The sequence below is a fragment of the Pongo pygmaeus genome, chromosome 3, assembly GCF_028885625.2.
Source record: "Pongo pygmaeus isolate AG05252 chromosome 3, NHGRI_mPonPyg2-v2.0_pri, whole genome shotgun sequence".
NCBI lineage: Eukaryota > Metazoa > Chordata > Mammalia > Primates > Hominidae > Pongo > Pongo pygmaeus.
Genome location: NC_072376.2, coordinates 168763646 through 168907824, shown reverse-complemented (window position 1 = coordinate 168907824; position 144179 = coordinate 168763646). Strand labels below are relative to the sequence as shown.

Sequence of the window (144179 nt, the reverse complement as noted above, 5' to 3'; positions counted from 1 at the left end):
TAGAAAAGGGAATTTGAGTTTATTGTGTGTGGTCTTCTTTGCCGCAACAAGTAAAAAGCCCAGCTTCATAAGATGCCTTCAGGTGGTACAAAATAATATGAATATCCTCCCTTGGATTTCCTTAAGTCTTCAAGATGTGGTTAAATTCCTTTCCTTCTCATGATATCTTCTCATAGCACCATCAGTGCACCGTGAAATCAAACTTCTATGATTTCAGAGAATTTATTAAACTATCTGACAAGTGTTTGCTTTGTCTCTGCATTTAGAGTGCATCTTTTGTATCTCCCAGAGAGCACAATAGCTTGTCTTGTCATGATAGTGTAAGCTGAAAAGTATCTGAGATAGGTCTCAATCAATGTAGAGGTGTATTTTCCCAATGTCGTCAACATGCCCAGGAAAAAGGAACACAAAACTACAGGACTATCTGTAAGCCATGCCTTTTCCTAAGAGGATTTTGAGGGCTTCAATGTTTAACAGGGAAAAGTGTTCAGGAGGGAAAGAGGGCATGTATAACATTACTGAATCCACGTCTGGCATGTGATAAGTAGAGGGTAGAGGGAAACAGTTAATTATGTATTCTCTTGTGTTCAGTAAAGCTGCACTTTACATAAAATAAAGTAAACATAGAGCAGTTACTCGTACAGACATCTGGCCTTCTATCTGTAGCTATCAGCTTAGAAACAAAAGGAAAGGCAATTTCTTGTATGACTCAATTTCCAAGCTTAACTTTTCCCTTTAGCCTAGTGAATTTGGGGTCCCAAGGATTTACTTTCTTTTCACAATAAACACTACAGTTTTGTGACTGACTGAATGAAACAACAAGATTGACTTGATTGTGTAAAAGGTTTTCTTAATAATTGTAAATGACAAATTAAAGACTGACTTGTCTAAAGACGAGACCTGACTTGAGTATTGAAATAATGTGACATCTTTATACCTAAAGTTTATAATTTATGTTTGTAATTATAATTAGCATTAAACTTTTAAAAGAAAAATATATGAGTTATTCCAGACAACACAGGCTAATCTAAAATAATAATTGCTAACATGTATCAAGCTTACATCTTATCTCACTTAATTCTTACAACAGCTTTATGAGACCCTATTGTCCTGATTATATAGAAGGAAAAACAGCATGTTGGAGGATTTGAGTGATTTCTCATGGTTACACAGGTATAACTGAAATACAGGTTAGGCACTTGCCACTTGTGGAGTCCCATTAACAAGACCGACTTCTGGTATAAAGAAAGTGATTTATTCCAATGTTAGTTTGGGCAAGAAAAACAAGCTTGCCACCTGAGGATACTATTTTGCTTTTGGAGCAGAAAGCAGACACTTTGAAAGGAAGAGGAGAAAGCGAGCAAGAGGGGGGTCCATGTGCTAGCTCCAGTGCCTTACCTACTGTGCAGTCGAGCTGGTGACTACTGGCACCTTCATGGGCTGGAATAGGCCAGAAACTCCCCAGCTAGGAGATAGCAGCAGGCATGCTTTTTGACTGTTACCTCTTGAGGCAATCTCCTAGTAGGTGAGAGTTCTGTGACAGTCATGCTTTTTTTTTTTTTTTTTTTTTTTTTTGAGATGGAGTCTCGCTCTGTCGCCCAGGCTGGAGTGTCATGGCTCGATCTTGGCTCACTGCAAGCTCTGCCTCCTGGGTTCAAGTGAATCCCCTGCCTCAGGCTCCTGAGTAACTGGGATTATAGGCTTGCATCACCACCCCCGGCTAATTTTTGTATTTTTAGTAGAGATGGGGTTTCACCATGTTGGTCAGCCTGGTCTCGAACTCCTGACCTCATGATCCGCCTGCCTCCACCTCCCAAAGTGCTGGGATTACAGGCGTGAGCCACCGTGCCTGGCCACAGTCATGCTTTCATTTGTAAATCAACTGTTAACTCTAGAGGAGAGCTCTCTCTTGGAGCACGTACTTATATGAACTTGCCCTGTAGAAAGTGTCTGGTGAATGGGGTAAAAGGCTATATTTGCATTTCTAAAGGGCTGAGTAGGAAATGGGAAACAAGAAAAGAAAATAAAGATAGAAAAAAAACGATTAAACTGTCTTTTAGAAAATACGCATACTTGGTTACACAGTCAGTAAGTGATAGAGCCAGAATTCAAATCTCATCTGATTTCAAACACTGTGCATTCTTTCTACGCTGTTATGCTGCTTGCCACTGGTGAAGTTGCTTTGTCTCCTAAAAGATTATATTATCTTAAAGTTAATTCAAACTACTTGACAAAATATTATCAACTTGATGAACTATAATAATGATAAGTAGGAGAACCACAAAATGTTCGAAGAAGAAAGTCCATAAAAATAAACTCGGCTGGGCGCGGTGGCTCACACCTGTAATCCAGCACTTTGGGAGGCCAAGGCGGGTGGATCACAAGGTCAGGAGTTCAAGACCAGCCTGGCCAAGATGGTGAAACCCCATCTCTACTAAAAATACAAAAAATTAGCCGGGTGCGGTGGCAGGCGCCTGTAGTCCCAGCTACTCAGGAGGCTGAGGAAGGAGAATCATTTGAACCCAGAGGGTGGCGGTTGCAGTGAGCCAAGATCCTGCCACTGCACTCCAGCCTGGGTGACAGAGTGAAACTCTGTCTCAAAAAAATAAAAAATAAAAAAATAAAAAATAAACTCAAAATTAATGGCAGCTTTTAACTTGTTTTTGTTTGTTTGTTTTTTAATTCAAATTATTGCTCTGACCTGGGGGCCTTGTAGCTTATTTTAAGCAAAAGCTTTTCCTTATGTTAGGCTAAAAAGGCTAGTGTAAAAGAACCACATGCCCTGCAAACCTTCAGCTGCTGCCACCAACCAGGGACAGATTTTATTTTATAGAAGGTAAAGACCCATTGTTCTCTTATTGATTGTTAAATCCATTTCATGCATCGATAATAATTTCTCAGCAACACTGCAATATGTGTATACCAATAGATTTCAGCTTTTTTTTAACCACCTGCCTTGGTGTCCTGCCTGAGAAACATGTTTATCCTGGTAAAGGTTGGTGTTTGCTTTGTGTATTGTAAACACCCAGAATTGTTATTAACTATTTGGTTACTTCAGTTGTCCTTTGCAATCGTTATCTGACTAGATATTTAAAAATGCACACAGAAAACAACCTCATTCACTTAGCAATTCTTTAAAGTACCTCATGCTTTCTTTAGGAGAGAGGTTATATCAAGTTAAAAGATCTCAAGGAAAGAACTGGTCTCAGAATTTTTGCCATAGCCACCAGCCACAGGTGGCTATTGAGCACATGAACTGTGGCAGGTTCAAATCGAGATGTGAGTGTAAAATATACACCAGATTTCAAACTGTAAGCACTAAAACAGATGGAAAATAGCTCCTGAACAATTCTTATGTTGATCGTTTGGTCAAATGAAATCTATTCTTAAAATTAAATTTTAAGGCCAGGCGTGGTGGCTCACACCTGTAATCCTAGCACTTTGGGAGGCAGAGGCAGGTGGATCACCTGACGTCAGGATTGTGAGATCAACCTGGCCAACATAGTGACACCCCAACTCAATTAAAAATACAAAAATTAGCCAGGCATGGTGGTGCACATCTGTAGTCCCAGCTACTTGGGAGGCTGAGGCAAGAGAAACGCTTGAACAAGGGAGGTGGAGGTTGCAGTGAGCTGAGATTTTATCACTGCACCCCAGCCTGGGCAGTGAGCTGAGATTGCACCACTGTACCTCAGCCTGGCTACAGAGTAAGACTCTGTCTCAAAAAAAAAAAATTAAATTTTGCTTATTTCTTTCTACATTTTTACAGGAAAATCCAAAATTATATATGTGCCTCGAACTATATTTCTATTGGATGGCTCCAGCCTGGACTTTTCTACAACAAATAACTGTCACTCTTCATAATTTTAACTTCCTGCATACCATTTTCTGCCCACCACCTTTCTGTTTACAGCTTGTTTGTTTTACCAGCCTGACCTCAGCAATCTTTCTGGGATCTCTGATGCACTGAACTAACTAACGTTTCTCTGTCCTTCACCCCTTGAGTGTGCTTGCCCCACTCTCACCTTGTTGCACGTGGCGATTAATGATTAGTGATTTCAGTCACTCCTCGCAATTTACTCTCAGTTCCCTTGTTCTCTCTCACTTGGTCACCCTTCTAGAGCCAAAATTCTATCCTGGATAAATTGCACTCTCCAGTGACTTGGTGCCTGCTCTCTGGCAACTGAATGTGGCTGGAGGAAAAAAAAATAAACAAAAACTGAAAACCAAATTTACTAGATTCAGTTTAAAATCATAACCATGAATGTCAAGTGGACTCTCCACATTGCTAGGACATCACGTGATACATTTTGAGATCATTCTTTTGTTTTCGTTTTTTTTTTTTTTGAGACAGCATCACATCGGTCTCTATCACACAGTCTGGAGTACAGTGGCACAATCACGGGTCACTGCAATCTCTGCCTCCCAAGTTCAAGCGATTCTTGTGCCTCAACATCCTGAGTAGCTGCAACTACAGGTGCATGCCACCACATGTGGATAATTTTTGTATTTTTATTAGAGGTGGGGTTTTGCCATGTTGGCCAGGCTGATCTCAAACTCCTGGCCTCAAGTGACCCACCTGCCTTGGCCTCCCAAACTGTTGGGATTACAGGTGTGAGCCACTGCACCTGGCCTACTAGATCATTGATTTTATCAATTTTCACACCTTAGCCTCTCTCTCAAACCTCTATTTCTACTTTCAGTTGATTACTTTGATATCTTTTTCACTAAGAAATTTCAAATAATCAGAGGAATATTACCATTTTGATATCTATAGCCTCCTAGTATGTATTCTCATATAATCTGAATTCCTATGTTCATATCACAAATGAACTATCTATTGCAAACTCTCTATTTGGGCATTAAATCATGATTCATCGAACTCCTCAAGAATTGTGCTCTGACAAATAGGCCCTCTTCCTCCCACATATTTACTTTTTAGGGCATTTATACTTATGAATTTATAAATTTATAAATATGGTATTATGTCTCTAATTTATGAAAAAACATTTATTGGTTACATTTTCCGTGTCAGCACCGTTTTACTGTTTTGCTTAGTAGTAAAACTCCTCAAGACAGTGGTCTGTTATTTGCTTCTACCACTTTTCTAACACTGCCACATTGCTGAAATCAATGGTCAATATTCAGGCCTCATTGTGCTTGACCCATCAGCAACATTTGACACAGCTGATCACTATGTTCATTGTCCTTTCCAGCTTCTGGTAGCTTTTAGCATTCCTGAGCATGCGGCAGCATTAACTTCACCTCTGCTTCACCTCCATCTTCACACAGCTTTCCTTTCTGCACTGTTCTGTGTCCATATCTTCTTCTCTTTTTTGGTCTCTTATGAAGACACCAGTTATTTGGATTTAAGAACCACCTTAAGTCCAGGGTCTTGAGATCCTTAAATAATTATATTTATAAAAATCTTGGCTGGGCACAGTGGCTCAGGCCTGAATCCCAGCACTTTGGGAGGTTGAGGCGGGCAGATCACGGGGTCAAGAGGTCAAGACCACCCTGGCCAACATGGTGAAACCCCATCTCTACTAAAAATACAAAAATTAACTGGGTGTGGTGGTGCGCAACCGTAGTCCCAGCTACTCAGGAGGCTGAGGCAGGAGGATTGCTTGAACCCGGGAGGTGGAGGTTGCAGTGAGCCGAGATCATGCCACTGCACTCCAGCCTGGCAATAGAGTGAGACTCTGTCTCAAAACAAAACAAAACAAACAAACAAAAAAAATTTCCAAATAAAGTCACATTCTGAGATTCTAGATGGACATGGATTTTGGGAAATACTATTTTACTCTTTGCAGGAACTTGGTATCCATAAATAACTATAACTATAAAGATCTTATTTCCAAACAAGGTCATAATTTAAAGTTCTGGATGGACATGAATTTTGGGAAATACTATTTTACTATAGTGTGTAAAATCTACATGAGAGAAAATTGTCAATCATTTATGTTATATTATCACCCAGGAATTGTGCCTTTTCAAAGTTCTATTGTTTATTTTGCTATCTTTGAGTTATTTTTGTTTTATTTTGCTCCCTTTTTTTAGAAAATGCATTTACCACACAACTAATAACCTTCTACTAGAATAGTGCCCAAAGTTATGGAAATGATGAGAAATCAATATTTTTGTTCTAAATAATTGATAGTCAGGTAAATGTCTCCCTGATGTTCTAGTACACAGAGATAAGAGATCAGAGTTGAGAAAACGAAATGTAAAACTGCAGGGAGAATATTTGAAGAAACCCTGTCCAAGTCACCTTGACCCATGAAATCATGTACTGTGTGGACACATAATTTGGCAAGCTAATGGGCCTACAAGTTAAGCATTAGTGGAGTCCTTCCCCATCTCTTGACCAATAATAGGAATACTTTCAATATTTATGGCAAACCATGGAGTTGTTTTAAACTGAAGCTGTCCCACTAATGGTGTGGCTGCAGCTGAGTGACAAACAGAAATCTCCCACAAACTGAACCAGTAACTGACCAAGAAACTGGAGAACTGAAATAAGAAACTCATCAACAGGTTCCCAAAAGCCTTTTGTTTTCAAAAAACTGAACATACCAGCTAGGTATGGGCTTTTTAAAAAGTACAAATGAGGCTGAGCATGGTGGCTCACGCCTGTAATCCTAGCACTTTGGGAGGCTGAGGCAGATGGATCATGAGGTCAGGAGTTCAAGACCAGCCTGACCAACATGGTGAAACCCCATCTCTACTAAAAATACAAAAATTAGCCCGGTGTGGTGGCACATGCCTATAATCCCAGCTACTCAGGAGGCTGAGGCAGGAGAATCACTTGAACCCGGGAGGCAGACGTTGCAGTGAGCAGAGATGGTGCCACTGCACTCCAGCCTGGGCAACAGAGTGAGACTCCATCTCAAAAAAAAAAAAAGTATAAATGATTAGGATATATCCATGGCACACACTTAATAAATGTTTGTTGATAATGATGTCACAGGCATGTAGTATTTTCTTATGTATATTACTCCTGTGCATATTATTTTTAAAAAGAGTTGCTTCCTATATTTAAAGATCTAAGGATGAACATTTCATGCAATCAGTACATGAAAGTAAAAATCAGAAGAATTGAACAAGTTCAACATCTTGCTAGCTACGGTCATGTACAAAAAATGGAATAAAGAAATAAGAAGTATGTGATTCACTTCTGTTTTGACCCAAGAAGTTTAGGATTTTGATTTGTAGTATATATGATAGAAAAGTATAAAATAAATATAACATAAGTAAATTCTTATTTAAAAAGAGCATCCAGAAGCTAGTATTTCTATATGTTGCCTTAAGTCTCTCTTCATAACCACTCAAATTATCGAGAGCGATAATGGTCAGGAACTCTATCTCCTTTTCTACAGCTAAATATGTTGGTGCTTTAAAATGGGAAACCCAATTCTAAAGCATTACAAGTTTGAATTATTAAATTAGCAATGTCTTTTTTCTTCCAAAATATATTTACATTACTTACTTTTAATAGATAATTGTGGAAAATGAGTGACATGGTTTTGCTTGGTCCCTACCCAAATCTCATCTTGAATTGTAGCTCCTGTGATTTCCACGTGTTGTGGGAGGGACCCAGTAGCAGGTAACTGAATCATGGGAGCGGGTCTTTCCCGTGCTGTTCTCATGATAGTGAATAAGTATCACGAGATCTGATGGTTTTATAAAGGGGAGTTCCCTTGCACATGTCCTCTTGCCTGCTGCCATGTAAGATGGGACTTTGTTCGTCATTCGCCTCCTGCCATGATTGTAAGACATCCCCAGCCATGTGGAACGGAGTCCATTAAACCTCTTTCCTTTATAAATTACCTTGTCTCAGGTATGTCATTATTAGCAGTGTGAGAACAGACTAATACAGTAAATTGGTACCGGTAGAGTGGGGTGCTGCGGTAAAGATACCCAAAAATGTGGAAGTGACTTTGGAACTGGGTAACAGGCAGAGCTTGGAACAGTTTGGAAGGCTCAGAAGAAGACAGGGAGATGTGGGAAAGTTTGGAACATTCTAGAGAATTGTTGAATAAAATGCTGATAGTGACATGAACAATAAAGTCCAAGCTGAGGTAGTCTCAGATGGGCATGAGAAACTTGTTGGAAACTAGAGCAAAGGTGACTCTTGCTATGTTTTAGCAGAGACTGGTGGCATTTTGCCCCTGCCCTAGAGATCTGTGGAACTTTGAACCTGAGAGAGATGAATTAGGACATCTGGTGCAAGAAATATTTCTGAGGAGAAAAGTGTTCAAGAGGTGACTTGGGTACTGTTAAAAGTATTGAGTTTTATGTATTCACAACAATATGGTTTGGAATTGGAACTTATGTTTAAAAGGGAAGCAGAGCATAAAAGTTCAGAAAATTTGCAGGCTGACTATGCCATAGAAAAGAAAAACTCATTTTCTGAGGAGACATTCAAGTGGGCTGTAGAAATTTGCATAAGTAATGAGGAGTCAAATGTTAATTGCCAAGACAATGGGAAAAATGTCTCCATGGCATGTCAGAGATCTTCATGGCAGCCCCTCTCATCACAAGCAGGGAGGCCTAGGAGGAATAAATGGTTTTATGGGCCAGGCCCAGGGCCTTGCTGCTTTGTGCGGTCTCGGGACTTGGTGCCCTGCATCCCAGCTGTGGCTAAAAGGGGATAACTTGGAGCTCAGGCTGTTGCTTCTCAGGGTGCAATTCCCAAGACTTGGCAGCTTACATGTGGTGTCGAGCCAGTGGGTACACAGAAATCAAGAATTGAGTTTTGGGAATTTCCGCCTAGATTTCAGAGGATGTATGGAAATGCCTGAATATCCAGGCAGAGGTGTGCTGCAGGGGCAGAGCCCTCATGGAGGACCTCTGCTAGGGCAGTGCAGAAGGAAAATGAGGGGTTCCAGCTCCCACAGAGTCCCCACTGGAGCATTGCCTAGTGGAGTTGTGAGAAGAGGGCCAACATTCTCCAGACCCCTGAATGGTAGATCCACTGACAGCTTGCACTGTGTACCTGAAAAAGCTGCAGACACTCAATGCCAGCCAGTAAAAGCAGCCAGCAAGGGGACAGCCCCTGCAAAGCCACAGGGGCAGAGGTGCCCCAAGACCATGGGAACTGGCTTCTTGCATCAGTACAACGTGACTGTGAGACATGAGTCAAAGGAGATCATTTTGGAGCTTTACAATTTGACTGCCTTGCTGGATTTTGGACTTGCATGGGGCCTGTAGCCCCTTCATTTTGACCAATTTCTCCCATGGAATAGTTGTATTAACTGAAGGCCTGTACCCCTATTGTATCTAGGAAGTAACTAGTTTGTTTTTGATCTTACAGGCTCATAGGTGAAAGGAACTTGCCTTGTCTCAGACTGAGACTTTGGACTGTGGACTTTTGAGTCAATCTTGAAATGAGTTAAGACTTTGGGGGACTGTTGGGAAGGTGTGATTGATTTTGAAATGTGAGGACATGAGATTTAGGAGGGTAGAGGGGCAGAATAATATGATTTGGCTGTGTCCCCACCCAAATCTCATCATGAATTGTAGCTCCCAAATGTCGTGGTGATAGAGACAGGAGGCAGCCAAGGGTCCCACTACCCTTCACAACCCACCTACCCCAGCCCCCTCCACCCCTGTGAAACCCCACCTTCAAGTCTAAAACAGCCTGAAGGCTGAAAAACCAGACTGCCAATCTGGATGAAGCCTGCCCTTTCCTGATTGACTTTGAATAATGCCCAGCTGTGCACTGGGAGAATGGGGTGTAGCCTCAGCCAATGCATGTTATTTGTGGGGGGTGGAGCCTGGCTTCTCCCGTTCCTGGGTGGGGACCTGGGATTCAATTTGTGAGGTGGGAAACATGCTCACAGGACTCTTTCCTGCTTTGCTGAGAGTTAGTTTTCCTTTTTGCCTAATAAAATAAATTTTGTTCCCCTTCACCCTTTAAAGTGTCTGTGTGCCTAACTTTTCCTGGTTGTGTGACAAGAACCCAGTTTTTTCTACAACATTTTTGGTGGCCAACATTCGGCTTGAGGAAGGGTGAGTACCATGCAAACCAACAAATCTTTTTTCCTTTTGCTTCTAAGCCTTTTTCTCCTCAGACCTCTTCTGAGGGGAGAGGAAATTGTGCACCACCCCACCCTGATGGCTGCAGGCATGCATGGGTTGGGCAAATAAATGGTGGGTTCCCCACTCCCCTCCCTGCCAGGGCTGGGCTGCATGGCCCAAGGTTGCCCAACAACAGGCTGGTCAGTGCTCCCTGCCATGCAACCATGGAGCCTTCCCCTCCCCTGGCCAAGGAATTGTACTCTGATTGACTGCAATTAAGTTTATCTCCCTTGTGGAGGAAACTATTTGCGTAAGAATAAGAGGTTCTTCCACAGGCATCTTTTCTTTTCTCTACCCTGTCAGCAGTTAACACAGCCCTGCATTTAAACATCTTTTCCTTTTCTCCATTGGGTCAGCAGTTGACTTAAGCAAGGGTTTTTTGTTTTTTTTTTTTCCTTTTGGAAGATGTTTTGCTAGCTCAGGAGTTATGGGGATCATTGTTTATATTTTCTGTAGAGTTTTAATTGTGACAAATTCTTTACGAGGTTGGTTTTAAGCTGTAGCCAATCTGGTATGCTTTGCATGATTTTCTTCTTTTTTTTTTTTAAAGATGGAGTCTCACTCTGTCACCCAGGCTGGAGTGCAATGGCAACATCTCGGCTCCCTGCAACTTCCTCTTCTCTGTCTCAGGTGATCATCCTGCCTTACCCTCTCAAATAGCTGTGATTACAGGCATGCACGCACCACCACACCCAGCTAATTTTTGTATTTTTAGTAGAGACAGGATTTCACCATGTTGGCCAGGCTGGTCACAAACTCCTGACCTCAGGTGGTCCACCTGCCTTGGCCTCCCAAAATGCTGGGTCTATAGGTATGAGCCACAACTCCAGGCCTTTGCATGACTTTCTGTATAGTCAGCAGTGAACTTTGCTGCAGGCCTCCATCTTGGCTTGTGGACTTGGGGGCATGACGTGTAACCCGATGGCAATGCTTTGCTTAGCCTCTGCACAACCCAGGTTCAATCATGGCTTAGCAACTGAGTCCTTTCAGGTTTGATATCTGTGTAACTTTGCTATTTGTCAATTCCCTTCTCCATGAGCCATCTCGGATTTTCCTTTCTCTGAGGGTTTAGTAAAGTTTGAAAGGCTGAAATATTGGCTTCTTGGTATGGCTAAAGTCGGGTAATAGGAGATTTAAAAGGATTTTCTTAAGGAGTTCTCAGCTTAATTAAAGATGAATATCTAAGTTACAGGTATATTTAAAAGGCCTTTTTATTTTATTTTATTTTTTTCTCTGCTGGGATCTTGCTTTGCTGGAAAATGGCTTTTTCTCAGTTAGCAGTATTATTTTTCTCCATTTTGCTTTGCCAATTTTAACGCACGCAAGAGAGGGGAGAGACCTCTGTCTTCCTCATTGAACCCCAGGAATTAAAAGTGGATAGATCCCTCTCAAAATCTCTTTTTGTCTCCCAGTAATGCCTGCCTAGTAGGCTCTAAAAGCTGCTTGTTTTCCCAGCCCTGCCTCTTAAAGGGACAAATAATCCAAATAGGAGGTCAGGAAATGAAAAATCGTATGGCTACTGGATTTTCTTCTTCCTGTCTGTGTAGTTATATATGTGTTGGGTGTGTAATGTCTATTTTAAAAAAGGTCTAATTAATTGGCCTAAAAGAAGATAAGTGCTTGGATCAAATATTTTTTAAAAGGGAAAATAAAAGTTGTGGTACCTTTCAGTTCATGTGACTTTAATCTTCAAAAAATTTAAACAGCCAAAAAGATTATTGGTAAAGTGCAGATGTCATCAAAATATAAATAGGTGGACTAAATTATGCAGGTCAAGTGCTAGGTTTGCTAAATGTTTTAAGGTCATAAACTGCTTTTTGGGTTTTGAGAACTATTTGTCTTGCCTGCTCCACAATTGGTAAGGCCTGGGGACATATAGAAATAACCACGCCCTTAATTATGCTGGAATTAGTCAAACCTTGGATGCACCTAGCACATAATCAAAAAAACTTACCAAGTTTTACATTAAAGTTAAAAATTGCTAGGAGTAACCATTATAACATGTAATTGAAACTACTGGAAATAGATTTACACGCAAGCTGTATAAGAACAGTAGGATGTGTTTTTAGTAAAAGATTATAAGAAGGTGTGGAAATGTAAGTTCTTGCTTAGGTTTAAAAGATTGTTTTGAATTTGATAAGATAAAGCTAAAAGTCCAAACAAGTTGTAAAGGGATTGTACAAATTAATCTTGTAAAAATTCAATATGTGAACATATTGACTAAATTCAAAAGGATATTATATGGTTGTCTTGTAAATTGAGCATTAAAATAAAAGCAAAACAAGGTTCTCTTAAGGCGCTAATCTGCTCTTTAGCAAAATTTGTAAGGGGTTATAAAAGGCTTTTTGTTTTTTAAATTTCTGATTCATCATTTTGGCAAAATAAATAACAAGGTAATCTGGAGTTCTATTTCATAATATCAAGTGTTTTAAACCTCTAACACATTTAATAGGCTTCTGAAAATCAAATTCAGTTTCAAAATTGTCCTTCCTGACTTCTGGCTTTTTGATGCTTCAGAGAGCCCCTGGAGTATCCAAAAGAGAGGAAAACAGAATTATTTGACATATTTAGGTATATGAGATTGCCAAAATGGTGTTCAATATTCTTTAGGTTATATTTTGGTAAATAATACTAATATGTGTTTCAAATTTGTATGGGATTTTAAAAATTCTAATGTCTGAGTATATGCTATCATAATTATGGTTTTTAAGTTAAATAATTGTAAATGACAGAGATAACCAAGCTTCTTTGTCAATTGTGTTTCTAACTGTAACTAACCTGGACATTTTGTTATTCACAGACAATATTCTTGTTTTAATCCTTTTCAAAAGATGGCTTATAACAAGCTGTAGAACTCTGACAGGTGCTCTCAAATACAGGTTTCTGATAACTTTGGAATAAAGGGAAAACACACAGAACTCATGAAGAGCTAAAATATTCACAAACCCATAAAAAAACTGAGGCAATCTTTTTGACCTTTGCTTGGAATATTGCTGATCGATATTTTTTCAGAGTCAAAGAAACTTATTTTGAACTATTTATGACTTTTAATAATTGAATAAAGTATACTCCTGTGAACAAAATACAGAGCATGTTTGTCTCTCTGCCTGGCTTCTCCAGAATTTGGAAACTAGTTGTGAATATTCTTAACTTATGGCAATATAAATGTTTGCATCAGTACAATAAGAATCCATTTTCTTTTGCAAGAGGGAGCAATTGATAAACTAGTTGTTTTACCACGGTGTTGACTGGAAGGGTATGCTTCCTTTGAAGGAGTCAAGCTCGACTTGCAGTGCTGATAAGAGTTTCTTGAGAAAACTGGCCTCATACCCTTGTCTACACAGTCCCTCTACAGGGTTTCTGACCTGTGGTTAATAAAGAATGTCACTTTCTTACAGGTTCAGGAGCTCCAAGTTTATCTTGGGACCTTAAGAGGAGAGGATTACCCAACTCACAGTATTTGAGCATACAAACTGATGGCTGGGCTTGGCTTTAAAAAGTCTTATCTGAGATTCTTTGTGGAACAGGTTTCCATCAAAGCCAATGTAAAAGGCCTATGTAGAAATAGTTATTCCTTCTGCACTTTATGCAAATAATCAGCCCAAGTTTAAGATTAAAGTCTATTTTACAAACAACTCAGTCTTATCATGATTTTTTTTAAACAAAATTGAGGATTGGAGAGAGAGAAATTATGTTTCAAAACTTATCATACATTTGTTATTAAATTCTAGACTCATCAGTTGTTTTTAAGTTTTTGCCTACATTTTAGAGTAACCCTGCTTCTTCCTGTGAACCAACCAGTAATCTCTGACTACAGCTCAGAAGGAATAAAAGGGATGGGTAATGTCAAAAATTTGGATCAACATTCTAGTTCTGAGCAATTAGCCTGCAAATCCTGCCAGATGATGGGAATAAATAGGATGCCCATCACCTGGAGGTTTCCTTTTTGGGAAAGTAAGACCAAGGGAGCTAACCAAAGCCAAGCCCCATGCACCCAAATCTTAGCAAGGATAACTATAGCCACCAGTTATCTGGCCATGTCACAAGATGCCCTTTTCCTTGTTGGAGGAGGACTCAATTCCACAGCCTCACCTAAGCATTTGGCTGATAATAAGAAATCCATGCTAGCTTCTGAGATACATTTTTGTCCCAAACTCAATTCTAAGCTTCAGATCAAAGCCCTGGGGTGGGGTGGAGGGGGGGAGGGGCGGAGAACTAGATCTGAAGGACCTAGATGCAGATGATAATGGAAGTTAAAAGGCACAATGCAGATGAGTGTGACCGATTCCTGCTGAATAAGCCAAGCTTCCCATTTCATGAATAAAGGTCACACTAGTATCCACGGCATAAATGAGGTCTGGAGAATCCAAAGGCTACTGACAGCAGGGGAGATAGGGTGTACAAGGGTGAAAATGAATACTCTCACCCCCAGTCCCCCTGTTAACACAAGTGAAGACTGCTTTGACACCAACCCTGTCACAGTCTCTGGGACTTGGGAATACAAGGAAGGAGGAATCTGCTCCCCTTTTTGTAGACGAGTAGCCATTCATCATCAGTCTGTACATCTTTCTTTTTTTTTTGAGACAGTTTCACTCTTGTTGCCCAGGCTAGAGTGCAGTGGCGTGATCTTGGCTCACTACAACCTCCACATCCTGGGTTCCAGCAATTCTCTTGCCTCAGCCTCTTGAGTAGTTGGGATTACAGGTGTGCACCACCATGCCCGGCTAATGTTTGTATTTTTAGTAGAGACGGGGTTTCTCCATGTTGGCCAGGCTGGTCTCGAACTCCTGACCTCAGCTGATCTGCTTGCCTCGACCTCTCAAAGCGCTGAGATTACAGGCATGAGCCACTGCACCCGGCCATCTGTATCCCTTTCAAATGCATCCTGAGTTTCTAGGACCCCTTTGAAAAAAAAGACCCTTCTTTTTTCGTGCTTCTCCTCTGTCCTCTCTTCACAGATAAGTAATTGTGTCTCCGTACTATGGGACACCTCACCCAGATGCATTCTCCAAACTGGGGAGAGTTAATTTCTCAAACTTTAACCTAGTTGGCTTAGGATTGGGCTCAGGGGAAGGGAACCCAGAAGCCTGACATGCTGGCTAAAGGGTAAAAGATTTTTTTTTTTACCAGTTAGGCTTTTGGCCTCCCTCTCCCTGTGCAAACTGGTAAAAGTCCTCAGAATTTTTTAGCTGTCCTCACCCCCACCCCCATTTTGTTTTGATACATGTTTTTTATAACCCGGTTTGTTTCTCACCTTCAGGCAATCAAACTCCAAACGTTTGTGCAACCAGAGACTTGGATGAGGGCCCCTTTTGCCAGGGACTCTTTGATAGGCTTTTGAGGGAGCTCTGACTGCCGTTTTCCCCAAACAGTGCCCCCTGTCAGCAGAAAGCAGTTAAGATGAGTCTTTGTCCTTATCCTTATTCCAACAGCAGTTAGGTATACTTCTTTAGAGTGGGAAATGATAGAGACAGGAGGCAGCCAAGGGTCCCCCAGTGAAACCCTGCCTTCAAGCCTAAGATAGCCTGAAGTCTGAAGAACCACACTGCTGGTCCCAGATGAAGCCTCCCCTTTCCTGACTGATTCTTTCTGAATAGTGCCCACCTGTGCACTGGGAGGATGGGGTGGAAACTTGGAAGTGCATGTTGTTTGCAGTGGGGAAGAGCCTGGCCTCTCCTGTTCCTGGGTGGGGACTTGGGATTCAATCTGTGAGATGGGAGACCTGCTAACAGGACTCTATCTTGGTGAGAGTTAGTTTTCCTTTTCATCCAATAAATTCCATTCCCCTTCACCCTTCAAAGTATCTGTGTGCTTAAAGTTTTCTGGTCCTGTGACAAGAACCCATTTTTTTTGTATTTTTTTCTAAAACAGTGGGTGGAACCTGATGGGAGGTAATTGAATCATGGGGGTGGGTCTTTTCCATGCTGTTCTCATGACAGTGAATAAGTCTCACAAGACCTGATGATTTTATAAAGAAGAGTTCCCCTGCACACCTCTTCTTGCCTGTTCTCATGTAAGATGGTACCTTGCTCCTCATTCACCTTCTGCCATGATTATGAGGCCTCCCCAGGCATGTGGAACTGTGCGTCAATTAAACCTCTTTCCTTTATAAATTACCTAGTGTCAGGTATGTCTTTATTAGCAGTGTGAGAACAGACTAATACGAGTAAACTTATTTTAATTAGTCCTTCTAAAAAAGGTGCCAATTTGAAGAATTTCTTAAATGAGTAACCACAGAATAGGTTATAATGCATAAAATATTGAAATAATCCATGAGTCCACAAATACATTTAAAAATGTTTAAAAATTAGAACATCAGAAGATGAAGTTCTTTTATAAAAATGAGTGCCAACAAATAAATATAGAAAGAATGCTAGAAACTGAAAAATCATCATTTTGAAACAACATAAAAGTAATTATTTCAGACAGGATTCATTGATTTATGCTAATAACATTGTGTGAAAGATTGGGAACAAAATCCTCTAACCTAAAATAATTGCCTCTACAGATTACTTGTTAGTTACAAAAAGAAAAAGGTACATTTACAAAGTAGAAATTTTGCAGACATCTCCTTAATCAAGAGATCAAAATTACTGTCACCAAATATAGGAGAACCTGAGATCACATGCTTCCTGATATGTATGCGCACTGTGAAGGATACAATATCACCTATGCGTTACTTCTATTGTAGGTATTTGACCTGAACTTAATCATGAAGAAGAAAACAACTCTTAACTGAGAGGCATTTTGCAAAGCCTCTGAGATGGATTCTTTGAAAATAGCAATGTAATGACAAGACAAAAAAATAAAAAAATTAATCAATGTCTAGGGAACTTTTCTGGAAGGAGACTAATAGACATGCAAACTAAATGTCAGCTGTGATTCTTGATTGGGTTCTGGATTAGGAAAATTAAACATCATAAATTTAATTTGAGGAATAATTTGGAAATATTGAATATGAATTGCATAATAAATAAAGTGCTGTATAAAAGTTAAATTTTCTAAATGAGATCACTGTATTGTATTTATGCAGGAGGATATCCTGCTTAAGAAATGGGAGGTTTATACATTTAATAATGAAGATACTGCAAATGTGGGAAAATGTTAAAAATCATTGAATTAAAGTATATGTGGGTATTTCTTGTACAATTATTGTAACTTTGCCATAAGTTTGCACTTTTTAAAATAAAATGTTTGAAAAATTACAATAATTTCCATCATAATATGCAATAAAAAGGACAAACTTCTTTTTTTGAAAATTTTTTTTTGAGGCAGAATCTTGCTCTGTCACCTAGGCTGGAGTGCAGTGGTCTGGTTCCAGCTCACTGTAACCTCTGCCTTCTGGGTTCAAGTGATTCTCGTGCCTCAGCCTCCCGAGTAGCTGGGATTACAGGTGTGCACCACAAGGCCCAGCTAATTTTTGTATTTTTAGTAGAGACAAGGTTTCCCCATGTTTTCCAGGCTGGTCTTGAACTCCTGACCTCACGTGATCTCTCCACTTTGGCCTCCCAAAGTGCTCAGATTACAGGTGTGAGCTACTACGCCCAACCCAGGGATGGACTTACTCGCTCATTGAGCATCATTTTTCTTTGCAGTTGGTTAGCTAAACAAACAAAACAGGCAAAAAGCCCTTCCTTTGTAGAACTTCCATTCTTTCTCCTTATTTCTGAGCTTCCATTGTTAAATGGATGAGGGTGGGGAATGATAATAAGTATTGGATTTGATATTTTGTAGTCTCTTTCCTCACTACATGGAATTATTTCAGATGCATGAATTTGTTTGCTTTGAATAGATACACTGTGGCTAATTTCTTCCACCTAGAGCTCTATAAAAATATTGTAATAAAAACAGTAACCAACAACACTTATGCACAGTCCTTAACAGAAAATGGCCCTATTAGCTCCGTCTTTTGTATTATTACAGACCCAAAGCAAGACACCACTGAACTATTTATTACTTTAAAAACATTCTAAGCTGTGAGGTTGCTTTGGTTTTTCCTTCTGAGATTAAGAATAAAATATCTATTTCAGATTTTTAAAAAAGCATTCCTTCAATTGTCTTTGTTTACAGGCCTTGTAGGCACTATCTTGTTTGTCTAAATCTAAAAAGATTAATTATATCATTATTAATGGTCATGTATCACCAACAGAAAATAAAATATAAAATTTTAATTTAAAGCTAAATTTAAAAATATTAGTCAAAGATTTTTATACCTTTAGATATATGCCAACTTAACAGAATCAAAATTTATATTAAAACACATAAGAATTTTTTAAAAATAGAATTAACAGGAAATATTTGACTAACACACATTTATGTGTCTATATAACTGGTAATGGGTCAGAAAGAATATACTTCTCTAGACACTGCATATTGTTTTTAATGTTGCTTAGGCTCTAACTTCAAATGCAGAGTCAGATAAAAGGTTGGTTGCATTGTTTTTCTATGTATGCTTTTTAATTTCATCCTTTGCATTTATTAACACTAATAGGTAGTTTCTTTTCTTGTTATTGTTGACGCTACCTGTTCAGAGGTATTGGATACTAATTATTCAGAAACCTAGATTTTCACTGGGTTTGTTTTGTCATGTAATTACCTATCTTATGTGTGTAGGTATTTGGGTGGTATGGGAGAGTGGAAGAAAATTTGAAATCTATCTTTTTAAATTTTTTTCTTATTTTTTTTTACAAGTCCCTCTCAATGAAAATCTACCTTTGTCAAACACATTTGCTATTCAAAACAACTTTAATGACCAGATGAAGTAGAAGGAAGGAAAGTGGGCACTTCCATATTTGTTTTTAATGAGATATCTTAGAAAGTTAAGGAACTTGAGGTCACAAAAGAGAAGCAAGGTATAACTGTGAAGAGGATACTGGCTTTGATTTCAATTAAGGGAGATGAGGCAAAATGGAAGGAGATTTCCTAACTCAACAGATAAGATGGAATTTAAATTTACCAAAATCAATAATAAGGTAGAAGTGAGAATGAAGTACTTTCAAAGCTAAAGACAGAAGGAGAAAAGTGTTTAAAAGCTAATTCTAAAGTAAAAGAGAGATGAGGAGTTACCAGATTTGTGTGAGAAAGAGCAAATACATTTATTGTTTTTAAATATCACAGAAGAGAGGAACAAATTTGAGCAAATAAGTTTAAGAAGAAGTTTGCTTTCCTTTTATTATTTGTTAATCACCAAGACAGTGGGGAAAATGTCTTCAGGACATGTCAGAGACCTTTATGGCAGCCCCTCCCATCACAGGCCCAGAGGCCTAGGAGAAAAAAATGGTTCTGTGGTCCAGGACCAGGGTCCCCCTGCTATGTGCAGCCTAGGATCTTGGTATCCTCTTTCCCAGCTGTTCCAGCCATGGCAAAAAGGGGCCAAGGTACAACTCAGGCCATGGCTTCAGAGGGTGCAAGCCCAAAGCCTTGGAAGCTTCCATGTGGTGTTGAGCCTGTAGGTGCACAGAAGTCAAGAATTTAGATTTGGGAACCTTCACCTAGATTTCAGATGATGTATGGAAACACCTGGATGTTCAGGCAGAAGAGTGCTACAGGGGCAGGTCCCTCATGGAGAACCTCTGCTAGGGCAGTGCAGGAGGGAAATGTAGGATTGGAGCCCCCACACAGAGTGAGAAGAGGGATGTGAGAAGAGGGCTGTGAGAAGAGGGCCACTGTTCTCCAGACCCCAGAATGTTAGCTCCATCAACAGCTTGCACCATGCACCTGGAAAAGCTCCAGACACTCAATGCCAGCCCATGAAAGCAGCCAGAAGGGGGGCTATACCCTGCAAAGCCACAGGGTTTGGAGCTGCCCAAGGCCGTGGGAGCCCACCTCTTGCATCAGCATGACCTGGATGTGAGACATGGAGTCAAAGGAGATCATTTTGGAACTTTAAGGTTTAATGACTGCCCTATTGGATTTTGGAATTGCATGGGCCCTGTAGCCCCTTTGTTTTTGCCAATTTCTCTCATTTGGAAATGAGTGTATTTACCTAATATCTGTACTCCCTTGTATCTAGGAAGTAACTAACTTGCTTTTGATTTACACACTCGTAGACAGAAGGGACTTGCCTTGTCTCAGGTAAGTCTTTGGACTGCAAAATTTTGAGTTAATGCTGAAATGGGTTAAGACTTGGGGCACTTTTGGGAAGGCATGATTTGTTTTGAACAATGTGAGGACATGAGATTTGGCAGGGGCTAGGGGCAGAATGAAGTGGTTTGGCTGTGTCCCCACCCAAATCTCATCTTTAATTATAGTTTCCATAATTCCCAGGTTCTGTGGGAGGGACCCTATGGAAGTTAATTGAATCATGGAGGCGGGTCTTTCCCATGCCATTCTCATGAGAGTGAAAAAGTCTCAAGCAATCTGATAGTTTTATGAAGGGAAGCTCCCCTACACAAGCTCTCTTGCCTGCCTCCATGTTAGAAGTAACTTTGCTCCTCTTTCACCTTCCACCATGATTGCATGGTCTTCCCAGCTATGTGAAACTGTGAGTCAATTAAACCTCTTTCTAAATTACCCAGTCTTGAATATGTCTTTATCAGCAGTGTGAGAACAGACTAATACATAATTTAACCCCAAAGAACAGCTCTTTAATGGAGAAATTCATATATCATGAAATTGATCCTATTCCTGAAATCTTTACTGTGATAACTGAGGACCTCTAGCCAGATTCCTTACTTACATCACTTGGAATTAGTTTGCCTCCATATAAGACTAGTTTGAACTTACAGTGCTGAGTTTACAAGTTTTCAAATATATGCAAAATATACATAATCAAACTGATGATTAATGGTGAGATGCTTATAAAATGGTGACTCTACCTCTGCCCGGCCGCCCCATCTGGGAGGTGAGGAGTGCCTCTGCCCGGCCGCCCCGTCTGGGAGGTGAGGAGCGCCTCTGCCCGGCCGCCCCGTCTGGGAAGTGAGGAGTGCCTCTGCCTGGCCACCCCGTCTGGGAGGTGAGGAGTGCCTCTGCCCGGCCGCCACCACGTCTGGGAGGAAGTGAGGAGCACCTCTGCCCAGCCACCCCATCTGGGAAGTGAGGAGTGCCTCTGCCCAGCCACCCCATCTGGGAAGTGAGGAGTGCCTCTGCCCGGCCGCCACTCCGTCTGGGAGGAAGTGAGGAGCGCCTCTGCCCAGCCGCCACCCCGTCTGGGAAGTGAGGAGCGCCTCTGCCTGGCCACCCCGTCTGGGAGGTGAGGAGCGCCTCTGCCTGGCTGCCACCCTGCCTGGGAGGGAGTGAGGAGCACCTCTGCCCGGCCGCCCCATCTGGGAAGTGAGGAGTGCCTCTGCCTGGCCGCCACTCCGTCTGGGAGGAAGTGAGGAGCGCCTCTGCCCAGGCGCCACCCGTATGGGAAGTGAGGAGCGCCTCTGCCTGGCCACCCCGTCTGGGAGGTGAGGAGAGCCTCTGCCCGGCCGCCCAGTCTGGGAAGTGAGGAGCGCCTCTGCCCGGCCGCCCTGTCTGGGAAGTGAGGAGTGCCTCTGCCTGGCTGCCACCCCGTCTGGGAGGAAGTGAGGAATGTCTCTGCCCGGCCGCCCTGTCTGGGAAGTGAGGAGCGCCTCTGCCCGGCCGCCCCATCTGAGAGGCGAGGAGCGCCTCTGCCCAGCCTCCCCATCTGGGAGGCGAGGAGCACCTCTGCCTGGCTGCCACCATGTCTGGGAGGAAGTGAGGAGCGCCTCTGCCCGGCCGGCCCATCTGGGAGGTGAGGAGCGTCTCTGCCCGGCCACCCCGTCTGGGAGGTGAGGAGCGTCTCTGCCCGGCCGCCCCGTCTGGGAGGTGAGGAGCGCCTCTGCCCGGCTGCCCTGTCTGGGAGGTGAGGAGCGCCTCTGCCCGGCCGCCCCGTCTGGGAGGTGTACCCAACAGCTCTGAAGAGACAGTGACCATCGGGAGCGGGCCATGAGGGTGATGGCGGTTTTGTTGAAAAGAAGGGGGGAAGTGTGGGGAAAGGAAGGAGAGATCAGAATGTTGCTGTGTCTGTGTAGAAAGAGGTGGGCATAGGAGACTCCATTTTGTTCTGACTAGGAGAAATTCTTCTGCCTTGGGATGCTGTTGATCTATGGCCTTTCCCCCAGCCCCGTGCTCTCTGAAACATGTGCTGTATCAACTCAGGGTTAAATGGATTAAGGGCAGTGCAAGATGTGCTTTGTTAAACAGATGCTTGAAGGCAGCATGCTCTTTAAGAGTAATCACCACTCCCTAATCTCAAGTACCCAGGGGCACAAACACTGCAGAAGGCCACAGGGACCTCTGCCTAGGAAAACCAGAGACCTTTGTTCATGTGTTTATCTCCTGACCTTCTCTCCACTATTATCCTATGACCCTGCCATATCCCCCTCTCCGAGAAACACCCAAGAATGATCAATAAATACTTCATAAATAAAAAAACAAAAAAAGAAGTCCGGAAATGACTACCCTTGGGGTGTGCGGGGCAGTGAGAGGGGCCTGGGGGGCTTCTGGGGACCGGCCAGGCTCTGCTGTGACCGGGGCTGCTCTGCCGGCACAGAGACGGACGTGCCCTCTTCCCTGGTATGTTAAGCATCAACAAGAAATTAAAAAAAAAAAAAAAATTGAAAAAAAAAAAAAAAGGTGACTCTAACAAGCTCTATTAGGTAGAGATACATGCAATCACTGAATTCTGTCAAGAGATGATGACATTTATGCACAATAATGCACATTCTTCCATTTATTATTCAATATAATAAATTCTAACAATTTTCCAAAAGTGTTCATATAAAAAATACTTAGACTTTATGTTTTAGTAAGTTGTTTGTTTTCAGTAATCATTTCTTCCTGAGCAGATATTTTTTAGTGTTTTATTTTGTCATATTTATTGGCTATTATTTCTGTTAGAAACAGCTTCTGTTACTAAGAAAGAAACATCAACAAGGGAAGACACCTTTCCCACAAAAAAATATTTATTCCAGCTGCATTTTGATTTGAAGTTGAATAAAGACAAAGGTAAAAAGAAAAGCTAAGAAGACATTCCCAGGTGAGTCACTGGAGTGTCAACTAGCCTGGTCAGGGGCTGCTGTTAAACTACAGATGATATTTGATAAGAAGTGTCCCTTTAACTGTGAGAAAATGGTTTCCTAACGATACTTTTTCTTTTCACTCATGAAATCACTCTGGGTTAGCTTCTCATCAGTCCATAAATGCCCATACCTGGTTCTGTCAACATTTTTGGTTTTCAGATTGTGTGCTTTATGAGGCAAAACATAGCAACACAAACATTTAAATTGCTTCCATGTTTTACAACCTCAACTGCTGTATTTTATATAAAGGCCACAAAATGAATACTGTTATTGATGAAAATTGGGTTACCCTGAGGACTCTTGCTTAACTGAAATCACAAATGGAGCAGACAGAAAAATCAAAAGTATATGCTGAGAATGGTGAGTAAAGAGTGAACTCCTCAGAGCAGTAATAATTTTCATTTCCAGAGGCCAGAAGTAAGAAAAGAGAGATTTTTTTTCTTCATTTGGAAAATGTGATTTCTAATGTTACCTGAACACAATACAAGTAATATAAGTTTTAAAAATGAATAGTTTTAGTTACTTAGAAAAAAAGTTGTTTGTATGAGGGACTCAAAAATAGTTTTAAAATATTACTATATGCTAGAATCTGATTTTGTTTCTTTGTTTTGTTCTGTTTCTTTTGGTTTCTATTTATCCTGGGCCTGCTCTTTTATTTTTAAAATGTAACAAAGCCGATTTGATGTTCCTCAAAATGCTTCTATGTTGATCAGCACTCAATGCGAGGTCTAGTTGTCATAATGACACTGTATATACTTCAGTCAGGAGAGTAAGAAGTTTCTGCTTTGCAAACTAGTGGACAATTTATTAAACCAATTTTAATCTTCCTGACAGTCATACATTTACCTAAAACAATAATAAAAAAAAACTCTATTAAAACACTAGAAAATAGCTGGCATTACTCCAGAAAAGCCAAACCAATTGTCAAGGATTAGATGTATATTAAATGGGCTGATTTTTGACAGGCAAACTTGAAAGTTAAATGTTTTCGGGTAATGCTTGCAACTAGCCATACTTTGCTTGTCAGTAACTAGTTACTACGTTAGTCTTCCCTTTCTAATAGTTTTGATCCCTATTGTAGGAAGAGTACAAGTTATCCAGAGACTGAGTTGTTCTTTTATCAGAGTAAATTCTTCACATATGTTTGCAAGTCATGACTAAAGAATACACAAAAGAGCATATTTAAATATATTTTGCTAATTAGTAACAATAACTTTTCTCTTGTTTCTGATTTTTCTCTGGGATTATGCCAGTTACTTGATACATGTTCATTAATTTTATACTAAAAACAACATTAATGAGGGTGTTATTCTAAGATTTTAGTCCAACATCAAGCTAATCATATTAATACAAGCTATCCTGCTTAGTGAATAATAATCATAATATAATTTGTAAAATAATCATAATATAATTTGTAAGTGAATGAAATGGACTCCCTTAGAAAATGTTAATAGACACCTTTTTATAGCATATGTCCTATAACTGAATAAAAAGCTTAGCTAATTGATTGGTTGTTTATGTTGTATTAAATAATGATTTAATAATAAATGAAGCTTGAAACTTCTTGTAAGTAAATTAATGCTGGATAGTTGAATACCTATATTCCAAAAGTATTATTTTTGGTAAAGGATATAAAAGTTAATTCACCTAATTATGAACATATATAAAGCCATTAAGAACTAATTTTTTAAGAACTTTTAACGTTTTTTAAAATTCCTGAATATTTTACTATTTACCACATCACCACTACATTAGCAGAATAATAAAAATAGCTAATACCCTTGAGTATTTATTATGATCTAGATAATGTGCTAAGCTCTCTCCAGGTATTATCATATTTAACACAACAAATTCATAAGGCAGATACCATTGCTGCCATTTGACAGAAAATGTATAAGACTAAGAAACTTGGCTAAAGTTGTGCAGGTTATAAGAGGCGAGGAATGGACCAGAAGCCTGATCGTCCATTGCGAAGCCCATCTCATGCTCTTAACTATATTGCACCTTTCCTTCAACAGAGGGATTCATTGCCTCTTCTCCTATGAACAAATGGAAAGAAATTTAACCAAAATAAAATTTTCAACATATTATATATTGCCCAAAAAATTTAGTGTTACCTTCCCTGGTTCTTACCAATGAATATCAATAAATATTATTGATTGATTCCTGATAGCCTTGAAATGATGAATTAATTCCCTGAAGAGGTAGAAAATAGATTACTTAACTAATACTACAAGTGAACACTGAACATTCTGACTAAACAACCAACAAAATATAAAATAGTTGTACATTAAAGAATACAAGAATGAAAGTTACATTTACCATAAATTATACCACCATAGGACAAACATTAGTTAAGAACAGATTACTTTTAGCCATACTTATGACTGTCAGAGGAATAAGCCTGATTTTGTTCATGACTTCTAAAGGACTTTCAGAGAGAAAGAGCATTTTAAAAATAAGAGCTCATATTTAAAGTTTATGAGTTGTTCTAACCAACTTGGTTTTAAAGCTGGAAGTCACCTATTAATACCATACCACTAATACATTTACATTAATAATAGCCATTCTATGAATAGCATTAGCATCTTCTCAATAAACCCATGTAGCCAACACTTATACTTCTTGATTCCTGAATAAATCATGCAACAAAAGATGAATTTTTAGTTTCTATGAATTACAAGTAAAAAGAGTCACCTCTTTAAATTATGTGAGTTGTGTTTTTTTACAGATAGCATTAAGGTTTCCTAATTACTTTTTTTTGTTTAATCATTTTATGGGAAAAACCTTAAGGACTCTTGGAAAAGATAAAGCTTTGCCTTTCAAAGAAACCACTGCCATCTCCCACTGACCGAAAGAAGTTTGACCATGACTTTGCCATCTCCACTTCCTTTCATGGGATACACAATATTGTTCAGAACCAGAGCAAAATTCGCACGGTGCTCTGGTTGGTGGTGGTTCTGGGCTCAGTCTCACTCGTGACATGGCAGATCTACAGTCGCTTGCTCAACTACTTCACATGGCCAACCACAACGTCCATTGAAGTTCAGTATGTGGAAAAGATGGAGTTCCCAGCTGTGACATTTTGTAATTTGAACAGGTAAAAATTACTCTTTTTAAAAAATAATTAGTTCCTATAAATTTGCTAGTATAATCTTTCTTGGATGACTGACAAACAGTTTTCTCATGTGGAAATTATCATATGTAAAACCACTGAAGTTCTTAAATTGCACTTAAAAGCACAAATTTAAGGAAGCAAAGAATTCATTAATTTCTTCTTTCACTCATTTTCCATCTTTTCTTCCTTCCTTCCACAATCATATTCTAGGTAACATCCCAAATCCTATCATTAAATAGATATAAAAGAGATGGGGGTTTCACTACGTTGCCCAGACTATTTTCAAACTCCTAGGCTGAAGTGATCCACCTGTCTCAGCCTCCCAAAGTGCTGAAATTATAGATGTGAGCCATTGCGTCCAGCCAGATGTAAAAGTCTTGATCCCTGCATGTTAGAAGTTCATTAGCAGTAAAGAGAAACATCAACAATCATAGTGCAATATGGTTATTGCACAACAAAATAAAACAATGTGCGAGGGCTCTGAAATCCCACAGAACAGATTAATAGTCTCCATCTTGGGTGTTATGGAAATCTGGGTATTAAAAGATGATTACAGCTTTCTAAGTGGAGATGAAGAACTGGAAGAGGGAACTACTTTGCAAACACATAACCATATAAAATGTTCTGGTGTACATATGATGAGCTATTTAATGTAGTAGAGGCAAGGCCAACTCCATGGGTCTGTGATCAGTGTGGCTGCAAAGAGCCCTGAGCTTAGAAGAGGGTTATACTTGATTCAATGCTCTATTGCCAGTGTCTTAAGTCCTTGACTGCAACTCATTCCAGAAAGCTGCAGTCCATTGACTGTACACCAAATCTGCTAAGAGGAGGACAACTTTCCACCACTAGACTTCCAGGCAATGCTTTGTAATTGCCTGTGGTGAAGCATGAAATATCATACGTAGGATTTTTGCCGGGGAAGGGAGGGCTTCTTAAGACTCACCACTTAGTTATTAGGGAAGTCACTCAGCCTTCTTAGTGTCAATTTTCATATTTATAAAATGAGATAATATCATCTACTTCACATATTTGTTGTTACATTAGATAAGGTAATAAGTACTCCATTGTGTTTCATTCCTGGGGGACTTTTAGAACAGGTGCTCAATATAAAATAGATGTTATAGCCCGTTTGTATGATTGTCAATATTTCAAGAACTCAAGGTATGTATCAAGGTCCTAACAAGTCAAAACAAATCAATCCTTTCCCCCCAAAAAATGATTTTCAATACTATTGCATCATACTATTTTAAGTAGCATGTGTTCTAACAAAAACAGAGATTGGTTGCAGTTATCCTTGATTGAAAGAAAATGTAGATATTACTTCCAGAATGGCAAAGTGAGGAAGTCCATAAACTCTATCCCCTACAAAACCAACCATAACTGGTGAAAAAATATTTATCTTAAAAGGCAAACTTTTCTTTTAAAAAAGAAACATTTAAATAGTATCTCCTCAAATTCAAGTCTACTGGAACCTCAGAATAATCATATTTAAAAATTGGGTCATTACAAATATAATTACATAAGTTGAGGTTATACTGCACTAGGATGAGCCCTAAATCCAATGACTGAAGGTCTTATAAGGAGAGGAGAGAATACACAGAGATACAGCAGGGAAAAGCCATGTGAAATAAAAGCAGAGATTGATACAGTTTTGCCACAAGCCAAGGTATACTTAGGACAAAAGGCATAAGACATAGAGAAAACAAAAAGTAAAATGGCAGATGCAAATCTAACTATATTACTAATGAAATTAAATCAGAATGGATTAGACAATCCAATTGAAAGGCAAAGGTTATCAGAATGGATTTTTTTAGAAAGATCCAGCTATATGCTGTGTGCAGGAGATGCAATTTAGATTTGAAGATGCAAATGGGTTAAAAGTAAAAGAATGGAAAAAGGTATGTCAACCTTCAGAAAGCTAGAGTAGATATCCTAATCTCAGACAACATAGACTTTAAAGTAATATATGTTACCTGACATAAAAAAATTGTCATTTTATGTTGAATAAATGATCAATCTATCAGGAGATATAAGTTAACCTATATAGTTAGATTTTTCAATACCCCACTTTTAGTAATAAACAGAACAACTTGACAGAGAATAAACAAAGAAATAGAAGACATAGAAGACTTAAACATCCTTATAAACCTACTAGACTTTGCAAACATCCTTAGAACACTCTACTCAACAGTAGCAAAATATGCATTCTTCTCATGTGCACATGGCACATTCTCTTAGAATGGACAATATACAAGGCCATATACAATGTAAAGTAGGTGGAAAATATTTTAAATTGTTCAAATATGTTTATCAATCACAATAGAATAAAATTAGAGGTCAATAATCAAAATTAATTTGGGATATTCACAAATATGTAAATATTAAGCAATGCACACCTAAATAACAAAGAAGTCAAAGAAGAAATCCCAAAGAAAATTAGAAAATACTTTGAGATGAATGAAAATGAAGACACAATATACCAAACTTATGGGATGCAGCTAAAACAGTGCTTATAGGGAAAGTTGTAACTGTAAACAGCTAAATTAAAAAGAAAAGAAGTCTAAAAATACTTAATAGCCTATTATCTAAGTACTTTTATCATTTTTGGTATGGAAACCTAATCCATTTTGCATAGCTCAAATCTCAAATCAATGATTACAGCTTTTGTGTTGGATGACATTGAAAAAAAAGATAATATATCCTAGCTCAGTTAGATATAAGTATCCAGACCAACAAAAGAAGATTTAATATTTTAGAGGCTATAATGATAGAACAGGAAAATTCTTAATTATAAGATAATTATTCTTCCTTAGGGAACAAAAAACTAAGACAATATAAGTTTACAGGCATTAAAGATATCTCCAACTCCCAAAGTATAATTTTACAGAAAGATAATTTGGATTCCCACTTTAAACATTATACTCAGCATTGCTCAGCAAACTAATGACAGATCAGGAAAAGTACTCAAGCTATTTTCTAGTTCTCAGAGCCAATGATCTTCAAATATTTTAGTTAATGTGCTATATAAAAAATTTGAAAAACTGTGTATTTAACTTGCATATGTCTACATTTTTAGCCATAACCCTAAGTATATTTATTTATTATTTTTAGGAGATGAAAAATATTGTATTTTATATCAATTATATTATCACAAACATAAGTATTATATATCATTATATTTATGAGTTAAATAGGATAAGGATTTACTGTAATAGGAATAAACATTTCATATATTTTCATAAAATTTTAACTGCTTTATTGACTAAAATACAGCAGTAGAAATCATTTAAATTTTTATCTGTGGATTATATTCAAATAACCCAAAATGTGGAAGCCTTAACAAATAGTCTAGTTACATTTAAAATAACAACTTTCATTATTCTACTTAAGACTTTGTCAATTCAGCCTTAAGCAAGGGCCAAATACCCTGTGTCTAACGCAGAGCTTCACCCTGGCTACAAATATATGTATGACAAGCCAAGACAAGATTTTAGGAGCTTTGATTAATTAAAGGAGTCTTCCCCTGAAGCAAAATACAATTTGTATGCCTATATTAGGAGCCCTGAGGTTGTTACAATACAGTATGCATTCTATGTTAAGATTTGTGATGGGTGACAGGTTAACACTTTTTTATATATGGGAGAAGAACCGTTGTAAAAAGAGGATGGGAACATTTATTTCCTTAAAATTCTCTGTGCAGGAGAACACTCAGACATATGCACATTCTAGTTTGAAGCCCATTGTTCTAAGTTGCATTTTCTCTAATTCTCTTGAAAAAAAAGTAAAGCTTAACATTGTAATTTAATTAGAGTTTACCAAGTTAGAAACTGGACAGGTCTGCTGATAGATCCCAATTTCTATACTTTTTTTGTTTAACCACCTTGTGAGTAGAAAATGGACACCTGAAATGAGGAAACTTTGCCAAGTGACTATGGATTATCAGAAAGGGTTTACTTTTCACAATCGGTACCAGGACCCCATACCAAGTGTATGTCAGAGATCCCTTTTTAATACTTCCCTCCTCTATATGACAAAAATTTTTTTGGTAATAGTCATGAAATCAAACAAATAATGAAAATGGCCTATATATATTCATGTCAATAAAAATGTTAAAAAATAAAATAAACAATACAAAAATAAGAAAAAGTAATGCATTAATACTTTTTGGACACTGACTTTTTTTTTTTTTTTTTTAAAGTTTTTAAAATCTGTTCCAGTTGTGAAAGTAAAATAAAATCTCAGGACCCCCAACTCACTATGCCGAAGGGAAAAGTTAAGCTTGGGAACTGCGTCACACACAACTGCTTCCCATTTTGTTCCTAAATAGATAACGGCAAAGAGAGAAGGCACATACCTTCTCAGGGGCCCTCTATAAAATTTTCTCACAAAAAATCTCCTGTGGGTCCCAAGATCCTTACTGTAAAATGAAGTTGTACTGAATTTCACCCTGAGAATATAAATCAACAGCTTATCTTCACAGGTACAGGACAAATATAGAACTAGAAGTCATCCCTCTACTCACCTGAGGCAAATACGTATTTGACTTCTTCCTCTACTCTATGTTTACTTTATCCTGTATAAAAATGAAGATTCACTGAGCACCAGACAAACACATAGTTGATTATTCTACTACCCACTCCTTTCACAGGTAAAATGTAAATTCAGTGAAATTGATCAAAGCTTCAAAAGAATGCAACTGCTTGCCTCTGTTATCTACCTTCCCCCTTTTGTTCTTTCCTTTTTCTCCTACTGCCCACTCTTTCCACTTTAAATATTGTGTCCCCAAACCCTCTTAGGAAAAAGCATGGATCACAGATATTTCTGTGATTTTGTTTCTTTTCCCCAGGTTCATCCTCAACCTTAGCAAAATAAACCTGTAAAATGATTGGGGCTCCCCTCAGACATTTTCTTTAGTTTTACACAGAAATGAATAATAGCATTGTATTTCCATTTTTTAGCCTTTCTTTATGAATATTTGTCAATGACTTCATCAAAATTAACTTTATCCATGTATTCATGTTCCATAGCACAGCCATATTAGTCTAGTTTTACTTGTAGTTGATTAAAGAATGCTTATTAATTTTAATTTTGAAAAATTTCTTTCACATGAAGCAATGGTTATACAAACGGAAAGACAAACTCCTAAGAATACAATTTGCAGAAATTCATAAAAAGTCACGTTTCACAAAAAATTCCAAAAATTGTAATAATGTTTGTGGCTTGGTTCTTTGGTATCAATTCTAGTGCTTTCCAAATGTCTTTGTGTCTAAAATTTTCACTAAAATATCTTTATAACAAAATTCATCAAAAATTTATATTCATTTGGTAAAAACTGCAGAATTTTATTTTTTTCCACTAAAATCAGAAATAGTAATTGGATGTAGTGACTACTGATGCTATTTGATCCATTGTTTGTGAGTAACTCATGTACTGGGTCTTCATGTTTATAATCACTGTGATTCTTTGTTTGTTTCAAATTTGTTTGATGCAAGAAAAAATTGCTCAAGCATTTTTAACCAAAGGTAAAATCATTGCTTCTCATACAAATATAAAGACATAACAAAGGTTTCATTAGTTAATTAGAGAATGGTAAGACATTAAAATTTGCTCAAAGAAGAATAAAAAAGGCAGACATTGTTCCTCATTTTCCTTCTCCACAAAATTATCTGTAAAACATACGAGAAATGGATCTGTTTTGGCAGGACTAAAATAAGGCCTGAGTCAGGCATCAACTTGGATTTTAGATGAAATTTACTCATTTGGGTCATGTAACTTGGAGAAGTACATTTAGAACCATTGATATACATAAGAAGGACATATTTAATAACTGGTTAGCTAGATGTTAAATTGTTTAAACAAATTAATATATTTTTAGTGTTATTTTCTTCTACTAGGCTCTTAACAATTGTGTTAAATTAGAGTAAGGCAAATTCTAGCTAAGCAAGGTTTTTGAAAGGAAAACTTAGAAGAGTTTTGAAGTTCAAATTAAAATTGAAAATAAGCCAGATGCAGTGGCTAGTGCCTATAGTCCCAGCACTTTGGGGGGTCAAGGTAGGCAGACTGCTTGAGCTCAAGAGTTTGAGAACAGGCCGGGCAACATGGTAAAACTCTGTCTCTACAAAAAATACAAAAATTATCTGGGCATGGTGGTGTACACCTGTAGTTCCAGCTATGTGGGGGGCTGAAGTGGGAGGATTGCTTGAGCCCAGAAGGTCAAGGCTGCAATGAACCATGTTTGTGCCTCTGCACTCCAGCCTGGGCAACAAATTGAGACTCTGTCTCAAAGAATAAAATAAAATTGAAAATAAACTCAGTGCAAAACACTTTTGTTTTATGCAAAACAATATTTCTCGCAAAAAATTTTCTTCCTTGGCTTAATATTGTTAGGTTTTATTTATTAAATTTAATTAATCTATATAAATTACTCTCATGGTCTCAAGTATAATAAAAAAAGCTTAAAAATATTTTAAGATGCCCTCCTATTTAACTTTTTTGTAGATTGTATTCATTGCTCCCATATGTATAGTAATACCTTTATTTCTCTGCATAATCATTTTGAATATAATCCAGTGAATATATGTCAGGGAATACTGGCTCTGACTGTGCAGGATTTCACAGTTGTAGGGTTTTGGAGCAGGTTGTTGGGAACCTGTCTGTCACTGGGAGTTGGAAACCTGAAGTAGCTTGGAGGTCCATCTCTCAATATAGGGTTTACACTGTACTTCTGCCAAAATCTGCTGCTGATGTAAACTCTTAATTCCTTAACGATCCAAGAAATACTTTTGACCAAGAAATGCAAGGTTATTAGATGTACTGTAGTTAGGCAGAATACCACCATGACAGACAACCAATAGTGCCTTGGAATCAGGAAGTCCAAGGAGGATATTTACAGAGTTTTAGGACCTGGGCTAGCTTTGCAAGGACCAGAGCCAGTTAAGTAAGCTACAATATTAGATATTGACTATGAAAACAGTTTTTCATCTCTTAAAGATTATGTAATGTTGGCTTGAGGTTGTTTCTCCATTTTTGTGTTTTGTGTATGCCCTACCTTGACTGAGAAGGGATTTAATATGGCTTGAATTTAAAAGAAAAATTATATGTATATATTGTGGGGGCCATGGGTGTTGGCCCCCTAAAGATAGGCTGAAAAATTAGTGACATGAGGCAGATTGATTAATAGAAGAAAAGGCTTACAATGATATTTAATGTGTATACACATGAGCCTTCAGAATAAAGCCCAACATCCCAACCGGATACAGAGGCTTATTTATCACCTTGAGATTATAGAAAGAATGTGGGCTCAGAATATTACTGAAAGCAGGTTTTAACACTCAGACAGGTTATACAGGTTATAGTAGGGAGAAAGGAAGAGGCTTGACAAGCAAAGGTGACCTTGTGATATAGATGAAGACTTCTTCAGAGAGACAAGATGGCAAATGTTTATTTTTAGACTTTTAAAGGTGTCAGAATCTCAATCTCTCCTATACTTAGCAAATGCCTAGCAAGAGGAGGCCCGGCTGCATTAATGGATGTTTTCTATAGATGCAAATTTTCCACATAAAAGACAGCTTTGTAAGGCCACTTCCGTTAGCTGACCCTGCAGCAGCCATTTCAAAATATGTCAAAAAATGTATTTTAGAGTAAATATGTTTATTTTCTTCTCTCTTTATATATATGTATATACACATATATAGATATATATTTATATATTAAATAAGATAATATAATATAAAGCAAAATAGAAATAAAATCTGGGACACAAAAGAGGTTCAGGTATGACATACAAACCACATACCCCATATACTTACCAAGAGTGGAATATGCATTCCGTTCTATGCTTTTAGCAGTCAATTTAAAGAGAGAACATTTGTTCAGTTTCAAAATTTATAACATCCAAAATATGAAGGTCCTCATCATGTTTGTAAAGGAATGGAAGGCATGCAAATAAAGAACCATATGGAATGCAAAACAAAATCGCCCCGCAAGATAAGAGAATTAGAAAGTGATATAGTCGTTAAGTTAAATAGATTACTTCTGCTTTGGTGGCCAGAATGAATAATTTATTTAATAAGTACTTACCTAACACTCACTATATTCCAGGAAGGTGTCTAAAAATTTTAAGAAAAACAATTAATGTAATCATTAAAAGAACACTTTGAGGTAGGTTATATTAATATATACAGATTTTACAAGAGAGGAAACTTAAGTCAGAGGGAAATGAAAAAAAATTTGCTAAGTCATACCATCAAGTGGCTGTAACAATTAGAACCTAACTGGAGAAACGGAATCACCATGAATGACAGAATAAAGGGCTTTTTTTCCTAGGGATTAAGCCCCACTTCCTTGCAGGAGCTGGTTAAGCAGTCTTTGTAAGTCTTTTTCACCTGTTCTTTGTGCTGGGGCTGAAGTAAGCAGGGCCAGCAGGAAGGGAAAATGGATATGAAGTCGGGGAAACAAATGAAGCTCAAAATGTAGGTCTCTTTTTCACTACCTCCAATCTTGATGGTGTGAATGGCCTGCAGGATAGCTGTCATCTTTACCAGGTTGCACCCTTACCTAACCCAGTATTTGAAGAAGCTGAAGGAAAAGGTGACAAAGGAGCTGGAGGAGCTGTGGTCCTGGCTGCTGCCCAATACCAGCAAGTTGGGTCAGCAGATGGATTGCAGTGTGGGTGAGCTACCACAGCTCCTGCACGACAGTGAAATTCACATATATACAAGGATGGGAATGCTGGGAAATGCAGTTCTAATTTAGCTAAGCTGACACAGGACAAGTCCACACACAGGAAATCTGGCTCCTAAATACATTTTTACCAACTATACATTCCCACCTCTTCCTTTAAATTGAATCTTGAAGATCCATTAGGTGTCATCCAGATCAAGGTCTGGGGAAGATTCTAGGTAAATGAAACTACATGTGCAAATACAAGATTAATTGCACAATGGGTCAAAGACTTCTTAGGCAACAAATTTTGCTTAAATGTCTTGCAAATAAGGGAGAGTGTGGGAGATAAGAAGAGGCTAATAGAATCTAGATGTTGGTATCTGTCTTCTAGATAATTATAAGTTTTCATTATTCTAACTAGTGCCTTCATACCTGCTAATAGGTTCCAAACAGATGCTGTAGCCAAATTTGGTGTTATTTTTTTCTTATGGCACATTGTATCCAAAGTCCTCCATCTTCGAGAAATTACTGCCAATTCCACTGGCTCTAGAGAGGCTACTGATTTTGCTGCAAGTCACCAAAACTTCAGCATTGCGGAATTTATCAGGAACAAAGGTTTTTATCTCAACAATAGCACTTTGTTGGACTGTGAGTTTTTTGGAAAGCCATGTAGCCCAAAGGTAACAATTTTATATTCTTCAAATATAATCAAAGTAATAAGTTCCTTTACTGCATATTTCACATTGAGCTCCCACGGTATTTACTCCCATGGTGAATCAATCCAAATTTGCTTACAGATTCTATTTCATTAGCTCAGCCTTATGATATCAGGGGTATGGAATACACATGAGACAAATTTCCTCTTTCAAGCAGTTAGATAAGGAAAGATAGAAAAGAGAAAACTTGATTGCCTTTCTTGTAGTATAGTCCTTCCAAAAGAAAAACAATTTAACACAAGAGGATATTTTAATTTTTTTCATTCATCAACAACCTATTCCAACATAGTATTTTTATAATCACCAAATATCCATCACTCTGCTTATATGCTTATGGTATTGCATTAGAGACTATAGAAAATAAGAGGATCCCAGCATTTAACTATGAAAAATTTATATGTTATTATTATATATTATATATTATATATATAATCAAAACTAGTATATATTATATATAATACACATTCACTCATAACAAATACAAAACAAATACATAACAAATACAAAATCCTGTTATTATTGTTTATAAAATTAATCTACATTTAAGATAAAGTACTAGATCTATCTGTAATCTATTAATAAACAACTATATAGGCAATTTGATGCCATATTTCCCGCATCAGCAATTCTGTAGCCTGTGTTGTTAGGGGAGCCTAAGTAAACACAAATTCTTGGTTCTTGAATACAGTTTCTTATGTTATTGGTAGGCCGCCTTAGCACACAGTAAGCAGAAAAAAATGCCTGAGAGACATTTCACAGAGGTGAGGTTCTGGCCTAAACTCTTAACTTGGAAAGTAAGCTTTCTTATGCTGTTTTTATTCACCAACATGTTTAACTTACCACCAAAAAATTTCGTGTTAGAGAAATTTTTCAGTTGCATATTACAGAAACCCATTTGTGTTCTAGTAAACTGAAGACTAAAAGTAATGAATTGGCTTAATTAAACGGGAACTCCAACAGTAGGCCTGGCTTCAAAAAATGCTGAACCAATGGACTCCAAGACTGTCTTTAAGATTCTGACTTTGTTTCCATCTCATAATTCTGGTTGGCTTCTTTCTGTATGAGTTATCCCCATACCTCACCAAAATGGCTGCTGACTCGCCCTAGACTTTCATTATCAGAGTTTAGCACTCCAGTATCCACCTAATAATCTCACCAAAGACTCTGATTAGCTCTGCTTGGGACACGTATCAATTCTTGAACCAACCACTGAGGCAAGAAGGTGAGGTTTAAGCTTGGCCCAGCTTGTGTCCCATGCACACCTCTGTAGTGGTTGGAAAAGGAGGGTAAAAGGAAGGTAAAAGGGTCATGTGATTGACTGCCACACTGTGACCATACAGGTTACATTAGGCATAGCTCCTCCAAGAAAGGATGCTGAAGTAGTGCTCCACAGATAAAAACATGTTTCCATACATCTTCAGGAAAACATAAAACAAGTAATTTTTAAAAATGTTTTAAATACATGCTTAATTTTATATGAAAATGTCTCCTTTAAATAATCACATGCAAATTGACAAATGCATATTACCAAAAAAAAAAACTATCATTGAATACACATATAAATCAGACTATTCTCTCTGATATTTCTGCAGTCTTGTTAGGTATTTGTGCTTTAAAAAAAAAGTTATAGCAAACTTGAGAAGTGACAAAAATATCAAATTGATGGGTTTTTTTTGGTTCATTTGCATATTGGAGGATTTTGCACATGTCTTCACTGAATATGGAAATTGTTTTACTTTTAATCATGGCGAAACTCTCCAAGCAAAGAGAAAAGTGAGTGTCTCTGGAAGAGGCTTGCGCTTGCTCTTCAATGTGAATCAGGTACTGAATTTTCTCCAGGTTCAAGACAAACGAGAATGGGTGGGGGTTTCCAAAACTTGATCAGACTATTGGGCCATATCAGATAGTTCCTACACATTGGATATTATTTCAGTTTTTGTTAATTTAGTCTAGACTCCTATGGATTTTATATAACTATTGGCTTAGAAATTAAACAGGCAAAATTTTGAGGCATAAACTGGAGATTTTTAGCTATCCTACTGACTTAAATTATTGACTCCAGGGAATGTTCATGCCACAAAATAAGAAAACCCAGAGATTCTAATTTGCAATGTATGTAGCTATTTTAAGAGAACTCTTTGCATTGAACAATAATTTTAGAAATACGTTTATGTAAATATGACATGTTTTAGAAAGAAACTCTACATACACATTTGACAAACTATAGAATGTATATCTGGAAAAGTGATGGAAAACATAATGGTTATATAAGGAATATTATATAAATAGATTTTGTCCAAGCCCAGCTTTTGGAAAGCTGAAATTTACCTAGTAAGTTCTAAGTGTTTAGTCCTGGGAGGCAGATGTTCAAACACCTAAGAAATGCAGTGGTGTTTTCTTCAAGGGTTCCTGGTATAGCTCCCACCCAAGATTAGTTAATTCTGACCTTTTGTTTAAATAACTACTTCTAGTGTTACACATTTAAAGGCATTCTACTTTATTATTACGGTTTTATAAAAGAGGATTCTAAAATGCTGATGGATTAAGTATCTAAAATCATACAATTAATGACAAAGATGAAAAATAAACTTGATGTTCCTGCATTCACCTCCCAATCCAAGTGAATCATGCCATTGGCTACTTTTAAAGAATTTCCAGTAATGTACTCTTCATAGCTTCCTTTTGTATCCCATTCAAGATATTTTTCTTATGTCCAAACATAACACTGCAAACTTTAATGCATGTACCTACCTATACTTGTAATGTATTTGATTAATACTTTCGGATCATTCAAATATTAGCCCTATGGTCAGTTCGAACATTATATTATCAATTTTTACAAACTAGAATTTTCCAAATATTTTTAGAATGCAATGAACATCTACAAATTCAATGCAATGTTCCATAAGTAAATAACATTGAGATATTTCTCCAGGCTAGACAGTTAAGTGTTTCTTAGAGGCTTACAAAAGGGCCAGGAGAAATAGAGTTTTGAATTACAAATAGAATATTTAGTATGTTTGTTAAATGTAATTACATAGGCAGTTGATCCATTCATAGACTATATTCTTTATATTTATATTCTTAAGCCTGTGCCTTCTTCTTATAGACTAAAATTACAACTAATGACAGTCACCAGAAGTTTAGTCTTAAATTTCTTCATCTGACAAAAGATTTATTAAAAAGAACATTTGTGTTAAAGAAATAGTGTAACTCTTCACTCTTATGGGAAAATGAATTTGAATTTTACATAAGGGCAGGGATTTTAATTGCAAAATGAAGAGGGCCAAATGATTTTCTAAGCAAATGAGTCAAAGAAAACAGCCAAGAAGGAAGCAACTAAAAGGCAACTAGGTGAAGAGAAGGCCAGAGAGAACAAGATCATTCACAGTAATTGTAAATACTTACCTGCACCTATCTAAGATGAAATGTGATCCATGGAAAACTATAGAGGTCTTGAGCAATGATTGTCAATTGAGAAAAATGATGAGACACATCTCAATCATTTTAGAAGGTTTATTTGCCAAAGTTAAGAACAGGCACCCATGACATAGCCTCAGGAAGTCCTGAGGTAGTCCAGGGTAGTCAGGGCACAGCTTGGTTTTACACATTTTAGGAAGACATGAGACATAAATTAATATATCTAAGACATACATTGGTTTTATCCAGAAAGGTGGGGACAACTTGAAGCAGGGAGGAGGCTTCAAGCTCATAGGTAGGTGAGAGACAAATGGTTGAATTTTTTTTAGTTTCTGATTGGGCTTTCCAAAGGCGGCAATCAGAATAAGCATTTATCTCAGTGAACAAAGGAATAACTTGAAATAGAATGGGAGGCAGCTCCCAGTTTGACAGGGCCCAAGATAATTTCCTTTCCCATTCCCCTGCTCCCTTTAAAAAAAAATCTTTAGGAGAAAGCATTTTAGGAGAACATGAGTCTCTGGTCTCAGTGTTCACCTGATTTCTCATGGTTAGGATGGTTTATTACTAGATGGGTAGGTCCGAAAAGCTTATTTTTAGCAGATTGCAAAGTCTCATGTTCTATGAAGAGAAAATAGGGGGAGGAAGGGAGAAAAACAACAGCAAACAAAAGAACAACCCTGGAAAAATTCATATAGGCCACATTACTTTGAAGTCCGTACATCAGTAGGCAGGTATGAAAAGTGGCTTATGTATGTAAATAGGTTGCAGTTACTTTCTTCTAAAGTTTAAGTTGACTGGCTTCAGTTTGCCAGACTTTAAGAAAGCCCAGCTTAGTTTTCAGTGATTCCAAATTAGGAAATATGGGGGAAAAAAAGAAAAAAATTGAAAACATTATTTTGAAGGCTTGTAGCCAAGAAAAATTAGAATTTGGTCCAAACTCTAGAAAATATTAAAAATTGAAAAACACTGGGCAAGACTAGAATCTAACAACAGGTGTACTCTAGTTTTGGAAACATAATTTTTCTCTCTTCTCTAATCCTAATTAAAGGATTAATTAGGACATAAAGTTTCCCATTTTTGCTAAAGACAAATCATGTTAAGGACTAGTTTGCTTTATTTTACTTTGCCAAATTATTTGTATACAGTGCAGCAAGAATAGTTTTTTTTTACATAGGCTTTTAAATTGCCTTTGGTGGAACTTTGTTCCATAGAAGGAATCTCAGATAAGACTTTTTAAAAGCCGAGCCCAGCCATAGATTTGTGCCATTAAGTACCTATGAGTTGGGTGAATCTCCTCTCCACTTGAGGTTCCAAGATAAACCTGGAGCTTCTGGGCCTGTCAGAAAGTGACATTCTCTACTTACCACAGGTCAGAAACCCTGTACAGGGACTCTGTACACAAAATACGAGGTCAGTTTTTCCAAGGACATTATTGGTTTCATAAGCCAAGTTTGATTCCTTAAAGGAAAGCACACCATTCCAGTAAAAGCCTTGGTAAAATAAGCAGTTTCTCCAATTGTGTCTTGTTACAAGTGAAAACAGATTCTTATTGCACTTATGCAAATAACTGTATTGCCACAAGTTAAGAATACTCACAAATAGTTTTCAAATTCTGGAGAAATCAGGCAGACAGAATAAAGTATGCTCCACATTTTGTTCATAGGAGTATTCTAAATTGTAGCTCAAAATAAAAGTTTTAAGACTCTGAAAAACAAAACAAAGGATCAGCAAACATTTTAAGTAAAAAGTCAAAAAGATTATTTGAGTCCATGCAGTTAATTCCTGTTCTACTTAATGCTCATGAACATTTTAGCTCTCCATGAGTCCTGAAAGTTTTTCCTGTTTTCTGATGTTACAATCTCCAAAGTTATCAGAAACCTGCATTTAAGGGCACCTGTTAGAGTTTTGTAGCTGATTATAAAAACACCTTCTAAAGAGGACCAAAACATGAGAACAATTGTCCTTGGATGAAAAAAGTTTTAGGGCAGACATAGTCAAAGACACAATTGACAAGGAAATTTGTTACCTCAGTGGTACACAATAATTTTAACATAACAATTATGATTATTATTGATAATGTACACTAAGTCATATCAGAATTACAGGCCTTTCCATTAATTCTGGAACACTTATCAATATCATTTATATAAATACAGCCCAAAGAAAACCAAACACCATTTCATATTTGACAATGCTTTCTGTATAATTTTTATACCAAGTAAGCCAAATTATGTCATTTTCGGACTTTAGGGAAACTAATATCTTAAAGGATTAATTAGGTCAGAAAAAGACATAATTTATAATTTGATTTTAGAAAGATCTTCAAATATCAAAGGTTTAAAATACTTGATATTATGAAATAGGATTACAGGTTATTGTAAAGTCATTCATTTAACCAAAGTGATAACTCAAGGATTTTTTTTAAAAAAGAAAAAAACTTCATTCTTTGAGAGAGGAGACTTAATTTTCCAAATAAGAATCCCTAATAAAATCAGCATGAAGTCAATTAAATTTGTTTTTCAAAATTTTGTAAACAATCTATAAAATTTAATCTTGACCATAAAATATAATTTCCATAAGTCTTTTATAACCTTTATGATCTTTGTTAAGGAGTTAGTTAATGCTTCAAGAAAACCTTGTTAATCTGACACAGGAGTCCATATGCTGGTCTTGCATCATTGTGCCTTTGACAGTCATGATTAATTTATAGAGAAACTGAACTTATTTTGTCTTTTAATATCACCCATTGCAATCTCACATGACCACTTATTCCTCAATAGTCCCTAGGCCTCGAGGAGTTGAATGGCTTTAATTTCTGGCCCTACATCTCAAAAATGCATTTTATTTATTTATTTATTTATTGAGACAGAGTCTCACTCTGTCACCCAAGCTGGAGTGCAGTGACATGATCTTGGCTCACTGCAACTTCCTCTGACTGGGTTCAAGTGATTCTCATGCCTCAGCCTCCCAAGTAGCTGGGACTACAGGCATGTGCCACCATGCCCAGCTGATTTTTTGTATTTTTAGTAGAGATAGGGTTTCACCATGTTGGCCAGGCTGGTCTGGAACTCCTGACCTCAGGTGATCCACCTGCTCAGCCTCCCAGAATGCTGGGATTACAGGTGTGAATTCCTGTGCCTGGCCAGGAATGCATTTTATTTTTATTGGAATCTGCTATGGGGCCTGAAGATGAGGCTTTAATTGCTGTTAGTGTTTAAGATTTAGTAGGACTTGGTGTCCTTTTTTAGACCCTGGAGTCAAAGAACTGTAACTTAATGTCACAAGGACTTTAAAAGCACATACAGGAAGATACATGGATGTAATAACCTTAATTTTAAAACAAAAATTTTTATCTCAGTTTTTCTCCTAAGCAAACCAATACTTAATAATAATGTGACAACTTGATCATATTAAAGTTTTTGGTTTTTTAAAAAATAAATCCTTATTTTGACTTACACTGACTATTAATGAATGCTTGGACTTTGTGGTTTGACCTGAACACTTCTTTCTTAAACAACCAGTCATTTTATTTTAGGACTAAATTTACCATATTATTTTTCTTTAAGCTGTCTTACCACAAAAAAAACTCTTTATTTTTATAACTTTCTTTACATCTCTTTTTGTTTCCTTGTTCTTCTTACCTTGTTTTATACATAACCTTTAGATAAGCTTTGAATTAGACAAAATTTGTTTATCTTTTTTTAAAAAGGACAAAAGGACACACTTTTTTTTAGCAAGAATGTTTTTCTATAATATATATTTATTGGAAAATACCCACATAATGAATTATCTATTATTTAACTGAATATAACTTTATATTCTAAGTTATGGCAAGTTTGTCTACAAGTATTATTCCTTACCTAACTATTTTATTTTAATTGTTCACCTAGATTATTTATGAAAACTGCAATAGTCGTGATTTAAAGTTATGAAACTGCCATTGCAAAAATAAAACTGAGGCAGTGAAAAATTTATGACCTAACTGACTCCATCTTGCTTCTAACCTCCAAGCTGTCCTTGTTCATTCCTGGACTTTGGGAGGAACTGAGTTTATAGTTTAGCTTTGAAACAAAGACAATAGCAGTCCTTTCCCAAACAAACCTCCTTACTGCCTGTGGACTAGGCTGCCTAAAGCCACAAGATTAGAAGTTATGGTAATCTTGAAAATTTAAGATGCAGCTATTTTCATTAAACCAATATCAATGTCTTATTTATTAAAAACTACACAAGCAATGATCATTCTGTTTGGGGCTGGGTTTATAGTTTTGTAATCTCTATGCCAAATTTTGACATTTTATAGTGTTTGGCAGGGATAAGTTGAAATTACCTGATTAATAAACATAAACAAAAAAAGTATGCTGGCAGTTCTTAAGACATTTCTGATATTACTTTACTAGTAATTTTAAAGCTAGCTTTTTTATTAAAGATTTTACTTAAGTTACATAAACTTGAAAAAGAATTTGACTAGTCTTTTCTTTTTTCCTGATAAAATATATGATTTAAACACTTTTATTTTTCTTTAAGCCAATTAATTAGAGCCCTTTTATATATTTTCTGTAGTGAAATATTGTGTATATGACATATAAATACATAGGCATATTAGGTATGCCAATAAAGGTACATTTTATAGATTCATAAAGACCCTTTTATTATTTTTTTCCTATCTTAGACTTTCAGATTCTTGATAACCTGTTTTACAACCCTAGGCAGTTGTTAGCTAAATAGCCTTAAATTTGCTTATTATAGGAAACAACTCAGGTGAAAATAAAATAGCAAACTTTATATCATAAGGTACAGAGAGAAAAAGTCTGTTGGTGCTAGAGGGAGAGGCTTTTATTTTTCTTTGAGCCAAATCTAACATAAAATTATAGAACTCTATCATAATATTGTATAAGGAGACCAATTTTATCTAGATAGGGGTTACCTATATTTCAACTGGATCTCTAAGCTCTGGGCAGAGCTCACATTGAATCCTGGGTCTCCAAAAACAGGTAGAATTATTTTGAGGTTAGACCATGCGATGCTTTTAGAGTGCACTTAAATTTTTTTTTAACAAAGACATTTCTGAGTGTCTAAACTACACTCTTCCTTAAAAACCCAAGAGTAGCCTCTGTTGCAATAACCATTTTAGTCAAAAGATCAGGTGAAAACAGAATTTAGTCAACTGAAGGAAAAAAAAAAAAACTTTTGCTCAAAAAAAAAGACAAAGTCTTAGGAGAGAAAAATCAAAAAAAACCCCACAAAAACCTGAAGGCCTTTTAAATACAAACATGCACACATGCACACATACACACACACATCTTGGATGTTAACCTTTTAATTAAGTTGACTTTGAACCACTGAGCTTCTTTAAAAAAATTGTTTTTAGATCTCATTACCATATTTCAGAAGTACAGCCATTGCTCTTTCAGTTTGGTCTGGCTGATAAAAAGGTGGCTTTGTTGTGTAAATAAAGCCCCTTTAGTAGTCAAAATCAGAAGTCTTTCCTTTTTTTTCCTTTTGATTGCTGTTTTCTTTCCACTTCAGAGGCCTTGTTCCCCAGTTTAGAGTTCCCCTTTGGATTTCACCAAGTTGGGACATGTGTTGGACCCAAAATGTGCTGCTAGCAGACCTAGCTTTTCAGGGCTGTTACCCCTGAACCAGATTGGTCCTCCTGTGTTGCAGCTACCTGGCACAGTGTGTTAGGGGCTCAAGATGCAGGAGGGGTTGGCTCCTAACATGCACCTGCCAGCTGAGATTAGACCCTAAGTATATTCTTCTGAGGGGGATACTTATTTAGAGCCACTGCACATTTTAGGGAGCATTCCTCCCAGACACCCCCATGTGATTCTCAGTCACCTGAGAATGCCCCTAAAGGCTTAGGGGAGCAAGATGCTCTATTTCTTTGGAGTGGAAAATTCTATACTCACGAGCTAGAGGGTTCTGAGTTGGTCAAATCCAATGAGAGAAAGAACCAAAACACACACACACACAAACCCACCAAGACAGAAACAAACAACAAAACAGTTAAGCAAAACTAACAATGATCACACAAATTATATGATTTCTGAGTGCTCTAAGTGTAAGCAGAAATTAACATCAGCTGGTTGTTAATGCTAACTTTAGTTCTTTAAAAAGAATTTGCAAGAAAGAATGCCAAACCAGTTTTCTTACCTAGTGATGGGGCCCAAGCTGAAAACTGCTCTCTGCCGATGCAGAAGCAGGTAGGTTCACCTTCCTTGATGGAAGCAAGTGGAAACTCCCACAACAAAAGGAGGGTTTTTTTTGTTTGTTTTTTTAACAGTGAATGAACCTCAGATCCCCAAATGAAAAACAATGGAAGATCAGGGATCCCTGGAGGAAAGAATTCCTGGACTTCAGCAATCGTCCTATTGGTTTGGGCTATAAGGTGCCCAAGCTGGCACCAAGCACCGATAGGTTAGCAGCTGCAGGCCAGGTCACCTTCACTCAGGATCCCTTTGTGGTTACCAGACGTCAATCAAGACAAATGATGAGACAAGCCTCAATTATTTCAGGACTGTCCTGAGTAGACCCCACCTTGAAGGGACCCAAGATATTTTCCTTTCACAGATTCAACCACTAAAGTATGTCTTTAATTTTCATACACTTTAGACAAAAAGAGATTGAAATATAACATAAAATATTTAGGATTAGTCAAATGCTATCATGAGATGATAAAACTAAATCCTAAACTTGTATAGAACTGATATAGTCAATTTGCAATTTGGGCAAAAACATATTTTTGTTTCAGGAGGCATTCACTGATAACCCAGCCCTTGGTTTCGTTGATGCCGGGATCATCTTTGTTATCCATTCACCAAAGAAGGTGCCACAGTTTGATGGGTTAGGCTTGTTGTCACCTGTGGGAATGCACGCAAGGGTAACCATCCGCCAAGTGAAGGTAAATACTTGAGTCTGAGGAAATTAGGTGGGGTAGTGAATGCATCAAACACATAAGTAATGCTTTTCACTAGAAATTCCTTTCTCCCATGCCTGTAAAACACCATTAGAAATTCCAAAATTTCATTTCAGATTATTTTCCTTTATCTGAAGGTACATGATTAGTGGAAACAGAAACCATACAAGTGAAAGCTGGGAAGCCTATCAAATCCAAACTTTACATTTCATTAGAAATGGAAAGGGTCATTAAGTATAAAGAGGTACCTAAGTTGCTGAGCTACGATTCTTCAATGAGACTATCTGGGAAGGAGAAAATTAGTGGGAAAAGCGGGAATCTTAGAGTCAGGCTGGTCTGGTAGGTTTCTGTTTGCCAGCCACTTACTTGCTCAGTAACTTCTTTAATTAGCTTCCTGAATTTGCATCTCCTCTCTGCACAAATAGGGAAGGGGTAATGTTTTCCTTTCATACTAAGGAAGTTCAAGTGAAGTACCATAAAGAAAGCACTTACCATTGATAGACAAAGGAGACAGCCAAGGGCCCCTGGTGAAACCCCGCCTTCAAGCCGAAAACAGCCTGAAGGCTGAAAAACTGGACTGCTTGTCCCAGATGAAGGCCGTCCTTTCCCACCTGATTCTTTCTGAAAAATGCCCACCTGCACATTGGGAGGAAGGGGTGGAGCCTTGGGAAGTTTGCACTGTTTGCAGTGGGGAGGAGCCTGGCCTCTCCTGTTCCTGTGTGGTGGCCTGAGATTCAATCTGTGAGGTGGGAAACCTACCAGCAGGACTCTCTCTCACTTAGCTGAGAGTCTTTTTTCTTTTTTCCTTTTCACCCAATAAATTCCATTTTCCTCACCCTTCTATGTGTCCGTGAGCCTCATTTTTCCTGGTCATGTGACAAGAGCCCAGTTTTAGCTGAACTAAGGAGAAAGTTCTGCAACACCATGTTGCCTGGCACATAGTAGTTGCTTATTAAAAGATCTTTTTAAAATGTGATTTTCATTGCTGTTTTGTGGGTGAGCTGATTACTACACTAATATAACATTTACATAAATGATATCTTTTCCTTATATGAGTTGATTTTTAGAATACTCAGTGTGTCTGACTTTATTAATTCACATTTGGGATATATGTTTAAGGATCACTATTATACTTAGCTTCAGGGAATTTCAGGTCAATAGAGTGGGCAAAATAGACAAATGTAACCAATTTTGGTTTTGAAAATCGAAGAGCTCTGAGAGGAAAATAAAAATGTGTACCAGCTTCTTGATGGAAAATCAGTGAATTGATGTAAACAAATCTCCTGAACCCAGGATTTATCTTATTTTAAGACAGTTCATCAAGAATACCCTTGGGGAGAATGCAATCCTAACATCAAGCTGCAGAATTTTAGCAGCTACAGCACTTCCGGTTGCTTGAAGGAATGCAAAGCCCAGCACATAAAAAAGCAATGTGGATGTGTGCCTTTTCTTCTTCCTGGTAAATAAAGACTAACTGCCCCCTTACTTAACCAGACAGTCAAGTGTTTCTTAGAGGGTTACAAAAGGTCTGGGAGAAATAGAGTATTGAAATACAAATGGAATATTAAGTATTATTAAGTGTAATTACAGATGTTGCTGACCCATTCATAGAAAAATTATTATATTCTTAAGCCTGTTCCTTCTCTTTGCAGACTAAAATGACAACTAATGACAAAGTCACCAGAAGTTTAGTCCTAAATTTCTTTGAATTTTATGTTTATATTTACTTAATTTGAAACATAGCAAATCAACATATCACTAAATTGTTTTCCATTCTTATGAAATTCTACACTGGAAAATTATCCATTTGCCAAGTACAACTTCGACTGACAAATTTTACATTATAAAATCATGGCACAGATTTCTGGAAAAGAAAATTGCATTATCAGGGTGGGGCCCCAATACTTATTCCCAAAGGCTAAAATTTGATGGTCTCAAATATCTAAAACAGCACACCAAGGTTTTCTTAATTTTGAAAGAAAAATTAGATCATGGATATGTCTTACCAAGCCTGAAGATTTCACTGTTGAAAAGTTGTTTTCTTTGGGACTGTAAAATTAACTTCAGGCCTCCTTTTCATACAATTTGCAACTTTTCCAGAACCAAGGGTGAGAGGCAAGCATTGAAGGAAGCAATGGAGCAGGGTGAATAACAGCTGGATCTCAACCAGGCTGCTCATGTCGGCTCCACAATTTCTCCCCTAGGTGATCTTGAACAAGTGACCTAACCTCTCTCCTCTGCTGTCAAATGGAGGAGAGGATAATAATCCCATCTTATAGGGTTGTTGTAAGAATGAAAGTGGTATGTAAGTGGTTCAAATAGTGCCTGGCACAGAATATAGTCTATGTAAATGTCAGATATTTTTATTCAGGTCTCTTACATCCTTCTCCCACAGCATATCTAGAAAGATATACTGTAACACAATCTACCTGCCAAAATATTGTAACTGCCCAACGGGCTCACCTTGCCTGCTGCCTAGACAGAGCTGATTTATCAAGACAAAGGAATTGCAATAGAGAAAAACTAATTCATGCAGAGCTGGCTGTGCGGGAGACTGGAGTTTTATTATGACTCAAATCAGTCTCCCTGAGTATTCGGAGATAAGAGTGTTTAAGGATAATTTGGTGGGTAGGGGACCAGTGAACCAGTGAATCAGGTGTTCTGATTGGTGAGATCAGAGATGAAATCATGTGGAGTTGAAGCTGTCCTTTTGCGCTGAGTCAATTCCTGGGTAGGGGTCACAAAACCAGATGGGCCAGATTTTTGATCTGGGTGGTGCCAGCTGATCATTGGAGGCAGGGTCTGCAACATATCTCAAGCGCTGATCTTAGCTTTTACAAGAGTAATGTTATCACTATAAGAAATTTGGAGAGGTTTAGAATCTTGAACCCTCCAGCTGCATGACCCCTAAACATAATTTCTAATCTTGTCGCTAATTTGTTAGCCCTACAAAGGCAATCTAGTCCCCAGGCAGGAAGGGAGTTTGTTTTGGGAAAGGGCTGTTATTGTCTTTGTTTCAGAGCTAAATCATAAACTAAGTTCCTCCCAAAGTTAGTTCAACTAACGCCCAAGAATGAACAAGGACAGCTTGGAGGTTAGAAACAAAATGGAGTCAGTTAGGTCAAATCTCTTTCACTGTAATAATAAAAGTAAAAAATATATAAAATATAAATATAGAAGGTGTATAAATATAAAATATATATAAAATATAAAATATTTTATATTTTAATATATTACATATTAAATATATAATATATATAATTAAATATATAATATATAATATATAATATTATATATATTATATATATCATATATAATATATATAATATATAATATTATATATATAAATATATTATATATTTAATATATAATATATAATATATTAAATATATTATATATTAAATATATAATATATTTAATATATTATATATTATATATTAAATATATAATATATTTATATATAATATATAGTATATTATATATAAATATATATAAAATATAAAAAATAATAAAAGTAAAAAAGATATAAATTCTGCAAAAGTGGTTTCATTATTTTTCAGAGGTTTCCAGAATCATCACATCCTTCTTTTTAGTATCCAGATTATTGATCTCTGGCCCCTGCAAAAACTGCTGTTCTATATAAAACTGCTGGCTCTGGCTCTTATTTCTCATTCCTAATTTATTGGCAAAGTTACTGGAAAGAAGTCTGAATTGTTTCATGCAGAATAATGTTTACAATTTTAAAAGTTATTATTATTAAACAAAAACCTACTGGCTAATGTGGACCAGAAACTAGGCAAGGTGCTATACAAAACACAAAGAATGATATCTGCATGAATTTTAGCATATATATCAAATGCATTCAGGAATATGATCTTATTTGGTTAGATTCTCACACATCCCTTTAAGTGTACTGACATATGAATAAATGGAAGATTCTAAACGTTAAACAAATTCGCTGAGGTAATTCCACTAACAATTTGAGGAAGCAATCTCCAAAACAGCTTTTTCAGATATTGGTTATTTCCAAAATTTCATTGTTCTTTTGTTTGTTTTTCTTTTTGTTTTCTGTGTTACATCTACCATCTTTTTTTTCTGAATTGTTCTTTATAATGGAAGAAATATTATTGCCAGAGCAAGAAGTAATTCAGAAAAATGAGGCTTTTTCCTAATTCAGTGTTGGAGGTAGATTTTTTTTTTTACTTATTTTATTTTATTCATAAAGAGCACTTCCTTATAGTTAGCCAAACATTCCACAAATTGTCCACACATTGTAAGTGGACAATCTCCTTTGCTTACTTTCAAGATCACTGACTAAACATTGTGGCTAACTGCTGAGTCACATGGGCTATAGCAATAGACAAGTATTGTATTAAGGCTAAAAGACTAAGGCTTTAGAATCTTAGAATCAGCCCTAGGAGTAAACCCAGCTCTGATACGTAGTGATTTTACTACTTATCGCACAATCTACAGTGGGTACTTAACAAATATCGGTACTTACCTGCCCCCTCCCCATCCTACCTCTGGAATGGCAGTCTGTCAGGAACGTGTGTGTGTGTGTGTGTGTATGTGTGTGTGTGTGTGTTTGTAAATGGATAGAGGGAGCAGGATGGAAGATATACAGAATGTTCCAAGGTTCCCCTAACTGTGTGGTCTTGAGCAAGCCGCTTTCTGAGGCTTAGTTTCTTTATCTGTAAAATGAAAATTCTCATATCACAGGATTGTGAACCGCATCAAATGAGATAACTGTGAAAGTAATTTTAAATTTGAAAACTACTCACATTTTAAAATTATTATTCCCACTTAAAGATTTTAGAGTGATATAGACCGACGGAAAGAGGTATGGAAAGAAACAAAAGCATTATTCTTCCTCCCAACACATATTTTCACTGGATACTAACTTGATTCCATAGTTTTGCTTATGAAAGAATAGATGTTCATATAGATGAATGGGTGGGTGGATGAATGGATTGATAGATGTAGGTAAGAAAGGTATTTTTGTCATTAGATCACTTATTTTACAAAATGTAAAGTCTCTATATGTTACACTTATTATTTTTAAGGAAATGGGATAGAATGTGACCTACAAAAGCACTTCAGCTGTGTTTCTCCTGTACTTGGTAAGTGCTTAATTTACTTTTATTTTCAGGATTTATATTAAAATTGCTCAAAGTAATATAAGACATTAAGTCAAACTATGGATAGCCCAGAAATTAAACAGAATATAGTATATAAGAGAAGATCTTTTTGTAAGTGTTCTTAAGTAGTAGCTAACAAACACAGGCAGTACACACAAAAAAAACCCTCTGATATTAAGACACATCTAAATTTTTAAATTTTGTTCTTTTTTATAATCAAAATATCCTAGTTGTTTTTTATTGTTTCACAAATAAAACAAGTTTATTGTGAATAGTTAAAATACTACAGAATAGAAAGGAAATCATGTAAAAATAAGTAGAAGTTTTATTACTGAGAACTCCTCTCACTGTTTGGGAATAATCCTTCATTCATTCACTTTATTGTATGTACATGGCATATAAAATTTTTTCATAAATGGAATTATAACTGTACATGCCACATTTATTGGGGACAAGTTCTTATTAAAGAGCCCCCTCTTTTTTTGCTTTCACACCTCTTACCTTAACCTGCAATAATTGCTAACACTTTAGTATATCCTACCGTAACTTTCTCCACATATACATCTCCATATTTATCACTTGAAGTCATTGGTTGTTTTATTAAAACAGAATCCCAGTATATACCCTTCTATGCAACTTGCTTTTCTAATCCATTGTGGAAATATCTCCAGGGTAGCAGGAATAGATTTAAAAGGTTCTTTTCAGTGGTTGTAAAATATTTCAAGGTATGGCTATAGGTAGAAGGAATCTTTTTTATATAGATCACAGGCTGAATATGCAAAAGCCATATTACTAACCAATAGACTTGAAATGATGTTGCCGGATATCTTCGGATTTCTTATCCTTGTTGGAGGCTGGAGGGAGAGCTTGGGGAAAAAAACCATGCATGCAGTTCAGCGGGGACTGTTGTGGGATAAGGGAGTCAGAAGAGTGTGTGTATTTGTGTGTGTGAGAGAGTATTATGTACATGAGAGTATATGTATGTAAGTGTGTGTGTGAGAGTATGTTTATGTGAGCCTATGTGTGTATGGGAGTGTATGAGTGCGTGTGAGTGTAGGGGAAGAGTGGTGGTCATTACCGGCAATGCTAAAGAACTAGCAGATGCATACTTTGGCTTCTCCCAGAGAAGTCAAAGTTAGAGTCTGAAAAGCAAACCCAAAGTTGGTCAGTAACCAGGAGGCCTTGGTAAACAACTGGTTCATGAGAACAAAGGGTTTCAGTATCAAAACCAAAGGAAAAACAAGAACCTGAGTATCTACCACGAATGAGGAGCAGTGAGAAAGGGCACTGGGAGGTGGTCCAAAGGGAAGTTGGAGACAAACACTACCTGCTACAGGGACTTTTTTCCAGTATGCATTTGCATGGACAGCCTGGTTGCTCTGAAGGAGCCAAGAGAGATCACTGAACAGAGAACCTCAGTGGTTGATTTGGAAGTGACTGGGCCAACAGAAATAAGGGACTGCAAATACTCAGGAGTACATTTCTTACCATTGTATGTTGAGACAAATCTGAAGATGTTTATGCACTTTCCATCTTTCTTCTGTCCAAATATCTGATATTTTACAGAAATAGACCCAGATATTCTTCTGTCCAAATATCTGATATTTTACGGAAATAGACCCAGATACTTCCTGAAAATAATTTCTTAAATCCTATAAAGATCCCAATCCAGTGACTCAATGAATTCAAAGATAAGAACTTCCGGGCCTTATATTGTATCTCCTCTGCTATATTCAGAATAACATATAAACACCATTTGTTGTTGGTAACCACTTTTTTTTAACATTGAAAGTGAAATGATGAACTTTATAAAACTAGCCTACCCATGATGAAATATTTCTCTTCTCTGAATTCCCTGTCCTGATTTTCATTTCAGACCATATTGAATTTAAGGATTTATGTACAGTGGGAACACATAACTCTAGCTGCCCCGTTTCTTGTGAAGAAACAGAATATCCGGCCACTATTTCTTATTCCTCTTTTCCAAGTCAAAAAGCTTTGAAATATCTTTCCAGGAAGTTGAATCAAAGCCGGAAATACATCAGGTAATCTTGCTAGCCTTTTAAATTATTGATAATTAACATAGATTTTTTTTCTTTATTGAAAACCCTCAAAGACTCAGGAAATGAAATTCTAATCAATCAAGGGAGGCAATGGCTTTTTTTCACTGAACTGACAATGAAACCATAGAATTTTAAAAGTAAATAAGATCATATCTTTCAACTCCTTACTTTAATTGTGTGAAAAGGAAAATGATGCTTGCTTGAGTAATTTGCTCATGATCAAACCTTTATTGCCCAAAGTGGGGAAAATAAGAATGTTGACTGATAATAATGGATGCCTTAAAATATGAAAATTTCTTACCTGTACATTATATACTTTGAGTCTTCTAATAACTGTACAAGGTAGATAAAACAGAAATTAATATTCTAATTTTACAGAAGAGGAAACTGAAGGACATCGTATTTTAAGAAATGGTTCTGTGAAGGTAGTCAGGGGCCCAGAAAGAAGTTATGCCCAAGAACTTTGATGCTGGTCCCCGTGTCTTTGCAACTCAGATACATGATTCCACGTCCCCTGATTAACTGAGAATTAAATTAGTCCTCTTTTTGCTACACCATACTGCCTCTTAAAAATTACAAATCAAGCTTCATAAATAACTCTTCGTTTTTTAACAGGAAAGCAACATTAGCATTTCTCTTTGTTTCTTCTTTGTATTTTTAGGACTAGGACATGAAGCAGCAATATATACAGTATATTGGTGTTTGTAGTTATATCTATTAAAATAAAAATATGTTAACTAACTTAAGGTTGATGTACATTTTCACAGATGTGTACATAATTTGGAAAGCATGCTTTGATTCCAATGTTAGCCTTGTGCTTACTTTAATAAAATAAAAAAAGATATTCCCATGTAAACACTGAGGTAATAAAGTGGTCTTTACAGAAAGAAAAAGCATTTTCATCAAAACAGGGCTAATGGAGTGATTTCAAACAGCAGATAAAATGATAAACAGCTGCAAAATTCACAATTATGTTTGTTTACACTTCTGACTCCAGCACAGACATCTATTTACATATTTTGTTTTAATGTGGGAAACTGATTTGCTTTTAATATTGTTCCTGATGTATTTAAATATGACTTAGAAGAGTACTTCCTGTGTCTTTTGGTTGACAGAAATCTCCTGAGTTTCATAATTATTTAATATACAAAGAAAGTAGGCATGATTTTGGAGACATACTGGTGAATCAGAAAAGAAAGCCATGTATGAAACAAGAGGATCTTAGGGAATGCTGTTTTTTTTCTTTTTTTTCCAAAACTCAGATTATTCTTGAAACGGGAGAATTCTCTGCTTCTCCTTGCAGAATGTGCAACAGGGCATTGCTCACCTGTTCGGCATCCCCGCAGCTCAAACTCCTATGGAGAGCATGCAGATGGGCAGGTGCAGAGGCCAGGGGGATCACTTTGGGCTCCTGCCCCATGGTAGTGTCTAGCATTGGGTGCCTGCCACCCTGGGGTTACAAAACTCTTTCAGCTTTGCTGTCTACAGATGGCTGGAGGGTTAATCAGCTCAATGGACCCTCTGCCTTATCGCAAAGGCAGAGGGCCAGTGTGACAGCCTTCTGTATCCCAAGATCTTTCCCAGTGTCCCAGAAAAACTGGATTACACACGGGCTCGAAGGATGGGTGCAAGGTTTTATTGAATGGTGGAGGTGGCTCTCAGTGAGATGGATGGGGAGCCAGAAGGGGGTATGGAGTGGGATTGTGATCTTCGCATGGAGTCAGGCAGCCTGTGGCTAGATTCTTCTCTGAACACCCCTGGCCGAACTCCCCTTGGTGTTCAGATGTGCCTCCTCTTCTCTCTTTCTCTGCCACATCATTTTGCCATCACTGGTTTGTTGATCTGCTGGTCTTCTCCTCTCTTCTGGAGCTTGGGGTTTCGGTTTCATATGGAGGCAGGATAGGGGATGTAGTGGGCCAAAAGGCAACTTTTTGGGTGCAAAAACAGATATGCCTGTTCTCATTTAGGGCCACAGGTATCCAGGTCTGAGGGTGGGCCTTTGCCAGGGAACCGCCTTCTTCTACCCAGTATTTTTCTGTTTCCTGTCCAGATAATTATGAATAGTTCTCCAATTAATCCTATCACATAATGTACATGTAGGGACCTTACATGGTTTTAAATTGGCGAGGCCATTACCAGGAAGACTAAGGTGAGCAGCTGAACAAAGGTGGCTGGACTTAGGGGTTGTTCAACTCCTACACAGAGACAGTTAAAAGTCACACATATAATTAAGTAACTGGTTTGTGCAAAGATACTGGAAATCAGAGAGTGGTAAATCAGAAAACAGAAATGCAGTTTGTCAGGATGGCAAATGTGAAATGTTAGCAGCAGTCATTTTAAAAGAAGCGACCCCTAACTTAACCATGAAGCTGTATGTTTGTCTTCCTGGGACAGAAATAAATGCTACTTCATGGTCAATCCAGGGCCTCATGAGGCTGCTGCTGGACCTCAAAATGTTGAGAGGCTTAGCCTGACTGTAGCAGGCAGTGTGGAGTTTACCCTTGAAGATAAGGGTAAATTGTGTCTGAAGTCAGGCCAACTTCATGGTAAAACAAGTGAATTTTAAAAATTGTTCTGTTTTAACTTAACAAATTTTGAAATAAAAATTGTATAAAATTGTTTTCTTTATGCCAAATTAATTCATTCCCCTAATGCAGCACTCCTGTTCAAGCATCTGGAAGCTTTTTTAAAAACTATTTTGTAATACATAAAAAAATTCAGTTTTTAGTTTTTATTTTATAATTGTGCCTCTCCTGACACAAACAAATATTTTTCGACTTAAATCCTGTTAAATCCTGAACAATTTCACTATTGCCATGAGGCACAGATTCAGTGAGACCCAAATGATTAGACAAAACAACTGCCTGAGAGAAGTTGAGCAAATATCACAATATTTTTGCAGAGGAAGAATTTATCTTCTCTCAAAATCACAGGTAGATAGTGCTTGGATATGATTATGAATGTTGCGCTTGGGAAATTAAACAATATTATCAGTGCACATGCAAATTAGGGCACAATGGGGGCCAAAGAGATTGGAATATTACTAAAATTTCTGGACTTCCAAGACAACTTTATTATTTCCATTACTTTGGGAACTGTTTTATCATTTGTAAATATTACTGTAGTCCCTGATTATCTACTCAAACATAGTACATTCTCCTGTTACTCAGGGTTAAACCAATGGAAATTAAGTAAACATATTAATGATATATTTTGAATTAAGTATATTTGGAATTATTGATTTAAAAAATTGTAAACATTAAGGAGAGTGATTTACAGCCATGTTCTTTAGGTGTATTAAAGATCACCACATAATTCTAGGAAACTTGGCTAATAGTATCCACTCTTAATGAATACTATTATTATTATTGCCATTTTAAAATCATCAGGTGCTTGGTTTCAGATTCAGCTTATAACATTGACAGGATAATATTGATGCATTCATTTATTGGTTTCATCTTTAATTTGCTCCCTTATTTGTCCATTTTACATATATCTAAGGTACAACCTATTATTTGTTAGGATTCAGGAGTCGTCTAGGCATTAGGGATACCTCAGTGTACAAAAGACAAAAATCCTGCCTTGCTGCACTTCTGTCCACTGGGATGGAAGTTGGTGACCACTGTATATAGTCATGTCAGATGGCATTAAGTGCTTTGAGAGAGTGGCGGCAGAAAAGCAGCTGGGGAAGCCAAGGTCAGGGAAGGTTGTTCTCAGGGTTGTGGATTATTGTCAGGAAAGTCCTTCCTGACAATATTTGTTGAAGTGGGGTCCGTTAAAGTTGTAAACAGAAAGACCAGTTAGCAAGCTATTGCAAAAATCCAGGTGAGAGGTCATGAAGGCTTGGGCAAAGGTGGTAGCTTTGAATGGGGTGAGAGGTCGTAGGAGTCCAGATATATTTTGAAGGTAACATAAAAAATGGGTTTTCCTGATGGACTGGCTATGGAGTGTGAAAATTTACACTATAAATAAGGGAAATGTGAAGGATTTGACTTGGAACGTATTAAAGTTGGAACATCTATTAGACACCCAAGTAGAAATGTAAGAATGAACTGAATATATTATTGAAGTTCAAGGTAGGGGTCTAGGCTGGAGATAGAGAAAGTGAGGGCTTTCAAGACCATGTAACGAGCTATAATATCATTTTAAAAGATGTTTAGCCACTCTGGTCACGTATAAAGGTTTCTTTTTTTTTATTTTTATTTTATTATTTTTTTAATATATTTTTTTATTTTTACTTTTTTATTTATTATTATTATTCTTTAGGTATATCTCCCAATGCTATCCCTTCCCCCTCCCCCCACCCCACAACAGTCCCCAGAGTGTGATTTTCCCCTTCCTGTGTCCATGTGTTCTCATTGTTCAATTCCCACCTATGAGTGAGAATATGCGGTGTTTGGTGTTTTGTTCTTGCGATAGTTTACTGAAAATGATGATTTCCAATTTCATCCATGTCCCTACAAAGGACATGAACTCATCATTGTTTATGGCTGCATAGTATTCCATGGTGTATATGTGCCACATTTTCTTAATCCAGTCTATCATTGTTGGACATTTGGATTGGTTCCAAGTCTTTGCTATTGTGAATAATGCCACAATAAACATATGTGTGCATGTGTCTTTATAGCAGCATGATTTACAGTCCTTTGGGTATATACCCAGTAATGGGATGGCTGGGTCAAATGGTATTTCTAGTTCTAGATCCCTGAGGAATCGCCACACTGACTTCCACAAGAGTTGAACTAGTTTACAGTCCCACCAACAGTGTAAAAGTGTTCCTATTTCTCCACATCCTCTCCAGCACCTGTTGTTTCCTGATTTTTTAATGATTGCCATTCTAACTGGTGTGAGATGGTATCTCATTGTGGTTTTGATTTGCATTTCTCTGATGGCCAGTGATGGTGAGCATTTTTTCATGTGTTTTTTGGCTGCATAAATGTCTTCTTTTGAGAAGTGTCTGTTCATGTCCTTCACCCACTTTTTGATGGGGTTGTTTGTTTTTTCTTGTAAATTTGTTTGAGTTTATTGTAGATTCTGTATATTAGCTCCTTGTCAGATGAGTAGGTTGCGAAAATTTTCTCCCATTTTGTAGGTTGCCTGTTCACTCTGATGGTAGTTTCTTTTGCTGTGCAGAAGCTCTTTAGTTTAATTAGATCCCATTTGTCAATTTTGGCTTTTGTTGCCATTGCTTTTGGTGTTTTCGACATGGAGTCCTTGCCCATGCCTATGTCCGGAATGGTAATGCCTAGGTTTTCTTCTAGGGTTTTTATGGTTTTAGGTCTAACGTTTAAGTCTTTAATCCATCTTGAATTAATTTTTGTATAAGGTGTAAGGAAGGGATCCAGTTTCAGCTTTCTACATATGGCTAGCCAGTTTTCCCAGCACCATTTATTAAATAGGGAATCCTTTCCCCATTGCTTGTTTTTCTCAGGTTTGTCAAAGATCAGATAGTTGTAGATATGCGGTGTTATTTCTGAGGGCTCTGTTCTGTTCCATTGATCTATATCTCTGTTTTGGTACCAGTACTATGCTGTTTTGGTTACTGTAGCCTTGTAGTATAGTTTGAAGTCAGGTAGCATGATGCTTCCAGCTTTGTTCTTTTGGCTTAGGATTGACTTGGCGACGCGGGCTCTTTTTTGGTTCCATATGAACTTTAAAGTATTTTTTTCCAATTCTGTGAAGAAAGTCATTGGTAGCTTGATGGGGATGGCATTGAATCTGTAAATTACCTTGGGCAGTATGGCCATTTTCACGATATTGATTCTTCCTACCCATGAGCATGGAATGTTCTTCCATTTGTTTGTATCCTCTTTTATTTCCTTGAGCAGTGGTTTGTAGTTCTCCTTGAAGAGGTCCTTCACGTCCCTTGTAAGTTGGATTCCTAGGTATTTTATTCTCTTTGAAGCAATTGTGAATGGGAGTTCACTCATGATTTGGCTCTCTGTTTGTCTGTTGTTGGTGTATAAGAATGCTTGTGATTTTTGTACATTGATTTTGTATCCTGAGACTTTGCTGAAGTTGCTTATCAGCTTAAGGAGATTTTGGGCTGAGACAATGGGGTTTTCTAGATATACAATCATGTCGTCTGCAAACAGGGACAATTTGACTTCCTCTTTTCCTAATTGAATACCCATTATTTCCTTCTCCTGCCTAACTGCCCTGGCTAGAACTTCCAACACTATGTTGAATAGGAGTGGTGAGAGAGGGCATCCCTGTCTTGTGCCAGTTTTCAAAGGGAATGCTTCCTGAGCGACCTACAAAGAGACTTAGACTCCCACACATTAATAATGGGAGACTTTAACACCCCACTGTCAACATTAGACAGATCAATGGGACAGAAAGTCAACAAGGATACCCAAGAATTGAACTCAGCTCTGCACCAAGTGGACCTAATAGACATCTACAGAACTCTCCACCCCAAATCCACAGAATATACATTTTTTTCAGCACCACACCACACCTATTCCAAAATTGGCTGCATACTTGGAAGTAAAGCTCTCCTCAGCAAATGTAAAAGAACAGAAATTATAACAAACTATCTCTCAGATCTCAGTGCAATCAAGCTAGAACTCAGGATTAAGAATCTCACTCAAAACCGCTCAACTACATGGAAACTGAACAACCTGCTTCTGAATGACTACTGGGTACATAACGAAATGAAGGCAGAAATAAAGATGTTCTTTGAAACCAACAAGAACCAAGACACAACATACCAGAATCTCTGGGATGCATTCAAAGCAGTATGTAGAGGGAAATTTATAGCACTAAACGCCCACAAGAGAAAGCAGGAAAGATCCAAAATTGACACCCTAACATCACAATTAAAAGAACTTGAAAAGCAAGAGCAAACACATTCAAAAGCTAGCAGAAGGCAGAACTAACTAAAATCAGAGCAGAACTGAAGGAAATAGAGACACAAAAAACCCTTCAAAAAATTAATGAATCCAGGAGCTGGTTTTTTGAAAGGATCAACAAAATTGATAGACCGCTAGCAAGACTAATAAAGAAAAAAAGAGAGAAGAATCAAATAGATGCAATAAAAAATGATAAAGGGGATATCACCACTGATCCCACAGAAATACAAACTACCATCAGAGAATATTACAAACACCTCTATGCAAATAAACTAGAAAATCTAGAAGAAATGGATAAATTCCTCGACACATACACCCTCCCAAGACTAAACCAGGAAGAAGTTGAATCTCTGAATAGACCAATAACAGGCTCTGAAATTGAGGCAATAATCAATAGCTTACCAACCAAAAAGAGTCCAGGACCAGATGGATTCACAGCCGAATTCTACCAGAGGTACAAGGAGGAACTGGTACCATTCCTTCTGAAACTATTCCAATCAATAGAAAAAGAGGGAATCCTCCGTAAGTCATTTTATGAGGCCAGCATCATCCTGATACCAAAGCTGGGCAGAGACACAACCAAAAAAGAGAATTTTAGACCAATATCCTTGATGAACATTAATGCAAAAATCCTCAATAAAATACTGACAAACCGAATCCAGCAGCACATCAAAAAGCTTATCCACTATGATCAAGTGGGCTTCATCCCTGGGATGCAAGGCTGGTTCAATATATGCAAATCAATAAATGTAATCCAGCATATAAGCAGAACCAAAGACAAAAACCACATGATTATCTCAATAGATGCAGAAAAGGCCTTTGACAAAATTCAGCAACACTTCATGCTAAAAACTCTCAATAAATTAGGTATTGATGGGACATATCTCAAAATAATAAGAGCTATCTATGACAAACCCACAGCCAATATCATACTGAATGGGCAAAAACGTATAAAGATTTCAAACAGACATTAAGAAAAGAGTCTTTGCCTAGGTATATTAATGACATATAGTCAATAATTAGTATTCATCGAACACCCGATATACATCAGACTCTCTGTCAATTTTGCATGTACATAATTTAATTTCACCTCACTACAACTCTGTGAGCGCAACTCTAAAATCCTGACTACTCATGAGGAAACCATGACTCAAAAAAACCAGTGTGATTTCTTGAAGGTCATGTAAGTAACAAAAGACAGAACCAAGACTTGAATGAAAATCAAACACACATTTAAATGTTTGTAAATATTTTATTCAGTAGATATTTACATTTAATGTCTTTTTCTAGTTTCTCAGGAATGAGATGCAGAAAAGTTATTAGGGAAAATTATTTTTTCTTAAATACCAAGATGACAAAATGCCTTCTACATCCTGCAAATTGTGATTAATATTAAAAATAATTCTGTGTCCAATTTAACATTAAATAGCATATAAAACAAAAATGAATATTACCTTTATTCAATGGGAATTAAAAGTAATGCTGACAATCTTAAGCTATATTATCTATTTTTTATCCCTAGGGAGAATCTTGTAAAAATTGAAATTAACTATAGTGACCTAAACTATAAGATAACGCAGCAGCAAAAGGCAGTGAGTGTGTCTGAGTTACTTGGTAAGTGTTATTTAATTGCTCCTTATTTTATTTATTTATTTATTTATTTTGAGACAGAGTCTCACTCTGTCGCCCAGGCTGGAGTGCAGTGGGTCATCTCTGCTCACTGCAAGCTCCGCCTCCCGGAGGGTTCACACCATTCTCCTGCCTCAGCCTCCTGAGTAGCTGGGACTACAGGTGCCCGCCACCATGCCCGGCTAACTTTTTGTATTTTTAGTAGAGACGGGGTTTCACCATGTTAGCCAGGATGGTCTTGATCTCCTGACCTCGTGATCCGCCCTCCTCGGCTTCCCAAAGTGTTGGGATTACAAGCATGAGCCACCGCTCCCGGCCTAATTGCTCCTTATTTTTAAAAATTTTTATCAGTTTTTTTTCTTTCATATTTAAGGTTTAGCTTATCAATGGAGGACAAGAATCAATTGAACTTGTCATTCAGCTGCTATTTAAATCTGACATATTTCTACTCCCTAGAAAACACTGTACAACCTCACATGGACTTTTATAAAGAAAAGGCTGGTGGTGTTTCATCTCCTACTCACACTCACATCAAACTTTACCATTAGATCCCTCATCAAGTGACTTTGTAGAATGTTTCAGCAATCCTACACCTGGGTAAATGTCAGCCACCTCATACCTCCACACAGGGCTCTACCCTAGAGTGGCTTAAAAAGAAGAACCTGAGGAAGCAAAATTAGGCAATCACTGCCTGCTCACTTGCCTTCTCCACACAGTCCCTAATAAACATAATGGCTAATTTCCTAGATCTCACCGCATCTTAGAGGAAGCTGTGTCGGAGACAGAAGAAGGCCTTAGACTCAGGCAAAAGTGATAGCAGTCAGACATTACAGCTGAGACCCTGAATATGGAGGAAATATGTAAATTCGCCAAAGCTCTTGGAGAAGCCTATACTTCATTATCACACTTTACAAAAACAGAATGGTCCTAAGAATGGCCTAGGGAAATGAGATAATGATTAATAATGTAATCTATTTATGAAAGCACTGCTGGAGTAGTCAGATTCAGAGACAGAAAGTAAAAGAGTGGTTGTCATGGGCTGAGGAGAGGAAGGATGAGGAGTTAGAGTTTAATGCATACAGAGTTTCAGTTAAGGAAGACGAAAACATCCTGGAAATAGATAAAGATTATGGAATGGCTGCAAAACAATGTGAATGTACTTAATGCCACAATACTGTATACTTAAAAATGGTTAACATGGTAAATTTTATGTTATATATATTTTACCACAATAAAAAAGCACAAACAGTAAATATAAGTACAAATTTTAAAATATCAAAAAGGCAATGTTGTGTTAATTTTTGGTAAAAGGAAATACTATGAATGCATAAAAAGAAATACAGTTTTGACACTTTATGTCACAACTTGCTTGGAAATTAATTTTCTGGAAAACATGATCATCCAGTAGTGCCATCTGGATGGCACTTTTCTGCTCTTCATTTAATACCTAGAAATGAGTTTGTAATTATCTAGAATCTCTAATGAATTTACTGAGATTTTATATTCTCCCAAGTCTTAGAGTTATACGTTTGGAATCAGATTTTATGTTTGCTTTTCTTCTCTGCTTTTTATGATGATTTGTATAAATATTACTTTGATATTACCAATTGCTATTACCTTATTCATATCAAATGTTAAAATAATAAAATTAACCAATCTTCATCTCAGTTATGACTCTATTTTGCTTTAACCAATTTAACTTCTAATAATATTTGTTTTTTGTGAAAAATAATAACATTCAATCTTTATTGGTTTTATTACAGCAGATCTTGGTGGTCAGCTGGGTCTATTTTGTGGGGCCAGTCTGATCACGATCATAGAAATTATTGAATATCTATTCACCAATTTCTACTGGATATGCATTTTCTTTTTGCTGAAGATATCTGAAATGACCCAGTGGACTCCTCCACCTCAGAATCGTCTGGGAAATAAAAATAGGATAGAGGAGTGTTAATGGTCACTTAGAATAAAATAATTTCCTTTTCTCTTCACGATACCTTCAGATTTATCATGACTAATTCATTGTTATGTCACTTTGCTATAGTTTTGAGAGTGCAATAAAAGCCATTAAAGATATGTATCTCTTCATAAATACTTCTTTCTATTTGTCTTTGTCTGTGTGTATATATATGTGTATATATGTGTATGTATATATATATGTGTATATATATGTGTATGTATATATATATGAAATAAAGAAATAGGAATTATCTTTCTCACCTTTGTGTTCCCTGCACCTAGAACAGTCAAGATTATGTAATAGACATCTCATAAATGTTTTTCAATGAATGAATATTGGTGTAGTGAAAAAGAGACATTTTTTATGACTAAATATGTAAACTAGACCCAATAAATAAACTATACATTAGGAAACAAAATATTTCTTTATTCAAGAAATGATATGTATAATTTATGCTTTATAAAGTTTTAAAGAATTTTTATTTTCATTAAGATGCAACATACTTTTTTTTCCCTTTTATCTGGAGTGTTCTATTGTAAATGACTTTTGGAGGGACAGAAATCTGTTTCCCATGCAGGTGGTACTTAACATCAATCTAATTGAAAATAAAGTTAAATCTGTACTATCTTGAAAGTACATGGCATTTTCTCATTTTTTTCCCAAGTACTTCTATTTACATATTTAGTCCAGAGAGGAAATTCAGGAGTTTCAGTGTTCTCCCTCCCACTCGGGTAATAGATCTACTTTCGGTGTCTCAGAATATTCAATTAAAGGTGACTTTTAGAAGATTTCTCAAACATATTTAAGAAATAATAATCAAGTCAAAGAATCTGTCCCCTAATTTATTCTTGGTGGTATTGCAATTTCTTCCAGATGTAAGAGAATAACTCCTGAAAGTCTTGATATTGTTTTCCAGCTTAATGATAAGCAAGTGCTAGTTCCGTGGGAATGAGGCCAGTGCAATTTCATGGTACTAACATTAGGAATACGAATATCTCATGACTCAGAAATCCCAATCTTGGGTAAATACTCTGGAGAAATTCTCCCACAGATGTGGCATGCAGCTTCTGACTTTATTGCAATTCCTCTACTTATCTTTTTTTTTTGAGATGGAGTCTTGCTCTTTCGCCCAGGCTAGAGTGTAGTGGTGTGATCTCAGCCACTGCAACCTACGCTGCAACCTCTGCCTCCAGGGTTCAAACGATTCTCCTACCTCAGCCTCCCAAGTAGCTAGGATTACAGGTACCTGCCACCGCGCCTGGCTAATTTTTGTATTTGTAGTAGACATGGGGTTTCACCACGTTGGCTAGGCTGGTCTTGAACTCCTGACCTCAAGTGATTCACCCACCTCAGCCTCCCAAAATGCTGGGATTATAGGCATGAGCCTCCAGGCCCGGCCTACTTATCCAAATATTGATTCTAATTATAGCCATGTGCAACCCTTTGAATGCAATAACTTTTTTGCTTATCTGTAGTGGTGGAGATTATGAACATGATGTATGGATCTTTTTTTTCCATCTCATTAGCTATCATTAGTGTTAGTGTATTTTATGTGTGGCCCAAGAAAATTATTCTTTCAGTGATGCCCAGGGAAGCCAAAAGTTTGGACACCCCTTAATAAACTCAGCTAGAAGATACTATTCTTTCCCCTTTTTTTCAATATATTGAAAAATCTTGAAACAATTTGTATTTTGAGTGATTCATAGAAGGACTCCACAAATTTTGTTGTGTCTAACATAAAATGGGTCAAGCAGCAGAATATAATTGAGAAAATGCTATTTTTTGAACTTGAGGAAGTCTATATTTTAAGAAATATTAAGTATCATATATGGCTCATGAATTTATCTTCCAATATTTCTGGGATAAGAAAACGACAAATACATATGCAGTTGACCCTTGAACAATACAAGGGTTGGGAGCATCAAGCCCCTGTGCAGTGCAAAGTCCACATATCATTACGGACTCATCCAAAAGTTAACTACTAGTAGCCTACTGTTGACCGGAAGCCTTACCAAAACACCAACAGTCAATTAACACATATTTTATATGTTATATGTATTACACACTGTATTCTTTTTTTTTTTTTTTTTTTAATTTGAGACAGAGTCTCACTCTGTGGCCCAGGCTGGAGTGCAGTGGCGGGATCTCAGCTCACTGCAAGCTCTGCCTCCCGGGTTCACGCCATTCTCCTGCCTCAGCCTACCGAGTAGCTGGGTTACAGGCACCCGCCACCACGCCCAGCTAATTTAGTAGAGATGAGGTTTCATCGTGTTAGCCAGGATGGTCTTGATCTCCTGACCTCATGATCCTCCCACCTCGGCTTCCCAAAGTGCTGGGATTACAGGCATGAGCCACTGTGCCCGGCCTATACACTGTATTCTTAAAATAAAGTGAGCTAGAGAAAAGAAAATGTTATTAAGAAAATCATGAAGAAGAGAAAACACATTTACTATTCATTAAGTGGAAGTGGATCATTGTGAAGCCCTCCATCCTGTCTTCTTCATGTTGAGTAGGCTGAGGAGGAGGAGACAGGGCAAGGGTTGGTCTTGCCATCTCAGGGGTGGCAGAGGTGGAAGAAGATCCATGTATAAGTGGACCAGTGCAGTTCAAACCCACGTTGTTCAAGGGGCAACTGTATTTTGTTTGAAAGAGATAAAATGGGGTTGATGTCATGGAGGGCTAACTAGCTGAGAATGGAGATTATTAAATTTAAGCCTCCTTAAAGGTTTGGAAAAACAGGTTGTCAATCAGTTTGGTTCCCACCAACTACATTTTATTTACAAGGTGACATGCCACTGCTATTAGTATGTACCTACATGAGGTAAGAAGCTTAATATTGTTTCTTATTTTATCCCCTACCACCCTCAAACTGGAATCAAAACACCTTTACTAAAATGTGGGAAGGATGTGCTAGAGGCATGAAGAGCTGAGCTGACTCCTGAGTAAATACCTTATCTGAATATGAGGGATAGTGGAGCAGGAATACCTTTGAAACGGTTTCTGGGATATGGGGATGAGGATGAAGGTCCAAGGATACTCTCTGACTTTCTCACCTCAAAAACATTTTTCTTATTTTACTTCATTGAGTTGCTCCAAATCTGGGATTGCACTTGTGTGCCCTACATCCTGGGAAGAATCACCATGCAAACATTATGCCGATTCTTCAGAAAGTATAAATATTACTAAGGGAACAGATAGATCGAGTGAGGACTCCACGTCATGTGGCTAACGGAGGACTGGCTGGAAATGCTGGCCCAGTGCCTCTGGTAGGAATAGTCCTATCATCTTTACCTTTCTAACAGTACTCCTTCTTGAAAATGGACAAAAGGAGATGTTCAAGGAAGGCTGTTTCCGCTACTTGCCTGCAGATGGTAGAATGACTGAATGAGAAAAATCTCACCTGAAGAGGACAAGTCTGAGACGAGACAGGTGAAAATGGAAAGGGAGAAACTGTGAGAGATGGGAAGAGAGCACCTCAATGACAAATGGGAATGGATGCTATTATTCTTTTCCTGAGAGAGAGCCTCAGAGCAAGACAATTAAGACTCTTAATTCTCTCAAGGTGGGGTATGGGTCAGGATCCATGCTGAGACAACCCCTGGATTTGCTTTTCCCCAAAAGTGGAGAAGTGACCTGAAGGCAAACTCTGAAGTTAACCCAACAACTCTGTTTGAGTTATTTGAAGAAAGTATATCAATCAGTATCCCTTGATGACCTGCCTAAAAGAAGAGCAGGTTGGAATCACAATTTGGGTTTTTTTTTTCACAAGTTATGTTGATCATATTCATACTTCTGTATATCCATTTATCACTGGTGATTCACCCACAGAGTAGTCATAAAGGACACAGGGGACCTGGCATTACTGGAAGCTGCCTGAAAAGATAATGTAGAGATACAAGGGACAATAGATGTTTCTACACTAATGGAGCATCCCCTTCCCAAACATCCTGGGAAAGAGCACATATCCTCAGTCAGGAAGGATTTGATAAGATCTTGATTGCAATAATAGGGCAGCAACATAAAAATAAATGAGCTATCAAGCCATGAAAAGACATGAAAGAACATTAAAAGCATATTGTTGAGTGAAAGATACCAATCTGAAAAGGCTACATACCATAGGATTCCACCGATATAGCATGCCAGGGAAGACAAAACTATTGAAACCATAAAGAATTTTGAAATATCAGTGATTGACAGGAGCTTGAGGGAAGGAGGGAAAAATGAATAGATGGAGCACATGGGATTTTTAGGGCAGTGAAACTAGTCTGTATGATACTGTAATGTTAGATACATGTAATTATGCATTTGTCAAAATCCATAGAATGTACAACACAAAGACTGAATCCTAACGTAAACTATGGACTTTAGTTAGTAATAAGACATCAATATTGGCTCATCGACTGCAACAAAAGTACCACAATCATACAAGATGTTAATAATAGGGGAAACTGGGAGTGGTGGGTTAAGGGGGTATATAGGAGCTCTGTATTTTTCACTCAGTTTTGTGTGTGTGTGTGTGTGTGTGTGTGTGTGTGTGTGTGTGTGTAAACCTAAAACTGCTTTTAAAAGTGTATTTAGGCTGGGTGCGGTGGCTGACGCCTGTAATCCCAGCACTTTGGGAGGCCGAGGCGGGTGGATCACCTGAGGTCAGGAGATCGAGACAAGCCTCACCAACATGGTGAAACCCCATCTCTACTAAAAATACAAAAAATTAACCAGGGGTGGTGGCGGGCACCTGCAATTTCAGCTACTCGGGAGGCTGAGGCAGGAGAATTGTTTGAACCTGGGAGGCGGAAGTTGCAGTGAGTCAAGATCATACCCCTGCCTTCCAGCCTGGGCAACACAGAGAGATTCTGTCTCAGAAAAAAAAAAAAAAAAAGTGTATTTAAAAGTGGGGAGGCAGTGGCTCAAGATGATAGAGATTCAGGGTAGAGGAGTACTATTTGTAGGACTATTATGTACAGACTAAGCCAATGTCAATGATTCTTTGGTAAGAACACTCATGTAACATTGCTATTTCCTGGCCAGAGTGCTGCGAATGAACAAGAAATTTTCCCATTGTACATTCAGTTGGTTGGGAAGTAGATGGTCAGTGCTTCATAATGATATCTAGTAATATGGTTTGGCTCTGTGTCCCCACCCATATCTCATCTTGAATTTTACTCCCATAATTCCCATGCGTTGTGGGAGATAATTTGAATCATGGGGGACGTTTCCCCCATACTGTTCTCATGATAGTGAATAAGTCTCATGAGATCTGATGGTTTTAACAGGGCTTTTTGCTTTTGCGTCTCCCTCATTTTTTCTCTTGCTGAGAGTATGTATGAAGTGTCTTTTGCCTCCCACCATGATTCTGAGCCCTCCCCAGCCATGTGAAACTGTAAGTCCAATTAAATCTTTTTTTCTTCCCAGTCTTGGCTATGTCTTTATCAGCAGCGTGAAAACAGACTAATACACCTGGAATCTTATGTTGTTGAAAAGATTTATTTCTTGAAGGCTGAGTTATGGTTATGCTGCCCCTAGTGCAGATGGAACCTGAAGTTTCATGAGCCTCTGGTAACTACCATAGTAGCAGGAAATGCATTTTATATAGAAAATCTGTGCCGGAAGTTTTGAGAAATAACATGTTCATGTTAACAAATCAACTGAGGTATGGTATATAAAGTAAAAATTTAATCTCTCCACTGAAGTTATATGTTATAATAAAAGATTTATGATTTTACTTACAGACCTAAATATAAATGAAAGTAGACAATAATCCTAGAATGAAGATGTGTTTGTGGAAGGAAGTACCTGAAAATCTTGTTGATGTCATATCCATGGAGACTGAATGCCAAGGAAAAAACAAAATTAAGTTTGGAAAAGCTGTACCTGCAGTTAAATATCCCTAGCAAAACCTACTCAAAGGCAGGCAAATAACGGATAAGGAAGGAAATAAGTAGTTTAAGTGGTAAAGAATTATCACAAAAAAACCTATGAAATTTTTGGACATGGTTAGCACAATTCAGATTTAACCAACATTATATTTTGGTGTATTTCCATCCTATTTTATTTATATGAAATCATGCTATGTACATTAGTCTGAAAACTACGTTTCAATTTTACCTGTTTAAAGTGTGTTCATGTTAACAAATAAAGATCTGGTTTATCAAAATGTTGCACAAAATTACATCCATACATATATTATGGTTGATTGATTGATTTTTCCCTACAAATGCATATTTACATAGTTCCAAATTTCCACTTATAACAAAAATACTGCAATGAAATTCTGTATACATTACCTTTTGGTATGTACCTAGAAGTGAAATTGATAAAATTTTGTGGTGTATGCATCTTTACCTTGACTACATATTGTCAAATTCCTCCCTGACATAACTGTACCAATTTATACAATCAATAGTAGCACATAAAAATTCAGAAATCCCCCATTATCTTGTGATAAAGATTTTTCCAAACTAATTTGTGAGCATTGATTTTTTGCTATAAGAGCTCAGTAGGCATTGAAGGGCAGATGGAATTTGAGAAGTCCTAGAGAGCAGGAAATCATGGAAAATTAGGAAGAAGCTTCACCTGAAAGATGACTAGGTATCTGTGTAATTTTGATTGGATTCAGAAGATAGCAAACCTGCTACAGAAATTGTGACGCCAAAAGAGTCAACAGGGTGAATAAACAGTCACACTTATATTTTATCACCTGTAACATGATGGAGGGTGTACTGTATGACTTTAAAGGTAGGTATTGGCCAATCTACCTAATATAGACATTGACCAGCTTCTTAGGTTGTTTTGTTGTGGTGTGAAAAGATAATCGCAGTAAATGTCATAGTTACTGGGGAAAGAGTATTCTAAATAAGAATAGATTTCAGATAAGTGTTGGTGAATGAATTGTATTTTAACTGTTTTTCTGTAAATAGTGATCCTCAGAGGTTTACAAAATTTTTTTTATCGTGAACAAAGAACAAATATTTGAAATCATTCAGAAAACAAATAAATGTAAGTAGTCAGCAAGAAATAAATGGTCAGATTTAGAAAAGATGCCTAATGTAAGGACTGTTGTATCTACTTTATTGCTTATCTTACTAAGTCATCCTATTACTAACATTCTGAAAGCCTAGTAGAGCTTCATCTAGTAGAGTTCATCTGAAGGCAGAGTGAGTGTTGGCATGTAAGACATTACCTTTAGATTTAAGGTGAGAGGAAGTTTCCTTCGAAGTCTCAAGACTTAGCAAGAATTAAAAGCGTCTCAATGGAATGCCTATATCCAAAATCAGAGTTCAGGGTGAGAAATGGGAGGAACAGAAGTCAGATGAGAAGGGATTTGTATCTCAAATTTTCACTAGAATCAACTGAGATAAATTTTACCAGAGTTGGAAGTAGGAGTAGGGAACAAATAAGAAAAAACATTAAACACTGCCAAAGTGCTCAACAATTTCCATAACTGGTCCAGTAACTATTCCTATAATAGTGTCTGGCAACTTTTATGCCAATCCATTATTTCATTAGATCTTACACATCTGCACTAATTAAATGCCTGCAGAAAGAAGACTGTAAGTAAATTTTAAAAAATAACTTGAAGGATTCAAATGTCAATTTTAAATGACATTTAGAAATTCACAGGCTAACAAACCACAGCATACAATTCAGTTATACAGGTTTCTGTCAGTTACCGCTAAGATGTCTTGAATAAATTAATGTATTTTTCTAAATCACTGGCAGAGTTTCTGCCGTTATTAATGTTCTAGAAAAAACCGAGTCCTTGTCACACTACCAGGAAAAGTTAGACACACAGACACTTTGATGGATGAGGGGGGAACGAAATTTATTGGGGGGAAAGGAAAAAACACTCTCAGCAAAGCGTGAAGGGTTCCCGTTAATAGGCCCCCATCTCACAGATTGAATCCCAGTCACTACCCAGGAATAAGAGAAGCCAGTCTCCTCCCCTCTGCAAAGGGCATTCAAACATCCCGAGGCTCCACTCTGTCCTCCTAGTGCTCAGGTGGGCATTATTCAGAAACAATCGGTTGGAAAAGGACGGGCCTCATGGCCGACCCTGCAGTCTGGTTTTTCAGCCTTCAGGCTGTTTTAGGCTTGAAGGCAGGATTTCTCTGGGGGATCCTTGGCTACCTGCTCTCTCTGTCATTAAGGACAAGTCAAAGTCACCTTCAGGTTATGTCTCTTGTCCTGCTATGCCCTTTATTCAAAGGGTAATTGCTTACAACAGAAATGTACTATATCCATGTTTCTTTCTCTTGAATTCTAGTTGGGAAACAAGCCCTCACATTATTTTTTTTTTTACAAAGAAGAAAGAAAAGAAAAAGAAAAACACTACATGATTTATTTTCAGACTGTTTATTGTAAAAATTAGTTCAGAGAAGATAAAGAGAAATAATTGCTAAAGTTTTTGAGTTTCTTAAAACAGTTGAATCCTGCAGACTGGATTGTTAGAACTTGGATAAATAAAGAGAAGGAAGTTTGAAAGCAAATGCCAGCAGCAGCAGATTTGTATTTGCATAGTGTGTTTGCAAAACAGCAAGAAGATTAGCTTAGAAGAATTGGAAGGGGAATAAAATTGAGTAATCAGAAGTCCTTTAGGATCAAAAGAGAATGAACAGATTATGGGGATTTTTGAATTCTTATCCAAGATCTTCACCCTACCACAAATTAAGAAAGAGCTACTGCAGTTTCTGAAATGAGGTGGTCAGATTGCAGTTAAGGCCAGAAAGGAAAGTAGGCAGTATAGTGCTAAATGCTGGCAAGGAATACAGGAATATGAGAATTCTCATGCACTAGTGATGGTAATGACCACAGGTTCAGCAATTCTGGAGATCACTGTGACAGTACTCAAGGCAAATTAAATATACACATAATTACAACCCAGCAATTTTACTCTCGGAGAATGTGTGCATGTGGGTATGAGTGTGTGTGAGTGTGTGTACCATGTATGTATGTATATAAAATCTCTCTAACAGGAATTCTCCCATAAAAACATGAAACATGAAGAGACACATACATCACAACATTGGGAGTTGGGCACATTCTGGGATTCATTAGTAAAAAATATTACTTTGTAGACTGTTATATTGATGACCCCCATACCTCCCAGTATTCATACGCTTTGGTAATCTTCCACATTGGGCTTGGCATTGTGTTTCTTTTTGACCAAATGGGTCAAATGTTATGTAGAGGCTTATTAAGAGCTTGCATTTAGGGGCTTGTCCCTTTGAAATACTTGGATCCAGGGGCCATGTTTAGGTCACATACAGTTGAAAAGGTCCTATGGAGGAGTATTGAGATACGTAACAAACGGCTAAAGTCTTCTTGGACAGTTGCCAGCTAAATATAGCTAAATGAGTGACTCTAGCCAAGGCTATACGGAACAGAAGCAGCACCCAGATGAATATGCTATTTTAAACCACAAAATTTATATTAAAATAATATAGAGATATGAAAATATACAGCAAACAAGGGAAGGATAACAACAACAACAAGCAAGAGAAAGAGAGAGAGATAAAGAGAGAGAAAGAGAAGAAGGAAGGAAGAAAACCAAGTAGCTGCTGCTACATTGGAAATTGCATGATTGTTGTGTTGTGAATGATTCTCTTAAAGGTGTCTATAGGCACTCATTATTAACATGATTTAGAGAAGGGAACGACACACGGTTGCATCAAGCATGGTCTTATAGGTATGATATAGACAAGTGTAGAAAAAAATCAAGCTTGGTGATCTAGGCATGCTGGGGACAAAGAACTACATGCACAAATACCTCTAATACATAGAATATATGACTCTATTTGGTCAGAGGTGGTCAAAAAGTCCACAAGACAAAGAAGAAAAATCCCCTCAGAACACCATTTCATTAGTAAATGCTCAACCACAATAAATATTGCAAAAGAAATGGAAATAAAAGAACAAAAAATACTGTGTACATTAACAGAACACTTATATCTTTATTACACATGTGTTTCAAAGTGTTTATAAAAGCAAACATCCCACCATCAGACACCAAAAAATACAAACATGCCATAAAATCATAATATACAATGTGTATACAATATTGTATATACAATGTACTACCTATGAGATTTTTTCCATATAATTCAATATATAGATATATCATTAAGTTTTTTATAAGTTAAATTGGTTTTCATTTTTAATTATTAAAAATCATACTTCAATGAACATTCTTAATCACAAAATGTTCTGCCCATTTCATATTATTTTCAGAGAATAAATTTCAAGGATTTCTTGATAATGTTTAATGTGTTTTTTTATGTGTTTCCAAATTACCCTTCACACAGTTAAAGACAAAGTAGTAGTTTAGGAATATGTCCATTTTCCTGTATTGTCAACCAGTCAACTGCAAATAGAGTTTTTGGTTTTATTTAGAGACAGAGTTTCTTTCTGTCAGCCAGGCTGGAGTGCAGTGGTGTGATCATAGCTCACTGCAGCCTTGAACTTCTGGGCTCAAGCGACCCTCTGCCCCAGCCTTCCAAATTGCTGGGATTACAGGCATGAGTCATCACATCTGGCCGGTTATTATTTTTATATTCTTTAAAAATAATTTATATAAGCAAGGATATCACTGTAGCATTGCTTATAATAATTGAAAATTGGAATTAATCCAAATATCCAACAAAAGAAGAGTTGTGAAAAAATTGTGGATAAGCTATATGATGAAATAATACATAGTCATCAAAAACCATTACCAGGAAGCAGGGAGCAGACAACTGCAAAAGGCATAAAAAGGTTTCATGAATGAGAATAACAATATGCATGCAGGATATTTAAAATATCTCCCTATTACATTGGATCGAGGGATAATTATGAACTGTCTCAGCTTCCCTGGGACATACATTTTCTTTCTTATAATTAAACTTGTAGGTACTAAAAGGCTTGATTGCTCCTGGTACACTCTCCTTTTGGTTTCTGGAACATAAGTAACTTGAACCTGTCATGAGCCCAAATATTGGCAGTCTCTCCCTGAGCTGCTTTTCTTTCAAATAGTTGCAATACTTACCTCACAGCATTCCAGTGTTTGCTCACTCATCTCCTTCGCCCTTCATTGAGGCCAGCCCCAACTCTCAATGTCCAAATTGCAAGTAGCCCCACCCCATCCTTGCACTCCTGATCTCCTTTCCTCTGTGCTTAATTTTTCCCCATAGAATACATCATCCTCTATCATTTAATTTATGATTATCTTATTAGGTTGGTGCAAATTATTTTTAATGGCAAAAACGCAATTACTTTTGACCCAATCTAATATATTTATGGTGTATTTTCTGTTCCCCTCTGCTAGAAGGTAAGCCCTCTGAGGGCAAGGAGCTCTGTTTATTTTCCATCAATCTAACCTATGCTCTTAGATGAGAGTCTGGCACGTTGTGGGAGCTCAATTAATATGTGCTGAATGAACAAGTAGGTCTTGCTTCAGTGTATTAGGGCTGTACCATGTAGGCAACTGAAATGCACAAGAAAACTGGGCTGTACCTCACTACCCAATCCATCCTCAGCTTCTGAGTGTCAATGTCTGTATGCTAAAATGGTTGAGAAAATCATGGTCCAGATACAGGATGAAATTTTATGTGAACATTAAATACTCACTCTATGTGAAAAAATGCTTAACTATGATATTGAGTGAAAAAAGGACTCAATATTGCATAATCTTTTACAAAAAAAAATAAACTGGGGAAAATACTGTATCTACAAGCATGGGGTTATTCCCTGAGAATACGTTGAGGAAAAAAAACTTTTCTATTATACTAAGGATGGTGTAACAGAGAACCATTTTTAAATACACAAACCCCTTTTTATGGTAAAGGGAATCTCACAAAGATATAGAATAATTTAACCTGTTGATTAATTTCACTCCATGTTAGATCCATTACTCCAACTCTCCAAATTCTCTCCTTCCCTCACCCCAAGTACTGATCTGTTCATAATTATTTTTATTGAAATCATTCTGTAAGGAAGAATTGACCTTTATCCCTCATTCATTTATTATTTAAGTCATTTACTTATGTAAGTATGAGTTCAAGAAGTTTTCTTAATTATATGGGCTATAATCCAATACTGTCATTATTAATTTTACTGCTCAAATCAGATTCATATGAATCACTGAGCAAATCAGGTTCTTTCTTCTCTTGCAATCTGATATAGAAAAATGGATGAAGATTTTATATTTTGGTGACATTTGATATTTGTTTTCAGTATAATTTGGCAGCATAAATAACTTATGCTTGGGAAAATGGTACTTTGTGGTCATGAAAACAGTATTATTCAATGGTGTTAGTGATGGTAAAATATTGATACTTTTTTGTTGTTATTCAGCTTAATTCATGCATTAGTTTTAAAAGGAGCAAAACTTTCTAAATGATTTTTTAATGATGTAATGATGTTTTAATGATTATCATAATATATTGATAGTAATTTAAAATCAATTTAAATCTAGTCATTAAAATGTGGATAAACATATACAATCCCATATAAATAATGTGTAATTCCTAAATTACTAAGTGAAAACCAGAGGGGGCAAGGTACTTTTCTGTTCACTTAGAGTGGTTGTTGCTTATGGCAAATATCTGCAAATCACGTTCTCTTTTATGGCACCATTTAGAAGAAAGTGCATACATTATGCTTGAATGCTGGGATGTCTTCATATATATCAACAATGTTTTATTATCTGATGGTAAGGATAATTGCTAACAATTTAAAAATTATTCTCTTAACTTCACAATAAATTGTGATAAGTTCTAGACATCAATAATGCAAGAAAACGGACGATACCTTTAGGTAGGCCAAGAGAGATTTAGAGGCACTGGGACTTGGTGAAGACTGAAGACAGAAAGATTCCTCGTTGAGGTGTCCTTTGGCTGGCACTGGGATGCCATGTGACTGAATATAGCCAGGGGAATTTAGAAACTTGAGAAGAAGAATTTTTTTTTTTTTTTTTTTTTTGAGGCTGCGCTCTGTTGCCAGGCTGGAGTGTAGTGGTGCGATCTCAGCTCACTGCAACCTCTGCCTCCCGGGTTCAAGTGATTCTCCTGCCTCAGCCTCTCAAATAGCTGGGACTACAGGCACCAGCCACCATGCCCGGCTAATTTTTGTATTTTTAGTAGAGATGGGGTTTCACCATTTGGCCAGGATGGTCTCCATTTTTTGACCTTGTGATCCGCCCACCTCAGCCTCCCAAAGTGCTGGGATTACAGGCAGAAGAATTTTTAATCTTGAGTGTTTTATATTCTGTGCAGCTATTCCCTTCTGATATTATCCTTCAAATGTTCAACAATGCTTTGTTAAAAACTACAACATGGTAACAGTCATGGATGTGCACATGTATATGATGAGAAAGCCATTCCAGTAAATAAATCTACAGCCAATGCAAAAAACAGACCATCAAGTGGAAAACACTGATACTTTACAAATTGTACAAATGACATTCTTCTTCAGCAACTGTTTTCCAGTATTTGGAGGAAGGATACCTGACAATTCTGAACCCCTACTCTGTGACAAGGCTCTGGAACTGGCTGCTGGAGCTAATGAGTGGTTGTGCAGTGTCTGACCTGATTTCTCCCACAGTCTATTTGACAAGAAGACAGTAAATCATTAAAATTGTAACAGATAGAAGAATAGCAATGGTCTTCTACTCAGATACTATGGAAGCACAGACCTAACTTAGATTGGGAAAGCTGAAAAATTTCTTCTATATTTCTGGAAGAACCTGTTATAAGCCTTAGAAAGAGCCCCCTCCCTGTCCCAAAATTCCTTTGTCAGAAGCCCATACAAATAAGATTAAAATGCTAATCATGGTGGCAGAGTGAGGAAGACTAAGGCTGACTACCTTTATGGAGGATTCCCTCCACATGCAGCAAGACTGCTTTCTTAGCAGATGCCTTAATGGGAGGATACAGTCAAGGAGATTCTTTCCCTACTTGTACAGCTCATCAGGGTTTGCTGTTGGAGTTCATCAATCCCAAAATCTGAAAATTCTAGAACCAATCTGGGTATCAGGCAGAAGAATGTAAGCATTTTATACATAGAGGGGCGAATTAGCATCAAACTGTTTTTCCTCCTGCACAACATATAGGTTCTCCGGGTCTAGACTTTATAATTGCTGTCTTGTGATCCATCTTTAGGGGAACATGTTTGCCTTCCCTGCCTCAGCCCCCACTGCTTGTGCCCCAGCCTTCCACATCCTGTTGTTCAGAGTTAGTCGTAAAGTTTAGGGCCAATACCACCTGCCATATCTTCTTCACACTCCTTGCCTGCTTGCCTGACTAGAACTTTGTTACCCGACACACACTCATCCGGTGTTAAAACTCCCAACAGATGTACACGACTTGCCAGCCACTTGCTTATTTTGTTATGAGATGCATCCGAGCAGCCTAGTTGGAAGCTTGGGCTCTGGAATCCATTTTTCTGGGTATGGATACTGGCTTTACCCACTCACTCTCTGTTTAACATTTGGGCAGTTCTTCAAACTTTATGTGCTCCAGTTTCCTCATGAGTAAAATGGAGTCGATAATAAGAGTATATATTTAATAAATTGCTGAAAGGATTAAACATGTAAAATGTTCAAATCACCGTTGAACTTGCAGTGACTGTAGGATTGTTCCCTGATTGCCATGCTGGTAGTTGTGAGCCTGAGGGCAGCAGGGATCTGGTCACCACTTATCTCAACTCTCATGTCTGTTGTTTGATGGTCAGTTATAATACAGCACAATATTTAAAGAAATATATATTTTAAAAGCAAATTTTATAACTTTTACTATAGTATTAACACTATCTTTAAAATAACTCTTTTTAAAAGTGCTTTACATGTCAAGAAATCCAACAAGCTGTATACAATGAGTTTTGAATTTCAAACATTCATGAATCAGGAAGAATTTTTGGTAAATTCACAAAAAGACATATGGTCAGTGTCACAGGAACATTTGCTCCTCCTGAGGTCTGAAGGGTTCTGAACGTTCTGATACACTTTACTGAGCACGAATCAAGTGAAAATTGTTCATGTGTATTCAAGGGTACAAATCTTTTGGTAGTCAACTTTTGCATAATTCTCTTTCAGTTAATACTTTGGTAATATTACTGTCAAGTGCAAAAAGAGTAAGTTGGGTTGACAGGGAAAGAACAACCTTTAACAGGAATACAAATGAAACAAAGAAATACGATGTAGGTGGTAACTGACTGATGAACTAGATCTTTATAAAGAGCCTTAACTTTGTCAAAAGATAATAGGTGCTTCTTAGTGCTTTATAATTGCTTCTTATTAAAAGACTGCAAAAGAATTGTCAGGTGAAAATGTAAGATCCTTTATCGTCTCAAATCATGAAGTTGCTAATGTTAGCAACTTATAAAATAGTACACTTTCTTTTCTGTAAATGTTGTTTGAGAAATACCTCATATAGAACTCATTTTCCTTTAATACTCTTTTTATCACCATTTATATTATGTTGTAGTATATAGAATGTTAAAGTTCAAAAGAAACACTCTATTCAAAACTACATCTTATAAATCAGAATAAAAAGTATAAACTTGCCTATATTATTTTTTCTTAATTTAATGACCACTTCAACTACTCAGCTACTTGTTTTGTTTTTATAAATAACAAGGTTGATCCAATTTTCTGGTAAGGAGGAAACAAAACAATCAAGTATCTAAGATGATTGTTTTGGATGAAAGATCCAATCAATCACCTGTATATGTAGACCTGCACTGTTCAATATGATAGCCACTAACTTCATGAGACCACTGAGCACTTGAAAAGTGGCTGGTCTGAAATTAGATGTGCTGCAAAATGTAAAATACACACTGATTTTTAAAGTGTATAAATACACACTAATTTTAAAATACACACTGATTTTAAATATTTAATTAATGATTTTAAATGTATTACATATTGAAATGATAATATTTTGCTTATACTGAGTTAAATAAAACATATTATTAAAGTCAATTTCACTGGTTTCTTTCTACTTTTTGAAGTGTGGCTACTAGAAATTTTTAAATTTAAAAATCCACATGTCATATGTGACTTATATTTGGGCCTCACAGTGTATTCCCATTAAACCATGCTGTTAGACATTACCCTTGCAGTTTTTTTTTTTTTTTTGAGATGGAGTCTTGCTCTGTCGCCCAGGCTGGAGTGCAGTCGCGCTGTCTCAGCTCACTGCAATCTCCGCCTCCTGGGTTCAAGCCATTATCCTGACTCAGCCTCCTGAGTAGCTTGGATTACAGGCACGTGACACCATGCTCGGCTAATTTTTGTATTTTTAGTAGAGACGGGGTTTCAACATGTTGGTCAGGCTGGTATCAAACTCTTGATCTCGTGGTCCACCCGCCTCGGCCTCCCAAAGTGCTGGGATTACAGGCATGAGCCACCGCGCCTGGAAGTTTTCTAAACAGACTTAAAAACACTGTGCTTTAGAGGAAAAAATAGTTATACTAACACATTAAGAAATTGCAACCACCCATTATTCAATATCCTGTCCAATACTTGCGATTGAGGATATACAATTATTAAACAGGTGCCAAAATCATCACTGCACACACAAACTAGCACTGGCAAAAGGCTTCCAACACCAGGCACACTTAACTTCATAATGCTTCCAACTGCCTGTAATGCTTCTTCTGGCTACTGGCTTCTTTGGACAGACCACTAGGGTTTTTTGTCAGATCAATTTGAAATCTACATATTTCCTGAGACTTGTATTTTCTTCAGGCCCTGCCCTCACATTGTCTCGGATTCCAGGACACAAACTTCTCAGGGACTCCCCTGACCCCTCCTCTTCAGAGCCCCAGTTGCCCGGGAGCAGAGGACTCAGTCACTGGTTTCACCCATGCCTGCCTTAGATTGTAATGATTTTTACACAAAAATAAACAAAATCTCTTTGATTACGTTATTTGTACTAGTACATCTAAAACTGTGTGTAGTCACAGTGTCAGATTTAGGTACTGTTGTTGTCCAGAACTATATGATGGTATTATATTCATGGGTGTATAAAAATTATTAATATATTGAAATTTACTCATATGATGCAGAAAACCACAAAAGGGACAGTACTTACAACAGTTTAAAAGTGTTTTCTAAGTTAATACTTTAATTTTATGTGACTCCTTTCCCCCTAATGATCTAAAACTGTTTGGTAAGCAACTGTGGTCACTACTTTACATAATTGAGAAATATATTTCATAAGAATAACATTTTAAAAACCCCAACCTATATGTAATACTCACTGATATTTCTTATCTGTAATTTTTTTTTTTTTTGAAACAGATTCTTGCTCTGACACCCAGGCTGGAGTGCAGTGGTGATCTCGGCCCACTGCAACCTCCGCCTCCCAGGCTCAAGTGATTCTGCTGCCTCAGCCTCCCAAGTATCTGGGATTACAGGTGCCCACCACAACACCGACTAATTTTTGTATTTTCAGTAGAGACAGATTTTCACCATGTTGACTAGGCTGGTCTCAAACTCCCGACCTCAAGTGATTCACCTGCCTTGGCCTCCCAAAGTGCTGGTTTATAAGCGTGAGCCACTATGCCTGGCCCCTATATTTAAGCCCTATTTGGGATAGACTGTACCACAGCAATTGTGTGAATACATATAATTGAAATAGAGACATACATTCTCTCTTTGTTTTCAGGTCATCAAGAATGTGACTGTTTATTAAACACTTAAATTTAGCTAACATAATTAAATATTATAGGGCACATTTTTAGTAGAAATACATAACACTAATACTCTTATACACTAATCAGGACCTTAGTCATTTTGATTTTAGCTTGGAGTGAAAAGTCCTCACCAGGTGTTTACCTCAGATTTGTTTATTTCTTGGAAGTTAGCTTTCAGTCTTTCAGTTGATCTATTCAACACTACTAGATTGTCAAAACTTTAGACTGTATTCCCAAAAGGTTCAGGCCAAAATCCTAGCACAAGAGTTACTGAAAAAGGGTACTGATCCAGACCACGAGAGAGAGTTCTTGGATCTCATCCAAGAAAGAATCTGAGGTGAATCCACAGAGTACAGTGAAAACAACTTTATTAGGAAAGTAAAGGAGTAAAAGAATGGCTACTCCATAGAGCAGTGGCATGGCTGCTGGACTGAGTAAACTTATGATTATTTGTTGATTAAATGCTAAATGAGGGGTGGAATATTCATGAGTTTTCCAGGAAAGGAGTGGAGAATTCCCAGGACTGAGAGTTACTCCCCGTTTCAGACCAGATAGAGTAACTTCCGATGTTGCCATGGCATCTGTAAACTGCCATGACGCTAATAGGAGCATCTTTTAACCTGCTAATTTATTATAATTGGCATATAATGAGCAGTGAAGATGACCAGAGGTGGCTTTCACTGCCATCTTGGTTTTGGTGAGTTTCAGCCTGCTTCTTTACTGCCTGGTGTTTTATCAGCTGAGTATTTGCTTAACTACTGTTCTACAATAATCTGTATTATTATCTTTAAAGCAAAACATATACTTAAATTAAGAACACATTTGTTCCTAAGATATTGGGACACCTGGACATTTCCTGGGTCTGTTAAGTCCTGGGTCTGTTCGGTAAACATTATTAACCTATTCCCTTAACTGTAGACATTCTGTGACTAAGAATGCCCAACGTCCTGGGAACGCAGCCCAGCAGGTCTCAGCCTCATTTTACCCAGCCTCTGTAAAGATGGAGTCACTTTGGTTAGAATGCTTCTGATACAAAAACCCTGGAATTGTTACCAACAGAATGATGGAATTTTGGAGCAATAATTTACTTCGGATATCACCTTAACCAGCTCCTTTTTTTCAGATAAGGTAACTGAGTTGTAAAGTTAAGTGACTTGTAAAGGCCAAAAGATTTCCTTACCAGAATTGGACTCAGGTTCTTGATTCTCTGTATAGTGCTTTGTTTTTTGTTAAATTTTGTTTTGTTAATTCGCGCTATATTTCTCCTCTCTGATATGGTATAAGTAGCAAGGAAGAATCACAAAAGCATTTTCTATTAATGTAAAATATTTTTTTTCCAATTTTAGCCTTGTAAGTAAATAGTATCCTATTTGTATTTAATAACTTTTAACATGAGCTACAAGCAAGTTAGTTTACTCATAAAAATATTGTACAAAACTATTGTTCCTATTACAAATTGCTTGTTTTAGCAAATGTTTTACCTTCCTGCAGAATTAGCAGGAAATATTTTGGTGACATTTCAGAACAAGATACGTGTGGATAGATTTCATGCTATACAAATGGTCATAATGAGTAGAAATAATTATTTTTATTATATTCCTTTGAACTTGAGAAAGAGTGGAAGGAGTGAATTCAAGGTTGCACACAGGAAGTGACAGCTAGGAGACAAGATGAACTCTCTCCTGTGAGAGAATCTGTGTCCTTTCAGTTCTTTTTCAGATTTCAATTACAAACAGCATTCTCTGCTGCCCTCTAGAGGTTCTATAAACCATTAGTGAGGGTGGTACAAAAAAAAAAGAAAGAAACCTATGAGGGAGGTAAGCAAATTATTTTTCCTTTCAATGACAAAGGAAATAGAACATATCATTTGGTGAATCAAATACAGATTTAAACTGAATGAAATAGTGAATTAGTGCTGAAATACATACAATATATGTAATCTATAATATAATATATACTATATAATAAATACATAAATATATAATATATAACTTATATAATTAAAAATATATACCTTTAAAATGGTATTTAATTGTTAAAGTTTAAAACAATTCAGTTCAAACTGATAAACTGTTATCGTTTCACAACATTTGGTTCTAATTTTTTGGTGGTTTTCATTGGGTTTGTTTCAATAACTGGCAAAGATAAATGTGTTCATTGATTTTTCTTGTTCACCCTCCTGTTTTTTCATGATGTGCTGTCCACGATTCAACTATAACAATATCTGTTACCAAAGATTTGTAAATTTGCATTTCTTAGATTACCTTTTAGTCTTCCTGAAATGGCAAGCCAAAGTTTCAACTCCTCTGATTTCTTCGTATTTCAATTTGATCTGCCAACAACTCTAGTGAGTGGTTATTATAATCTCTGTCTTTACAATGACCTAACCAGGTTACACAAAGGTTGAATGACTTTACCAATATCATGGAGCTAGTAACAGGTTGTTTGGAAATTCAAAGCAGTTTGGGCCAACTTGGAAAAAAAAAAAGTTCTATTCTCTCCACACATTAATGCTACCTGAAAATAATTGTTTTTTAAAAATGTATTCACCAGAACTTCAAAGCCATGCCTAATATTAGGCACCTTTCCTCTAAGCTCAGTTACCTTTCTACATCCTCCACCACGTGTAATGGAACCATCAACTACCCACTAAGCAAGCCAGAAGCTTTCTTCTTGGCCCTAACCTTCTCATCCCCTTTGGCCTGTGAGTTATTATGCACTTTTAATGTGAATCTTGACTGCTCTTCAATTAGCCTCCTGTCCTGCCATCACCTTAAAGCAGGCCTATGCATGAAGTACAGTAGCCCCCTAATGCCAACCTTAAACCAGGCTCTTTCCCTCTAAATCAGCCCCTGCACCAATGTCAGCATGATTTTTTCTAAGCACAAGTTTAACGGTGCCATTTTTGTGCCTCCTCTTTTCTCCAATCTCATTTCTTATTCCTCATTCCCTTTAAATCTGGCTTCTAACCCCACTGCTCGAAGAGGCTGCTCCCTCCATTCCTTTGTTCAACAAATATTTGTCAAGTGCCTATTTTGTGGAAGGTTCAAGGAACATCTGGGGAAAGAGGAACTATTTTAGCCATAAGAAACTTAAAGCCTAATAAGGAATCCTATATATAAACAGATAATATGTGAACCATTGTAAAGATCCTGGGACAATAGGGGAAGCTAAACTTTCCTAACAGGGAAATTTCCAACAAGAGGATATTGAGCTGAGTCTTTGCAAGAAATGAATTTGCAGCAGAGTACGGGTAGAGGGTATTCAGACAGAGCAGGGCATAGAATTACAAAGGTAGCAACTAGCAGATAAGGCTGGTTAAGGTGACAATGTTTGCATGCTTTGCTAAGGTGTACAGACAATGTGTAGCATTTAAGTGACTGCAGGCAGGAGAGCAATTTGGATTTGTAAAAGACCACTCTGGCAGCAATTTGAGAGTGTGGAATGGAGGTGGCAAAGGTAGGAAGTAGATAGATTTGTAGGGAAGATCTTGCAATTGTTCAAGTTACACATGATGAGTGCCTGGACTTAGAAGTGTGTTGGCAGAATAAAGTAGAGATTTAAAAACATGCAAGATGTAAAAATTGGAACATGAGGTATTCAAAGGCAGAGATGTTTTGTTCAATGACACATCTCAAATATCTTGAGCTGTGCCTACCCAAAGTAGATGCTAAATAAATATATGTTGGATTCTGGGAAGATGACAGTGTCACTGTAGTTTCTGAGTATTCCTAACTCTCCCTCCAAAATAGGCATAACAACTAACCCCACTTCACCTCTTTTCTTTCAAGTTACTCTTTCTCTAAGTATTATTTCTGTATTTGAATATATTTCTTCATTATGAATATTGCATATTTTCATTACTTGTGTACATGTCTATCATCCCTAAATGATTCAGAGCTATTTAAATAAGCTGATGACATTCAATATTTAACTGTTTCCCCTTTCCATGTCCAGTCTTTATTTCCTGTCACTTTGTTGGTATTAAAAAGAAATATAGCATTTCAGAATATGCTGTCTATGAGGAGTCAGTGAAAATTCATGATGGTAGCAAATAGGCAAAATTGTAAAATGTATTTACAAAATAATGGCATTAATAAAATGAAAAATAATGTTAATATCATTTTTATTGAAATAAAAACTGTAGAGAGACAAGTGAAAAAAATAATTTATTACAGATTCTTTTACACATTAACATGGAACATTTATACATATATCAATGTGCTGATATGAAATACTAAATTTAAAGGCAAACATTTTTACACAAAAGTAGTTGCACTCTTTTATAAAGATAGATATTAATAAGTTATCAGAGACATTTAAGAGCTAGAGGCCAATTATTCCAACAGTAATGCATTCTATGCTGAAATTAAACTAAGTTTTCTGAACATGATGTCCTGGATATAATCACATTCTTCTAAGCTAAGGAAAGGGACCTCATTTCTGGGAATACGAGGCCAAGAAGGGCTCTAACAGCAGTATCCCAGCAGTGTGTTTCCAGATTTATTCTTGGATGTGGTTGGAGCTCCCAACATTTAGCCTGAACTAATGTAACAGCTCAGTGTGAAACAATGCAGCTTTCTGTAACAGCTGCCTGTGGTTAATGAGATTTAATACAGGGGATACAGTTACAAATGATAGCATTTTAGAAGAATTATAATTGCCACATGATTTGAATTAGTAATCAAATACTTTAATAACAGAAATGTGTATTCTATATTTCTGAAAGGGAAGTAGCATACTTCAAAATAGTCACTATTTTCTTAGCATGATATATTAATTCTTACTTTGGGAGTCTGAAAATAAATTGCATTTTTCCCCTAAAACTTAGAATTCACTCCTTTAGAAAATGATTTCTATAATGATATACACCAACATGATATAAACTTTATTACATGTTATAGTCATTAAAATATACATATACATTTATATGGAGCACTAAACAGATTTGGTAAACCATGATACAAATATATACATGGCCAAATACTGTTCAGTTTCATTTAACTAAATTCAACAAATATTTATTGGGTGCCCACTACTTGCAGATCACCATGTTAGGTAATGCTTGTAGTAGATTTTAAGACACATGAAGCTCACATCATCCACATCAAAAGCCAAACCTTAGATAATATACTAAAGCCTAAAAAATAATAAAAAGCAGAGCTAAAGTTGAATAACAGATAGTGAGAGATATGTATAGAAGAAAGGCTTGGGGTAATGGACAAGGACAAAAGAAAATCTGTATCCATAGGGAAGAACTGCTCCTGGCCTTGGCATGTGTTAGGAGAAAACTGGAACCTAGTCTGTACTCCTCTTCACCCCGTAATCCAAGATTCAGTCATCATCCTGCTTTGTTTCCTTAAAAAAGCAGAAGAAAACAGGGATTGATTTACAGTGATAATGAGGTTTGTAATATCAATTAAATATATTTTTCTCTTTATGAGAGTGTGATCCACATTCACATCTACAGTTTCTGTAAATCATTCCCACCATAATTCTGGGAAAAACAGGACCGCACGACTAAGATGACCAATGTTTGAGGTAATTATAGTTTAGTTTATCAGAAGAACATCAATAAGCATGTCCACCTCATAGGAAAATGATTTAATGTTAAACCAGGTGAAAGAAGATAAATATTTCAAACCCTGGCATTCTATTCCCTTTAGAAATTGTTATGCTCTAAAAGCATTTTTAGAGAATTTATACATACTAAAAGAGAAATATGAGCCTGTAGTCTTATCCCCCATGAAGAAACAATACATAACAGGGTAACAAAGTATCAAACTTGCTTCTGATGCCACACCTTACAAAAGGCTAGGAAGAGGCTAGCATGATCTTAGTGTGTGCAAGGCCTCTATGAGAGGTGTGATTCCACTTTGGATGTGCCACTGTTCTGAAGTCCATTCTAGCACATGGGCTCTGCCTGGAGTATAACCACAGTATTAGAAAGAACTTAAATCTTCCATAAGGAATTAATCAGATTCTAGCAAGTTAAAAAATCACTCATCTATCTAGGAGAAACACATGAGGGACTAGGATTTCCAAAATTCCCCAATCACTCCATAGAAAGATAGCCTGCCCCTTAAAAGGATCTTAAGCTTCATGGTTAAGAAACCTCCCATGAACCACAGCCCTTATTTAACAATGCTGGTGATCTCAGAGCCAACTTAGAGAGCTGAGGAAAGGGGTCAGGGGAGCCCCTCACAGCCCACTTACCTTTGAGCCAGACTACAGAGGAAGAGCAAAACAACCACAACAGCAAGAAAAAAAGCAGCCTTCTCAATCCAGTCTGTTGGTTTTCATTGCATCAGAGGACAAAAGTCACTAAAATATCCCCTAAAAAGTACTTATGATTGTAACTGGCTCATTAATGTTCAATTATTTCCACTGCTTTACTTAAAAGTTAATTTCTGTTAGCAAGAATTCTTTTCAAATGAAATACATTTTCAGTGATTATGCTTTAGTTTTCCATACTTATACTCTGTCTTAAGCACACAAATTACACTTTGATTAGTCATACCTCTGTTCCTGTATTTTTTCTGGATAGAAACCAAACTTGCATTGGTTCTTTTTTGCCCTTCATGGACACTGGGCCTCTGTGCTCCAAGTGGAATTGTGGATCTGAATTTTCTGGAGACATAAGACATCTAAAAGACAAGGGAAGGGGAGTAGAGAGAGAAGTATACAGAAGTTTTATAGAGAAGGTGACATGTATCATGTTATAAACCAAGATGGCAAGAACAAATGCTGAAGTTGTACTGAAAGGTGACTCAAAGCTTTAGAAACAATGATCATATCAGGATTTCCTAAGATGATGTGAAATCATATAAAATGGAAATAATGACACAATCTTCTCAAATAAAAAGTAAACAATTCTATAAGCAGTGGGGAAGAGTGAAGGTGATAACTCTGTTAAAGCAACAAAATCTCCCAGAGAATTAAACCACATGCAAAGACACATTTTCTTTGCAAATCAGTCAATACCAAGACATTTTCTCTCACCTGTATGTATATTCAGACACATTTATTTTTCCCTTTTCTCCTGTGGTTTCTGTTCGGCTTGTGAGGTTGACAGTATTTCCAAAAAGACAGTATCGAGGCATCCGCTGTCCTATGACACCTGTAACTACCTCTCCAGTGTGTATCCCTATTGTTATCTGCAAAAAAGAAAGCTTTGCTTCAATCACTTTGATCACTAACACATGAATTTTTTTAAAATTTTACTTTGAGTTCTGGCATACAGATGCAGAACGTGCAGGTTTGTTACATAGGTATACATGTGCCGTGGTGGTTTGCTGCACCTATCAACCCATTATCTAGGTTTTAAGCCCCGCATGTATTAGGGATTTGTCCTAATGCTCTCCCTCCCCTTGCCCCCAAACCCCCAACAGGCCCCGGTGTGTGATGTTCCCCTCCTTGTGTCCATGTGTCCAACTTATGAGTGAGAACATGTGGTGTTTGGTTTTCTGTTCCTGTAACACATGAATTTTTGCTTACTTTATATTACAGAATAATGTAGAGTCATCATATAACATCATAAGAGATCTCTATAAGAATTTCAAGCATTTTACTGACAACTTCAAAAGCCCTCCATGAAATCTCTGTCTCCCAGAGAAATATCCTATCTCAAGAGAAACATTTGAAGTCTGAAGATTTCAAAGATGTGAATCTAGTAACTTACATGAGACATGAAAGAGATTTTAAAAAGTAAACTAGAAGGTACAAGAGGTTTTTTTCTCATCCCCATGACTTTCAGTACATGAAACAGACTAGATAATTTCAAACAGGTAGATAAATCTCCATGTCTATGAAAGAATGTAGTACAGTGGGCTGGATGAAACACTATAGTCTTTGTTGTCAAGATGCCCTTCTTTATACACGTTAATGATTTGCTGGACAACAATATGAATCAATTGTTCAAAAAGGTTTACACACCATTATTACAATATCTACTTCATTTACTAACCTGAACAGATTCACCATCTACTTGAACCTGGCCAGCAATTTCCATCATGTCCAAGGCCAGGTGGCAGATGGATCGTGCATGGTGAATGCATGGCTCTGGTAAACCACTCACTGTCATATACTTGTCACCAACAGTCTCCACCTAACAGTACATATATTTAGATGTTCACTGGTTAGCATAAAAAAGACTTTCATTTATTACCCTAATAAAAAACTTATTTTTTCAAGGCAACCAGCAACTTTAAGCTTCCCTCCCCCTTTAATTCTCTTAAAATTCTAATATATTCAACTCCAACAAAATGAAACCTTGCAATTACTTACAATTTACACAAGATGGACACTTGGGGTCTTTGATGATGGGCAGGTACAGACAGAATTATTTTTCCTTTAGTAAGCAATTAATTTCTCACCTCAGATCACTTTATAATTCAGAATAATTTTTTACATTTCTACCTAAAACAGTGATGGCTTGATGGCATGGAGAGCCACCATTTCAAGTTCAGTGATTTATCACGGTCATTAATCATTTATTTTTATGATGTGCTCACCACATGCTACAGTGTACCTCAGAAAATGACTATAAAATAAATAGTCCTTGTGTAGTTATATTACCCCAGATACCTAGGGATGGTTTACTTAACATTCTTGCCTTTATGTAGCACTATTCCACTGACTTCTTTTTTCCAATATTATATTTATTTCTAAATGAAACAAAGGGCAAAAACGCCTTATAAATGTTTATCTTCTTCAAGTTGATGTTATCTAAATGCAAATCTGAGTCCTTCTCATGCTCCATGACTTCTTTACTGTACAAAGCATTTATATATCTCAGTAAAAATGTCTCTTGCAGAGCACTAAAATGAATGCTATGTTTATACTAAATGTGATAAACAGCCTGTCCAGATTTGTTAGCCTAAGTGCAAATAAGATGGTGAACATTTCATTTTAACCCGGGAATCACCCACTCCATGAAACATTCATTGTGGTTACAAGGAAGAGACAGTTTTATAACAAGAGGCAATTATTTAAGAACATGGTAAAGAGTGAATACACGGAGGCTCACTGTGCTCAAGGCTGCAGTGCTGGAGTCAGAGGGCTGTGATGACATGGCCTCTGGAGGGGAGGCTCAGAATGCCAGCCTCTGGATAGCTCTGCAGTCAGCGATAAAGAAGACTTGCCTTATAAACAAATGGGTTTTTCCGGGAATCAGTCAGTGTGTCAAATCTGGTGTAGAGGTCGTTGAGAAGGTTTACGATCTTCATGGCCCCTTCTCCAGATGCATGCTTGCTACAGAAAGCATTGAAGCCCACAATGCCACTGAAGAGGATAGTCACATTGTCATATCTTTTGGCAGGCACTGGACGCTTGTGCCGCAGCTCATTGGCAACAGACGGAGGAAGGACAGAATACAGCAATCTGTTCAGTGGGATCAGGAGAAAGCCACTGTAAGAAATGCTGGGAAAGCCTTTGGTGCTTCTGCTGTCCTTTTCACACAGCATCAATGTCGTTTGTACTTTAAAGGCCTGGATTCTAGCAGGACATCCTCTAAAATTAGCATCAAATATTAGCCATATGTATAAGCAAGGATTTACAGAAAACATAAATTCTTTGTTCATTCTAATCACATAAGACATTCGCAAGCCCAAACTAGTTCAAACCAAATCAAAATAAGCCAAGCAAACAGACAAAACAGAAAGACTGGTAATAGAAAATCAAAGTTTTCATTTGTAGTCCTGTATTCTGACCCTGCTGTTATGATAGTCACAGTATGAAGATTGTCATTACCAGCACCTAAAACATGGTATGAATAGCACAATAATAGAAACAGGTTTGCCTCTTAGAATAAGAAATATATCCCTATTTTTGGTAAGTAATATTAAAAGAAACAGAATTTCTCCCCAGTCTCATTCATGCCTCACTCCTCCATAGAAGAAACTGATAAAACCAGTGGAAGCTGGTCTAGAAAATAAAATATTGTATTTCTTTAGGTACAACTGAGACTACTATGGTGACATCAGGGATCATGCTAAGGGACAAATGTTGTGAGCACACAGGAGGAGGATGACAGCTGATGAATTTAGAGGGAAAGAAGCAGAAACTAGACCTATGGGCTCTGGATTGGAAGACTGAAGAGGAACAAATGAGGCCTTCCTGCCTTCTTCTTCCTGCCTTTTGCTCTAAAGCAAAAGGGCATATGTGGGAAGTTTAAATATGCAAAATGGAGCTGAGCTCTCAATGTTTTTCCCAGTCATAGTAGAATTTCTCCAGTCTTTCATTTTCAACTTTTAAACATTGAATGTTTTATGAAATATTAAAGCTATATTTGAATAGTAAGTATGAACAGTAGAACTACTTAGCTTTAAAGAAAATTAATAGTAAATGGTTTCTGATGACATCACCTTGAAACCCAAATATCTACAAAAACCAAATTCTAAATCTAATAATCTAAAAAATAATATAAGGATTTTTGAAGCACAGTAACTCGAAATGGTGCAAATAGTTCCTGAATGTGAAACCCACCTTGGGGAATCCAAACAAAGAAGTAGTTCTGTAATAAGTACTTATCAGCTACTCTTATTAAAGACAAGGCCGCTGTTTAACTTCCAGCAACTCCCAGTTTTGGACCCCTGGTCTAGGAAGAGAAGCTAATACTCTGCTTAAGCTGACGATTTAGGAAAAAAAGTGAATTAAGAGCTTTTTCAGTACAAAATATCTGGATATGTCATAATTTAAAGGATATATTATTTATAGTGCTGGTTATTTATCTATTTATCATGAATGTAAATATTAGCAAATTGAGTCACAATACAAAAAAAATGAAACCTAGATGATTTTCTAATACAAACAGCCGGAACAGAATATTGAGTAACTCAAATCTACAAACCCATGTGACTTTGAACGTTAGTCCTAAGGTCTTAGAAGCTCCACCAAATGTTTATATGAACATTAAAAAACGAACACAAAAGAACCTGGGTAAAATAGCTTATAAATGTCATTGATGTGCTTTTAATTAGCATATGAAAGCAAGGCCAAGTAGTATGCATGCTATGTACTTACTTAAATACATTTCTTGAAAATGAAGTATTATCTTTCAGGTCCTTGCTCAATATTTCATAATTTAATCCACCACTCATAGAAATGTTTTATATTTTGATATTTTTGCTAATGTATGTCACTATAGATATAATTGTTGTCATTACATATGATATTACAATTTGTCAGATTCATTTCTTTCTAATCCTAAATTCAAAATTTTTAAACATGTAATGGCCAATGGTAAGTTCATTGTGCAGAGCAGCTCTCTGCACGCGGCAGCCCCCAGCATACTGAAGATGGTCAATATATAACTCTTGTATGAAAGAATGCATGAATAAATGATAGTTAAACTTTAATTTTTGAACTAAATTTGAATTTGAGTTATTGTCATGATTTTCCAAAAGATATTTTGGCTTATATTTTTCCAACTTGGCTTCTAAAAATAGCAGATATATTTCCACTACCATTAAGACTGGTTTATTTCCTTAAGCATAATTTCTTTTTAAAAGCAATGTGAAAGATTTTATTTACTACACCAGAGCTATTACAGGTCACATGGCTTTTTAGTCTGGTTCTCAATCTTAAATATAGTAGAGTCACATTATGTTATGAATAACAGTAGTGCCCCAAGCGTTACATCCTTACGTGTCTGTCTTTTTCTTTTCATCTTCCAGGGCTCTTAACGTGAGCTGTAGCCTGTCAGTGAGGATTTCCAGTTCTTGGGTGAGTTTGTATTCCTCTCTAAATTGTTCTCCCAAAAGAACGAGATCACGCGTGGCATCATGCAGAGGGATGTCACTTAGATACAGCCCTCTCCTTGTCAAATCGTCCAGGTTCATGACACTGTCATATGGAGAAATGAGGCAAGATCAGTCTCAACTTGTATACATGACAATGTAATCCTGATTTCTGTCAAGGAATCTGATCCTGCCACCTCCTACCATTCAAAACATCAGGCTGAAGACAATAGAATTATGGAGAATTGAACGAAGATTGTGAGTTTATTCTCTTAGATATTTAAGCATCTACCAAAAAGCAGTGAACTTGAGATGCATTTTTGCCAGGTTGCACTTTTTGGTGCCATCAGTCTAAATTGAAACGATCATGTAGAAAACATCTCTATGATAAACGTTGAGGTATTTAACACAGGCTGAAATTTATTATTCTCAAATTTTTTACCATCATAAGGAGAGGAAAAAAATCTATCTTTATTCTCTTTCTCAAGAATAATAATGCTTCTTTTGAGAAACTTTCATTTTGCTTTCTGTATTCTATGAATCTTGTAACTGGTTATTTTTCCCTTCTGGAAACAATGAGTAAAAATTCCCAACCACGTTTATGACCCATCCTCAGCATGTAATTTATGTATCTAAGACTATATGTCATTCTTACTTCTGGCTCTCATGTCTTCTTTTTCTTTGACAAATTTTTCTCATTTATTTGAAACATTATTCAATCCTGCTGAATTTTATGCATCATCATTGTAACTTGTATCATTTTTCCAACAACATAATAATGTTTATTATTTTAGTGATGATCTGACAAGTAAAAAGTTAACTGCTTTTTAAAAATGTACTCTTTGAGGCTGGGCACAGTGGCTCACATCTGTAATCCCAGGACTTTGGGAGGCTGAGGTGGGCAGATCACTTGAGGCCAGGAGTTCAAGATCAGCCTGGCTAACATGGTGAAACACGTCTCTACCAAAAATACAAAAATGAACTGGGTGTGGTGGTTAGCGCCTGTAGTCCCAGCAACTCGGGAGGCTGAGGCAGGAGAATTGCTTGAACCCGGGAGCAGGAGGCTGCAGTGAGCGGAGATCATGCCACTGCATTCCAGTTTGGGTGACAGAGCGAGACTCCATCTCAAACAACAACAACAACAACAACAACAACAACAAAACCTAATTGGTTAAAATGGCATAAGGTTATATCTTTGGCTTGAATTTTTTTAATGCAACATCATTACTTCTGGCAACTCTGAATAATAATTACTCTAAAATGAAAAAATTTAGTTATGACTTTGGAGAATCTGGGATTAATAATTTGAAGAATTTTGAATTAATCCTATCCAAAATTCTTTAAGACGGGTGACTTTGCAGAATTTTGGATTAATGCAATATATTCTCAGCAGCAATGTTCATAAAGCAAAACAAAAATTAGCATACCTATAAAGAAAATAAAACAATCAAAGATTTTACTAATGAAATACATGGTGTCTTTTAATTTCGTTAAAATAGATATGTAAGTCCACTTGCAGAAAAAGACACATCTAGAAAGAGGCCAGATCATCGACCAAAGGTATACGAGACCTGCCCATAAGCAGAGAAAAAACATGATTGTAAGTTCAAAAATGAATGGTCAAAAATGCTCATACTGAGTTACAAAACTTAAATCATAAAGATCTCATGGTTCTAAAAATGTCCTACATCATTATTTTAATGAACCATTAAGTTTTTTCTAAATTTAAACTAATCATCTTAGAATTATTTCACAAGTAAAACTACTTTTACTTGATCTTTTGTTTATGTAGTGTGAGTACAAATCTTCCTACACACCTAAGCATGTCTCATAGGACAATCTGCAATTTTCTCACTGGGTGACCAATATCTGCCTATGGGAATTAACAAATAAACTCCAAATTTTCTGCTTTTATTTCTGAAGAAAACCTTTCTTTCCATAAATAGAAATTGCCCCTAATGAGCAGCTGACATTCTCCTAAGCTCAACCTGTAAAGAGGCAGAAGAAGAAAACACTTACTGATAGCAGATGGGACATCTTTAGATCAGTGTAGCTTATTAATTTTTTTAAAAAGGGTTTATGTTTCTTAGTTTTGTTTCTTTTATTTTCATGATATTTATTTCTCAGGGAAAAGACATCCATATCCTTATATTATCTGATATATTATTCTTATATGTTATAGTTAAATGATATTTAATTAATCTTAAATATACTTATCAATTAACTATGTTATTATTATTATTATTATTATTATTATTATTATTTTGAGACAGTGTCTTGCTCTGTTGCCCAGGAGTGCAGTGGCATGATCTCGGCCCACTGCACCCTCTGCCTCCCAGGTTCAAGCGACTCTCCTGCCTCAGTCTCCCTCGTAGCTGGAATTACAGGTGCCCACCACCACTCCTGGCTAATTTTTGTATTTTTAGTAGAGACGAGATTTCACCATGTTTGCCAGGCTGATCTCGAACTCCTGACCTTGTGATCCACCCGCCTCGGCCTCCCAAAGTGCTGGGATTACAGGTGTGAGCCACTGTGCCAACAATATATTATTCTTATTTGGCCTTATATATTATTGTTATGTAATGTATAATACAATAGTAATAATGTAACAGGAGGTTGTTACAAAGTTTATTATATTTTTCAGAAATTTTAAGATCACATTTTTAAGTGAAAAGTGATCATGGTGGAATTCAGATTAAATTTTTAACCAATAGCTCACCAAAACATGCCTTCTTGACTGTGTTACCACATAATGCACATTCACTTTGTTTATACAAAATTATGAATACACAGAATATCAGCTCACAGTAATCCCCACAGTTATCTTTCTATTGTTCTGAAGCAAATTCAGACATAATTTTTATATTCTGAATTCCCATGTATCTCCTAGTAAAATGCTTTCCTAAATTGGAAAACAACAATCTATAGTTTTATTTTTCTCTGATGTTTATTAAAAATCACATTTTACATACATTTTAATTGAATAATATATTTGGAACAGTGTATTTGGATTAGAGTAGGTAAATATTTTTAATTTAAAATAGTTCAAACCCAGAAAGAGACCTTTTAGATTTTTTGCTAACATACTATAGAAAAGATAATTTTTGGTGTCAAATATACCAATGTATTTATTATACCATCTTATTAGCTGCTTTAAAAAATCGCTTTTCTACATAATGCCTATTTTGAAGGTTCAAAAGTATAGAATTAGCTTACTGCAGATTATTTATCCCATGGTGTAATGGCCTAAACACTCCACAAATGTATTAAGACATGGCAAATAACATAGAGTATGTGATTTCTTCTGAGTTTATTAGCAAATATTAAATAAGATTATCCTTGTTATAAAGTAATATATAACAAGGGCGGTAAAATCTAATTACACCTCAGAGAATATGTAAATGTAATGGAATAAAATATTGTGGCATTTGTTGTTAGCTAAAGATAGGTAATGATAGCCATTATAATTAATCTAAAAATTATTACCTTGGTGAACACAGAAAAAGTATGCTATCTGCTTCAGGTAAGTAGATCATTTGACCCTTGAGACGTAAGCAGCTGATCTCAGTCCCAGTCAGTTCATCCTCACATTCTAATTTCTCCACATCCAACAATCCTTCCTTGAAAAGGCAAGATACGACCATTAATGAATGCCTTTCTGCCTACCTAAGAATTCAGCAACAAGGACACACATATCTCATTTCCCACCAAACCACAAAGCAGAATAAGTGCATCATTAGAACAGGAGAGGGCCTTCTGTCAGAGTTCTGCCTGTAATAAGCCTAGTGGCTACCTTGCAACACTGCAGAAAAGTGACTGTTCCCTCTGAATTCAGGACAGTAACTGTGCTACTCTTCACATAATTATTTCAAGCTTTTGTGAATCTTTTTTATCCCCCTGATTTTCCGGTATGGTTCCAAAATACATTACAAGACTCTCAAAGAATAAGCCAAGCCTCCCCATTCTCCCACCCTGTATTCATAGAGCAGCTGGAAACAGTCAGTTCCGAATACAGAAAGGATTCAATGGGTACTCTAGGAAACTGACTTTTGCTGTATCTATCCCAAGAACAGAAACCGTGAGATCCCAGCACTATCTAAATTATCAACTGTGTGAATATTTTATCACTTTTATTCACCCACAAAAACACTACTAAGAACAATAGACAATTTAAGAAAGAATAAATAAGTGGTTTTGAGTGAAGTTCCAAAGAAAAAATGCTTTTTAGTACTGATTTCTAAAATAAGGCACTGTAGCTGTACAGGGAGTAAAAGATGTTGGTTTTTTGATGTGAAACAAGGCTGTCTCAGAAAGACAGTCTCTAAAATTTACCTCTGTTAATTTTAATCAGTTGATAGAGTTCCACTGCTCCTCAGGCAAACCAAAAATCAATGTTATTGCCTTTTAAATAGATCTTCCTTTGAGGTCTGGGTTTTATCTCTCTATACTTTCTCAGAGAATGTAATAATTTTCCCCTCTGAACACTTCTAATTTGTAACATACCTTTCTCACATTTAATGAAATAATATCTTGATTACCTTGCTTCTCAATACAAAAACGGTATTGATGTGCGAAAGGATCCCATGGAAACTAATATCAATATGAGGACGAACCAACGAGAAGACAGACAGAAGGCTGCAATTCCCAGGCTGGAGCTAAAATGTAGATAGAGAGCAAAAAGAGTATCTCATCAGTTAAAATAGTTTTTATACTTTGATATTAATCACTTGATTAAATCAGCTCAGTTATATTTAAAACTAGAAAATTATATTTATTATAATTCAAGGGAAATTTAGCTAAACTATGAACCCAAATCTCAATCTATACAACTCGGTGATTAAATGGACATTAAATAGTTACAAGAACATGAAATCTGATATGGATTCAGATGACTAATATTCAAATGTAAGCTAGCACAAATTTACAATGCATTTTCAGAAGAAGAAAAAATGAAAATTTATCTTTTAAAATGTACAGTGATATGTTAAATGTGTATGGCTTGAAATGAAATTAAAATACCAAAAACATGAGCAAACACTCTCTTAATATTTATCTAGAGGGCTAAAAGTGAAAACAATAGGTAACACTGATTGCTTACAATGAACGAAGTGTTTTTCATATGCTTTCTATCCTCATGCCAGAACAAAGAGAAACAGGCTGAGAGAGGTGAAGTAACAAGTTCGAGGTCATACAGTAAGGGACAGGCAGAGTCAATACCAGAGCCAGGACAGCACACTACTCTGCTTCCATTTCACCTGATCCAATTAGGCTAATCCTGAATTTTCAAGTCTCTAATTACAAGCAAAAAGTATCTCTAAATATATGCCATATACAACTCCAAAAGTTAGTATTTAAGAAAAAAAGAGTAAGAATAAAGGATTTTACCAATGGATCTGTCATAGAAGTCAATAGTAGGTTCTCATCATCATCCCAACTGCTTCCTTTCATGCTTTTTCTACTCAATCCATGATCATCTCTATCATTTTGTGTTTTAGTGAGTGCTTTTTAAAATCCCCCCTTTTCCCTTAACACTATCAATAGTTGATTTTTAAAGCTATTTACAGATGGTGGATATCCAATGAATATTTTTATTCAGTGAATAAATAAACATGTGAAAGTTGACTGTTACTAAAAAGTTATCCATTTTTTTCATTGAAACAAGTATACTATTCTTACATAACATTCCTACTGTTTCTGTATGTGATTATTATAAAAAAATAGTTGTCCTAGGGAAAGTTGTAGTATGCTCAAATACAATTAGTTCGCAATTAAACAATTTGTGTAACTTACAATAAACTGCATATTACCTAATACATAGTCAGAGAGTTAAATGAATGGATGCCTGCCTGTAACAGTAGTATTTCTATGGGCTTTTGTCTCAGGCCCCAAGAAAGTATGCTGTCATTTTACCTGGGGGAGAACTCTGTATATAGCATTGCCACACTGAGTGACCACTAGATCCCGGTCAAATATTATATGAAAAGGAAAAGCTTTGCAGAATGTATATGGACTGATGCGTGATTCCTGGGTACCATTTTCTTCAAATCTGTCAAGATCTTCATAAAAATCCTCTTCTTTTGACTCTTTTTCTTCAATTAAAAATTGAGTATGATCACATTCTTCATTTCTTTGCTGAATAACCTGGATATCAAAGGGGGAAATGGCATGAATTGTCTTCATTTCAGTTTAATAAAAATACCTAAATATAAAAAATGAGTTATGAATACTGCATTTAGAAGATTAATTACAAAAATTCAATACATATATGCAAATACTCCATATGTCTAAAATAGGAAAATATTTCTGGACTTTGATCTATAAAATTTGAAGATTGAATAATCATTGTAAAATTACAAATCTGGTATCAGTTCCCCAGTATCCTATATGGTCTTTTTGGTAGAATTAGAAAAAAAAAGCACTTGTGGGCTCTGCCTTCTCAGCCAAGCACACTTGTATAGTGAACAACCTGAAAGCCATGCAAGCTGGCACTATCAAATAAGATTACAATACTATTTTAAAACAATGGGAAATAAAATGATAGAGATTCATATTCAAAAATAAATGCAATGTCATTTTTAACCATCAAATGGCAAATATATAAAGTTACAATACCAGGCCAGGCGCAGTGGTTTATGCCTGTAATCCTAGCACTTTGGGAGGGTGAGGCGGGCAGGTCACCTGAGGTCAGGAGTTTGAAACCAGCCTGGCCAACATGGTGAAACCCCATCTCTACTAAAAATACAAAAATTAGCTGGGCATAGTGGCAGATGCCTGTAATCCCAGCTACTCAGGAGGCTGAGGCAGGAGAATTGCTTGAACCTGGGAGGCAGAGGTTGTAGTGAGCTGAGATCATGCCATTGCATTCCAGCCTGGGTGACAGAGTGAGACTCTGTCTCAAAAAAAGAAAAAAAAGTTACAATATTAAATTGGGTAAGGTACTGAAAAAGAGGCATCTCAAATACCACTGATGAGGGGTTATTTTGATTAATCTTTCTGAAGGATAAATTGACAATAGGCATAAAAATTCCCTAAAATTTTGTGGATTCTTTGATTTAATTGCAAATCTAGGAATTCATTCTAAGGAAGTAATCGTAATTGTGAGCTAATATCTATAATGTAAAAAAATCCTACATTTCTAAAGTATTATTCACAGGCAAATACATTATGAAAGTATAGATTTTCCTTTTCTTTTTAGGTTAAGAAATTGCAAGCAATGAGCCCTCTTACAAAGGGAAAACTCGATCTCAACGGCGACCAGACCCAAAAGGGAAAAAGTTTGGGACAACATTTCTTCAGTTACAGCTAAATAAAAACAAAATGTTGCTCATTTTTCTTTTCTTTTTTTTTTTCTCAGGAGTACCCTGTCGCATTCTCTGCAATTTATAAAACAAATTACAATAACTATAGATGCTATTGTATATATCCTTTTAGATATATTTTATAGCAAAACTGGGATGTCACTACCTCACTGTCAGAATAACTTACTATACTGGTTAAATATTAGTATCTTTATTTATAATTTGAAAATTTTACCACATTAAGGTTGATTTCCCTAACTCATAGACAAGGCGAGAGAGTCAATCTTAAATGTCAGGCCTACTTTTGATGTTCTACTCTGTTTCTATTTAACTAGAGAAACTGAATTATATGTATCCTAAACTTATGAATTAATTATTCTATTCTAATTTTTTTCCTTCGATCAAACTGGCAAAACAAATAGCTTTTCTAATCATATTTTTAACTTCTCATTGGTATATCACTTTATGACATGATCTAGTATTAATTATGTGGTTCAAATTGGTATCTCTGGACCTGATAAACTTAATGTGAGAATGCCTCAAGAAGTCAAAACAGTGTCTTTGAAAAAATTAAATACACAAAATATGTTTATAAAATGCAAATATTTCAGAAGTTCATATTGAAGCACTTGAATAAATGGTCAGAAGAGAATTTAAATATTTTATAAAGTGAACCATACAATTAAGTAAATACTTGAATTTCATACAGTTTGCTAAAGCCATCAATCTCCCATACCAAAGATTCTAATACCACAGTAATAGTAGTTTCCAAGTGTGTCCTAATTTGTGTTTCTTTCTGAAGTTTCTATGAACCTAACTCTTTCTCAGTCTGGTTAAATAAAAATAAAACCAACAGTGCATACAATATGCATATAGGTTCACTCAGTATAGATGCTGTGTTTTTTTGTTTTTTGTTTTGTTTTGCTTTATTTTTTTCTATTTTTTTGAGAACGGAGTCTCACTCTGTCACCCAGACTGGAGTGCAGTGGCGAGATCTTGGCTCACTGCAACCTGTGCCTCCCGGGTTCAAGCGATTCTTCTGCCTCAGCCTCCCAAGTAGCTGGGATTACAGGCGCCCACGAGCAGGCCTGGCTATTTTTTTGTATTTTTAGTAGAGACGGGGTTTCACCATGTTAGCCAGGATGGTCTCAATCTCCTGAACTCGTGATCCCCCCGCCTTGGCCTTCTAAAGTGCTGGGATTACAGGCATGAGCCACTGCGCCTGGGTGATACTGTGTTAGTTTAATGTCAAGAACAAAAGATTGGAAATGTGAGGTATATACTATTTTGATTGAATACCAGTGAGATTCCCAATCATGGATGAATTGTGATACTTTACCCAAGGCTTTAATTTTTAAATGTCTGCATTTGATAATGCCATGTTATACACAGTCCTACTTTCTATTAGGTTGGTGCAAAAGTAATTGTGGTTTCTGCCATTACTAATGGTTGTAGAAAAACTAACGATGCACCTGGGAATCACCAACAAGTGCCACGTAAGAACTAACACCAACTTCTGAAAGAAAGAAAACCATGAACTCTAACATAACTTTACTAGATTAAACATGTGGAATATCTTTCTAATTTATTTAAATGTTACTATTTTAATTTTGGATCATACTCCACTTAAGGGTTTTAGACCTCCCAAGTGTGTTACAATATATCTATGATCTATAAGAAAGAATTGTCTATTAGGTTTTCTATAAATAAAGAAAGGTTGGAAAAAGGTATCTATCACCCCACTTTGGCCTCAAGTTTAACGCTACTGAGAATTGACTCTTGGGTATGAACATGCTGAACACATAAAAAGCAGCCTGACTGGGAGAAACCATAAGGGCCAGAGATAAAGAGAAACAGTGGTTCTCTTTGTTGTATGGTTGCCCTATCAGTACCTTGAAATTATCACTCAAAACTAAGAGTGTGTATTATCAACAACAGCATGATTTTTAAAGTATCAGACCTGGCTTCTTTCACCAAGTAACTTGATTGAAAACAAAAACAAAAACAAACACTTTCATCCACAAAATTAGACATTCCAACTATATTTCAGGGCAGACAAAAATCGACAAAGAGAAAATGATCTATAAAATAATACTTAATTTTATATTGCCTTAGAATTTGACTATCCATATTATGGATATTTTGCATGCTGAAACCCACAGCTCAGTCGTCACATATCCTTCTGCTTCCCAGCTGGTGTGTGTTCACAGGGAATGCAAAGTAAATTTCTTGTAGCCTTGAACAATATATAATTAGAAAGAAAAATCTGCTGCCAGAAGGAAAAAAATATACTGTATAATGCACTCCCAGGCCAAATATAGAAGATTGCTGGTCTTTCCACTGTTTTGGCTTATATATACTTCCAGGGAAGAGCACTAACAGTGATAACTGCAGGTAAATTTAAAGAGTGTCATTTAAAATATTTTTAGATGTCATCTGTGTTCAGAAGTCTCCATTGCTGTTTGTTACCTTCATGTCTATTTCAGTGCCATGGATTTGTTGAGCCACTGTTTTGATGATTCCAATGACAATATCCTGAAGTCCTTCTCTCTCTGAGTAGTAGTGCAAAATAAGTCCTTTGCCCTTTTCTGCATCAGTGCACCTAAAGGAAGGTGCACGCATTCCTGGGTAGATGGTAGCAAGGTGGTCGTGCAGAGCATCAAGGTTCTGCAGCAAAGAAGAAAGGGAGACCAATAAACAATGCTTTCGCAATGACAGCAGACTCTGGGAAAGCAAGATATGAAAACAAGAGTCAAATCGGAGTCTACTGGGCAGATCAGCAAAGCAGCACATGTAGCAAGCACATCCTTCACTCCACTGAGATATCTGTAAAGCAAGTGCCACAGAGAAAATGAAACTAAGATAGTAGAATTAAGAAAAATATCTGCAGCTATGAATAGTTAGTACATTTTAAGAAAAGATAAGTGGGATTAAAAAGGATGGCTAAAACAGAAAAAACATAGTTAAGGTCTAAGGCAAAGATACTCATATTTACAAGATCTTGGGGCAGTTGTTTATACGTGTTGTGATCAACAACAGGGAATGCCCAAAGGACTCACACATTTCCCTTCTGTTTATACTGCAATTCTAAAACTTAATTTTCAACTCAAAAAACTATGCCTAAATTATAAGCATATAAAAATAAGCATATTATTTTGTGATTTCTATTTAACTATTCTAATATCTTAGAGATTAAAAATCTATTTTAGAAACTAAAGCAATGTAATTTCTTCATGTTCTTTAGTATGCTATCATCAAGGTGGAGTTTCATAGCTAATCTGTGAAATAACTACATTTTGAAATGGAAGTCTAGGAAAACTAATAAATTGGCCAATAAATATTTTCTGTTTTTGTAGCCGTGCCATTAATTTGGAAGATGCCATATTTCCCTGAGTCTCAGATTACTAATATACAAAACTAATTGGTGTAAAGAGTACTAGAAGAAATGGTGTAAGCTTTACATTTTATGTGGCCCAAGATGATTTTTCAAATAACAGTTCATAACATGTTGGGGGGTGTGTGTGTGTGTGTGTGTGTGTGTGTGTGTGTGCGCACGTGCGTGTGCTGCACATATATAGTAGGATATACACACAGCACAGCACGGTATAGGAATTAAGAGCAATATGACTTAGGATCAAGTAGGCATGGGTTTAAATAATGACTGTCATTTCATAGGAAGGTAGCCAATTCGCCCAATTTTTCTAAGACTTTATTTCTTCTGGCAAAATGGAGATAACTTTAAACATGTATATAAGGCACTTAGCACTTTTCAGATGAGGCTGGAAAAACAACTGTCTCTGAAAGATTCCCTTTCCTTAATCCCTGTGAATGTGTTGTATCGCATACTGAAAGGGATTTTGCAGATGTGATGAGGGTTATGGACCTTGAGTTGGGAAGATTATCCTGGATTATCCAGGTGAGCCCAACCTAGTCACATGAGCGACTGTGCACTTAAAAGTCAAGAAGCTTTCCCTGCTACATGGTGAGAGAGAGAGAGGTGCAATGACAGAAGGTCAAAGAGATGCGAGTATGAGAAGGATTCAACACCATGCAACTGGTTCTGAGATGTAGGAGACTGTTGAAGGACTGGAGAGAGGTCTCCAGGACTTTAGGGCAGCTGCCTGCTGACAGTCAAGGAAACTGGGTCCTCAGCCCTATAACTGCATGGAACTGAATTCTGTCAATACTTGAATGAGGAAGAAAACAATTATCTCCAAAGGCCAACATAAAGAAACACAGTCCCGCCAGTACAGCACGCTGAATATAGTCCAGTAAGACCTGCAATGGAATTCCAACTTACGAAACCATAGGGTAATAAATTTGTGTTGTGTTAAGCACTTAAGTTTGTGGTCATTTGTTATGGTAGCAATAAAAAACAAATACACTAAGCAAGTATTACTCTATTCACAACTGGTGATTATTTTTAAAGAGAAGAAAAGAAAAACAACAAAACAGTTTCAAAATGTCATGGGCATAAAAGAACATATCTAAAATGAAAGTGCTGGAGATATGCCAAAATTAAACTATGGCTCTCATTCCGAACATCTCAAAGAGGTCAATTTAGAAAAACAGAAAAATCCAGTGAGATTACTGGGAAGAAACTACAGTGAGAATGAGATGATTCTGCGGGTGTCCACATTTGAGCAATACTCTAACAGGACACCTACAGCATTAACTTTCTGTCCCTTCCGCACATCCACTCAATCATGCATTCACTCTATAATGTTATTGTATGTGCATTATATATCATACACTGTGTCATGTGGGCTGGGGGGCAGGGTAGATGTTTGGATGCAGATCTACATGATGAGGATTAAGCAGCTTATGGTTTATATCACAAATGGATGTGTAGAGTGGCTTTTGATGAGCAAATGAGGAAGCCAACAACTCAGACTGAAAGAATGGAGTTAAAATACTTCAAAATGAAGATGTGATTTGAGCTAGGTCATGAATTTTGACAATCTAATCCAGATAAACGATTCAATGATCTCCTCAACTCGATAAATCTGGTGACTTTTTGAACTGTCTGCATCTACTGTTTCCTTCGCCACAATTATACCTGTTAGAGTCAAGCTAATTCTTAGCAAAAACATAAGTTCATCCGGATTGCCTCTAGAGGCTGCTATTGCCATGTAAAAGTAATCCAATATGGCAGACACTAAGTATTGAAGAGCTATATATAACCTTCAAACCCCTGAGTCCTAAAACTGTTTTACTTGGTTGAATAGTATGAGAGGTTCTCCCAATGATGAATCATTCTCATCAGAACTCTTCCCTTAGAAGGGATGACCTGAGAACTGCTTCATAGCCCTCCCAGACCCCTTATACTTCTACTTATGTTGTGAAACATTTTGTGAAAGAAAATCGGATGAGAAAAAAAAAATCACCAAGAGAGTTTTATTTTTATCTGCATTTCTCACAAAGTCAAAATTGAGCTTGTGGCTGCATTTAGAAAATGTTTCTAATAGAGTCAGGCCCAGGTACTGTGTTGTGGCTCACTTAAAAAAGAAACTGAGGCCAGGCGCGCTGTCTCACACCTGTAATCCCAGCACTTTAGGAGGCTGAGGCAGGCAGATCACTTGAGGTCAGGAGTTCGAGAACCAGCCTGGCCAACATGGTGAAACCCCACATCTACTGAAAATACAAAAATTGGCTGGGCGTGGTGGCTTACGCCTGTAATCCCAGCACTTTGGGAGGCCGAGGCAGGCGGATCACAAGGTCAGGACATCAAGACCATCCTGGCTAACACGGTGAAACCCAGTCTCTACTAAGAGAAAAAAAAAAGAAATTAGCAGGGTGTGGTGGTGGGTGCCCGTAATCCCAGCCACTCGGGAGGCTGAGGCAGGAGAATGGCATGAACCTGGGAGGTGGAGCTTGCAGTGAGCCGAGATCTCGCCACTGCACTCCAGCCTGGGCAACAGAGCAAGACTCCATCTCAAAAAAAAAAAAAGAAAGAAAGAAAATACAAAAATTAGCCAGGCGTGGTGGGGCACGCCTGTAGTCCCAGCTACTTGGGAGGCTGAGGCATGAGAATCGCTTGAACCCAGAAGGTGGAGGTTGCAGTGAGCCCAGATCTCGCCACTGCACTCCAGCCTGGGTGACACAGTGAGATTCTGTCTCAAAAAAAAAAAAAGGAAATCGAACCAAACAATAACTTCAAATAGGCATTTTAATATTTTTTCTATACAGAATGCTTACATATTTCATAAATCAGTGTATCAATGTGCTTACATCATTTTCATACTCATCTTTTTTACTGGATTATTAAAACATTTCTACAGTCACTCAAGCAGATGGCATAAGGCAATAACGACTTGCACCACTTATGTTACTGGCACCGCTTATGCTAAGGCAAGTCAGAGAGTGGACACAATCGTCCAAGTCAGTACTTCCTGAGTCACTAAAGATAGGCACTGCACCCTCACCACAGGATACCAAAAACACCAAATGAGAATGTTCACCTTTTTTTGTCTTTTTGCAGTAACCAACTCTGCAGAGATTTACTGTGTTATTGAATTTACTATTAATTAATTGAACAAGTAAAGTGCTTTCCTGAATCATAAAAGATTGAACACCACTTAATGTAATATTGATTTTCTTTAGATAGTATCTAATATAAAAATACTCTTAGGATTTCTTGAGTTACAACCTTCCTTACTTGGCTTTACTCTTTCAAAATTTAAAGTAATTACCACAGCCAGACTATTACAAGAAATGGGATTAATGATTAAAAGTTATTTTCATTTAAGTACACTTATATTGCTAATAAGTGTGTCATCCTCATATACAGGCTACAATTTTTTTTTTGCTACAAAAAGATTCTTACAATGGCCAAGAGGAAACCCTTTCTACTTGTGATAATGCTATCTAAACAAAGATGATAGTTCATCCACATTGCTCTAACAGTGTATTCTGGAGAATAAGAGTTTCATATCAAAACTGATATTCTGTGTTATTTCTAAATATACCCACAGAAGCACTTACAGAAAGTAAAGAGCTGTGTGGCCGATTGCAAAGAAGTATGTCCATATGTATGAAAGTAAAAAAGACACTGAAAACATGTAAACTCTTATATTGCAGCACAAGTAGATTCCCAGGAAACAACGATGTTAACCTGAAATATGCTTTGATTCATTCTTCTAGGCTTCATAAAATCAATATAGAAAAATATAGAGAGTAGGTCCATTCATCTATTTTGACGTCTTGAGATACCTAAAGGTTTTAATTTCATAATTTCATTTCTTAATGTTCTAATATCATTTTATTGTTTTTCCACAAGCAAATGAATGTGGTTTTTCTACTCAGGAATTCTGCTCCCTGTCAGTCTAGTTTATTTTATCACCTTGCATTTATCATTTATAAAAGAAAAATTAGTTCTGGTATTCTGGGGTACTGTACTGGAGTTTCAGATGTAGTACACTTCACAGATTTAGAAAACAAAAGACAATTTATCATTCCTTTGAGTAATAAAGTGTCACATTTTTAAAGATCTTGGAATGTTTCAAAATAAATGCACATTTTCTTTTTGTAATATGCATGCCAAAAATAAGTTCTTACATAATTACAGAGGCAAAGTCCCCAGAAGTCAACTACCTGATTTTCCTGTATCAAGGACATCTAATTAAATTTTTTAAAGGATCCACGGAAATGGGTAAGACCTTGCCTTGAATGTTTTAAAGAAAAACATTTTCAGTCTCCAAGAATCCTTGTTTTAGTGGATGGGGAGAAGGGAGTTGTCTGTGTTGAGAATATCACTGCAGTTTAGATCTGCAAGAAATCTTTAAAATCAGTCATTGCAAACCTCTTTTTGTTTTCCAGTGAAGGAGAATGAGGTATAGGATTTCCTTTCTTTCTTTCCCTCACACCTCTGAAAAATAGGACCAACACCAACATTCTTTAAAGAGAGTCATGTAATTTAAAAAATATTTTGTTAAGTTTTATAAGAAAAAAGTCATTTTGGAATTTGAAGATAAAACATCTAAACAAAGTAGACCTAAGTAAAATGGAATATCAAACCCTAGATGATGAGAAACACCAAAGTAAATAGCATGAGATTGGAGTAGGAAGTGAATGTTTTCATAATACTTTTCCTGCCTTTTCTTCCTGGAGCTGCTCCTTGAGAATTAAATAGCTTTCCAACTGAAAAGATATAGAGATTCTTTTCTAAAAGAAACATCGAAAATCTCTATTTAAAAAGAAACTGTACCAGAGTCACTAAAATTATTTAAATGGAAATAGCTTTAAAGCTATATCAATTTATCATTACCATCCTCTCCAAGGAAATATTTTAATTAAAGAAAAACAGTTAAAATATTTCTCTTATTCTACTACTTTTAAACTCATGTTAAAAAAGATCCAGTCTATATAATACTACATGTAACAATTAATCAATATTTTGAAAAATTATGAAAATATATACCAGTTATTCTAACTGAAAAGCCTTACAATTCTGGAATATTTCTTATCTTCCTTCACAAGTTTTTAAAAAATAAAACTATTTTTATTATTGGATTATAGAAATTGGCATTGTAGATGCTGAGAAAACAGTTCTTTTTGAAATTCCAAAGTTAAAAATAAAGTGAATGGTGTGCTTTTTCTTAAGAAATATAAATAATTTAGGGAAGTATTAGAATTTTACAGCTGTTCAGGAAAATCCTCATAATTCCTAAAATAACCCTTTGCACAAACATTTAAGAATTAGATCAGTCATCAATCTCAGATTGTTCCTGGTGGCCAAATCACAATGTTGTATTTAATAAGCCAAAACCTGGAGCCAACAGGAATTGAAGAAAATCCCATTGCAGGCTGAACAGAGGCGCTGGTTGATAAACTCAAATATATCTGAGTTGAGTGAAAGACTGAAACTGTCACCATATCAAGGTTAGTTGAAGAAGCCAGTGTCTCCAGCAAATAATGAAAGAACATTGATCTAACTATTCACCTGAGTTCTAATTTAAATTAGGTCATAATTTAAATCCTAACTGTTCTCTAAAGTTGCATTTGCCCACGTATATTTTCATAGTCAATCTGGCAGCCTTCGCTGTTCATTTTAATTGCATTTTAACTCTGTAAATTTGTCGGAGAGGTAAAAACAATATAATGTAATAACAATGTAATACCATTGAAATTGAATTCGTATCCCTGTTTGGGACTGACGTGGCTCCTTTTCCCAGGGGTAATAGATTATCTTATCAAACACAACTTTCTCAAAGCTCTTGACTCATTGTACAAGCATATACACACATATTAACACAGACATAAAATATAAAGGGAAAAATAATGCACAGAGTAGTGGTCTAGTTATCCATAGCTGAATGTCAAACAACTTTAATAATTTATTTGTTATCTTTCATGGTTCTGTGGGTTGTCTGGCTAAATTAGAAAGTTCTACCCTCGGGACAGAATCAGATGGAAACTGGGCTGAAATTATCAGAATGCCGGAGCAGGCTGGTTTTCCAAGATGGATCAATCAAATGGCTGGTAGTTATTTCTAGCTCTTCGCTGAGAGCCCAGCTAGAACTGCTATCTGCCAGTCTACACGTGGCCTCTCCATGTGGCTTGTGCTTCTCATTTCACGTGTTTGGGTTTCTAGAGTTACCATTCCAACAGCAACTGTTCCAAGATACCCTGGAGGAAACCAAGACTTCTTGTACTCTAGCCTAGGAAGTTTAAATATCTCACTTCTGCCCCATTCGATTGTTAAATAGTCACTAAAGCCAACTCAGATTCAAGGAAAAGAGAATTTTACCTCCTGCAAGGAAGAGGCAAAATCATACTACAGAAATGCATGTGAGATGGGAGAGACTGTTGCAGTAATTTAGGGAAAATATAATCTGCCATAATGCAATAGGATATTAGAGAGTAGAGGTGAGCGTGGATTAAGGTGGATATAACATTAAACTGAACATTCCTTATCAGCTATTTTCTTATGAAGCTTTCAAATCCCTTGTATTCTTTGCAGTCTTTTCATCAGTACACTGGAAGCTTCCGATAGAAATTGACTATAGCGGCCGGGCGCGGTGGCTCAGGCCTGTAATCCCAGCACTTTGGGAGGCCGAGGCCGGCGGATCATGAGGTCAGGAGATCGAGACCATTCTGGCTAACACGGTGAAACCCCGTCTCTACTAAAAAATACAAAAATACAAAAAAAAAAAAAAAAAGAAAAAGTAGCCGGGTGTGGTGGCGGGCGCCTGTAGTCCCAGCGACTCCAGAGGCTGAGGCAGTAGAATGGCGTGAACCCAGGAGGCGGAGTTTGCAGTGAGCCGAGATTGCGCCACTGCACTCCAGCCTGGGCAACAGAACAAGACTCCGTCTCCAAAATAATAATAAAAAAATTTTGAAAAACGCAAAAAAAAGAAATTGACTATAGCAATAGCATGGAACCACACATTTTATTCTCAATTTACGAATTAAAAAGTGGAAAAACTAGACAAAATTCTTACTGAAATATGGTCTTGTCTTTAAGACAATATATCCAGGTAAAATATATAAGATCCAAAAATCAAATTTTAAAAATGTCTTATTTCTTTTTCTCTTTCTGATACATTATATTTTCAATTATTAAATCAACCAAAGAATAAATGCCAAAGATTATTACTTTTTTCATCAGCCCACAAGTTGATGGTTTCACTGGTGATTTAAGAAAAAATCAGTTCTAAACTGTGAAATGCCTAGAGAAGAGGAGTATTTCTACAAAGTTATCGCTAAAAATATTTCTTATATTTTATTACTTTATCCATTTAGGACTTCTAGCTATTTTTTGTTAAAGTCTCAGGGTGGCTTAAAATAAGCATAATGCAAAATTTTTAAACTTGAATTTGGAAGCACAGGAGAGACTGCATAAGCAGGGTCATGAATTGGATATTGGCACCAAAGCCTTTCAAGGGGAAAGATATGTTAGTATTCGTTAAGTCAACTATGGATAGAAATGATAACCTCCATGTGAGAAAACAAATATTTTTCTGGAGCTAAGCTACAGATATTATCTATATAGTATGTCCTTGAATAAAAAATTTAAGCAAAAGAGGTATTATCCTGATAAAACAGTCTGGACCAAATAATTATAAAGATACATATCTTCAGAATTAATTAATTCTATTATTCAAAGACTATATCATTAATTGCCTATTATATGCTGTGTCTAGTACTTAGAATTTTTTTTCCATTATTTCAAGAAAAGTAAAAACAATGATATGGTAGGTATATACATATATAAGACAGACCTATTCTTAATAATGTATCCAACTGAGAGGCTGTGGACAGGCAACTTCCAAGGAAATTCTGCTTGCTATGATGAGTGAGTCAGAGTTGCTCAGCTAAGGCATAATCAAATAGTCTCCCATGTTATGATTTCAGTAGCTATTTTAGTGTTCCCTAAAAGCTTAAAATGGAAATGTTAGAATGACCATTTTAAAAGTGTCAACAGATACAAGCAATGTACCCTGTAAATTAAATAATAAACAGTAATTTAGTATGTTCACCTGAAAAGGAAATTGGTCTAGTGTATCTCTTCTTTTATATTTTAATCTATGATTCATCAATAAAAAAAATTACAGGGTCTCACTCAAAATGGGTTATCCTGAGTCAAATAATTCAGCTTGATCTATTGGTGTGTTTGCTTCCTATTGTGTGTTTTCTGCTTTTGCACAAACAACAAATATTCACTTTTTTAAAAAAGAGATATTCATTTATTCTCAGATATAGAGATTGCATCTGTGAAGGTACAAACATTAAGAGATTATACATGATCTCTGGCTTCCTGAAGTTTACATTTCAGTCCATCAAATGGGAATGATAATGCAGTGTGAAAACTACTGTGGCTGGGGAAATAGAGTGTCCTATGAAAATAAGAGAGAGGTTAGTTACCGTGACTAGGATAGGGCAGAGCTTGGAGAGAGGAGTGGTGCCTTCCCGGAGAAGTAATTTTACCTGCAGAATTAATAGAATTTATCTATGGGGAAAGTGCTGGAACCATGTTCCAGGCAAAGAGAAGAACAGTGGAAAAGCTGAGAGGATAGCGGGAACAAGATAAATACAAGGTTCTTAAAGAGGTTAAGTTTGGCTAGACTGGGGGAGAGGGAGAGGAAAGATGCAGAAAGGATGTAGGTTTCAATTGTTTTAAATATTTTGACAGTTTCCAATGAGCAATAAAAAATTACTCCAGAGTTTAAGCAAGAAAACGATACAACGAGATACATTTGCATTTCAGAAAAAGCACTAGAGTTATAGGATGGAGAAGAGATTGGAGGAGTCATGAAGAGAAGCAGGGAATCCATCCAACCTCTAGATAATGGTAGACTCTCCCAAAGAAGTGTGGGGGAAATAGAGAAAAGTGGCAGAATTCCCAAAGCTCAGTATTTGGGAAATAGAATCTAAAGATGTGGTGACTGATTAAAACCAGGGCTGAAACAGAAAGAAAGTCTTTAAATTTTTAGTGAAGAGTTGAAGTCACCATAAAGAATATTTTATTAATTTATGTAATAAAAACATTAATTTTTATATGTATGCTGGTATGTTAAAACAATGTATGAAAGTTAATGATTTTGTTTTATAGTCACACAGAAAAAGTCCATTTAATTTCTGTGTAATCAGCCTAATGATAACATAAATATCTACTTTTTAGAAAAGCAGTATTTTAACATATTCAATTTGCCCTTAAAATGTATAATTTCAAAACCAGGAGAAAATAAAAGAACTGAATCATAATGTAAAATATTGATGAAAACTACAGTATTCTAACTTTCTAGTTTCTTCATTTTTCACTCTCACATTGAAAGAGAAATAAAATAAAATTGTGTATAATTTAAAGCTATGTTAACTACATTTTATATAACCAAATATATCCAAAATATTATCATTTTAACATGAAATCAATATAAAATTGTGAATGAGCCATCTTTTATTCTTTTTGTACTGTCTTTGACATCTGGTGTATATTTTACACTTGCAGCACATTGCACTTTGTTGTATGTATGTATGTATGTATACATGTATGTATGTATGTAGAGACAGGGTCTCACCTCTGTCACCCAGGCTGGAGTGCAGTGATGTGATCATAGCTCACTCACTGCAGCCTCCATCTCCCAGGCTCAAGTGATCCTCCCACCTCAGCCTCCAAGTAGCTGGGACTACAGGTGTGAGCCACTCCCCAGCTTGCACATCTCATTTTAAATGCTGAGTAGCCTCATGCACCAGTGGTTGTCCTATTGGATAAAGCAGTTCTGGAATACAGAGAAACACACCTAAAAGGCCGCTTGCTCTCTTACTGTGCCATAACAAGCTTAGCAGATGGTCACAATAAGTAGAGGTTAAAAAAAAAAAGGAATTAATAAAACCACTTGAATCTTTGTTTTGTTATGTAAACATGGGCATTGAGAGAGAGAGTTATAAGTCAGAACAACTGAAAGTTGAACCTTTGCTATAAGTTGATAGTGGCCAACAAAAGTACTAAAAAGTGAAATATGTATTCAAAAACCCAAAATCCCCCAAAACATTTAAGTATCAAACTTTAATCCATTTAAAATAATCCCATTAAATGCTGCCTGTTCAATTTTATTTAAATATCTCTTGGCAGCTACTTCATTTGGAAGTGGCAGCTTTTTCTGACACCAGTAGTTTAGTAAATCCATGGCAGGAGATTGCAAACCAGTTTCCAACTTGATTTAATGCTGTTTTAAGTTTATAAGAAAAATGTCACTATGTAAACAACAGACATTTTGATTAAACACTAAAGTTCTTATTTTGGCTGTTAAATCAATAATGCAGCTGGATTGAAAGTAGTTTACATTCCCTCAAAACTGGGCTTCGGTTCAGCTAGTATTGCACTGACATCATTTTCCAGCAAGATCTGGCTGATGAAAGCAGCCAGTTTAGAAATATCCTTTGCAAACAACTACATAATTTTCAATGTTAACACATTTCAAGAAGAGGGTCTCACAAATGCCAATGCTTAAAATAGTATAGTCAATCCAGAAATAGTCTCTCATCTAATGTGTAATTTACTAGTAAAATCTTTTAAGGTAACTTTAACAAGAATATAAGACAAAGGCCTGTGATTGCGTTATTTATCTTTTTCACCTGAAACTGACTTTGAACTGTTTCCTGTTTTCCCTTGTACAGTAGATTAATTAATATGTAACTCATGATAATGGATCTTAAATATGTTTTGGTGACAGAACACCTGAAAACCCTACTACTTTTTCCTAAACATTGAGCTCCAGGTAGAACTTCATAAATACTGATACATTGCTCGATTATATCTACAAACTAGGAATGTTTTGTAAACAGAAAATAAGGCCTTATGAAATGTCTAACACATAAAACCACAATCACTAGGATATATAGCCATTACCCCAAAAAAAGGGCAGTTGAACAGATCACAAAAGACCACCTGGAGTTTTTCAGGGAACATTAATTTACAACTTGCATATTCAGTATCAGCAACCAGAAGTTAAAGAAAAAATATAATGCTAAAATGTATTCAAGACCCTCCAATAACTATGATTTTATGTGAATTAGAAAAAGGTCACTATGATTCCATTTCAGAAGCAAGACACTCTTATACAGCTGAGTGAACAAAAGTATTCTAGAGTCTATATTTGAGACCTATAAACACAGAACTTTTAACTATAGGACCTCAAATTGCTTACCTGTAGAAATTCTCTGACATTAGAGCCCAGGACACGCAAGATTGTATCATAACCAGATTCTTGGCAAAAGACGAAAAACATCTTCCCAAACATTTGGAGGATTTCTCCAGCATTGAGATCTATTTTACAAATTCAAGAGGGGAAAAAAAAGCATATAACAGGTGAAATATTGTTAATAGAAAGAATGAAGATAAGTGTTTATTAAGTAATGTAAAATGTCTTCAATTTTTGTGCATGGCAAGCATATATCATATGAAAAAAATCCCGCCAGGACAATACAATGAAATCAGAGAAGACAACGTATAAACATGTTAATGGTGTACATTTGCATTTACAAGCAAAGCAACCAGTTTTTCAGCTTCTATTACAAATTATAAGTGGAGCATACCTAATCTGAAAATCTGAAATTCTAAATACTCAAGAACCTGAAACTTTTTGGTCACCAACATGACACTACAAGTGGAAAATTCTACACCTGAACTCATGTGATGGATTGCAGTCAAAATGTTGTTTCATGCAGAAAATCATTTAAAATATTGTACAAAATTGCCTTCAGCTTATGTCTATAAGGTGTACATGAAACATAAGTGAATTTTATGTTTCGACTTCAATCCCATCCTCAAGATATCTTCTTACGGGTATGCAAATATTCCAAAATCCAAAAAAAATGTGAAAGCCTAAACACTTCTGGTCCCAAGAGTTTTAGACAAGAGATACTCACCCTGTACTCAATTTCGATCATTTTAAAGCATATATTTGATATACTACTTCTTTTTTCCAAAAAACACAGATTTTTAAAATAATCAAGAATGCACATGACAATATTTTGATACAAAAGTCTTTATATAAATATGTATACTTAATAACTTGATTACGTATAACATGTACCCTGGTGTCCTGCTTTTTTCTTAACAAACAATCATTAATATTTCCTAAAACTTAAATTTTCTGTATCAAATTTTTTTTAGTTTTTTGAGACAGAGTCTCACTTTGTCGCCCAGGCTGTAGTGGACTGGTACAATCTCGGCTCACTGCAACCTCCACCTCCCAGGTTCAGGCCATTCTCCTGCCTCAGCCTCCCGAGTAGCTCGGACCACAGGCACCCACTGCCACACCTGGCTAACTTTTGTATTTTTAGTAGAGAGGGGGTTTCACCATGTTGGCCAGGATGGTCTCGAACTCTTGGCCTCAAGTGATCCACCCGCCTCAGCCTCCCAAAGTGCTGTGTATCAGTTTTAATTGCTATCTTATTCAACATATGGATGCAATAATTTATTTAACCAATCCCTTCTTATTGAAAATGTAGGCTTTTTTTCAGTTTTTGATAATATATGGAACTCTGACATGAAAACACATACATAAATCTTAATGGAAAGAGATCTAATAGTTTCTTTAGGAAAAATTACTGAAGGGTTTTAATATTTTTTTAAAAGGCTTTCATGAGGCAAAATTGTTCTCCAAAAAAGTTGTCTTAACTACTATCACATTAAAAATGTGTATGATTTCCCATTAACTGTACTCCATCATTACACTAGATATTTCAATTTTTAAGAGTGCCAAATTGATAATAAAAAAAAAGTTATTTCATGTTTGTTTCAATTTTAATTGCTGGAGGCTAGATATTTTTCTTGTTAATATTAAACATTTGCCAATCTTTTAAAACAATTTTTATTCTACTATAGATAGTATTTGCTTTCCTAGTTGTATGTGGCAAAGCTAAAAGCTTCATTCTATTGTATCCAAACTATAGCCCAGTTAAAAATTAAGCACTGTGGGAATAATAGATACTACTTTGAGAACAACTTCTTCTCCATGAAATTTTTAAAACTTTGCCTTCTTTAGAGAGATATTTATCTGTGGTATATCTCAGTTTCATGTTTCTTTTACCAATAGTTAATATAACTTGTGACTGCAAGAGATTTGGAGAAACACATATTATACTTGAATAACTACCATTTTGTTGACACCACAACTGATGTTGTTACATTAAGTATCAATAATTTTCTTTCCTTCCTGAATACATGGCTTTCTGTTGGAGGAGACAAAGGACTGGGCCTGGCGTGGAGGCTCACACCTGCAATCCCAGCACTTTGGGAGGCTGAGCCAGGTAGATCACTTGAGCTCAGGAGTTCAAGACCAACCTGGACAACATGATGAAACCTCCTCTCTACCAAGGATACAAAAAATTAGCTGGGCATGGTGGTGCGCACCTGTAGTCCCAGTTACTTGGGAGGCTGAGATGGGAGGATCACTTGAGCCTGGCAGGCAGAGGATGTAGTGAGCCGGAGTTGGGCCACTACTGCAGTGCAGCCTGGGTGACAGAGCCAGACCCTGTCTCAAAAAACTACAAGAAGAGCACATTTACTCTTTTCTATTCTCTAAAGAATTTGTAAAAGGAAAAATAAGACTTGGCATAGCCTGAGCCTAATATGATATGTGGATGTCCACCACACAACTATGCAGGTTGTATAAATGCTCCGCACCACTTGTGTAACCCTGTGTTGTGATCTTGAACCACGCATTCTGTGAGCTTCTACGTGTAACTTGGCCAAAGAAGGAAAGTTGCATTCAACTTACTGAGGACTTTGCTTGCAGCAGCAACCAAATCATAAGTTTTGGAGTCATCATATATTATTCTGACAAGAAACTGTCCTTCTTCATCTAACTGTGCCTCTTTTCTGGAAAACAAAAACAAGAGAGAGAGACAGAAGAGAAAAGTTGAAGTTAAAAAAAATAGCTACTATAGGTATAATAATTGTATAAACAATGGTTTTATCTCTGAAATAGAATTTGGTTTTTTTGGGCAAATTTATTTAAACAGCATCATGTACCTAAAATTCTAGTGAGAGAGCAGAAATGATGTCATATCCCCCTCCCTAAATTAAAATGATATATTTAAGTATATTTTAGCAAGATTAACAGTACATAGTACTCTACTGCTCAATACAATACCTGCCATTAAATATAATAAATTAAATAACTTTTGGGTTAATAGATGTTTAGCAAGTTTTGTTGAGTCCCTATTAGGTGCCAGACATTGTTCTGGGTACCAGGGGTACAATCTTTAGTAAAACAGACAAAAATCCCTGACTTCTTGCAACACGTATATTCTGGGAAGACAGACACAACATAAAATTAATAAATAACATATAATGGTAAGTATTATACTTTGGAGAAAAATAAAGCAGAGTAGAGCAGTGGAGAGCTCAAGTACAACAGCCAGGAAGGCCTCACTGAGAAGCTGGCATTTGAATAAAGTCTGAAGGAGCTCCGAGAGTGAGCCACGAGCAATTTAGAGAGATTGTGTTCTGGGCAGAGGGAAGAGCAAATGCAAAGGGCAAGGCAGGAGCATGCCTGGGGTGTCAGAGGACAGCAGAGGCCAACGTGGCTGGAACAGAGGAGGGGGAAAAGTAGCTATCAGGGAATGGGTGGCAGAGGTAACGTGAGGCTACAGTGCTTGGCCTGGTTGGACGCTGGGATAACTGCCATTTACTTGAAAGAGGTGAAGGGCTTGAGCACTTGTGACATGAGTGGTGATATAAACTGATCTAGGTTAAAGGGATTCACCTGGCTACTGCACTGAAAACAGACCAAAGGGGTACAAGACAGAGGAGGGAGACCAGTTAGGAGGCTGCTGCCAACATTCAGATAAGAAGTGTTGGTGGGCTGGGCGCGGTGGCTCACGCCTGTAATCCCAGCACTTTGGGAGGCGGGGCTGACGGATCACGAGGTCAGGAGATCAAGACCATCCTGGCTAATGCGGTGAAACCCCATCTCTGCTAAAAATACAAAAAATTAGCCTGGCGTGGTGGCGGGCGCCTGTAGTCCCAGCTACTCGGGAGGCTGAGGCAGGAGAAAGGTGTGAACCCATGGAGCAGGTAAGAAGTGCCTCAAACTCATATATATTCTAAAGGTAAATTCAGCATGATTTGCTATGGATTAGACACAGGGTATGAAAAGAGAGGACTCAAGGAGGACACTGAGGTTTTTGGTCTAAGCAACTAAAAGGATGTTGTCACCAGTAGCTGAATTGGGAAAGACTTATTGGAGGCGGACGGGGGTCAAGGTCAAGAGCTATGTTTTCAACATATTAAGTTTGAGATGTTTTTAAACATACTAAGTTTGAGATGCCAAGTGGACGGATAAAATCTTCAAATATATCCTTAGCTTATTAAACACAGTAGCTCGAAACATACACAGTACTAGTGAAAGAAAATTATAATTGTTTTAAAAAGTTGTCTTGATTATATAAATGTATTTATTTAGATAGGATTTGAATTACTTTTCTCAAACAAGCATTCAAAGGAGAGGTGAAATCCATTGTTTAAAACATTGCCACCTACTATGCACGTAACAAAATTGCACATGTACCTCATAAATGTATGTAAATAAAAAAACCCACATGGCCAACTGTAGAAAAGAACTAAGTTCCAGATATCATTGCCAATGTTAACTTCACAAAAATATATGGAGCTTGGATGTCAAACTCTTACTCTCAATCCAGTTCATCGGAATCCCTGTACATTGCCAAGAGAATACAAAGGAAACTGGCCACTCTAATTAGGCAAACTTGCAACACAGCAGCTCAAATAACTCCTTAAATATTTTCAAGGCAGTCCTTAGTCGCTTTCTCTCCTTCAGAAGCTGTGCTATCACAGCTGCCACTCATGACTATATCTGTGTATGCTCAAGGGAAAAATTCCATATGGTGGTATGTCTTACAACCATACCTTAGTATGCAGATAGTCTTAAAAACATCCTCTGTCCTTCAGAGCATATAATTTATTTGCCTGCATTTATTCATAACTTTTTTTTTAAAAGCATGTTTTCGGTAAGTGCAGAGATCTGCATTTCAGAGCCCAGGATTTACCAGCTAAATGAACCTGAGCAAATCACATAAAGCACATAAGCATTAAAATCTCTCTTTTCTGGCCGGGCAGGTTAGCTCATGCCTGTTATCCCAGCACTTTGGGAAGCCCAGGTGGGAGGATCCGTTGAGCTCAGGAATTTGAGAACAGCCTGGGCGACATACCGAGACCTCTTCTCTCCTAGAAATAAATAAAAAAAATTAGGCAGGTGTGGTGGCACAAGTCTGTAGTCTCAGCTACTTGGGAGGCTGAGGTGGGAGAACCTTGCTTGAGCCTCCAGAGTTGAGGCCTCAGTGAGGCGTGATCTTGCCACTGCATTTCAGCCTGGGCAACAGAGCCAGATCCTGACTCAGCTAACAAACAAGCAAACAAACAAACAAACAAAACCTCTCTTTTCTGAAGTGGAAGCAACAGATAATTCACCTTTCACAACAGTAAAGAGATAAAGTGTACAAAAGCATATTCTAAGCAGTTAAAGTACTATACATATTCCCAGTGAGTATAGCGCTCCCCATGTCTACTCAAACAATTATAGCACTGTACATAAAATATTAAATTCTTCTCCCTTTTTCCAAACATAAACAGCTGTTAAACAAAAGCAACACAACTCTTCAAAGACCTTAAGTCTTTTTAATACCAAAAGTCAGTGAGATATCAAAAAATTATGAAAACGTAATACACAAACATTGCCTTATCCTCTGATAAATGCTACTATAAATTTTCTGCATTCTAATTTCTAATTGTAAAAATATATATAAAGTACAGGAAAGGAAAAACTAAAAGAGAAAATAAGCCGCCACTATCCTGAGATAATCACTGCTAGTATAATTTTCAAGTTGTTCATGCTTGAATATACTTATATACAGAACATACTGCTTTAAAACCTCCTCATTTGAGTGAATATTTGATGGGTATCTTTTCATACCATAATTATACTTCTATACCATGGCTGCATAAAATTGCATTGTAGACATATTGAAGTCTTGGTAGGTAGTTAGATGTTTTTATTTTTTCCACAAGTATAAAAAATGTGATGAATATCTTTATAGCTTCTTACACTTCTATGTAAAAATAGAACAAATTCCTAGGAATGGGATAGATAGTTTGACGGATACGGATACCTTATGTTTTGTCATTTTGCTATTAACATTTTATTATGAAACAACGCTGATCTATAGATTAAAATTTTGGAGACTCTGACAGAATATTCTAATTAAAGATACAATAAAGTAGAAATTTATTCATGTTTTCACTATTCTGTTTCTTCCAATTGGAATAAATCAAATCACATAAATTTCTGTAATAAACTCTGTTTATTTGAAACACTCACCAATCTCTAGTAACCCATAAATAAACAAGGTACAAGCAGAATCCACAGTCCCTCTGCATAAAATGGGGGAACAGCCATTTCCTCAGAAACTCCCTAACCATGGGTCAATGCATTGCTCCTTTCCTTTCTCTCTCTTTATTAAAATAAGCTCCCTTATCATCAAAGCTTTACTTCCTGAAATGACCAGTGTCAATGCTCCCCAGTGGGGACTGAAATAGAAATTAAACAGTAGTACATGGAAGGAAATAATAATCTTCTTTTAAAAACTTCACTCTGAATTCATTTGAATTATTCAAAGTACTTAGGGTTCTATTTACATTTTTGGGAATGTGGGGCTACCCTTTATCTTTTTCTTTTTTTCTGACGGAAGAGTTTTACCACAAATATTTGGGTGCCTATTATGTCCCAGCACTTTTCTAAGCACTTTTAATATATCAATGAACAAAAGAGGTAAAGATCCCTGTCCTCATAAAGCTTATATTTAGCTGACAGATACAAGTAATAAGCAATAAACATGATATATAACAAAATGATATAATATGTTATGAAGCAATAGATGCTACAGGAAGAGGTAGCTCTGGATAAAGACATGAGAGTGGAAATGCAAGAGGAAGGGGCTGGATGCAGTATACATATGAGGATAATATACATACGTGTTCATGGTAGGCTTCATGGGGACAGTGACGTCTGAGCAAGAACTTGAGCAGGAAACCTCCGTCCTTACCACCTTACACCTGACCTTTCTAGGGCCACTTCCTTTCCTTCTCTAGCCTATTCTTCATCTTCTTTCCTTTCAGGGTAAAAGCTAATTGGAAATATTGCAAAAGTTAATTGGCGGTATCACAAACTCTGTAGTATGAAGCAGTTTAATACACTAGACTGAGATGGAGAATATACAGTGAAGAAGGAGTAATAACTAAGAGAATTAATTTCAGATAATATGGCCTTTGAAGCTAGTAGAAATTTTGATCAACAAAGCCTTCTCTGTTGTGTCTCAATTCTCAATACAACTTTTCTTCTAACTTTTAGGTAAATTTATATATAATCAGACTTCATGGTGTCAAATGTTTTAGCCTCCAGAAAGCACAGAGATGTGATAATAACCATTTCCCAGCACTCTGCAAAATATAGCTGCCACTGATCTTTGAGGAAAGTTTTAATGGCTTCCCTTCCCACACTGCACGCTTCTTTCTCTCCTTAGCTTTACAGCTGTTTTTTCATCTGCTACCTGAAGTCACAGAGGGCGACCAGTAAATTTAAGAAAAGTTAGGAAGTAAGTTAATATTTAGATTACATAAACAATTTATATAATTCAAGTAATATTACCTCATAACTCTGCATCCCCCACTTTGCTATCCCATAACTTTTAAGTTCTTTCCTCAAAAGCAAAGGCAAGAATACCACTTCTAATAATTTAAAATTTATTTTTGTGACAAGTAGAATTTAAATTAGCCAAATTCAGCCAAGTACATTCACTAAATTTTACAGACTCATTCATTCTTTCAGAATTATTTTTTGAGCTCCAATTTTGTTTAAATTGTTGCATTATATATACATTGTTACATTATTATTACGTAATTATATAATTACATAACAGGGAAATTATGCAATTTCCTTATTATTTAAATTGTATTTATTTTACATGTGAGAAAAACCACAGGTTTCCCTGAGAACCACAATTTAAGATTTTTCTGAAAATTTTGGACATACTGTCATTTTTTTCAATGCTTCTTAGATGACAAAAAAATCATATAAACTATAAGTAAATTGGATTAAACTGTGTTCAAGAGTGCTCATCTATCAAATAGTAACCAACAGCACTACAATCTTCATGCATCCTAGTTTGTATTACATTCTGTTGCTGCTTACTACTATTATTTTTATTTTTAAAAGCCCTACCGAATCCCAAGTGAACATAGTCTTTCACTATTTTCAAATACTATGACTTGCCATATTTACATACCCAATGACTCTGCTTGGCTTAAGCATTAAATTTTTCTATTCAGTGAATTACTCAATGAAAGAGGTCAGTAGACAATAATAAATATTTAGAGAGGTTCAAGTTTAAAAGCACTTTCATCGACTAACAAGTAAACCTAGATAAAGAGAAACTCCCTTGATTTCATCTATGTCATAAGTCAAAGTCTTTCCTCACACAGTATGGAAAATAAACAGCTAAGCCAATCCCATGTGCAGTTTGGGCAGATTCAACTCTTGGTGTTTCATTTCCTCATCTGTAAAACAGGCTAACAGCAGCAGTTACCTCCGGTCATTGTGTTGGTTAGCAGAATTAATCTATGCAAAAGCCTCAGGGTAGTACTTCTCGCACACTTAATGCCTGATACTTCCTCTAACTGGTAAGTTGTAGTAGTTGGAGAAGATGAAGGAAGAAGGGAAAAAGGAGAAAGAGGAAATGGCAAGTGGAAGAAGAGAAGGGAAGAATGACAACAAAATCTTAGTCATTTTTAGTCAGAATCAAATAATTAAGGTGCAGATTAGTATGCAGATTCGCTGATAGAATTTACAAACTAAATAATTAGTATGCAGATTCGCTGATAGAATTTACAAACTAAAATAGCCAAGAAACAAACAAGCTCTGTCGCCCCTAAGAGCTTTAAAAATAAAGATCAAATTCTCACCTGGCAACAAAATCAGAAATAATCACATTCTTTGTATCTGTAGCCACAATAACTGTTTACAAGTTGAATACATATAAATGAAATAGTTTCCCAGTAGCAATCAACTTCCTACTTACTCTTATTTGTTGGAATTTAAGCAGATCCTTTATTTATACTAATTACCTTTTCACAAAGAGGTAGTTGGTATTTTTATAGTGGTGGTGTTTGGTAAGTTGGGATTTTTTTCTTTAATGTAATTACTGGTGCCTAACCCAGGTGCCTGGAATTGCACATGTGCTTAATAAAGGTATAGATGTTTAAAAATTAGTGAATTAATTAATGAAATCGATTTCCCCACACGTTTCCAAGCTCCCTACAAAAAAAAAAAAAACAAGCAAGCAATCAAACATTACTAACAAAAGTCCATCATTTGCTTTCAAACTAAGAATATTTTTTATTATTTATTTTTTAAAACTAGGTATACAATTTGTCCGAAATATCCAGATAACATTTCTTATAACTTCACATACAAGGAGATATTCCTTAACTACAACATGTGAACACAAAAAAACTGAATTCATATTCTGACCCTGAGCTCCAGCTACTGTCCATTTTTAGAGTAAGTTAAGAATATGACAAGACTGCTATATTTCAGTTAAAGAAGTTTTCCATGGAGTATTTTGAAATGGGAGAGCCTGAACACAGGCATGTTGAAAACATAATCTCAACACAAGGTCTGCTCTTGGGCAGAAAAGGTCAATCAGGATCAAACAATCAAAGTGAACAATGACAGCTCCAAGATACTATTGATCCCATAAACAACATTATCAGAACACATGCTGTATTAAAAAACAGTATGTAGATGTCGTTTTGATAATAAATCCTAGAACGGTCCATTGTAGTGAGCTGAATTGGTACCATAATGTTGCATTGTCCCCAACCATTATTAAAACTAAAATCTACCACTATAAACTGTGGATAGTAACTATATATAACATCTAAAAAAGTAAAACTTTATATTGCTTTTTTCTAAGTGGCTGTGAAGCATGAATAGCCTCTGAGTTTTCAATAGCCTAATCTAATGATTCTCAGTAAGCCTGAACCCCAAAGGAGAGACTCTAGCTTGAGGGAGCTGCCAAGTGGAGAGACAGGCCCTTTAAATCCAGTAACGACTTCCTGCCTGAACCCCATTTTAGTTAGTAAAGGTCAGTCCTTTCATGTCAATGTGTTCACTCACTCATCCAAGCACTGTAAACAGTAACAATAAATGCTCTCCTGAGTGACACCCATACCTTAGTTTTAGGGGAAACAACAGTCTTGATACATAATTTCATGTTTCTTCCTGACATGCAATTGTCAGGAAGAGACCCTTAATGGTAATTTCTCCAATTTTGAGTCACAAGAGACCCTTAACGGTAATTTCTCCAATTTTGAAAACATATCCACAAAACTTACAAATCTTCATTTGAGCTGCTGAGCCATTTTCAGCAGCTTTAATAGACAAATGAATTTACTTAGACACTTGTGTGTATGCTTCATGTCAATTCACCTTTAAAAATATTATTGTCAAAAATCACCTGTACGCATTCTTGAACATTCCAGGAAAAAAGAAAAAGCAGCAGGCAGTACTAATACACATAAACATTACCCATGTCCTTGCTAAATTGGTTGTCTTTGGAAAGAAGAAGGTTATAGGTCTTTCTCTTTGGAGGAAAACACATAACATGATAATTACAACTTTATCTGTGTTCAAATACCAGCTCTAATAATTAATAGCTGAGTGTTTGAGGCAGACTTTTTTTAAGCCTCTATTCTCTTATTTGCAAAATGAGGATAATGAAGGATCTATTTTCTGTGGTGGTAATGAGGATTAACTGAGATAATGAGTATAAAGCATGTAGGACTGTGACTGCAAAACCATATGGTATGTGTTTAATATACGTGACATATTACATTTGAAATAGCATGACATGGTGAGAGCCCATCTGGTTTTCAAATTTAATTTCAGTATTCTAAACACTGAGCTATATATAGTCTATGACACTGACTTTAAACAGCACCACACATCCCTGCCTTTTAGACACTTGCTAAACGATTCAATCATGTCCTGAATCCAATCTAGTAATTGTCTTCTGACATATGAAATTGCCATTCTAACAACAGAGTTCTTAGTCCTTCCAATATATCCACATGACATGAGAAAACATAAAAGAACTCTGACGCTTCCAAAAGGAATTGATATTATGTATTGCTATATTGCTCTATCTTCTGCCTTTGCTGATATAAGAAATGTTTATTTTGCACAGCAATGTCACTACTAACAATTACAACGAACAATTAGAATTAATAATACTATAGTGAATACTTGAAATTTGTTAAGAGGGTAGGTCTTAAGTGTTCTCACTACAAAAAAAGAGGGCACCTATGTGAGGTGATGAATATGGCAATTGGCTTGATTACAGTTATTATTTCACAATGTATATGTACATCAAAACATGAAGTTGTGCACCTTAAATATATACAACTTTTATTTGTCAATTATATCTCAATAAATCTGGGAGAAAAAGAAATGTCTATTTGAAAACAGCTTATATTTAAATAGTAGTTGAAGATGTCACCATGCTGACATAAATTCTGGTTGCAGAAAAGAATCTTTGATAAAAATATGTGTGTGCTCTATTCTTCGGAAATGAAAAATGTGAAAGATACTTCATTCACATATAAACATCCATATTTTTATTACAGAAAGAGAGCCTGATATTTTATTGAATATACAGAGAGAGGGAGAGAGAGAGCACTCTAGAAAGAGTTATGGAGGCTATTGTCATGGAGGATAGACATTAATCAGTAGTACAAATACTTAAGTACAAACTCTTGCATTACAGCACTATGAAGGAAAGGGAAAAGTCTGGATGTGAGAGAAGGTTCCCTTAAGAAGTGACATTTGTTTTGACATCTCAAAGCTGAGAGGTGTTTACATTTACAGGAGGGTTGGGAGGGTGAAGAAAAGGAGACCATAGCAAGCACAGGTGTTACACGGACACATTTAAGGCTCAGTACTTCTGAGAAACTAAAAACAGGCCCATGGGGCTGGAATGCTAATGGTATGTAGGACAAGTTGAGTGAAAGGTTTCCATGTTTGGGTTATCTGAAGATTGACCACAAAGAATTTCAATAAATTTAACAATTTCATATTTCATGATTCAACAATGAAGGGGAAGTAGACCAGAATATGCAACAAAACCAAAGCCACAGTAACAAGGAGGTCCAATAAACACTTCAGAATGTCTACTTTTACCTGGAATAAAATCCACTTTAACTTCACTATCTTTTGATATAGTTTGACACGGAAAAAGATGCTTCATTTTGCTAGACACAAACAATAAAGACATTTTTTTCTCCCACCATTTCCTCTTTAATGAACAAGCAGGCAAAGGAGAGAATGAAAAAGCTGCAAGTACTCACGTCTGCTGAGCTGTCACCCTCGGATCTAGCCAGTTAGATTTCTTTATAGCATTCATTTCCTTAAGTGTGTTTTCCTGTTGATGTCTGCACAGCATCAACCCATAACTATAGCTTTCTAACACATTAAAGAGAAACATTTGCTAGAGCCCCTTATTCTGGAGAAAGGCAAGAAAGTAGAAAGGACATTGTTCTTGCAAATCATAACAATGCTTAGTAAATGTTTGCCAAAACTAGATCTGGGTACATTAAGAGTGAGAATACAGATTTTCTGATTTCTGATGCTCACTGTAATGTGCAAAGATCCTTCCGACACACCAAATTAAATGATGTACTCCTCTGATTTTTTTTTTTAATTCTCAAAAATCACAGAATGCAAGGAAAATAAAGACTCCAAGACCCAGCTTGATTTCTGGGGGATACCTCAGATCATCAGAACCAAAATAAAACTCAAAAGAAACACCCACAAACCCCGTGAGATCATGTGATGACCCGCCTTATCACCTAGGTGCCTGCCATGCTGCTCACAGACATGGTCCAGGTTCTGGAAGAGCTCTATGCAAAGAGCTCAATAGCAGGTATGTGATGGAGAATACACTTGGGCATCCAGTTCCAGCTGCAAAAGATAACTTCAAACATTAGTAAGCTTATCAGCCAACACACAATACAATGCAATGCCTTCCTCTGTATTTCAGGCTAAGTGGCAGATCTTTCTACAGAAAAGGATCCTGATCCTAACAATGATCTGGTATACTTATTTCCTTAATCTGCATATTAATGTGTTTATTTCTACTGAGGAAGTTTCTGGGTAAGAAAATAAATGTGGTTTCATTTTTGTATGTATACTACATTAGTTCCTATTTCACAGTTATATCTTAAAAGAAGCATTAAACCTGGCAACAGAAGAACAAGGGCTGAAGTTCTGACTTTTCAGTTTCCTATATGTAATTCTCTGGGACAGTAAGTAATTACATATGGGAATTAACCTCTTGGAAAATCAACTTTGTTATTAAAAAAATTGAGCTATAAAGTCCTTTCCTATTTCAAATGGGTGTTGTAGCAGTCAACCAAAATTATAGAGAGAACAAAACTTTGGAAATTTGAAATTGCTTTATAATATAAAGTATCCTTACTACTTTAAAACATACATAGGCTCATTACTACTTAAGCAAGTCAACAGAAAGGTATAGAAGTTTAAATCACACCTTCAAAAATATGAAAATCTGAATAAACATGGCAAAACATGGTGATGTGCTCTTTTGTTTGTTTTAATTTGCTTTGATACAATGGATATTAAGAGCATATGTTGCATTTCAAAACAAAATGATGAAAAATGATGATGATGATGATTACTTATCCTACAGTGATAAAAAAAAATTTAGACTGATAGAATATAGACTGCAATAATATTTTTTAAAGGAGGGCTTAATATCTTTCAAGTAAATTGGGGAATGGAAAGTTTAAAAACTCTGATTCTAGAGTAAAATAAAAAAATCATCATTTATTAAGCTATTGTCAAGAACTATGTTAAGCATTTTGCAGACATTATTCAATGCATTACATCAACTCTGTGAAGTATTATTTTTTCCTCTATGCAATGGAGGCTTGGAAAGTTTAGGCAACTTGCAAAGTCCCATAACTAGTTTATAGCAAAGTGTTTCCTTATTTGAACCATAATGATTAATTTGTGATTAGCAAATTTAACAAGACACATTAATTTCAAAACTGGAAGTATATGCTATCCAACAGACAAAAGGTTCCCGTATTTGAGTTATAGGCAGGAAAATAAAAACAAAATAATAAGACTAAAATATCATGAAATCTCTAGAATTTTTTTTTGAAGGCAAGGATTACATCATTGCTTTTCTATCCTCAGTGCCTAAAACATTGACTACACTCATTAAAGATAGACGTTTTATCTGATTTATTTAAGTCAGGACAGCGTACTTTTTTTACAGACTTTTAATCATTTGGGATTTTTCAGTGTTTTGGATCTATCTTCCTAATTTGTATGTTTCAGTGAGGTTAGAAAATCTAAAGTTGGGCTGGGTGTGGTGGTGCATATAATCCAATACTTTGGGAGGCCGAGTCAAGAGGATCACTCGATGACAGGAATTTGAGACCAGCTTGGGCACACAGCGAGACCTGTCTCTAACTGCTCCCCTCCACTGCCACCCAGAAAAAATACGGAAAGAAAGAAGAAAAAAAATCTAAAATTAAACCCAGTAATTTGACGCAATGATGAGTTTAGTCAGGGCTGATGGAAGGATAACAGAGATGGGAAATCAAGTATTTAGGTGCTTTTCTAGGATGTATCACTCCTAACTTTATTTATTTTCTACCCCGATAATTTTTTTTGTCATTACTTAGAAATCATAGCCTCTTAAAAGGACTATCTGAATATTGAAAGGAAATCAACAAAACAAACTTTGAAATAGATTCAGAGGTCTCTTGCTTTTTCACATTTGTTATGGTCTAAATCAGAGGTCAGCAAACTATAGCCCATGGATCACATGTAGCCCACTTTGTCTGGTTTGGTTGCTTGTTTGCATTTTCCTGGTCCAAGAGCTCACAATGGTTTTAATATTTTTAAGTGGTTATATTTTAATAGTTATATTGATTCCTACATAATATCCTCAATTTTACCTTGGCCTATAACACCTAAAACATTTACTATCTGGCCCTTTAAGAGAAAGTTTGCTGGCCCTTGGTCTAGACAATTTTTCTTCTTCTTAAGAGGAATTTAAAGCTTTTGTGAAATGGTTATATTGTTGGTAAGAGTGTAAGTGGATACTGAGTTTACAATGAAGCATTTTTGGCCCTTATCCACTTAGAATTTTCTGTCTGCTGTCTGGAATCTGTTACTTAGGGTTTTATTTGTCATTAAATGTTTGGCATCTTTTCCCATCCTTTCTCATGAAGGATGGATGGCCATTTCCTAGTGAAGCAAAAAAGTATAATGTAAATTTGTATAAACATCAATTTAGATAGTTTCTCAAAGACCAAAAGAAAAAATAAGAGTTTGGTACTTACTGAGACAAAAAAAAAATTTTTTCCTCCTATATTCAATTTCTTATAAAAGTTAAAACTGAAAGCATCTTGGACCAATGACTGCTGTAATATTCCCTGAAGCAGAGGGTAGGAAGGGGAGGAGGAACCAGAATCATCCAAGGAGCATTTTTCAATTACACTCCTCCAGGTTCTCCTCCCCTCTCCCCAGGCAGCAAGATTCTTTTCTGTGGAAAGCAAATGCTCTCCCAGGGAGCATTTAGTAATTACTCAGGGGTATTGGGTTGGAAACCAAGGAGCAGCTTTAATCCCCTCAGTGCAGAGAGTTCAACCATGTTCTCTGGCCCAGACACTAAACCACACCCAAGATCAGCTGGGGTCCACCAAAAGATGCTTAGACAAATAAAGAATCAACACTAACACCTGGATTACCAATACTAGTGTGACTAACAGTTTTTCCCTTGCAGGGGCATAACCTTGAGGCAATTTTATTTAAGAAAAGACCAATATAACTTGTTTCATTTTTACAAAAAAAATTATGTTGTGGATGATTGGAATTTTTATCCTTTAGACAAATTATGAATACTGTTGGAAGCTACTTAAAGATAAATTAGTAAGTTAATAAATAATTTTTTAAAGTAGAATGGAACAATATTCTCAGCTTGATTTTGCAGAGTTAAATTCTCATCAATTGAATCTTTACATATTTGGACTTTTTCTGGGAAAATATGAGCAATATAAACAAATCTCTTGATAATTTTAACTTTTTAAAATGTCTGATACATTACTCTATAAAGTATTATTTTTCATCTCTGTATTTAACAGTGATCTAAACTGATAATGGCTGGGATATACAATCTAAATCTTGTTAAATTACATAATGACTGTTTAATCATAATAGCCATCTTTTATTCTGCTATAAAATCCTAAGCATATTCATTGTCATAGCATATCTACCAGCAAATTTGGGAATTTCTATCTTACAGATGCAAAAGCATCATATGGACGATATATATATATATATATATTGCATTTATAAATTTACAAAGGAAGTAGCTTAAAAATAATTCGGTAGTTAAGTTATACTGTTAACAATCTTTTTTTGATGTCTGTCTTGTTGATATCTGTCTACTAAGCAAAATAAAAATTATAATGGTATTAAGATGGCCAGAAAATTCAAATCCTAAAGTAACTTTTGGTGCCTGTGTTCTCATTGGATTCGACCACATAATTGCCAAATCTCGGCTTCTGTTTGTAATATATAGGTAATATGCCGTGTGGATAATATAAATGGTTTCTGAAACATGAAATAAATGCTCAGTGATACAGATCCAGGGGAAAGAAAAGTTACATTTTCGTGCTTAATATATAACACTGGTCATTTCTATGGAAACAGATAGTTATGAGAAATCACCATCATGTAACTGCATAATAAGGCCTGTTAGAATTGATTGCTAATAATTGTAATGTGCTTAGGGAAAAACAGCATGGAAGCCTCACCTACCTGAGACAACAAAATGAAATCAGTAAGTACAGGAAATCAGAGTGAATAATAACAGTGTATTCCCATCTGTCCACTCAGGAAACCCTTCCTTTCACCTTTGTTACAATGTGGTAGTCTGACTGTTGCTCTAATACGAAAATCCATAAATACGGTTTTGGAGTAGCTAGTTGGTGGTGGTCAGCTATACCATAAGTTAAATGCAAATTTTTTGAGAGTGAGAGGGAAAAGGAGTGAGAACTTTATTAGAGTGAAATAGTCAACCTGCCTGCAGACATGCTGACCCATCAGTCATTCCAACAGGTTTAAACTGTCAGGTGGGTGTGGTATTTCCGTTCACATCCCCAGTACTGGGCTCAAAGCTCCAGGACTGAAAATAGAATACCTCCTAGAACTGTAAGTCTTCAACACAGTAGAAAAAAACAGGGGAGATAGGGGTTGGAGGGGGCTGGGCAGTGGGATTTGGGGAAAACGAAAAACTTCCAATTTTCACTTTATTTAAAAATGAATAAATGCGCTTAATTCACTGTTGCTCAAGAAATAATCTCCTGCGTGTTTCAGCATACCAAAAAGGCCTAATTTATGCCAGTTGTGTAAATCATAAAGGAGCCAAAGTCTTCCGTTTGTTTCTAAGGCCTCCGGGCTCAGGAACCTCGCGGAGGCCCGTGTGGTCCCTCGGGGCTCTGCACGCGTGGGAGCTGCCCGGCCTGCTGAGCCTGGGAGCGCCGGCAGCTCGTTCCCACGCTCAGGCCGGGTCGGGAAGCCGTGGTGACCCCTAGGGGCTCCTTTCCGCGGTTCTCGCCCTCGCAGCCCCGCCCCAGCCGCCCCTCCCCTCCTGGTTCCAGTCTCGGAGCGTGGGAGCACAGCTGCAGCGAGCTGGGAGCGACGCGCGGAGGCACCTCCAAGGATGCGCGCCCGCGACCCCGCCAGCAGGCTGAGGACCAGGCGAAGCGCGGGGGGCCTCCCACACTGGGCGCCGACCTGGGCCACAGCCAGGGGAGCCGGCCACTTACTTGATGTCTTCCCACACCTCGGGGCCGTAATTGCGGATCACCAGCAGCTCCAGGGCGTGATTCACAAATCCGTACTGCGGGGACAGGGAGAGACTTGAGCGTCAGGGACCCGCTGTAGCTGAGAAGCGGCTTGGGGGCGAGGCTGCTGCCTCTGCTCCCATGGCGCTGGCTTAACCTTTCACCCTGCCCCTGACTTCCTCTCCCTTAGGGGTACTACGCACCAAAGGGGTTGGATCGTGGGGGCGCAATCCCCCAATCCCTGGTGGATTCTCCCCGTCACCATCCGCCCTACCCCCACGCTATCTTCCCACCCTCCTCACCTGTCACCGCTCCGGGAGAGGCTGGGCATCGGGGGCAGCGCGGGAGGCGAACCTGGAGCCTTCCCTGCCGCTGGCGCTCAGCCTCCCACACTGGTGGGGCCGGCCAGAGCCGGGAAGACCCCACGCCTCCGCCGCACCTCACCTTCCCGAGCTCAGGAAGCTGCGGTGTGGAGCGGCGAACCCGCCCGGGAAGCAAAGGCACCGATCGCCCCCGCCACGACTCGCGGCGTTCCCACCTCCCCTGCCTGGGCGCGGGCAAGGAGTGAGGCTGTTCCCGTGGCCGGCAGTGAGCTCCCAGGGCCCCCGAGCCAAGCTCCGGCTGCGCGGCCAATTCCCTCGCTGCCAGGCCGGCCGAGGAGGGGTGAGGTTCCGGCCGCACCCGGCTGAGAGCACTTACCATGGTGTCTGCACCGGGAGCCGGGGAGGCAGCCCCCACGCAGAGGCACGGCCGAAGGGACCCAGGCAGCGGCGGCAGCGACTACGGCGCAACCGGGCCGGGGAGGCAGCATCGAGCTGGAGCGAGAACAGCCGCCTCGGCCCGCCCTGATTGCCACCTCTTCCCAGCCAATGGCGAGTCGAGCCGCAGGGGGCTGGTCGGTGCCCCCCAGTTCTTCAACCAATCAGGGACAGAGGAGGGAATTCGGATGCTCTCAATGCTGCTGTGCTCCAGTGCCTTCCCGCCCCCGCCTGGTGACAAGGCCTTCATTTGAGGCCATAGCAATGACAGTGGAGAAGCCCCAGCCGTGCTCCTTGCATGAATTCTGGAGCAGAGGAAATGCAGCTCTTGTGGACCCACTAAATGTATTATTATTCAGAGATCTGCCCTCAGTGGTTGTTAACACAAGCAAAAGGGAACAGGGCGTGTTTGTTGTGTGAGCGTGTACGTGTGTACTTTGCAATGGACAGACCTTAAAAGGAATATCCTCCGTTGTTGGCATCCTCATGCTTATCTTTGTCTAGCGGATGAACATTTCCTCTGTGGCTTGGTCCCACAACAGTTTATGGCAAATTTAAAGCTAGTAATATTGAGAAAAACATATTTTTACTTCTAGTCAATGAGACTAGTTGAGTGAAGCACCAAAAATTTTCAGTAATGTAGTTTGGTGGGCTTTATGTTAAATCCAGTCCTGCCCTTTACTAAACTGTACAAGACAAGATCCAGCGATATTCTAGGCTTGATCCCAGTGGGACACCTTTCCCTACACCATGTCCGGGAGCCATAATTCCAGGGAGTTTGTAACCCTCTAGAGCGGGCGTCTGTTGCTGTTTCTTAGCAACAGACGAACTGGAAAATGACCAGTACAAAATGCACAGACTTTAACTACTCTACCTCCAGCTTACATTCTACCAGGCCCTTAGGTTATTTAATGCTCTGAGTCCTGCCATAGAGAGAAGATGAGAGGAACAGGAAGTGGCAGCTTATTAAAGCTGTTTGTACCTGAGGTATATGGACTGCAGTTGACTTTTAGGGCAAGGTCAAAAGTGAGGTCACCAGTCTCAAGTGGACCTGAGAAACCAGATGGTATTTTAAGATGTGAATAGTTTGTTGTGAGAACAGTCTCAATATGGTAAGAGAAAAAGGTCAAAACAATAAGATTGTGCTGACATCAGCACCGAGAGAGCTATGATGAAGGAAACTGATACAGAAATAGTGGTACATAGCAAACAAACAAAACAACAAATTACTTTAAAAATTTCCATCAATGGTGGAATGAGTAAATAGATTACAGCCTTTCATACAATCTAACACCTTGTTTTAAACAACTATTAAAATATTAATCATTATTTAACAACTATTAACCACTAATTCTGAACCATTAAAATGGCACATTAAACAACCACGAAAAAGCAGGAGGGTGACTAGAAAATGATGATGCAGAAAAGTATTATCAGGTTTACAAAAAACCACATGAATGTAATCATTTTCCATTTTTTAGAGGTAGTATGCAGTAAGGTGCTATGTGGGTAATAACACAGGCACATACATGTTGCCGTAAGAATAATGGTTTGGGAGGAAACACAGGAAGTGTTGGTATGGCTATCATCTGTAATTAGAACCAGTGGCTGGAATGGCCATGACTCTTACTTTTTATAACTTTCTGTATCTTTTGATTATTTTTCTGCATAGATGAATTTTCTTTACTGTTACATAACTGAATTTTTTTTAACTTTTATTTTAGTTTCAGGGGTACATATGCAGGTTTGTTATATAGGCAAATTACATGTCTTGGGTGTTTGGTGTACAGATTACTTTGTTACCCAAGCACTAAGCATGGTACCCAATAAATAGTTTTTTGATCCTCACCGTCTTCCCACCTTCCATCCTCAAGTAGGCCCCAGTAGCTATTGTTCCCTTCTTTGTGTTCATGTGTACTCCATGTTTAGCTCCCACTTGCACGTGAGAACATGTGGTATTTGGTTTTCTGTTTCTGTTAATTCACATAGGATAATGGTCTCCAGCTCCGTCCATGTTGTTGCAAAGGACATGATCTCATTCTTTTTGATGTCTGCATAGTATTCCATGGTATATACGTACCACATTCTCTATCCAGTCTACCATTGATGGGCATCTAGATTGAGTCCATGTCTTTGCATACAGTGAATTCACGTATTAATTCACATATATTCACAAGTATTCATTTTGTGAATAGTTTATTTCATTCCATGTGACTAGTGCTGCGATGAACGTATATGCATGCATGTGCCTTTACGGTAGAATGATTTATACTCCTTTGGGTATATACTCAATAATGAGATTGCTGGGTCAAATGATGTTTCTAAGTTCTTTGTGAAATCACCAAACTGCTTTCCACAATGGCTGAACTAATTTACATTCTTACCAGCACTATATAAGAGTTCCCTTTTCTCTATAACCTTGCCAGAATCTGTTGTTATTGACTTTTTAATAATATACATAAAATAATTTTTAACTTATTAAAAAATAACTTAAAAAAAAAAAGAGCTATGTCTCTTATCTGTTCACCTTTGAGCAGCAATGGACCCATGCTCTCTGGTTTAGGGTGTGTTGTGGTGTCCTCCACGTTAAACTTTACATAGGCAAAAGATAAGGAGATTGAATTGTTCTCTGGGAATGAAAAATGAGGAAAGCTCACTTAGAGGAATGATATGAGAGGAAATGAATAATGAGCATTTCTGCCAATGTCCCTTTCTCTCTGTCTCTTTCTGTTTCTGTTCTTCTACCCTCACTTTCCCTTTTGTCCAATAACTTTTTGCACTTATTGTTGTTTTTGTCCAACACATTTTTGCATTTGTAAATGTTTTTACTGTTTTATTTTCCAATTGTCTTGTATTCATTCTGAATCTAAAAGAAGTTCTAGACACTAAACTTTTACTGACTTTTGTTTGGCCCACAAGATATTACACAGGCTGTGATGTTCAGGGACAGAAGGATGCCTGCCAGCTATAGAAGATCTCAAAAGAAGGGTCACCATGCTTCTATAAAAGCTCCCTACCTATTGTCACCACTGCTGGCCAAGTAGCATAGGAATCATATCAGGAAGTAGATTATGCTATATTCTCTGAACAATGCATTGCATTTTTGTATGTATGCCCCAAGCTGAGGAGAATCAGTTAAAGATGAAAAGGAAGAGCTTAGGAAATGGCTTAGCCAGCCCTAAAATCAACATGAAGGTCAGTCTAATGAATGAACAATAAGTAAAAAGGCAATATGTGGCTTTCAGAAATGTCAGCTGAAGTGACTCACATTTTCAGCTAATAAAAATAAATTACTTTGGTAAGTTAAGTATTAGAAGTATTGTAATCGGCCAGGCGCGGTGGCTCACGCCTGTAATCCCAGCACTTTGGGAGGCCAAGACGGGTGGATCACGAGGTCAGGAGATCGAGACCATCCTGGCTAACACGGTGAAACCCCGTCTCTACTAAAAATACAAAAAATTGGCTGGGCGTGGTGGCAGGCTCCTGTAGTCCCAGCTACTCGGGAGGCTGAGGCAGGAGAATGGCGTGAACCTGGGAGGCGGAGCTTGCAGTGAGCCGAGACCGCGCCACTGCACTCCAGCCTGGGTGACAGAGCGAGAGTCCACCTCAAAAAAAAAAAAATAAATAAAGTGTTGTAATCATTGTTTTCAAGGCTTTGCTAGTTAATGTGAAAATTAGAAACCTTTGATTAAGGATAAAGGAAGATACATATATATTTGGGGGTGTTCCCAAGTCTGTGCATGTGTTTGTCAAAGCTTTGGTGTTTTGCCAGTTTTTTCTGTCATGGCACCATGGCTTCCATTTTTGGATCATTTTATGGAGCAGCATGTCATTTAATTTCAACTATTTCTTATACAATGATTTGTTTTATATTCATGTGCCTCTTTAATTTCTGTGACTAAGAGCCGAATATTGATTCTTTGTGAAGCTTCTGCTGCTGGTCTTGGTTAGTCGCACAATAATCACATCTGTTGTCATGATTTTTGCTAATATAGTCACTCAATACTTCAAGCGAGGAATTCAGAATACTTACAAGCAAAGAGAAAAGCAAATTCTAAATGACACATTCTGTGATGTGATACTAGATCAATAGAACAAAGAGAGATCCAAGAATTCAGATTCCTAAAGAAGTGACATTCAGATTTATTGTTAACTTACCAATGAACTGTAAGTTTCATCATATGAAAAAGGTAGTATTGAATATTAAAAGAAGCACTTTTTAAATTACTTTTTTCTACAGCAAATTATTTTAATATTTATCTTGCCATCAGAACTTATAAACAAAAAACATTAGTCATGCATACATATGTATGTATATCCATTTATTTATAAGGTTTAAACAATTATGTATGAAAATTAAAAGAAATTCAAAGAGAATTAAAGATGATGCTTAGTATCAATGTTATAATTAAAAGCATTAAGTTAAATCACTACATCACTATAGCATACTGGGAGTATATGAAATTAAATAAAAATATGTTTTATTTTCAAGAAAAGCTTATGAATACCAGATTGAGCTATAAAGTTATGCTTCTGAAGTCAAATTGCTTAAAATAAAAACTAACTTGTTCTCATCTGCTTTACAGCCTAAGCTTGTACATGGCTGGGAGAGATTATCTTAGTCTTTTTTTTTAGTTTAGTAAGGATAGATCTACCATGATTATGTCAAAGATTCATTGACTTTGAGCACTGAAAGGTATTTTAGAGGTCATTTAGTCAATGATATTTTCCTATATCTGGAAATCTCTTTATGAACTTGTTGGGGAACAGTGAAAACTTAAAATCTTAGCCAAGAAGTATAATTAGTAAAGTTATGAATTGTTGTCCTCAAAAAGTTTGGAGGATATTAAGATTCCCATCAAACTAGAGCTAAATATACTTTCTTTCCCATAGTCTCACCCAGTGGAAGTTGGAATCTAGATTTCAAAAGCTGTCCATAACTCTCAAAAGCCTCTAGATACTATATTAAAATATTGTTCTTCTCTAGTGTATGTTGAAACTACTTATTATTATAGATAAAAATAGGAAATAGCAGGGAATAAGAGCTACTAATTCAAGTATTTGGTTGCTTCTTTTTGTAACTTTATTTGATTTAAAAAACAAAAATTAGCTATGGGGACAGTTTAGTGTAGGAGTTAATTGTACAGATTTTTTAGTCAGACTGGCTGTTTTTCACTATTGGACAAATTACTTAATGTATTTGAACTACAGTTTCCTCACTTGTAAAATAGGAAAAATAACAGGTCAATATACTCCAGTGCTGAGAAGGTTAAAAATATTACCTACCCCACAGGTTTGCAAGTGTGATGCTTAAAGCAATGATTGGAAAATGTTAAGTCCTCACAAATTGTTAGTTAATATTGTTTTTGAGGTGGTGGTTGTTATTGCTGTGTTTGAAGTCAATGATTAATGAAACTAAACCCCTTTTGTCTACCTTATATACATGTAATATGTCCACTGACAGTGAATGCATAGTGAAAAGAGCTGCACCATGTCAAACTAAAAGATCTAGATCACCCTTGTCAGTTACTTGCTTGGCAATTCAACCTGTCTGAACCTGGAACTTCCCATTTTATAATGGTGATAGCATTGCCTGGCCAACCTTGCTCAACTAAGATACTAAGAGGATCAAATGAGACATCTTTGAAAGCTTCTTATAAAATTTAAAGGACCACATAACTCTGTTACTGATCGTTTGGAGTTAGTAACAATAAGCCAAAGACTCACATATGAAACATTGAGGGACAACTGACAATCTGCAAGAAAATCTCTTGCCTACATCGACTTTTCATGTTCAGATTACTAGTTTTGTTGTTGTTGTTGAAAATAAAATCCAAATCTAATTAGATTCATAACATACAACTATATTATCAGTTTTCTAACAAATATAGCATGAGTAAAAATAATGAAAAGGAGGTAAATTGTCCATTAATAGTTTACATAAAGCATGAACTTTTTTTTTTTTTCCTGAATGGGTGCTTTATCAGCAACATCAAAAGTTAAAATTAGCTTGTGCTAATGTATTAAAATCTTACTAAGTTTTATTCACATTTGAAACAAAAGAATTGCATTGAGTGTATTTACTGGTATACTTATAAAACATATATCTGTAATAAAATGCCATTTAGAATACATTTTGAAGGATCTTTAACTATGACTTACAGTGTCTCCACATGATAGTTCCCCCATGTGACAAAGAACATCAAAATATCAACCTGAAATACGGAAACAAAAATACTTAAACTGGTTTGGCCACATTTAAGGAATCATTAATGATGCTTCACTTGAGAAGCATCAATACCCTGTTGAAAAAATTGGAAAGTAAAGCAATACTTATTCCAGTGGAATGATTCTAATACTTTGTAGTTAAAACAAAAACAAAAAACAGGAGATCTTACCTCTAAATAACCTTTGCAGTTTACAAAGTACTTTCACAGGAGTTATCCCTTATGGTTTTCTATCAGGTAGATAGTGTGTTGCTGTTTTTGCACATGAGGACCTGCAGCCCAGAGCAGCGAGGGGTTTCTCTTGCCTCATTGACCCATTGCAGATCACCTAACCCAAACCCACAACTGTTTCCTGAAGATATCATTTTTTTTTCCTTTACGTGTCACGAGAATCAACAGTTGGTGTTTTTTGTTATAACACCTAGTAGAGTGGAAAGAAATTAGAAGATAAATATCTGCAACATTATAGATATGTAAACTGGGAGAATTCACATCATTTCCCTAAATTTTACTTTTCTTGTCTGTGAAAATGAGGTAATACAAATAGCAACTTATATAGGGTTTTGTAGGGTTTTTGGTAAGGACAAAAAGAGTTAACGCTTATGAAAGCATTTTATATATAGTAATATATAATGTACATTTGATTTTCTGTCTTTATTATAAGGTTCTCTGTTTGAATTATATGGATTTTAAACATTCTTAAAATGAGAAAATACCACAAAGGAGATAAGAGCATGAGTGGTATTCATAATGGTATTCTAGCCTTTGGCCCTGCTGTGGACAAATTGCTGAACATCTCTAAACCTTAGTTTTCTCTCCTGAAAATAAAGCAATTACAGAGATTAAATGTGATGATATCTATAAAGGACATATTACAGTGATTGATACATGGTGATATGGTTTGACTCTGTCTCCACACAAATCTCATCTTGAATTGTAGCTCCTATAATTCCCACGTGTTGTGGGAGGGACCCTGTGGGAGATAATTGAATCACAGGGGCAGTTTCCCCCATACTGTTCTCATCGTAGTGAGTAAGTCTCACGAGATCTGATGGTTTTATAAGAGGAAACCCCTTTGGCTTGGTTCTCATTCTTTCTTCTGTCTGCTGCCGTGTCAGATGTGCCTTTTGCCTTTTGCCATGATTGTGAGGCCTCCCCAGCCGTGTGGCACTGTGAGTCCATTAAGCCTTCTTTCTCTTTATAAATTACCCAGTCTTGAGTATGTCTTTATCAGCAGTGTAAAAACGGACGAATATACACCGTAAATCTGACTTTTATCATTCATTTAAGCATCCTGTTTATAAAAATGTAAATAATCCATTTTCACATATGCTGCGTTTTCGATAAAATAACTTGCTTAAATCCCATCCTGGCATTATAGAGAATTTAAGCCATGGTTTTCTGATCCCGTCCTCTTTTATGACTCCAGTCCCACAGACAGGAACCAAAGCCAGCAGAACAAAGCAGCCCCAGATGTGTTCTACTCTATTATCTCAAGTAAATGAAAATCAACCCTGAGGTATGTTTTTATATTCTTTCTACCAAAATAATGTGCGTTCTGTTTATTGAACTGCTCTTATTTCTTCTTTGCAATTTGTTACTTTCATTTTCATTCCTGCCAAGAGACAAATAAAAAAGTTGCTCATAATTTCTAAGGCAATTTAGACCTACTTTTTTGGCCTGTAATGGAAATCTGCGGTTTCTTTAGTCTGATCCTAGGTAAAGCTGATTTTAGTGAAGCCAGGGGTTTTTACACATTAAAAAGAAAAAAATGGAATGGTAGAATAAACTGAGTTAGGGAGTCCTGAGGTTTATGTGGATTCTCTTACCTATGTAACCACTAGGCATGCCATGGTAGATAGAATAATTCCCACCCCCACACCCCTTCCCTGACAAGATGTCCATATCCTAATCCTCAGAGCCTGTGACTATGTCACCTTACAAAGCAAAAGGTACTTTGCATATGTGACTAAGTCGAGGACATTGATATGCAAAGATTATCCCGAATTCTGAGTAGGCCCAATTTAATCACAACAGTTCTTATAAGGGAGAGTCAGGAGTGACAAAGTAAGAGAAGCAGGTGTGATGATGGAAGCCGAGGTCCCAATGATGCCAAGAAGAGGCTGTGAGCCAAGGAAGGCAGAGGCCTCTGGATGCTGCAAAAGGAAAGGAAATAGACCTCTTGGAACCTTTAGAAGAAAAGCAGCCATGCTGACACTTTGATATTTGGACTTCTGATCTCTAGATCTATAAGCTAAAAAATTCTTTAAAAAAAAAGAATTTTAAAAAAAAAAATCTGTTTTTTTTTTAAGTCACTAAGATTGTAACAATTTGTCACAGCAGCAGTAGGATGCTAATTCAGTATGTCAAGTAGCTTTCCTAACCCAAATTCTGAGACATCTCGGGGACCTGGGTATGGACTAAATGTTTGCGTCTTTCTAAAATTCATATGCTGAAGCTCTAACTTCCGCTGTGATGGTTTTTAGGGCCTTTGGGAGGTAATTCTATTTAGATGAAGACACTGATATGGGCCCTCCAATGTGGGATTAGTATCCTTATTAAGAGAAAGAGACCAGAGCTTCCTCTCTACCATGTGAGGATACATCAAAACGATAGCCATCTGCAAGTCAGGAAGTGGGACTTTACCAAGAACTGGATCTGCCTGTATCTTGATCTTGGACTTCTCAGTTTCCAGAACTGTAAGAAATTGATTTGTGTTGTTTAAGCCCCCCAATCTATGGTATTTTGTTATAGCAGTCTGAGCTGACAAAGCAGACCTAGAAATTACATTTCTATGTTAATCTTTCAGAAATATCAATAATAGTAGAAAGTCTCCCACTCTACTTCTACGTATATCCTAGTACTGTGTGTGTCAATCTCATATTCTACTGTTGGCCATGCTGTGTTTCACTGAGAAAATGGCAATACTGGTGCTGCTTATATATAAGGTAGGATTCCCCTCTCACAGATAGCCACAGCTTTCTTTAAAAGAAGGTACATTTCCTGAGGATTAATTGTTAGGGAAATTATTGGTTTCTCTATTAGCCAGAATTGTGCATCACCAGCAACAGAAACCAGCTATAGCTGACTTAAAGGGAAAAGAAACATAAATATTGGGTAGCTCACAATATCATAAGGATGACTGAAGAGATGGTGAGAGAAACATAAAGTATGTGTAAATTCTACTCACTTCTTCCATAAAAGGGAATGCAAAACATCATTAATTTGGGTTAGTTGTACTTCATATATTACATAAGTATGAAGATTTGGGGTGACTTTTTACAAGGAGATAGCATTATTTAATCGTTTTTGATTTGGGGAGTTAAAAAAGTATCTTTGCTTTTTGTGCTGGTAGGTGCATTATAGGGTCTAAAGTTTTTTTCCTACCTTCCTTCTCATGGCTAGAGAACCTCTTTCTACTACCATCAAAGTCCTTGATCTGTTTCCCAACATGAATTAACCTTTCCATGTTTTTGTTACATTTGAACATCAGGAATGTGTGGACGGAAGCAGTTCATCCTGGGAGGTGAGAATGAGCGTTGAAAGAGCCATCAGTGAAGCCATAAGGCTGGGAAAGAGAAGCGAAGGGGCACATGGAAGTGTTCATCTCTGGGGCAGGGAGAAACAATCCGGAGAAGATGAGTCACACCTCATTTATAACCCATGAATGAAAATCAATACTGTTACTTATCGTAAATTACACTGAACATAGTGCTTACGCTTGAGTATCAATGCAGTAAAACCACTATGAGCCAATTGATTGACTTTTCTAGATCCTAATTCTATCATTCATCTTCTGGTATTCATCTTCTGGCTTAGCTACTATTTCCTGGCACAGATTCTTAATAAAGGTCCTTTCTCCTTGGTCCCAGATGTAACCCTGTGGTGTATGCTCTGGCATTTTAGGGGATATCTATCTCTTCTGTTCTTACCTCAGTGTTCTGAATCATGCATATCGTTGCTCTAACCTATTGAGCCTAGGAGACAGGAACAAACAAAACAGAAGGGGTTCTAGGAAGCTTGGTGTTTCTCTGCCTCCCTAAATATGTCCATGGTCCAGGAAGTAGGGAAATTATGAATTGACATGCTTATCTAACAATCCACAAAGTTATGGAAATGTTAGCTGTTAGTAGAGCTTGCCATCCAGTGGGCAAATACTAATAGAGTTACCCCAACCCTTAGAGAAGGACTGCAATAGGCTCCTGGGATTGAAAATGCTGATAAATATCTCTTGGGGCATTTCTTTAAAATGCAGATCTCTGGAACCCAACTCTGCTGTTTTAATTCATAAGTAAGTTGTTGTTTCCGGGAGTCTGCACTTTAACAAGTACTCCCTCCCTCCAATGACTCTCAAGCAGGTGGGCCACATTTAGAGGTCCACTGTCTGGTTTCCAGGAAGTCTAATTCATAGTACTCTGATTTTCTCTTACCTGAT

The 144179-nt window shown here is 36.9% G+C and overlaps 2 protein-coding genes and 1 long non-coding RNA gene across 5 annotated transcripts; 2 read left to right on the top strand and 1 right to left on the bottom strand.

Annotated features, from left to right (window-relative positions):
• Positions 1–23380: 23380 nt before the first annotated feature.
• ASIC5 (acid sensing ion channel subunit family member 5) lies at positions 23381–63715 on the top strand. The gene is made up of 10 exons (XM_054484550.1): positions 23381–23471; positions 25905–26211; positions 35336–35573; positions 37305–37430; positions 45781–45930; positions 47257–47404; positions 51009–51065; positions 52960–53128; positions 61523–61614; positions 63393–63715. Exons 1-10 carry the CDS (start codon positions 23432–23434, stop codon positions 63581–63583), a joined length of 1518 nt encoding a protein of 505 aa, XP_054340525.1. The 5' UTR covers positions 23381–23431; the 3' UTR covers positions 63584–63715.
• A 21470-nt stretch (positions 63716–85185) lies between these two features.
• GUCY1B1 (guanylate cyclase 1 soluble subunit beta 1) lies at positions 85186–133605 on the bottom strand. 3 transcript variants are annotated; one of them, XM_054484548.2, is made up of 14 exons: positions 133459–133605; positions 132742–132815; positions 117518–117618; positions 114941–115059; positions 102762–102959; positions 98905–99135; positions 97533–97649; positions 96481–96614; positions 92903–93100; positions 90400–90637; positions 89223–89363; positions 88259–88413; positions 87777–87903; positions 85186–86614 (listed from the first exon to the last, which is right to left on the bottom strand). In XM_054484548.2, the coding sequence occupies exons 1-14, from the start codon at positions 133459–133461 to the stop codon at positions 86591–86593; spliced, it is 1860 nt and encodes a 619-aa protein (XP_054340523.1). In that variant the 5' UTR covers positions 133462–133605; the 3' UTR covers positions 85186–86590. The 3 variants fall into 3 exon arrangements, with proteins under 3 accessions (XP_054340523.1, XP_054340522.1, XP_054340524.1); XM_054484547.2 differs by having other exon boundaries at positions 85367–86614; positions 90400–90766; positions 133459–133579; XM_054484549.2 differs by lacking the exon at positions 133459–133605 and adding an exon at positions 133062–133348 and having other exon boundaries at positions 85411–86614; positions 90400–90766.
• A 738-nt stretch (positions 133606–134343) lies between these two features.
• LOC129034837 (uncharacterized) lies at positions 134344–143616 on the top strand. Its single transcript, XR_008502030.1, has 3 exons — positions 134344–134629; positions 141174–141263; positions 143238–143616. It is a non-coding gene; the product is annotated as an uncharacterized LOC129034837 (long non-coding RNA).
• Positions 143617–144179: the final 563 nt, after the last annotated feature.

Excerpts from the sequence above, each read along its gene's own strand:
- ASIC5 (XM_054484550.1), top strand. The coding sequence starts at position 23,432 with ATGGAGCAGACAGAAAAATCAAAAGTATATGCTGAGAATG. Across the intron at positions 23,472-25,904 it reads AAAAGTATATGCTGAGAATG|GACTCTTGGAAAAGATAAAG; the intron begins GTGAGTAAAGAG and ends AAAAACCTTAAG. Across the intron at positions 47,405-51,008 it reads TGTGCCTTTTCTTCTTCCTG|GAAATGGGATAGAATGTGAC; the intron begins GTAAATAAAGAC and ends ATTATTTTTAAG.
- GUCY1B1 (XM_054484547.2), bottom strand. Across the intron at positions 96,615-97,532 it reads TTTTTGTATTGAGAAGCAAG|GAAGGATTGTTGGATGTGGA; the intron begins GTAATCAAGATA and ends TGCCTTTTCAAG. Across the intron at positions 93,101-96,480 it reads CTTTTTCTGTGTTCACCAAG|TGTCATGAACCTGGACGATT; the intron begins GTAATAATTTTT and ends TCCATATGACAG.